Genomic DNA, 144,179 nt, shown 5'->3' with positions numbered 1-144,179 from the left:
CCTAATGTGGGGCTAGAAGCAGGAAGAGCAGACTGGGATTAAGTTCCAGCTAAATCTGTTGCCCAGAGAGGTTTCAAGTCTTGCCCAAGGTCACAGCCAGTTAGTAATGAAGCTGGATCCTGTGCCTGGGACTCCTCTTTCTAAATCCTGTCTCCTATCCACATTGCTCTGCATTCCAAAGGTTTTCAGGCATTGAATTATGAAGCAAGACAATTGTGAAATACACAGTGTATCTGAGGTTGGAATATATGAAAGGAGAGAGAATGACTTTATCAGAGATTCCCCAGCTGGCCTGGGAACCAACCTGCCCTCCTCCTTCCTCAGTGCCCAGCTCTGATATGACTCTTGACACTGTCATCTGTGAAATAGATACAAATAGGTAAATGTAAAGTAGTATTATCACAGAGATGGCTTCCAGATCAACAAAGCCCAAGGTGGGAGAAGAGGAAAAAAGGTTTTAGAATCCTCAACTGGTATTTAAGTCAAAGGATTAACAAGAATGGGACAGCTGTGGGTCCAACACAGCTCTCCATCTTCAACCTTGTTTCCTGTGAGGTGGGCAGAAGATGAAACCCTAGGCCTTGAGCTAACACTACATGGAGGATCCTCCACCTTTTAGGCAAATACACACCATGATACACATGCCATGCAAGGAGCATGAGGACTGTCCTCTCATCTCTGCCAATATCAGGAACCCATCTTCTCAGGGCTCACAAAAAGGAATCCAAGTGTCCACCAATCCATGCGTCTGTATGGCTATATGAACTTCTCTATAACGTTTAAGCTTTTTTAATTCTTTCTTTGCTCACCTGATGAACAAGTAGGCCCTGGTAAAAATCCTTACTCTGGGCAAAGGACCTTTTAGAAAGAGCTCCCTGGGCAGACATTTCCTGTTCTAGCACCTTGACTTGATTTTCCTGCAGTACTAACGTAGGCTTTATTAGCAACAATACAAAGATGGGAATGGAAGGAGGTGAGATGTTCTGGACCTAGTTAGGAGTAACATACTCCACTTGACTATACCTACTGGGAAAACACCAATGTAATACTTCTGAATGGGATGGTGAGGAGCTGCTATCCTAAACGCCCAGAGTCCCCCCCTGCCATGCTGGCTGACTTAAGCCTTTCCCCAGGATACACACACGCCCTCCTCCAGGACTGAGTCTCGGCTCAATTTAGAGTTTGGTTGTTGACTCTGCTGCTGCTAATCAGATTCTCCTGGTTCTCCTGTCAGTGGGAAGAGATGAGCCTGGAAAACAAACAATCCCTGTCTCCTTTTCTACTTACATTTGTCAAAATCGGACTGTGTATGGTCAGCTAGAGCTTGGTAAGAGGAAGCTGTTAGAGAAAATGTCAGATGTAGGTGATATCCTCAAGCCCTTGCCTTTCCTTTTCCAGGCTTTTGACCTCATCCATAAAGGGCAGGAGTGCTCCAGCCAGACTTCCAATAGTGAGTACTCAGCTGACTGTACATTGAGAGGCCTTGGAAAGATCGGACTCACACATCAACATCCTTTGAGGATGTTACCAATTGAGTAACTTTGGATCCTGGATGTTTTACCATTGACAGTGTTGAATACTTTCTGAAATGAGTGAGGGTGGAGAAATTCCCCTCCCTTTCATGTCCTGGAAAACAGCTTACAAGAAAAAAACACCCTTCCTCAAATGACTAAGGTAACACTTAAGGATGCCTCATTGCTGACCTAAGACAAGACTAGACACTGAACTTTCAAATTCCCATTCTTTGCCTCAAATGACTAGCTGAACTGTTTCATCCCCATTGATCAATTGGACACAATGCTTGTTAACTAAACTGTGGTTAAGTTAGGTTAACCTAACTCCTTCCTCCTCCAGGCCTCTGAAATTCTCTCTCTCCTTCCTCCAGGCCTCTGAACTTTGGCCCACTCTCAGCCTGGGCCAGCATACAGCCTTCCCAAGAATTAACTGGCCTCAGGGTAAAAGATCCTCTAGTCTTGTTACTCCTCTCTATAAAAGAAAACCACTTTTTGCCTAACACTTGACACACCTGCATGCTCCCTATGGCAATAGTCCCTTTCCCCTCATGCAATAATTCTTTCAAATAAAGTCTCTCCTTACTGAATTTGGATTTGTTTTATTTGACACCATCTTTCAGAGTTCCCTTGTAGAACATAAGTATTCCCATGAGAAGGCATTCTAACCCTCAGTTACCTAATGTTTTTATGCAGGTTAATTTATTCATGTTTGAGTGAAGAGAAGGAGGGCAGGCAAAACACTTTGGGGACTTACTGGGCACTAGACACAGCCCTGGACATTATATATACTTTATCTCATTTAACCCTTACAACAATCTTAGGATATAAATATTATCCTCACTTTTCAGATGAGAACATTGAGGCTCAGAGATGTGAGATGATTTCCCTAAGACTCCACAGAGGCGAGACTGGGACCTAGTCATTAACTTGGAATCGTAAGTTCCACCCAGTCATCCCCAAAGGAAACTCAGATCCCAGAGTCCAGCCTCCTCCTTGATCAGGTTGGGTAAACTATAATCAACCAACATGTTAGTGGCAGCAGGGACCAGAGTAAAATCCAAATCTTCCAGACCAGTCTGCATCTCATTCCAGCACAACCATAGCTAACCAGTTTCACCAGCTTCACAGCTCTGTCTTGTTGTCAGCCTTATTCTAACTGCTCTCTGCCAATGCAGTCTAACAATTTCCAAGAAAGTTCAGAGGACTCCAGAGAAGGCCCCAAACTAGTATAATCAAATGATTTCAAGTAAAGTCACAACACACAGGAGCAATGAAGCAACTCATCTGAGCTCCATTAACATCCATTAGGCCCCAACAGTTTTTTATGGTCAACAAAAAACACAGAATTAGACATGACTCTTGCCCAGTGGGAATTATGAGCCTGAGCTATACCACAGGCATCAGCAAATAAAAAGAAAAAAACATGTCACTCAACCTTGAAAGGTCAGAGGATGACCTGCTCCAGGGAAATCTGAGAGCAAGAGAAAGGTTGGGAGGCATTCTGACGTCATTGTTACCCTTTGGGTACAGTACAGGGATAAACATTCCAAGTATTGTTCTTAAAAACAATGATACATGGGATGTTTTTCCGCTAGATGTTCCATTGTTTCATATTTGCCTTTGCAGTATCCTGGTAAATTAGAAAGGTTAAGGTATTATTCAGTCTTAACGTGAATTATTCTTATGTCAGTTCAGCCTGATGAATTATTCTGTATTCAAATAGTACAAAGACTTAAAAGCTAAAGTGGATTGCCTAGACCTAAGTGGTGCTTAAGGAGAGACACAGCCTAGCTCTAGCTCTCAGGTCTTCTGACTCCAACCAGTGGTCTGTCTATGGTAAAAATCAAAAAGAAAATTTAAGTTGGATCTTTGGGCCATCTGTTTATTCCAACTGACCATCCAGTGTAGGTCTTCCTTCTATAGGGCACTGACAAAGTAAATCAAAACTTACAGCCCCTAATTAATGCCTCAGGAATAGAGAGTTCATTATTATGTATAATATATTCTTTTTCTGATTATTAAAATGATACACATTTGTGGCACAAAATTCAGAAACTACAAAAAAGCATAAAGAGTAAACGGGAAATCACTCATAATCCCTCCACCCTGACATATCCTTTATCTTCCCTTTGCCATTAAAATACAAAGGAAGCGTATGTTTATTTTTTACTGGTATTACACAGGATAATATCCAAGATATGATTTATATCACCTCTGGGATAGTGTCTTCCAGTCATCTATATCCATTCCAATAGACTCATATTTTACAAAATTAGGGTCATACTTTATATATCACTTTGAAACCAGATTTTCTCCTTATTATATTATCTTCAGAAAAGAATTTTAAACTTCCATAAAACATGATTTGAAATGTCTACTATACAATATAATCATTCATTCCTTGACACACCACACTTACTTCACCTCTACTCCAATGTTGGCCATTTACGTTGTTGCCATTTTTTACTATTAGAAAAATAACATGGAAAGAACATTAATATACTAGCCTATTCCTGTCATAGGTTATTCACTGCAACTTTATAATAAATTATAACAAAATTTTATAAAATCTTGGACATTCTTATACAAATTTTCTTCTAGATTTACTTTTTTAGAACACCCCCCTAAAAAGATGAGGTATTATTTGAAATGCATTATTGCAGATTAATCTAAGGAAAATTGATATATTGACTCTTCTCATTGCTAACTGAGGCAGTCTACTTATCAATTAGACAGAACAAATGTTTTAAAAAGCTGTTCTTGAAACAGATTCATAGACATAGAATACAAACTTTGTGGTTGCCAAGGGGTGGGGGGTGGGAAGGGATAGACTGGAAGTTCAAAATTTGTAGATACTGACAGGCATATGTAGAATAGATAAACAAGATTATGCTGTATAGCACAGGGAAATATATACAAGATCTTATGGTAGCTCACAGTGAAAAAAATGTGACAACGAATATATGTATGTTCATGTATAACTGAAAAATTGTGCTCTACACTGGAATTTGACACAACATTGTAAAATGACTATAACGCAATAAAAAATGTTAAAAAATAAAAAATAATAAAAAGCTGTTCTTATTAATGGTTCTAAGCAATAACCATCGATGACCCCTAATATCAGGAGAGATGAGACCACCAAACAGTACATGCCTCCTGACAGAAGTTCTCACCACCACCTGTGAAGTGTCTAGCCAGAAGAAAAAAAAAAATCAAACCTGAATTTGACCAATCCTCTAGATTTACTTACCAATTTATAGAAAATACAGGGGACAGAGGGTCATGATAACTGACATCATAGGGTTGTAATCAGCAAAGTCCAGATGGTGACATTTTACAGGACAAGTAGCTGATTTCTTCAACAAATAAACTGCAAGTGAATGTGGGGGAGAATATTATACATTAAGAAACATATCAACCAATTGTAATGAACTTTATTTGGATCCTGATTCAAGAAAATTATTACCAAAAAATTTCATACTACAATTAGAAAAATGTAAAAACTATCTGGATCTTTGATGATGTTTAGAAATTATTGTTAACTTTTTAGATGAAATAAATGTTATGCTTAAGTTTTTATAAACAGTCCTTATCTTTTAAAATGCCTACTGAAATATTCACAAAGGACATGATGTATCTAGGATTTGCTTCAGAATAACCCAGGTGAAGGCATGAGGGGAACAGAGATGAAAAGATTGGCCAAGAGTGGATTTGAAGCATGGTCAGAGGTCCATGTGAGTTACCTATCCCATTCTCTCCACTTTCCTATATGTTTTAAGTTTTCTGTAAACCGTTTTTGATTTTACCTGAAATCAGTCTCACTCCATTTTGTGCTCTCGGTCTGTTCTCTAGAGCAGTATTATTAAAGGTGGTTGTGACGCTTATTGGCTAATGAAATTAATTAGTGGGTCTCCACTGGCCTTTGTTTTCTATGGAAAAGAATAGAATGAAATGGAATAGAATATAATGGAAGAGAAGAGAAGAGAAGATCAGAAGACATATTGATTTGATTCATTCTCTGTGTGTTGGTGTTTGTCCATTTCTTGGCTCACAACATAAATTACATTTCTTACTCTAGATTGTAGGGCAGAAGTATTGAAAAGCATTCCTCTAGAGCATTGATCAGCACCTTTTTCTATTAAGGGACAAATAGTAAATATTTTTGACTTTTCAATCAGTATAGCTGCTGTCACAGTACTTACCTTGCAGTTGTAGCGTGAAAGCAGCCACACATGACACATAAATGAGTGTGCATGACTGTCTTCCAATAAAATTTTATTTATGGACACTAAAATTTGAATTTCATACAACCTTCACTTGTCACAAAATATTATTCTTCTCTTGATTTTTCCCCAACCATTTAAAAATGTAAAAATTATTCTTGGCTCCAGGACTACACAAAAGCAGGCAGCAGGCTAGATTTGACCTATGACCTACAGTTTGCCAAACTCTAGGTATTCCATGGAAAATTTTATTATGGGGAGGGAGAAGGTCACCCTGGTGAAGCTTTAGGATCTGTGTGACTGGGGAAGCAAAATAAAATTTACTATTGCTTAGTTTTATTTGTGTGTGTGTGTTTTATTCAATTTATTTTGAAATTTCAAATAACATTTTTAAAGGGCTAGAGATTTTTCTTGTCTTTCAAAAGGAACGTGAGTTCCCATAGTTAAGAAACAGTCTTCACCACAATCACCTCCCATTAGGATGGCTGTTATTAAAAAAAAAAGAAACTCATAAAATACCATATTTTACAATACATCCTTGTTTTTGCAAGGATGTAGAAAATTGGAACCCTGTGCACTGTTGACAGGAATGTAAAATGGTTAAGCTGCTATGAAAAACAGCATAGCAATTCCTCAAAAAATTAAACATAGAATTATCATATGATCCAGCAATATCACTTCTGGATATATACCCAAAAGAACTGAAAGCAGGTCTCAAAGAGATATTTGTACATCCATGTTCCCGGCAGCATTATTCACAACAGCCAAAAGTTAGAAGCAACACAAACATCCAGTAACAGATGAATGGATAAATAAAACATGGTAAACATATACAGTGGAATATTATTCAGTCTTTAAAAAGAAGGAAATTCTGTCTTGTGCTGTCATATGGATGAACCTTGAGGACATTATGCTGAATGACACCAATCAGTCACAAAAGACAAACACTGAATAATTTCACTTATGTGAGGTACCTAGAGTAGTCAAACTGATAGAAACAGAAAGTAGAACAGAGGTTGCCAGGGCCTGGGGGCACGGAGAGATGGGAGTTGTTCAATGGGTATAGAGCTTCAGTTCTGCAACATGAAAAAGTTCTGGTGATTGGTTGCACAACAATGTGAATATATGTAACACCACTGAATCATTCGTTTATAAATGATTAAGATGGTAAGTTTTATGCTATGTGTATTTAACCACAATTTTTAATCCAATTATTTAAAATGAAGAAACAAAGAAAGATTCCCCAAAGCAACAGCTGAGATTTTGTTACCTCAAAATTGAGACAAAAATATCATATATATGGCCAATCAGTTTCGTTTAGTGTGTCTGCATTTGATTGGTAGTGGCTACCTGTAGCACTGTGTTTAGCAAGAATCCGTAGCCACCTGAAGGCAGAGAAGGGAAGAGTGCGGTGATAGATTAAAGGTGTCTGTCAAAGACAGAGGTAGGGAGAGATAGGCAAGTATGCCACTGATTTCCCAGCAAGGCCCCATGGGTTTTACTGTGGTTGAATTTCTGCCAAAGTTCCTGTGATTGAAATCTAAAGGCTATTAGCGGGAATGCTTCAATTGCTCGTAATTGTCATTACCCTGTAGTAGGAAATAAAGCTAGAAAAGGAAACCTAATGTCTGTAATTCCCTCAGACTTTAAAGAACATCTGCATGTACTGGGCTGATTATTCAGTTTTGTCCCCTCAGGCTCAGTTTTGAGCCAGAATCTAAAACAGAAAGAGAAAACATAATTCTAAAGGACACCAAAGTAAGAGAAAATATTATGATGTTATTTTTATTTATAGGTAAAGAATATGAAATATATGTATGTGAAAATATCCTTTAATTTCATACAAAATTTGTATGTGGGGTGTGTGTGTGTGTGTGTGTGAATCTATCCTAAGATAGAATGAATGACATAAACTTTATACCACATACCATATACAAAGACATATAAAATCGTAGCAGAGATACATAAGAAAAAGGACTAGTCTCAATATCTTTCGTATTGCCAGCTGTTAAATTTAAAGATATTCAGTGTATTTTTATGTTATGAGGCAAACAATGGTCCCTGAGTGTAATCTGGTCTATTGCCTGTTTTTATATCATCTGGGAGTTGAGAACGTTTTTTAATATTTTTTAATGGTTGGGAAAAAATAAAACGAAGAATATTTCATGGCTTGTGACAAGTATATGAAATTCAATCTCAGGGTCCATAAACAAAGTTTTAGTACTGGAACAGAACAAAACCCGTTCCTTGACATATTATCTGTTGTTGCTTTTGTCCTGCAATGGTAAAGTTGAGCCATTTTACATAGATGTTATGGTTCACGAAGCCAAAAATATTCACTATCTGGCCAGTTACAGAAAAAGTTCTGAGGGAAAGTGGCCATAATCATGTCTGGGATGTAGTTTCTCTTACAGATTCAGCATTACAACTTCTATTTTGGATCCAAAAGCAGGTAACATTTCAAGCAACTTGGGGTTTATATTTACCCATCTAATTTTATTAAAGTAGACCTTAATCTAAAACAATTTAATAAGTGATAGATCAGTCTGAATGTTTTGATAAAATACCAAAATACAAATGGTTATTGTAATAAAATTATTAAATATTAAAGTTGCATTAATTAAAATATTAAATTTTCATTTTAATTTTTTAATTTAAAAATTATTAAATAAAAATTAATTTTTTATTTTTAAATAGGAAACAGCAAATAGCCTAGCACCTGACATATACTGGATATGCAATCAACCTTTGCTGCATTTAATTAAAATAACTTAAATCTTCCTATTTCAATTCATTAAACAAAGCAGTTACTCCAAAGGCCACTTATTCAGACTTCGCTCTAGCAGAGGAGTCAGCCACCACCACTTAAGCTTTGGCAGAGACTTAACCTAAGGCAGAGGAGTGGAAAAGCTTTATGGTGAAAGAAAGGGAATATGTCAGGTGTGCCCTGACTGAGGGCTCTTGGCTCGGGGAGCTGCAAGTAGGTTACCTAGAAGCGGAGCATCTTACATGATTAGTTAGGAGTGTATATTTGGCTTTCTCCAGTTTGTCCAAAGTTGGAAGTATGAGCAAAAATTAGAGAAGCTGTCTGTTATTAATCAAGTCTTGGACACTTTGGCCAATTACTATAGGAGTTGTTTGTTTCTGGACTGATTGCTGCAGCTAGCAGGTCCAAGTTATATTTTCATATACAGCCTGTTTGTATATTAGCCTCTCAAATGCAAAAGACTTCAATCCCACAAACATTTATACAGCCACCAGCAGTGTGCCAGGAACTGCATCGGATGCTAGGAATGAAAAAATGAAGATGACAGGACCAGCGCCCTACACTGGTTGGGGTGGGGCTATAAAAGGACATTTTAGGAGGACAGTCTTACCCTTGTCTCTTGCAGAGATGAATTAAAGCTTCTCTTAGAAGAGCTATTGACCTATAACCCTGCAAAAGAAATTTTACTACCTTCGAAGGTGAAGAAATGCCCTTGGAGTTAGGAAATGTTTCCTGTCCTGCTATCATTCAAGACAATATTCTCAAAGCTTACCCAGCAAAATGATAAATCTATGAACTTTCTTTACTTAACATTTTTTCAGTTTAAGTCCTGACACTTTTAATTAAGTTTTTGTTTCACTGTTGCTTCCGATCTTACAAACAAGAAAGTTGAAAACTCTATAAAAATTAGACTAAACTAAGATGCAACAGCCTCCCACAACCAGTCCATTGATTTTTTTTTAGAAACATATTCCTGAATATTTAATGGCACCAGCCAATTAGCAATTGTTATACCCCTGTGTCCCAATCCCCATTTTTTACCTGGAGCCTTGGTTCTCACTCCCCACTGGGCTTATGGCTGCTCGCCTCCTTTGTCTTTCTCGGACATCACAAGTCCTACTGGCTTCACTGAGCCTTATCAATGGCATCCATCACTTCTGCCTCATTCCATTGGCCAGAGAGAGTCACCAGGCCAAGCCCAAGTCAAGAAAGCAGGGAAGTAGGCCCCACCCAAAGGGAAACTGAAGAACCAGGGCCAATGACATAGTCTATCTCACAGTATCTTTCTCTGCCACTGCACACTGGTGTAAATCATAAATAAGAAAGCTCACGTCACCTGTCCCACAGCTCCAGCCTCAAGTCTCCTCAAAGTCTTTAATATTAAAGCACAGTAGGGAACTGAGCTTGGGACTAGACAAAAGGGTTTGTTACCCAGTTCTCACCATTTACACCACTGAAACCTTGGGAAGTTACTTAACCTTTCTCTGACCCTTATTGGTTTTATCTGCAAGACAGATATAATAACAGTGTCCTCCTTAGCTGTCAAACATTACGTGTCTTTATCAGTTAGGGTACAGCAGGAAGGAGGCGGCACCCTCAAACTGGACAATTTGACAAGAGTTTAATAAAGGGTCTCATCTATAAATGTGGGTAGAGTTTAGAAAAAGCAGAAAGGGAGAGCATAGTATCCCAGGATCAGCAAGTCAGGGAACTGGTACCAGTCCTAGGTCTTTAAGAGTAAGGGGTGCATCTACTACCTTGTATTAATCTTATTTTACCATCTTTGCATCTTTGGAGCATTTTAAGGAATTTTAAATAAATTCATCTAATTATACTTCAGACAGTGTGCATTAATAACAATAATAATCACAGGTAGTCTGCCCAGAGCACTTTCTTTGTGCTGGGGGATATGTTAAATGCAACACTTAGCTAATTGTTTAGAGCAGGTCTTCCGATGACAGATATCCAAGATTCAAAGGCCAGCTCCACAGTTTAGTAGCTGTGTGATGTTGGGAGATTATCTCACCTCTCTGTTTTTTAGGTTCTTCATCTGTAAAATGGATGAATATAGTAAGTTTGCCATTAAACTCTCTCAAAATGAAATGCTGGCCATAGTAAATATCAACACCTGTTAGCATGTCATCACTATACAGTCATGTCCTCACTACAACACTGTGAGGTCAGGCTAGGATTAATCCCATTTTATGGACAAAGAAACAGCTTCAGGGAGGTTAAGCTACCTGTCCAAGTTTATGCAGGTTCAAATTTAGGTCCTTCTGATTCAGACCCACGCATGTTCTTAACCACCGTGCTATGTCAGACTCCCACCATTTAGCGCTCACTTCGGCAGCACATGTACAAACTCCCACCATTTATCAAATTTGCAGCATTTTGAAAGTGACAGAACTGTTTTAGATCTATGTACATTTACTTTCTTTTGTCTATTTTTTAATTTGAGGAACTTTTTTTTGCCAGTTTTTCTATAGGGCTATTTATTCAGAATGCAACTAGGATCACAACAGACTAGGAGGCCACGGCCTGACAACCAAAGGACGAGTCACCAGTTCTGCAGTCTGAGGAGGGGGCTGGGTCCTGGCAACCAGCGGGGCGCCCAGTGGCAGCCTAACCAGAACAGGAGGTCCAAGCAGGAGAAGCAGCAATGCCCAGATGAGACCAAGGCATTTCCACATCCTCTGGTCTCCACAGTAATGATTAAATACAGGTAAAATTATCCAGCAACATGGAAACTACAACATAGAAAGGTTAAATGACTTGCCCTTTAAGTAAATGCTGTAGCAAGACTTGGTACTAGAGCTCAAGGTGTGGGGCATGGAGTGGAAGAAAGAAAGGGGCAGGATTTCACAACAGAGCACCCCTCAGAGGTGACCGAAGTGGTTGCAGGCGGAGCTGTGAGGAGCTCCCGGAGCCTTGTCTGGGTTGAAAGGATCCAGCCAAGGTGGAACACACCCAAGTCCAACTGGAGCATGAGCTGCCCCTGGGGTCTCCCTCCAAGCCACAGGCTGCTGCCTTAGGGGGCAGAGGCAGTTTTTGGAGGAAGGAGGAAGGGAGTGTAGATGAAGTTGTAAAGGAAGGAGACAGAGCGCTCTGTAGGACCAGACCCCAGGGTGCTACCTAGCAACCAGAGCAAACCCTATAGAGCACAGCCTCCATTCTGCAGCTGCCTCAGGCTGGAAACTCCAACCATCTAGCCCATGACCAAAGTGGGAGGAAATATTTGGGTTCTATACCAGCTGCACATACAGGAAAACCTGACCAACAGCAGCTTGCTTAACTGCAAAAATATTTATTTATCATCTAACAGAATGTCTGCAGATAGGTAGTTCCAAGGTTGTTCAGCTTCTCTGCACTTGTGTTGGCCATCTTCTTGGGATCACAAGATGGCTGCCAAAGCTCCAAGCGTTGCATCCTCACACAATAACAATCCAAGCAGGAACAGATAACTTTAGGTTTCCCTTCTCTCCTGAAGAGGGGGAAACAGCTTCACTTTCTCTCCTCTAGATAGCATCCTAATGCCTTCATTTAGCCACGTAGCTCAGGACGAGAGCTTTTGAAATTAATGATGCTTTTCTAAGAATAATTGCTTCTGCTCTAATCACATGCTAGTTCTTGCTGCCCACGGGACTCAGCATTAAGGCTGCCTAAAGGAATCAGCAAATTGCCCCAAACGCACTGCTCTCAAGCTCCCAGGTGGCTTAACAAATGATGATGAGTCACCCTAAGCCAGGTAGTCACCCCACAGCCCTTATAATGTGAGCTGCACGTCAATGTGCTTCCCAGGAGGCAAATCAAAATATGGGGCTGGGAAAAATAGAGGCTCAAATGTTTTCAAAACTTCCCTTCTGTTTTTTCAAATTAATGTGAAATTCACATAACATACAATTGACCATTTTAAAGTACACAGTTCAGTCGGGTTTAGTATATTCACAACGTTGTATAACCACTAGCTGTCTTTAGTTTCAAAACATTTTCATCAACTTATTAAAACACCTTCTACCCATTAAGTAGTCACTCCCCATTCTCCTCTACTCCCATCCCTGATAACCTCTAACCTGTTTTCTGTCTCTGTGAATTTTCCCAAATCTGAGGATTTGCTCATAAAATGACGAGTTGACATTAGCTTCTCTAGGCATAGGAACTTAGATGGGGTACAATTTAGAATCTGTTTATGTTGCTTCCACAATTGGAGTTTTTTTAAACCTTAATTTGAAGGATATGATCATCAAAGCAAGGCCTCCATATGTAGCCAGTACACATTTCTTTCTACCTGTGAGAGTTTAATAAAAGCTGAAGTATTTTCTGTCACCAATGAAATGGAATTGGGAGTCAGTTTTTGCCATGATTTCAACCTTGCAAAAGGCACAAAATCCACAGGTTGTGTCCTTCATCGTATGCACCTGCCCCTCCTGAGGATCATTATTTAAAACTAGTTCAGTTTATTCTTAGACTCTCAACATCTCAAAGCAAAACATTTATCTCTAAATGAATTGGTTTTAGCCACATCAACCTGTCTGTATTTGCATGTCAAGATGTCTTCATAAACAGGTCAAAAACCACCCTTTCATTTCTTCAAGAAAAGAAATTCAAGTGCAGAATTCATATACTTCTCAAAAATAAATATTATATAACTCGCAACAAGTTCATAGTGCATAGCAGAGGGAACTATGTTCAATACCTTGTAGTAACTTATGGTGAAAAAGAATATGAAAACGAATATATATATGTTCATGTATGACCGAAATATTATGCTGTACACCAGAAATTGACACAACATTGTAAACTGACTATACTTCAATAAAAATGTATTTTTAAAAATAAGATTTGGCAAATGAAGATTCCTAGGCTTTGTCTACTTGGGCAAATCCCTTCCTCCCTTTTTGATCTGAATTATTCAGGTTGGATGTCCAGCCAATCTGTTTAGAAAGTTCAGCCCTCTCTTCAGCTGTGTAGGCTGTATGGCATCTCACTTAGGAAAATGTAAATGACCAGCTAATGAATAACAAAATCCTCGGTGAGGTTTTCCTCACAATCACTTTTACTTTTGGCAATTCTTGAAGATCATCCTAATAAAACAATTAAGGTTTACTTATTAGTACTTTTTTCTTGACATTCTCCAGCTCGTAGTTTTCAGATAAAATCTGGTAGTTAAGACAATCATTTTCCTAAGAGACGTGCTATTTCAGAATTTAAAAAGGAAAAGCATATTTAGTATGAATGAAATAAACAAATACAGAAAGAAACAAAGAAAAGGGGAAGTGTTTTAAATGCATTTGGAGTCTCTCATAACAAAGTCATCTATTTTATACCAAAAAGCAAAATAAAGTATTCGACTGGATAAATTCTAATGGATTTGGTAGTCTTTCTTTTGAAGGAAATCCACAACATAAAATTATAGAGGAAAAACTGAGGGGTAGAAGGTAAAAATACAATGTAAATTAAAAATGCATCTCAAAAAACTAGGAAATACTGTGCATTTGCCAACATCAATTTGCAACTCACTGACAGTCAGAATTTGCTCATCAATTTGTTGGTAAGTTTTAAGGAGAATAGCTCTATTGCTGTATACAACTTTGGAACTTTAAGATTTAGAAATTCAAGTAAATGTGAGTAGTTACTGCATATTTTAAGAAGCTGTAGTTTAAAAGTTATGGCGATTTCCTGGTTAGATTAGAGGCAACTCATAAAACTGCATTTACTTATAATTACATTGTCCCTGATTTGTCTAACTTATATGAGAAAATAAATGGGTGATTAGCCATTTTTAGATAAATGAAGTTCAGTTCAAACTAAGCACAATAGCTAAACTGGTTTATTTGACCCTGAAAGGCAACATTCGAGGTATTTCATGATTTTCTAATGCTCGTTCAGAAGAAAAGGGCTAAATTACTCAAATGTTCATAATATTATTATTACATGTAAAATAGTACACAAAGTGCTTTGGCAACCTCAGAAATATGTAAACAATGAATTTCCACAAGAGGATTATATTATATAAAGAAATTATATAACTATCTACAATTACATTACATGATTGTGGCCTCAAAGTACCATAAGAACAAAGGTAAATGTTACCTGTCACAACAAAGCAAAATAACACAGACATTTCTTATTCAAGACAAGTTCAATTAGAAACAAAACAAACCGTGCTCTATCCCTGTCCGTTGTCTCCTATGACCATAAAGATATGTTCCAAGGTTTAAAACAGAGATCTGATGCTTTAATATTCATCATTCTACTTTTTTATTGAGTTCTAAACTCAAAAAAAATTTTAGTTCAAAGTATAATATTTGAAAGCATAGCATTTGGGAGCTACAGAGGGCCATGGCTAAACAAGTAAGAGACAGACTTGCCGTTGCCTTTTGGATTATCTCAGCCAAAAATCACTGACATGTGAATAACTGGAATCTTAGAGCAGTGTTTCATCTTGTCTTCTTGAGAATGGTGTCTGTGACATCAACAGCCTCAGAGGCAGCATTATTAATTCTGGGAAGAGCTGGCCCACAGACGATTCCATGAGTCAAAATGGCATAAACACCAGTGGTTCCAGCATAGAGTAGCTTGACTGCAGCACAGAATTTTGCGCTACATACATGACGTCCACAAGGATGTCCACCTGACCTTGAACATCGCCAGCCAGAATCATCTTATCCATCCCTATGGCTCTCCTTCTCTCTGGATGAAGCAAGGCAAACTCCACATTCAGTCTGTCCATGAATGGGAAACCACAACACCGTTCCTCCAGTCTGCAGTATTCCCTTAGTTCTGCATGTAAGTTATCCACAGGGATATCGAAGAAGCCCTGGCTCTGAGCAGCCTGCAGGTCCGTGGTAGTGATGAGATCTGCCCCAACTGCTGTAAGCAGATTGGCTACACGTTTTTCAGAAACTGATGCATGACTCTTGTCCTTTTTATCTTGTCGGGCATCATGGAAAATACGGGAGTACCACCTTCACTCTAGAGGACCATTTGGCTTTGTACCGTTGATCATAAGTTCCACAGGTGTCATTAATTTTTCCACAGCTACTCTGAATGATAATAGAAAGCCTGGCCTCTCACACTTTCACCAGTTTCTGTGCTGACTTCCTGGTTGCTGAACTTCTTACTGACCACCTTGTCTAGCTCCAGCCCCAGTCTGTCCTCCACTTTCCGGGACAGGCCTTGGCGTGAGCTGCCACAGAACAGCACCACACTGGGCATGGCTGGGGCATGGTGGAGCCAGAGGATGCTCAAGGTGGAGCAGGGAAGAGCTGCTCCTGATGATGAAAGAGGAGGAGGAGGAGGATGGGGTGGGGAGGTGGATGGGGGGCTGGCCTGAGGCAGGGAGCCAGGCTCTGGAAGGGTAGTCTTATTTCTGCCACATGTTGTTTCACCTCTTTCTCATTCATTCTCTTGCCATGTGAGCAAAGAAAACGACTACAACAAAAAAGAAAGTGACCCGCAAATATTTTAGTATGGAGTATAAAATCACTACTCTTAGAACTTTTTGAGATTTCTTGAGCCATTGTAATTCCCTCACGTATCTTACTTAGGCTGCTTCTTCCCTATGATTAGCAGGAAAACCTTTAAAACAAAAAATGCTTGTGTGTTTATTTAGCTCATGTACTAAAAGCCCTTGAGTGCAGGTACCTCCATGTGCTACCCCTGCCAGAAAGGATGTAGACTACATTATAGGAAATGTCAAAGTGTAATGCGGTGGGGGTGGGGAAGTCATTCTGTGCTCAGCCAAGACCCCCATCAGAAAGCGTCTCTTCTTGCTACAGAGACTACAACAAAGCAGAGAAAGTTTATGAGGTTGAAAACAGGCAGCAGACAAAGCATCAGATGGAGAGAGTGCTTCTTAGCCCAGCAACAACATAAGAGTCACTCCCAGAAAAGCAAAAACAGAACCTCAGCATTTTGCAACATGTATTGGAGGAAACAAGCCTTAATTGAAATCAATTGATGAAAATCAGAGTAACATGAATTTTTTGCAAACACTTGCAAAAGTAGAGTCAGAGGCCGTGATATGAGCATACCATCTACTGGGATTAATCCCAATAGAAAGAGAAAAACATGGGATAAATGGAAGAGGAGCGACAGATTCTGGATACAGAAGACTCGATCTGAACAAGCTTATTCCTGTGGTTCATTGGTTGAGAGTTCTGTATTGATTAGCATTCTTTCAGCAGCAAAATGACAACAATAAAATAGAATGTTCCAACCCAAATTAGCTTAAATTATTATAAGGAGATGCACTGGTCCACTAAACTGGAAGACTAGAAGTAGGGTGGTTCTTTCTCCATTTCTTGGACCTCTGCCATGTCTTGGCTTCATCCTCAGACTGGCAAGGAGACAGCCACTGCAGGTGCCAGCCTCACGTCTACACACAACAAAGCCCTGAGGAAGAACACAGCATGCTTTCCAGGCCAGAGGAAACCTCTAAGCAGAAAGAACCATGTGCTTAAGGCAGGAGGTCATTGATGTAATGTGGAAAACTTTGCCCGAGTTACAAGTGACCAGGGGAGTATTACAGGGGGTGCTGACAGCACCCACTGCAGTTCTCAGAACCCACTCTGCAGGCAGACCCCTCAGCTTCCACACCTGAACCACAATCTCCCCTCTCAGATGTTCCTGGTGGCCATTCTAACTAGATTTCATCTAGATTCAATCAGCAACAGGGGAGGAGTGGTCTGGGCCACACTGTGCCCTGGGCCAGCTCCCAGCAGTGGTTCTGGAAAGGACAAGACTCAACTTGTGCTGAATACCTACTAAAGGCCAAGTTCTGTACATACACTGTCTCATGACGATGCAACACTGTCCTGTGACGTACAGAATGTCCTCCCAATTCTCTAAACACACACGCGTACACATACACATACACATACATATACATGGAAACAGACCTGGAAAGGGAAGCAACTCATCCATCTCTAATGTCTAGGAATTGACATAGCCAAGACTCAAACCAAACGCGGTTAACTCCAAAACCTCACAGTCTTCTCTCCTGACACATGAAGAGAGTCCAGTGCCTCTTCACCTCTCAGAACATTTCCCTTAGATCAAAAGACCCAAATTTAAATTCTTGGGAACTTCAGAAAGCCCCAGTCCTCCCAGAAAAAGGATGAAAAAAACCTGACTGTTTGCCAAGATATCTTTTACTAAGACTAAAATAGCACCCAAACCCTGACTACATGGAAACCACTCCTTAAAACACATCCACTTAACACAAAGTCCTTTGAACATCGTGCTGCTTTGGGTTTATATGAGGAAAGACTGATGAAGAACAAGCCAGTGCAGAAACCTACTCATGTTACCTCTCTCCATGGGAACACATTCCAGAGCTAGGGATTAAAGGAATTCAGTACCTGTTGAAGTGGAGAGACTTTGCCTGCAGGAGGAGCAAGCTTTAAAGAGTCCATGGTGACGTATGTGGCAGTGTTTTCCAGCGTGGGGACTGTGTCGCACCAAAGGAGTGGATAATTTTAGCAAGGTCCCCAGCAGATGATTTCCCCAGTGAGTCTCTGAAAGGGACTCCTTTTTCCCTCTCCAGGGCAACATGAGCTGGGATTATTCTTTCATCCCCTGGAGGAGACTGGATCCCAAATAAAATCCTTTGCCCCACCCAAGAAGCTCTTAGCAACCATCACCTTGGTCTCATGTTTCACCACTGGGGCAACAATTCCATTCATTCACAGGCGTTTAATGGGTGTCTACACTACTGGCAGCCCTGTGAAAAGCATTAAGGATATGCATATGAGCAAGGTGTATTCCCCTCCAAGAACCTCCAGCGATGGAGGATTTGCATTTTTTGTAGTAAATTAGACAACAGGGGTCAAGTGCTGGCATTGTGTCTGGCATAGAGATTTGGTTTAAAAGACTACAGCCAAAAGAGAAAGAGAGGAAGGGCAGAGAAAAAGAAGGAGGAAGGAAGGAGGGTGAAAGATGAAGCAGATATGGCATGATGGTGATAATCGTTGAATCTGAACATGGAGATGCTGTCAATGTTTGAACGTTTTCATAATGAAACGGTTCTTTAAAAGGCTTGCTGGAAAAAGAAATGTAAATGAGCTGATAAAATTAATGCCAGATGATCCTTGGATTCGTTTCATCCATGCAGTCTTGCCCAGCCTTCTGAGAACCAGGCGCTGAGGGCACTAAGAGCAGGAAATCCCTGGGCAAGGCTGTTGCCATTTTTGCTTGGGAAAATCCTGGCTTGTCTTCAACCTGTTCTGAATCTAAGAGCAAGTCAGCCTCTAGTCTGGGCGAGAGGAGTCCTCTGTGTGGTCTAATCTAGTTCACTAGGATGCTGTGTTTCACATTTGTGCCTGTAGCAGTCAAGCTTAACCAAGTGGGTTAAGAAGATCGTTTATTTCTCACATGCAGATGGCCAGGTAGGGGGCAGCGGCCCCACAACTGCCAGACACTCCTTCTTGCTTCTGGGCAGTGTCCCTCACACACTCTGCCACTTCATTCCCATCTCACTGCCAGACTCTTGTGCATTTGTGCATGATTCTTACATGATCTCCCTTAGCTCAATTCTTGGGGGAAAGGTTTTAGACTAAGTGGAAGTTAACTTGAATTGTTGAAATGGAATTGCTGTGACAGAAAAGCCACAAAAATAAGTTGATTGGGAGGCTCATTAAACAGTAGTAATAATAACACCAGTTTATTGAGCACTCACCAAATGATTGAAAACTATACTGCATTCTTTACATACACTGGCTTAGTTTTTACAACCCCGAGAGGTGGTTATTTTTTCCCAATTTACAAATTTGGGAGGGAATTGAAACCAGGGATATTAAGTAGCCACCTAAATTCACACAACTAATAAATGACTGATCGGGATCAGAGTCCAGGTGAGTCTGATTCTAGAGCCCAAGTTTTTATCCACAGTATTATATACTTACAGCTTTTTACAATTATACACACACACATACACACACATACATATATACATACATACATACACATACCTCATGTAGAAAACAGGAAGGAAAGGATTATTGCTTTTCAAAAATAAGTGTAAAATAGTCTAGATTCAACCCTTTACCTGCCCTTGTGTTGTGACCCCTAGGTAAGTACAGCAGAGTGGAAGACAAGAATCTGATTTGGAATGCAGATCTGGAGAAAACTAAAAACCCTTGGCTTCAGCAACTAGTGGCCTGTTCCACAGTGCCCTCCGATGGCCAGCTGATGTCATACATTTTTTTTCCTTAGATTCAACAATGAAATGTTTAATAACAACCGAAGATTAAATCAGGGCTAACCTTGGATACAGGAGATTCAGTCTGTTTTCCAGCCATTCTCTGCCCCAGCGCCATGTGAAATGCCCTCACTCTCCTGTGACTGGAGCAGACAGAGCAAGGATTTGGGCAGGAGGCTGAACTGAGCTCAAGTGCCAGCTCCACCACTTAGCAGATGTCAGAGTGGGACTCACAGGACACTAGGACCAAGCCAGGGCTCCCGGAGCTTCTGCCTGTTAACAGCCAGAGTCTAATTTCATCACTGCTTTAAGGGTCAGTTGACTCTCCAGCCACATTCTTGAGATATTCAGTCACCTAATTGCCATTAATCCTTGCTTTATGTATTTCATTGACTTAGTATTTAGGTATGGATTATCTTTTCTTAATATGTATAATTTTAATCTTTTATTATCTTTTTTGTTTTCTTTTTTATCTTTTTTGTTTTCTTTTATTTAATATGTATAATGTTTACTCTCTCAAAAGGTAAAACTCAATCTTGAAACTGATCCATATCAATAAAACTGAATCTTTTTTATCAGAATCTTTAAGACCTTCTTCAAAGAGGTGAGACTTTTATCCATTTATCTCTTTTTAAAATTTTTTTAAAATTCAAGTATAGTTGATTTACAATGTTGTATTAGATTCTGGCGTACAGCATGGTGATTCAGTTATACACATATACACATATTATTTTTATTTTTTTGCAGGGGGGAGGTGTTTAGGTTTATTTATTTATTTGATTGAACTCAGTACCTCAGACATGCTAGGCATGTGCTCTACCACTGAGCTATACCCTCCCTCCTCATCTTCCTTTTCATTACAAGTTATTACAAGCCAGTGAATATAGTTCCCTGTGCTATACAGTAGGAATCTGTTTTTTATCTGTTCTGTACATAGTAGTTTGTGTCTGTCAATCCTAAACTCCTAATTTATCCCTCCCTCACCCCTCCGCACCATGCATTTATTTCTTAATGGGCATCACTGTTTTCAATGTTTATCACAATATATTTTGCCTCACCACATGTGTTCATAGTTGACCAAAGCTTCACTCTGTTCCTTATATATTTATTTGTATTTGTTTAATGGTTCTATTATTACTCAATTAATAATAACAAACCTACATCTATAAAATCAATACAAGAATATGATCTGTGTATATTCCTAACCTCTCTCTGTAGAAACAGTTTCTATTAAGGAAACAGACTAATTATGTTCCATGTTGGACCTCAGCATTTCAAGCATGTATTTTCATTAAACACGACAGTTACGCCACCCGTCTTCACCATTGGTCTGTATTTGGGTTTCTTTTTGTTCACTCCTTTCTACATTTTTATCAATTAAATCATTAATTCATTTATAATAAAAAATGCATGGCTCACAAAAAAACTCAGGAACAATATTCTTGAAAATCTCTAACAACAGTTTATAGCTTTGAGAAAAAAAAAAAAAGATATTCAGAGGATGGTGGTGCCAGTAACAGCCCAGACTAGTTCCTCATCCAGCAGTGCAACAGAATTTGTCTCCCTTGAAAGCAGGACTTTGCATAGCATGTTTGAGGCTGTTTTTTTGTTTTTGTTTTTGTTTTTGTTTTTGTTTTTGTTTAAAGAAGGGAGCAGCCATTCAAGACAGTATAATGGAAAAGCACTTTGAAGTCTCCATGACCTGTCACATATAAGTATTGAGCAGTGGTAGAGGGCTCGGAGACCTTGCAGGACTTCCAAAAGGAAATGACACTTGAACCTAACTCAAGTCTGAGTAGAAGTAAACCAAGTGAAGAGACGTTTGGAGACAAAGGTATTCTCACAGGGGCCCAAAAGGAGTAAAGCCAAAGATCAAAAGGGGTGATGAAATAAAATGTGTATTTTATGACAAGAATGTTGTGAACATAAAATTCTCTGCCCATCTGGGCCTTCTCCCTCCCCTTTAGTGTGCATTGTGCATGTGCATTAACCATAACCAGACCTCCTTAAAAGATAAGAGTCCTAGTTGTGGTATATTTATACAATGGAATACTATTCAGGCATAAAAAAGAATAAAATAATGCCATTTGCCACAACATGGATGGACCTGGAGATTGTTATTCTAATTGAAGTAAGCTGGAAACAGAAAGAAAGATACCATATGATATTACTCATATGTGAAATCTAAAAAAAAGAAAAGAAAGAAAAAAAAAAGACACTATGAACTCATCTACAAAACAGAAACAGACTTGCAGACATATTAAATAATCTTCTGGCTACCGGGGAAAGGGGGTGGAAAGGGATAAATTTGGGAGTTTGAGACTTACAAATGTTAGCCACTATATATAAAAATAAGTTTTTAAAAAGTTTCTTCTGTATAGCACAGGGAACTATGTTCAATATTTTGTAATAAATGATAATAAATTTATATAATAAATAAATTTAATGGAAAAGAATATGAAAACAAATGTATGTATATATATGCATGACTGGGACATAGTCCTGTACACCAGAAATTGACACATTGTAACTGACTGTGCTTCAATTTAAAAAAAAAGCAAAAAAAAAGATAAGCCATTTTTCCTCCTTGGACTGGCCCACTCCCAATTCTCGGGAATGTACTATCTTTCATTATTTTTTTTAAGTTCACTAATAAAAAAATCTTGCTTAAATCATGAAAAAAAATATTTTTAAAAAGATAAGAGTCCTTCTTAGTCTTGTAAGGGGTCATGACGATCCACTACTTGCTTTGTGCCTGCCGATCTGGACTGTGTAAACTGTCAGCACGTCATCTGATATATAATCCTTTATCTCAAAAGCGTTTACAAGTGTGCTTTGACTTGTAATGGGTGGCACAGTCCTCAAAACTTTTTGAAAGACTGTCTCCTGGGTTATAATCCTCAGGTTGGCTTGAATTAAATGGTCCATTTTTTTCTCAGATCGACTATTGATGCTTTTTTGGTTGGCATTTTCAGGGTATAGTCAGCAGGATATCATCAACACTGACCAGAGGACACCTGGAGTCTACCCCGAACTGGTGGTCAGTGACAGCATGGCCCTTTGAGTCCTGCTGGCTTCTCCATACTACTCAGGTGTTCCACTGAGTTCTCTTGATATCCAGATCTCATTGTTTTTAAGTAATGATCCTAAAATTTTATTTGAGCTGTTTTTACTTACGACTTGGAGTCTTAAGGGGCACCAGTGCATTTCTTAGGCAAGGAACTAGGAGGACCTGCAAGGGAGGCCCAAGGAAACTAAACGGCTGGCTTTTGTTAAATCTGGCTTAAATTGGAAAAGGGGTTGCTATATGGTCTGAACAAAGCTTTTGCTAGTGAAATGAGAGAAAATTATTCAGCTCCCAAGAACAAGGGGTATTTGCTCCTTCTGGCCACAGGGTGTCCTCCGGTGACTGAGACCCTAGCAAAAGTGTCTGACAACCAGTCAAGATGTTCAGTGGTCCTACAGGGAACCCCACTACAAGCATTGAATAAATACTGTTCTTCTGGGGAGCGGAACAGAGACTGATCATCTTGGCTCAGAGCTCCATGGCAGTTTCAGACTCTCAGAGGGAGACACCGAAATACTAAGAGTCGAACCAACTCAAAGGTAACTCCTTGGGGAGCTAGACTCAGAAGCAGCACACATCCGATCCACTGCACTGTCCTCAGAAAGTTGTCCAGACCCTATCTGGTATCTGAATTAGACTACCAAATTAGTCATGGGAAACTGTGCCTCCAAAGCCAAACAAAACAGCTCCCTGGCAGACAGCCACCTATGGGAATCCCAGCTGGGTTCACGAGTAACACTTAGGAAACTGATCTTCCAAGTACTTACTCAATGGGGAAGTAAAGGAAATCTTGCCCTCATTTGGCCAAAATGGGGTTCACTTGGCACTCCAAAACTGATTTTTTTGCCCGCACATTTAGAGAAAGCTGGCAGAAGGTAAGAATTCTCGCCATGTCAGTCTCCTGGATCCCTGCCTGCAGTGTCTGCTGGAAACAAGACTGGTAAGAGGTTTTTCTTGTCTAAAATTACATCACTGGGAGAAAATATTTGTAGGGCTAGCTCCATGCATCCTTTGCATTGGAAAGACTTCAAAATTGTTAAAATTTTAGAAAGCACTCATCTGAAACAATTTTACCTATTTTAATTGGTACGCAAAAGCCCCAAAAGGCCTCAAAATTCCAAAATAGCCTCATTGAAGGATTTGCTGTAGAAGGCTAATGAAAGGTTGATATAAAAGATACCTAAAACGAAAGACTATAAAACGGATGTATCTACTGCTCCCCTCCATCCTCCTTTATCTGAGTACTCATTCTAGTGATCCTGCCTGAATTGCCTTTCCACTCTGATGACTATGAATGTCACCTTTAGAAAAGGGACCACCTGAGGCTGTAGACAAGCCTCTTCAGATCAAAGGCCAAACTGAGGGCCACAGTTAAAGAATTTCTTAAACCCAGGGAGAATCCTCAGAAGTGTTTGTAAATGGATTATCAAGATGACCAAACTGATCATAGCTGATATTCAGAGCCTCACAGGAATTTTTTTTTGAAGGACCTTCCCCCAAACTAAAGGAGAGAAAGAAAAACATTCCAAAAAAGTGGATGGGTCTATCAGTCTTTTGATACCATTTAGGTTGTCATCTAATTCTTTGAGGAACAGCTTAAAAACATCTGTTCTTGTTTTACTAATCTAGTCTTCAGTACCAGAGGTGTGACTCCACAAACAATTCAAAGCCCACCAACCCTGTTTACCACTCCCAAAACCTCTTTCCTCTTAGAAGTCTCATTTAAAAAAATATTCTAGCCTTCAGGGATCCAAACTCCTCTTAGAAGGACCTTGCATTTCTCCTGCTATGCCTTGAGATGAAAGTGTTCTACCTGGTCTGCTCCAGGAAATATTATCCAGGCCATCTTTTTAAAATACGAAATTCAGAAAGGTAGCACTTAATTAAGAGTTCATTTACAAACTTGGGCTCCTTTGTTCATGAAGTTGTGCCACACTAGCCTGCCAGTTGAGAAATGTTGGAAAATCTGCATGTGTACCACAACTCCAACTTCTTCTCAGTGTTAAGGAAACTTATTCCCAAGCTTGGGAGATTACAAACTGAAAAAGCAATCTTGAATTTCTCCATGACAATGGAACATCATACGCAAACAAGAGTTCAGTACCACTATGCAAACCTTGAAAATACTTCAGTCATAAGATAACAGCCTAACATCTGTGCTGCTCCAAAATCAACGTGCTCTGGACACATGGCACTCAACCAGGAAGAGCTCGTACAATCACTGATTGGTGAGAAATGCTGTTTCTTTGTAAATCAAACAGTACAAGTAGTATCTAACTTAAGTCTGTGAAAGGGTTACTATTTTCCATCAGATAAACAAAGTTCACCCTTTTATTGGGCTGAGCTATTCCCAGGAGTGGGAGACTGGTTTAATGGGAGGTGAGGAATTGTGCTTTGATTTGGTCTTCTCTGTTCATCCTCATTCTAATCTATGTTCTTTTCTATTTTTTAGAACTCTTACCCCTCAGCTACTAACTCGGTATCTCTCTCCACATCCACCAGCACAGCTTTTAATATGTGAAATTTCCGGGAAAGTTTTGGAGGAGAGAACTCTTGGTCCTCGGGGTGAGCTGCCCCAAAATAATATTTTTAACTGAAGTTGCTTGAGAAGCAAACAATGCAAAAAGAAAACTCTGAACCTCTTCTGTTTCCTTGAAAAGCAGGAAATAAATGTCCCATGTGAAAGTTGCGCTCCCTGCAGCCTGAGGTAGAAGAATGCCCTTATCCTCGGAGATGGGGTTTCAGGGCTGGGAAGCCTCCATCAACAACCTTGTTAGTCCTTAAATTTACTACCTTGAGCCCAACCTCTATTTAGATTTTTAACTAATTAAGCACCCAAAGCCTAAGATTCTTTGTCCTGTGTATGCCTCACAGAGTTATTGTTTCTTTGTCTACAAAGTATAAAAGCTGCCTGCTTTGGACACTTCTTAGGTCCCACTTCTATGGCACCTCCATGTTCATGAATTAAATTCTGTTTCTACTTCTCCCATTATTCTGTTTTGTGTCAATTTTATTCTTAGTCCAGCTACAAGCACTCAAAAGGTATAGGAATGCCTAAGACAAGGTTTGGGGGGTGAGGGCAGGGCACAGAGCTTCCCCGCCCTCTCTTGGTGCATTGCCTTCCCATCACATCAGTGTACAGACAAAGAGCCCCATTTTCTTCATCCCATTTCCCTTGCCTATTATGGAAACAGCCAAATCTGGTGGAAAAAGAATTCACCAACTTGAAAGCTCTCCTAATCTCCTTGTTCAAGGTTTTATTGAACTCAGTCTCCAGCACAATTCCCCTCTGGGGAAGTTCAAACCCTCTAATCTTGCTTAGTTTTTCTGGTGATTGGCCTCCACCCTCTAGCTAGCTAGGTTCCTCCCCTTGAATTCCTTATTAGCATAAACTAGAGGGTACTCCAAAAGGGCTTGTTAGGAAAATAAGATTCTTTTCCATCACTCAGGAAAGTCCAAGGGTTTTAGGAGATCTGTGCCAGGAACAAGAGACAAAACCAAATCTATATTTTTATTATGCTGCGGTATTCCATAAGCTCTTTTTGAATCCATGCCTATATGATGTTTGTATTGTAATTTAAAAGAACCAAGGGGCACTCACATCCACCATATCCATAACCCAGAAGGTTGATTATCTTCATTCCAAATGAAGAATCAAAGCAGAGAAGTTACATAGTTGCCAGAGGACACATAGGTAGGTAGTGGCACAAATGGGCCCGTAATTCAGTCCTCTGGTTCTTCTTTAGTTGGACTTGTCCTCCCCTATTTTACCTTTCTTCACTTCGAAATGGGAGAGAGAATAGACATTTTTTGAGGACTTGTGATGTACCATCTCAGTACTAGCTATGTGAGACATTTGATCTCAGCAGCTCATTGACACAGGACAAACTGCAGTCTTTACAAAGACAAAACTGAGGGGGACTTAGGTAGTTTCCAAAGGACACAGGTGCTAAATCATGCTCGTAGAATTTCAATCTTGTTGGACTCCAAAGATTATGGGTTTTTGGTTTCTTGTATAAATGTCACCCAAATGCTCCAAAAGAGAGAATTTGCCCAACCTAAATCTAGATTTACCAATGTCATTAAAAAAATCATGTTTCCAATTATTTGGATTTATAGTTTCACATAGGATCATAAAAGACAACAATTATAGTTAATATAGAAATTTTCTTCTCAAAATTATCCATGCTTAATCTGTTTTGCCTTAAGATATAACTCATGGTGTGTATATTTATCATAAAGAAATGCTTTCCTTTAAAATGAAAGAAAGTGTTTTTATTCAAAGCACTTGAGTGTCCACTGTTGGATGAGAAGAACTTAAGGGAGTGTATATAGCTCAGTGGTAGAACTCATGCCTAGCATGCACAAGGTCCTGGGTTCAATCCCCAGTACCTCCATTAAAAAAGAAAAAAACAGGAGAACTTGATGAAGGCTGTTTGTCTGAAGTTAACAATAATGAAAATGGACAAAGTTAGCAACCTATGACTATGCATCTTGAGGGAAAGCTTTCAGAAGTGAAACAAAAAAGGCTTGCTTTTAAAAATAATGTGTCCTATAATGAGTTGCCATAATTACATCCTAACTTTTAAGGTTGTTTTCTTACCAAGAAATATTTAGAAAAGTCAACTATATTTCTTACTGTCCTAAAGAAAGTATAAGTTTATGATGCTTCTGACATATTAATTTTCTGGAATTCATAGAAAAATGTCTTGAGGTATTGCTTCATTTGTTGAAAAGCATAGCTTTGATGGGGGAGTAGAGCTAGTAAATATATTTTGAATTATGATATTTATGTTTAGACATAATATAAAAGAACAATCACATTCCTTTATTGGAAATGAAAGCCATTCATACCAGAATATAGAAATCATGCTGACTTCATTTGGTTGTTAGAAAAGTTGTTTCCTGTTCCATATTGTGGTACCCAAAACAACACACCATCCTATTCTTCTATTAAGTGCCTCCGTGTTACTTTGGTAGGGCTGTCAGAATACTACAGATGGGGTGGGTTAAACAACAGTCATTTATTTTCTCATGGTTCTGGTGTCTCCAGGTCCAAGTTCATGGCATCAGCAGCTTTGATGTCTTCTTATGGGCTCTCCAGGACTTGCAGATGGTCTACACATGATCTTCCTTTGTACTTGCACACTCCGGGTCCTTCATCTCATCTTCTTAGAAAGCCACTAGTTATACCAGATTAGGCCAATCATATGCTCTCATTTTACCTTAATGACCTCATTAAAAGCCCTAACTCCAAATACAGTTACAGTCTGGGGTGCTGGGGGTTTGAATTCAACAGGATTTTTAAAAGGACACAATTCAACCACAGCACTACTTGCAGCTTTGTATTTTTCAATTGATCTTTAAAATATTTAGTTCTGTCATCACTCTTTAAGTTCTGTATTTGTTTAATAATTTACAGGCATAAGCTTTTTTGTAAAATGCTCAGAATAGAATGAACCAGATAGTTCTTTTGACTCTAAAAAGGCAAACATTATAACAACTCTATGTTCAGTGTATATACAAATAGTCCATTTTTCCGCATCCATTTCTTTTTTTTGATGATATCTTTGTTTTTTTTTTAAATTGAAGTATAGTCAGTTACAATGTGTCAATCTCGTGTTCAGCATAATATCCAAGTCATACATATATATACATATATTTATTTCCATATTTTTTCTCAAAGGTTATTATAAGATATTGAATATAGTTCCCTGTGCTATAAAGATAAAAATTGGTTTTTTATCTATTTTTATTAATAGTAGTTAATTCCTCATCTATTTCTCTTGCCTATAATGAAAACAGTGGAATCCAGAGGGAAAGGTGAAAGAGGAAAACTATGAAGGGAAAGAAGACATGTAGGAGATATCAAACTGCACAGGACAACTAATACATTATTTCTAAGGAGAATCTGGACCCTGACCTCCCAGCAGGGGTAAGTGGAAAGGCCTTCTATTCAGAGGATGTATTTCAGGGTTTCTAAACGATTGCACAGTCTGCCCTCAGCCTAACGATTGTTAAGTCTTACAGTTCCCCAACCATTTGCCAACATAAAGTAGTTATACTCAAAAATACTGCCAGAGAGAATAATTTCAAACCTACAGCAACTCCACCTGCTTGGCTGGGTTAAAAGCCATACTTATTCTTTAAATAACATACTGTTCACCCATGCAGCTCTAGTGGAACTTTCCAACTGGTCTGCCACTTGTAGACATTAACACTATGCTGGGATGTTGCTTCCTCGCAAGGGTATATACAAAAATCATCATGTGTGCATGTCCTAGCAACAACAAAAGTCTTCCGCTGAGATACAAATATCTAGTACAAAGATTGGAGATAGAAATTTGGGTGTGACCAGTATAAAGACTGTATTAGAAGCCCTGAGAATGGGTGAAAATGCAGAGAGAGAAGGTGCAATAAGATGAAGAAAAATTTAGGGCCATAACCCGGAGAATATGAACATTAAAGAGAGAAACTTGGGAGGAGAGCCAGTAAAAGACTTCAAGAAAGGCCAGTAGAGGGGCAACCAGTTAGGCTGGTACCTGGGAGGTGAGGTTTAGCGATATGAACGGGAAAGTTTCCATGCGATTTAGCAGCAAGAGGTTCATTAGTGTCGTTGGTGAGGGTGGATGAGTGGACCTGATGGTAACAAAATCTGGATTTTCAGTGAGTGAAGGAGTAAGGAGGTGGAGAAGGCTGAGAGTTTATAGTCCTTTATAGAGAAATGTAGCTGTGAATAGAAGAAGGGAGGATGATGACTGGGGATAACATGGAGTAGAAGGACGTGGGAGAACACTTCTCCTTTCATTACCTGAAGCATCACAACAGACACCATTAGTTACGCGCCCGATTAATATCTACTCTCCACTCTTTCTTAGTCACAGCATCCCAGTTTATCCCAAGTGGCAATATGCCCAGCTAAAAGACAAGAGCTCCCATACATCTTGTCAGCTGTGGATAACCAAAAAGATAATAATCTGAAGCGCCATGTGTCTTCTAGTATCACTCCTTAAGAACAACACTGGTACATCTGAAATATGTGATGTTTACTGTACAGGAACCATACCACAATAAAGGCGTTTTTTTAAAAATGAAAAACACTGACAAATGAGGAGAAGCTGATGTGTGCCCTTTGTGCGCCAAGCCCCGCCCCCTGCCCCCCACTCACACACACCACCACCACCACAATTTCCCTTGTTTCCCTCCTGCTTTCTGCTTAGAACAGGTATTTGGATAAGGGGCAAGTTGAAGAAGGAAGCCAGTGCTAAGGATGCTGGGGTAAAGAGTGAACTAGATGGGGGCCTTTGGATACCAAGAAGCCACCAGATCAGCCCTCAGGAGTTCTACCTCCAGGGTTCTCTATGACAAAGAAAACCTTTATTCTGTTTCACCAACTGCAATTTCTGATCAAATGTGTTTCCTACCCAGTAACGCAGTCTTTCCAAACTTTCAATGTTCCCCAGAATACCATTCCTGCCACTCTTCACTGAAAAGAATAGTAATAGGTCCGCAGATGCTAATGCACTTAAAATCCTGCCTTCAGGACTTCATCTCCCTCCGACCTCAAAGACTCCCTCGTGTCCAAGGCCAAGCACATTAACCAGGCTTGGCGACTCTCCCATTCTCAGAACAACTTCCTAGCATCGCTTCTCTCTCCACTGTCAGTAACATCTCCCAGTCTATCCATCTCCCGGATGAAGATGCCGCAATCCCTTTCTTTCAAAAACAAAAAGAAAAATCCACAATCCTCCTTACAACTCCACGACTCCCGTTCACGTGATACTGTCCTTTGTTTTCCCTTCCTCTCCGGTACAGAGTACCCTGTACGTGCCAGCTTCCCGTTCTAACTGCCCGTCTATCACCCACAGACGACTTCCAGCGCCTTTCCGTCCCACCACTTGCCCCAACCAATGGGTCCTAACTGCCAGAGCCCCCTCCCCCGAGATGTTGCTCTCCGCAGCATTAAGGAGGCTTGTTCACCCCTCCTGTGTGAATCTTCCTCCTCTCAAGTCTGTCCTCCATCCAGGTTGGCCTCCTTCCTCTCTGCTTCTCCTCGGCAGGCTCCTTCCTTAAGTGTCAGCGACATTAGGCCCCAGGAAGGAAGGAGACAGGAGCTCCAAAAAGTGGCCATGACCTGACCTAACTCAACACAGTCAGAGGAGGGGACAGTCCAGGAGAACCAGGGTGGACAGGAATTGCTCCAATTTGTAAAAGAGCCAAGGCCAGGGCGCCTACCTGTACAAGCGACGTGCAGAAGGGAGGACTGGGTGTTCACCTGGGTGCAGGGTGCAAAGGACTGCTCCCCTCCATCAAGGCCCAGCACCAGCTTCTTCCAGGGCCTTGAGTGGGAGTCGCCAGCCCCGAGGGCCCACACAAGGCGCTTGCGCAAGGGTGGGGGGACTGGCTCGCAGCGACGTCTGACGTGCACGCCCAGCCCCGCATATAAAGACCTGCCACTTGCGTAATAGGCCCTCCTGTCTCCGAGGTCCGAAAACAGCAATGTCTGCGCCCCGTCGAGACTCCCTGTCCTAGACGTCCAGCTAGAGCAAGTCTGCGTACTGAATGGGAGCGCGGGTCGTGAGCGGCTCGGGGACAGCCTGGCCTGCGGGGATCGTGGGTTAGGAGACGTGGAGCCCGGGGCCTGAACCCTGGGAGTGACAAGGGGATTGGCCAGGGGCGGAGGCTGTGGGGAAGGCTGCAGAGACTGCAGGCAAGGGCGGTGCAGCCCGGGCCTAAGTCCCCCTTTCCACTGCAGCCGCCAGGTGAGGCGCCCGGCACTGGGTCCCCTAAAACCTCATCTCCCCAAGGTGCTGCTCCCTGGGGAGCCAAGACTTGCTCAGCACAACGTGGGCCGGGATCTCTGGGCACCGCTTCCCTGGGACCTGCACCCAGGCTCGCAGTTCTGATGGGGGACGAAAATGACTTTGCCTTCACAGCAGTTTACATGGCGGACTGCGGCTGTCATTACTAACACGAGCACCTGTTTTTCAGCTGGAAAATGAACTCGTGACGAAATAAGGAAAATTTTGAGGGCAGTAACTCCAGACCTTTCTTTTATGTGCACCCCATGGCCCAGCAGCCTCATCTGGGTTCCTGGTACCAGAATCCCCCCTGTAATGCATTCTCCGCTCCTGGGGCAGGTAAGGAATCTGAATCCCCAAAGAGGTTCAATTCGGGACCCTCCCTGTAAACCAAAGCCTGAAGGTTTCCTAACACTTTTATCCATTACCTCCCTTTCCTCACCCGCTGCTCAGAGAGACAGTGGCAGCACAGGGGGCAGTGTTTGTACTTGACATTAATAGGAAACATTTGAATTCTAGCTAAAATTTACTTTTTTTTTTTTTTTTTTTGCTTTTTTGTTGTCCTTTCTCCTTACCTGTCTTTCTTGTTAGCCAATGTCTTTTTTTTCCTTGTGTCTCTCTCCCTGATGTTAGTTTTTTTCCCCTTGGTTATTTTTTGATGAGTTTTATTTTTTATTTATTTGGCAGGGAGGTAATTAGGTTGTTGTGTTTTAATGGAGGTACTGGGGATTGAACCCATAATCTCATTCATGCTAAGCATGCAATCTACCACTAAGCAATATCCTCCCCCTTGAAGGTTTACATTATTTTATCTGTCCTTTAGCATTGTGGTTTAAGGGTGAGTGCTGGGAGTAGGAGTAAGCTTTGAATTGGGTTTTTCTTGATGGTGACATAACTCAGATTTTCATGAAAATTTATATGATTTACTGTCTTGTGTAACTTGGAATTCCAGGAGTGAGGCCACTTTTGCTTGACTAGGTAGGGATGGGTCCCCCTTCCTGCAAGCTGTGATTGTCTGTTCACATGTCTCTCCAATACTGGGGGTAGCAGTTTTGCCTGTAACCTTACTGCTGTGAATGATCTGAGAAGAGTTCTTGATAACAGTAGCTTTTACTGTTTTCGGAGTTAGTGATTTCCAAGCACTTCTAAAAAGTGCTTTCTAAAAAGATATCCAGAGCCTGGAAGTCTGCCTCCTTTTAAATGTTATTTGGACATGCAGTACACAGGGCTGTAGAATTGAAATCGAGGGCTGAATTATGTTCTTATTAAAAGGCTGATTTTAGTAAATATTTAATTTCTCTTTGTCTCAGTTTTGTCTTCTGCATAATAAGCTGAACTACAGGGTTTTTTGCTATTAGCTAGCATCTCCCCATTTCCCCACCACCCCATGTCTGGAAAGCACCATTTCTGTGATTTCATTTTTTTTGTAGGCTATACTTAAGTGATCATACAGCTTTTGCCTTTCTTTGTCCAACTGACTTCTCTTGGCAAAATGTGTCAAGGTCCATCTGTTGAAAATGGCAGTATTCCCTTTTTAAAATGATTGGATTTTGGTGGCAGGGAAAGGAGGATGTTCCAGTAAAGGGAAGAGAATTTGGCTTAGTGGAGGACCGTGCCTATGGCTAGAGGCTTAGTGGACCGCCCATGTCTTAATGGATGTAATGAGGTGATACAGGTGAGAAACTAGATAATGAGGTGCTTTATACCATCCTAAGGAGTGTGGTCAATGTCCCTCATTATCCTTACAGGCAATGATAAGCCATTCAAATACTGTAACTGGAGTGAGGAACACAGATTGTTCAGAAAGATTATTCTGGAAGCAAGGTGGATTACCAACTTGTGGAATGTGTGAGAGATGGGTTAAGTTGTTAGTAGTTAATTCATGTAAAAACTAGGGGAGGGCTTTAAGTCATTTGCATTGGTAATGGAAGACTAGATGGTAGTCCTGTGATAGATCTGAACAGTTGTGTAGTTTGTATAGGTGTGCAGTGGCTGAATGTTGTGACTGGCTGCAAGAGACAAAATGGGTAACTATTATATTCTCTTCTAGGTTTCATAAATGGAAGTCTGTATTTTCCATATCCTATGGTATGCAATGAGCACACCATTCCTCACTCGTCAATCCCCATTGCCCACAACTCTTAACCAAAGACCTATAGTCCCTATGATTTATACCACGGTACCATTCCAACAATATGGTGGCTGTTGGGAAAAAATGAAGATGAAAGACACACAAACAGAAACTGAACCTCAACAGGCTGAAAACGTGAATGAAGAACAAGATATGAACTCAGAAGAGAACAGAGATGATGTAGGAAGAGTGACCGGTGTCGCTACGAATATGTTCAAACTGTCGGTTTGTATGACATGGTTTATGGTAAAGCCATGACAGAGAACGTGGCACAATACAGTGAGATTTCACAGAGTTCCTGTGAAAGTAGAGGTGTGCTCTATAACCTTCAGGAGAGGTGAAGACCACAATGCATATAAAGATGAACACAGGGTTGTCTATTTGGAGCAGTATCCTGATCATGATGAGATGTTAAAGTCAGGATCTATCCTGGAGATGAACTTGGGTGAAGAAAAGAAGGGATATGCAGCTTTTTCCCAGAACTCACCACCTCCAAATGCAGTAAAAGACAGAGCTGAGATCCAGAATACCCTGAACTCAAAGTCGTACCAGTCCACTGGAGATCTCAACAAGCTCCAGCAGGAGCCAGTCTGTGCCAGCCTGGAAGCAGGTAATGACCCAAGCCTACATTCAGAATCTCAGAAACTCCTTACTGTAGGGGAAAGTGTTCCAGAGAACAGTAGTGGGACCTGTGGATCCCCTGAGAATGTGGGTGAAGAGGAAGAGGTAGAGAACAGTAGCTACCCTGAGGAGGGTGTGCCCTTCCCTACCTAGTTGACCCAGGTCAACAAAGTAGATGAGGCCACCGAAGATGACATGAGTGAGTACTATGATGCACAGTCTGGGAAATCCCCTGAGACTTCATCAGAAAGCAGTATAAAGGAGCCAGTGTGCCCATGGTGGGAGTATAGTGACCTCTGAATTTGATGATGATTATGAAAGCCTCTACCAGGGGGTTGATACCCTTCAGCCTGAGGAATACCTCCAGCAAGTTCCCTGCAGAGCTGAATCTCACAGCCTCTATGAGGGGTGTGATACTGCCTTTATAACACCCTGCTCTGACCCTCTGCTGAAAAGAGTAGGTGAGGGTATCCAGCCCAAGGAAGGCCCCAAGCAAATGCCCGTAGAGCTTGAGGACTTCCCCCAGCAAATTCCCACTGGAGGTGACTCTCATAGCCTCTACGAGGGGTGTCATTATTCCTCTGCACCCCCTACACTGTACCCAGTAGAGAAGAGTATCCAGTGTGATATGACAGAGGGAGCAGAGCAGATGGGGAGTGGGAACCAGGATGAAGATGAAGATGATGGGGTGGAGAGGAATAGCTGTGAGAGGGCACAGTCCCTCCCTTACACGGTTGTCCCAGTTGAACAAAGTAGATGAGGGCAGCCAGTGTGATATGAGTTGGTATGAAGCACAGCTCGAGAAATCCCCCCAGCAAATGCCCTCCAGAGGTGAAGAGACATCACCAGGCTGCAAAACCAAGGGATCATGGGAAAAAACAGTCACTGAATAGAAAATTAAGTGCAGATAAGGGTGAAAAGATTATGAATGATGAGATGGGGGAGGTGTATAATGAGAACTTCAAAAGGTGTGCAAAGACTAAAAAGACTGTGAGAGGCAGGAAGCTCAAAGACCTGAGCAGCTTCTCAAATGTTAAGACAGCCTATTTGTTGAAGAAAAGTGCTGCCTTGAACATTGTGCTTCCTGAGGATTCAGAAGACTCTGAGTTGGAAGAGGAAGTTGAAGATGAAATGGAGGAGATAGAATGCCTCCTTGAAATGAGTCCACAGGGCCCTCTGACATCTTTCAAAGGGAGGTTTTATCAGGACCCTGGCAGGATAATCTGGATGCCACCTGAGAGCTCTGTCTGTCCCCAACTTATTGTCTGGCCCACTGGAAATAAGTACAAATTAAAGTATGGTGAACATGAGTGCATCCCTGTGGTTTACAAGGTGAAAGGACAGGATGGCTGTGACAGCATTGGTGGCAGGCTCCGAGGCAAACACACCATGGCCAAGCAGGAGGGACTGGAGTCCAAGAGACCCTCTCACAAATCATTGGAATGTAAGTGCCTGGTGGGTTCATATCCTATTTGGTTGTCTGTGCTGGCTCAATACTGGGTTCTGGGCATAGAAAGGCAGCTGTGGATCAATAGTGTTTTTCCATTTTGAAAGTGTATTGTCACTTAAGCTGTAGGTGCCCATATTCATAGGATTTGCAAAGAGAATCCTACGTTAGAGTTCCTGCATTCTAGGGAACTGCAATGTAATTGGACACAAAAAGTGCCCTAGAAGATGGTAGGGAGCTAGGTGATGGTGGTAAAGGAGAGTTGAGCTGAGACAGTCAGAAAATGAGGGAAGGACATGGATTAGCTGGACTCCTGAGAATGGGCAGTCCATGTGGAGGCAGAGAATTTGAACAGATTTAGATTCTGTGGCTTGGAGATAAAAGAGGAGAAAGTTTGGAGTGGGAATGCAGACAGTAGCATGAGCTCAAACGGGCAGCCAGGGCAGGATTCAGCTTGGGACCATGCTGCCAGAGGGGAGACTTCTGAGGAACTGGGAAAGACGGTAAGGAAGATGGGGTAAAGTCGTAGTGTTTCTCTTCACTTACAGATTTTTATCCTGTAGGCAATAAGGGGCTAATCCAGATTGAGTAGAGAAATGAGGCAAATGTGCTGAATCTTCAACCGGCAGTATTTTATAGGAGGAATTAGAATAGAGTTCCTATATGGCTGAAAACCATTTTATTCAACAAAAAAGTGTTATAATTCAACAAAACAAAGTGTTGAGAGTCCCGATTCACATGGGAGTAAAAGATATGTGGGAGGAAGAACAGAATTGAATCTTAACTCTTGTCACATCTTAACTCTTGTCACATCTTAACTCTTGGCTGTTGTCACAACTCTGATTCATGATCAATGATTTCGAAGGGATTTTTTAAAACAGGGTGAGTTTGAGCAAATTTTTTGGCTTTGGTATGTTTAGTCCAGAGAACTAGAAAAACTTAAGGACTTAAGAAGGTTCAGATACTTGTCTTTGGGGTGAGGAAAATGAAGACAAAGTGGCTAGGAACTGCTGTTTTAATTATGTGCGTGAAGAATCTTTATACAAATAAATGTCTTAGGCTGGATGAAGGTGTCACTGTTCTGGTGTGGTGGAGGGTCTGCAATCAGAGCTCTGTTCCAGACCCACCCTCTGTGACCCCTGGCTCCTCTCAGGGAACCTGGATAAAACCTTAACACCATTGAGGCAAAACCCGACAAGATGGCCCTCCAGTGTATCTCTTGTTCCCCATGGTATTTCAACATGGAATATACTTTCTGTTACAGGAATATAACTGTGTATTCTCTGCAGGAGCTCCGGTCCTGGAAGACCACGGCCAGTGGAGCCAGAAGCCCTGGATTCAAAGCACTGCTCTGCCTGTTACTTCGGACCACTTAATATGCAAGGGGGCTTCCTCACGTACAGAGTAGGGGTTATGCTGTGGTGAGAACAAATTAATTAAAAGAATTGAACTTGTTTGTAAATGGTGGTCTATAACTTGCGTGTGTTGAGGGTGTTACTTGAAATCTTTTCACACTCACGCTGCATGACTTTTGACTTCTTTACCCAGTGGCATCTAAAGCCTTTGGCTGGTGGGTGGCCCAGAAATTCCCTGACGTATTCAGCAGTCAGAGATCCTATATAAACTGATGCTGTATTGCTATACCCTATGTTGTGATGTAGAACTTAAATTCACCAAAATAATAACGGACCTGGTGTCTTAGTGCAATGATTTTACTTTTTTTTTTTTGCACTTGTTATATAGCGATTTTACTTTTAAAATAAGAAGAAAAAAAAAAAAACGGAAAGCAGGGAAAACATGAAGTTACAAGAGCTGTGAGCTAATTATATTTCCAAACTGTTATTACAGTTGTTGGATTATTTACCTACCACAACTTTCAAGTTTCTAACAAGTATGGGAGCAGGCAGGGAGGAAGGAGCAAAGCCAGAGGAAGGGCCTGTTTTAGGGGAAGGAGGTGGGGGTGACCTGTCCCAGAGGCTCTTCCCATCCCCCATTTCCCAGAAGCTCCTGGGTTAAGATCCTTCCTGCCGGGCTCCAAGCTGCCATCTGCTCCCCAGCTCTCTGACTCCCCTCTATGCCCCTACTGACCTGACCCAACTTGGACTCGGGTGCAGGACTCCTGCCTGGGTGACAGGCAGCACTCAAAGAATTACTGCTAGAGAAGCAGATGCCTGATTGTATGCAAATGTACTTTTCCTTCCACCAGCAGAGCTCAGACCCCCAGGGTCTGTGCTCCCAAGTCATTTCCACTTTTCATCGCTCTGCAGGAACTTCCAGAAAAGGTTTATATGTATGTATTTATTTTATAATATATTTTTTAAATTGAAGTATAATTGATGTACAATACTATACATTACAGGCATGTAATATATAGTGATTCACAATTTCTAAATGTTATACTCCATTTATAGTTATTATACAATATTGGCTATATTCCCCACGATGTACAATATATCCTTGTAGCTTATTTTATACCTGATAGTTTGTGCCTCTTAATCCTCTACCCCCACCTTGCCTCTCCCTCTTTCATCTCCCCACTGGTAACCACTAATTCCTTCTCTACATCTGTGTTTCTTTTGTTATATTCACCAGTTTGTTGTAATTTTTTTTTAGATTCCACATGTAAGTGATATCTTACAGTATCTTTCTCTGACTTATTTCACTTAGTATAATGCCCTCCAAGTCCAACCATGCTGTACACCAGAAACTAATACACTTTAAATCAACTGTACTTCAATTAAGAAGCAAACAACTCATTTAAAATATGGGCAGAAGAACTGAACAGACATTTTTCCAAAAGAGGAAATGTAGATGGCCAACAGGAACATGAAAAGCTGCTCAACATCACCAATATCAGGGAAATGCAAATCAAAATCACGAGAAACCATCTCACATCTGTCAGAATGGCCATCATCGAAAAGATCACAGATCAAATGTTGGCAAGGATATGGAGAAAAGGGAATCCCTGTACACTTTTGGTGGGAATGTAAATTGGTGCAGCCACCATGGATTCTCAGAGTGTCTCCCACCAGTTTTGTGTCCCCTGGTTGAGCCACAGCCATCCCCTACCTCCCCAGGAGATCTTCCAAAACAAGCAGGCAGGCCTGGCCCAGGTTCCTATGATATCGCTGCCTCTGCCCTTGGACCTGTGCACGCAAGATTCTGTGTACGCTTCCCAAGAGAATGAAGTCTCTGTTTCCCCCAGTCCCATGGGGAACTTGGATTTAAGCCACACTGGACTTCAAAGCCTGATATCCTGGGGTCTCCTCCTCCCAGTGCCAGAACCCCAGGCTAGGGAGCCTGATGTGGGGCTTAGAACTCTCACTCCTGTGGGAGGGCCTGTGCAACTTAATTATTCTTCAGCTTGGGTTGACCCCCAGGGGGTAGGTACGGGGCCTGATTATATAGCGAGCATGCCTCTCCTACCGTCCTACTGTGGTTCCACTCTTTGTTTCCAGGTGAAGATCTTTTTTGCTAGGTTTGTCCTTTTTTTTGATGGTCAGTTTAGCAATCAGTTTTGGTTTTGTTGTAGTTGCAAGGAGAGGCAAGCTTGTGGTCCTACTACTCTGCTATCTTGACTAGAAATCAAAAAATTGAGATTCTCCTCCATAACCACAGAGTATTACTACAGCTAACATCAATAACTCCCTAATATCATCTAATGTACTGTAAATATTTAAATTTCCCAAACTTTTCTCCAAAATCTTTTCAGCTGACTTGTTCCAATCAGACAGGCAAGGGCCATCCACTGCAGCTGGGTCTTTATTAGACAGTCACCACTTCCACTTTTTTTTTTTTCATGACATTGGCCTATTTAAGAAACCACACCAATTGACCACTGTGTTACGGAGGAGACAGCAAGATCTCTCCATTATACAACTGCTTTCCCCTTTCTGACTTATAAGTAATCAATAGGGTGATACTCTTCTGCTGTGAATATCAAGTTCTTTATCAACCTTAGTTTTCCTTCCTTAACGAGTACTATATGGTTACCCTGAAATACAATTCCTACTGAAAAGGGAGGAGCTTAGATTAAGTCAGGTATTGGAAAACAAGGTGGCAAGAGCTTAATTACCAACTTTAGAGTAAAGATTTGCTATAATACTCTCTTCCAATGTTGGTATAGGAGGATTTCTTTTCTTTCGGCTTCCTCTTTTTTATTATTACATAGCAAGCCATTCAAATATTCAGTGACTTCATAAGTTATGCACTCCCAAGCCCCTAATTATTTCTCATGAGTCTTTGGGTCAGCTAGGCATTCCTGATTTGGGCTAGGCTTGGCTAATTTTGGTTAGGCTCATTCTTGTGTCTGTTGTCAGCCAGTGGGTTGGTCAGGGCTAGCTGCTAGAAGCCTCACTTATGTATCTGCTAGATGGCTGATTGCTGGCTGGGGCTACATTTCCCTCATCACCCAGCAGGCTAGCCCCGGTTTGTCCACAGAGTAGTGCCAAGGTTCAGAGAGAGAGCAGAAAGCAAGCCCTAGTGCACAAGGCCACTGGTGGCCTAGGCTCAGAAACTGACACATCACTTCGGCCACATTCTCTTGATCAAAGCAATTCACAGAGCCAGCTTAGATTTAAGGTTAAATAGATTGCACCTCTGTATAGAAGTTGCAAGGCACACATCCATACAAAAGACAAGGATATCAAAACAGACAAAGATGGGCCATTTTTGCAACACTCTTTTTTAGTATTAGGGAATCATCAGTTTTTCCAATTTTTTATTGTGGTAAAATACACACAACATAATTTAACATCTTAATCATGTTTAAGTATACAAACATCTCTTCAAGACTTTGCTTTCAAAAATTCTTTTGGGGTATACACCCAGAAGTGGGATTGCTGGATCATATGGTAATGTTATTTTTAATTTTTTGAGGAACCACCATACTGCTTTCCACAGCAGCTGTACCATTTCATATTCCTACCTACAGTGTACAAGGGCTCCAATTTCTCCACATCCTGGCCAGAATCATGAATCTCTACAAATTCAAAATATTTCAAATAATTAGTCATTATTCTCTTCTCATACTTAGAAACAGCCTTCTTCAAGTAGTTTCCTCCGTCTTATTCCCATAAGTCATTGAATGCCACCTTGTTTTCCAATATCTGACTTAATTACTCAATAATTAATAATTAACCACTAATTAATTAATTTCAATAAGAAACACTGATGAGTAAAAGAACTGGTGAGTTAAAGTGAGGTAAAAAACAGGGTATTTACATGCTCTTAGTCAACCCACAAAATAGTGAAAATAAAAGGAAATGTAACTTTATAATCAAAACCTGCAGATGTCATCCATCAAAGTACAAAGTTAATACCATCAGAAATGGAACTAATTGATATTATGTGCCACCCAATGAGACGCTTTGGGAGGAATAGCTTTACTCTTGTGATACACCTGCCAGAAATGCATACTGTGGCCTACTTGTGGGGAAGTGTCACAAACTGAGGGATATTCTACAATAACTAATCAGCAATCTTCATTAATGTCAGGGTCAAGAAAGTCAAGGGAAGACTGAAGGACTATTCCAGATTGAAGGAGACTAGAGTAACACAATCGAGTACAGCACATGATCCAGGACTGGGTCGTTCTGCTTTGGACACTTGGGGAAAGTGACAAAACTTGAGTGGGGTCTGAGTGAGAACATGTAAGAGCTCTTTCTGATATTCTTACAACTTTTCTTCAGTAAGTTTGAAGTTGTCACAAAATAAAATTTGAAAAATAAAATGCCCCAATCACAGGCTTTCCGCCTTTGGTTTACAATAATTTTTTAAAATTCAAGTATAGTTGATTTACAATGTTGTATTAGTTTCACTGTACAGCACAGTGATTCAGTTACATATATATATTATAATAATTTCACTAAGATTTTTCTCAACTGCAATCCTAGAAGATGACATATTCTTTTACCATAGGGGCCCACATTTTTTGTTAATAAAAATCTGCCACATCTCTATGGATGAAGTTGCAATTTTGGACCCTGAAATCTAAAGACATGATTAAAGCTTGTATAATGAATAAATTAATCCTGACGAGCAAAACTGACATTACATTGATGGGAAGTGACCCTCAAGCCTAAGGACAAGGCACGTGGCTCCAACATTCCACACTCTGGTCCAGACCAAAGTCTGGCATTCAGATTAGCAGATGGCTGTAGTAGATGGTAGCAGTAAAAGGTAGCAGATGTTAGTGCCTGCTGAGGCCTGGCACTAACAATTTAAACTAAAACTCCACTACTGCTCTACAGTTCATAGAACTTAGCTGCCTTGCAGTTTAAATGCAGCAAACACTGTTCCATCCACTAATGTATGAAAGATCTGTATACAGATTCTCATCTCTATAATCAAATCTTTCATTCATGGGCACCTGCAGGAGCCTACGCGTTCAGGCAGTGGGTCTTAGGCTTAAGGTGAGGAACAGCATTACCTGGAGAACTTAGGAACTTGGTAAAATATGAAGGGCCAAGGCTCTAACCTAGTCAACAAGCCTGGACCTGAGTTCTTTAGTAGCTTTCCAAGTCATTCTGACTTGTTTTCATACTAGTTTTGAAACCAAAGTTTGAGAAAACTGACCTAAGTCACCAATGCCGGCAAAGATTCTGCCTTTTCTGCTCTCATTTTTACTGAGTCCTCACCTTCACCATAGGGCCAACACATACAGCCCTGCCTTCACAGAAAGGAAACACCTACACAAAAACAGCCACTCACCAGCAACCTGCCAAAGTGAAAATCCTATACGATTAGCACCAAATACATTGCTTCTGCTTAAAACCATCTTTCACTCTGCCAGAATCCTCAATCACCTTTTCTCCCCAACTTTTACTCGTCTAGATTCAGTATTCCTTGCCCATGCACTCTAAATGTAGGGGATTTTAGAGGGCCCAATAAATAGCATCTCTATTATTTAGAACAGTGGTTCTCAACCACTAGTGATTATTTTCCCCTCAGGGGACATTTGGCAACATCTGGAGCCATTCCTGTTACAACTGAGGGGAGCAGGGAAGAAGGATGCTACTGGCATCTAGTGGATAGACGCTAGGGATGCTGCTGAGCATTCTCCAATACACAGGACAGCCCCCACAACAAAGAATTATCCAGGCAAAAACGTCAATGGCACTGAGGTTAACAAACCCTTATTTAGAATAGTACTCTATCTAAAGGAATTGCAGTGTAAGACAAAAGTGTAAGCAGATGGGAGTCAGGCCATCTTTATTACTGCTTAAGACTAGATTGAGACACAGTTTATCTGTAGACAAGTGAACTTCCTATCACTGAACCCCAGAAGTAAAATCATCCTCCTTGCCACAAATAGATTAGTGGTAAGCCTCCCTAAGTGAGGTCAGGCTTCTCTAAAACACATAGCATTCTGGAATTAAGAACATGTGCTCCCTGCAGGCTACAAACTCCTAGGAGGAAAAAAGTAAAGACTGAGCAGGACCACCCAGTTCCTGCAGGATAGCAAGTAAAAGGGTGGAAAGAGGGTGGTATTACATCATTTATGCTTCCTCCAAAGGGAAAAGTAACAGGAGGGAAAGTATTCACCCCCTCCCTCCAACGAGGGTCAGAAGCAGTGGGGTGGGATAACAGGCTCCTACTGGCTCCTGAGAACCTACTGTTAAATCTTTGGGAAGTTTACAAGCCAGCTATTAAATCCATGGCAGCTTGAAATCAGCCATAGTAGGAGTACACTGTGAAAATCAAAACATACTACAAATCAGTGCTTTGCTTTTTAGAAAATAAAGTTGTTGTTTCTTTTTAATTTGGAAATACTAAATTGAAGGTGGATTCAAGAGTTAAATGAAACAAAGAAAATATATAAAGTACCAGAAAAACATATAATCAGAGCAAAGAAGGTCTTTCTAAACCATGTGTTACGTCTATGGTTCTAACCATAGACAAAAGCCATAAAGGAGGAGACCAACACATGACTATATAAAAACACATTATTCATGCCAAAAATGTACCACTAGTAGGCAAACTATAAACTGGGGAAGTTATTGCAAAATGCATGATTAAGAGTAACCTATTAAGCATTCTTACAGATTAGTAAGAAAAAGAAAAGTATCTCAATGGCAAAAGCCTAATATAAGTAATTCACAAAATGCAAATGAGTTCAAAATTAATTTTTAAAAATTTAAACATACCAAGTTTTGCCCATTGCAATGGCAAAGAGAGAAGACAGAACACAGCCAATGTTGCTAAGTATGTGAAGGGTACTATGAAAAATTACAACTATTTGTAGGGTGGCAAAAACTTTTTGCTGGCAACATGACAGTATCTACCCTTTGACCTTACACATTTGTGAATTAATTCTAAGAAAGGTAAAAATGTATACTGATTTAGTTAGATTACTGTGGCCAGTAATAAAGAAGAGGCTAAATAAGTTATAGTAAACCCATTTAATGAAATATTATGCACACATTAATGTTGCTGAAATATTTGACATGGAAAGATGCCCGCCATATAAATTTTAAAAGTCTTACAGGGAGGCTACAAAACAGTATATTCAGGAAAGCATGTTTTTGTAAAAATAAAATGTGTACTGAGAGTATACTGAGAAAGCCTAAGAGGATATACAGCAAAGTATGATCACTATTCTCCTTTTTACTTTATCTGCATTTCTACAATGTGCATATATTATCTATGTACTTTGCTTGTTTGTTTTTAACAGGAGTTAATGGAACTTGAGTTCAGTAGAAAAATCCTCATTTCAAGGCATCAGAGTTTGAATTTTGTAAGTAATCATTTCAGGTTTTCTAAATGCAAAAAAATCAAACCTCATCATCTTTTTTGGATCAATTTTTGTTTCAGAATCAAATGGTCATGTAAATGTGAAAGCAAATTAGCAAAAATTGACAGGAAAGCAATTGACAAAATAACTGCAAGCTTTGTTCCACTGGCTATTTCAGTATACTAAATAAAATGATAGTAAACCAAAAACACCTTTATTTTTGTCTTCAAAGAACAAACTGTTCTTTTCCCAAGATAATCATGACTAACTTACAAAAATGGGCATTTACAATGCATCTTCAAAGCATTTCCCTTTAACGGGAAGCTTGGCTTCACAGAATCCAAACATTAAAAGGTTAAAAAAAAATTCTATTTTGCTGTCATTATAAAACAAAACAGAATCTAGTGTAAGTCAAGGAAATCCATTCATACTTCGGGTCCTTCTCCTCCAGGAACTAGCTGCAAAGGAATAAAAAGTTTAATACCATCACTACTACATCATCTAAAAACCCCTACTGAGAGCTCCTCATTGACCAAAGCCACTTTTGCCTCTTTACCCCTCCCTCATATTCCCATTTTCTTCATGTCACTGCTGTTTACAATTCCAACATCATCAATTAATACTCAGTGTCTGAACAATGATTCTTGGTAAAATGATTAAAGAGCACAAGCAAAGTACTCTTAGGCCCAATGTCATCTTCAACAGCGTGGCTTTCAAGGCCTGACCACTAGAGCATCCCTTTCCCATCTGAAGCACCACTGGGCCATGAGCATTTAGTCAACCAAGTTAGTTCTGTAACCCGTGCCCCACAAACATGGCTTAACATCTAAATAAAACAGCTTTATTATGTCTTACCATTGTTATATTATTTCCATTTAGCAAAATTTGATCTAATTTAGTAATTCTTCTTCCTTCTGGTGTGATTTCGCTGAACAAATAGATTTAAAAAAAAGTCAGGATAAATAGTGATAATCAAAGCCAATATTTTGATCTCCCAAAGGTTAATTATTGCATATATAGGAACATGAGGTCAGGCAAATGTACCAACACTGCAGAGACAAAGGTTATCCACTGGGTGACGTACGTTCTTCCCCAAAGGCAGCTGAGTGGACTGACTGATCTAAGATCCGCATCCACTAGGCCTGATCTTCATCTAAAAAGCTGAAACTTTGCCAAGGAGATCAAATATGAAGTAAAATGTTTACAAACTTCCCTCTTTTTACTATTATTTACTACTGATTCCTATCCACTATACCAATCTGTAATCAATTCAATTCTGAAAGCAGAGCTACTGGTTGCAATCTTTCTAATTAATGTAACTGAGTCACCATTTATATTTTCTATTATATATGTTACAGAGTAATTAATTTAATTAAAAGCATTAAATGCTCTTATTATTAGTTCCTTTATTTGACCTGAGCCCTAAGATCCCTGGCTGCTTTTAATCTTTTACCTTAAAGCCTTGTCTCCACTAATTTCCTGGCAATTTAGTGACAATTACATTAAGGTAAAACCTTCCAATCCAATTTTACTAACATCAGTAGGTCAAATTTCTACTTTAGAGTAATTCAAACAGGCAGTGTTTTCTCAGCATTTTACTGACTCAACAGTAATAAAACTGTCTTAAATTAGAAAGAGATGTCCCCCTGCCCCATTCTTTAATTTTTAACACTACTCACAATTCAGTGACATCTTCCAGCACCATATCTGAAATTTGGTGTTAAGAAAATAAATATACAAGTTAAATTTACCCTGGATTCTGCCTTTGTTCAGTTTTAATTATAATATTGAACACAATGACTCAAATTCAAAATGCTTGTGACTGGTAGGAACTTCACCTTCTTTCAGTACACATACCTCTTAAAACATTATCACAGTTTCCAAGAAAATTAATTAATTTTATTGTAGTAATCAGTAAGTACTGTCTATAGTCTATTTCTTTTTTTAAATATGAAAGAAAGAAAGACAGACAGACTGAAGAAAAACCCATGCCACCACCTTTTAAAAGGATACTGACAAAGTCATCAAATCCCAGAAGTGTGCCAACAATCTCCTTATCACTCTTCATCACAATGTGAATTCTTGATCCTATACACTTGTCCACAAGTTCTATGGACATTTTTTTTTTAAGGAAAAAAGGTTGGGGAGAAGAAGCAATGTTATTTTGCTCATTCATTACTTCAAATACGTGAGTGCCTACTGGCCCTTATTACTTGCATATGGTGAAAGATAAGCCAGGGAAAGTACTCATAAGAACTTTGTATTTTACACTACACATCTCCGTTCAATCATCCCATTAACGGAAAAGTTTTCCCTGTTCTCCGCTTACCCATCCTTTGTAGCAATTTATCACGGTTGCAGTTTAATACTACTTTAGATTATCTGATTAACATACGAACCCCCTCCAGACTCTAAGCTCCATGAAAGCAGAGACCGTGGTTGTTTTTACTCATCACTGTATCCCCAATGGACAGAGCCTGATGTACACTGGGCATTCAAAAAGAGTTTGTCCAATGAAGGAAAAAACTTTTCAGTCAAGGCCACAACCACTAACTCAATCCTTCTTCAGATACAAAATATTAGGAAGAGAGAAACGTAACTGTCTTCACCAGAGATTCTTTCTTGTCACTACGTCCCCTCCACCCCCAAGAAGTCTATCCTCTGTACTCTCACAGCAGCTTGAACATCTCTTTAGCAGGCTCACCATTATTTGGTTTGTTTATTTGTCCGGTATCCTATCTCCTGCACTGGTTTGTATGCTATCTGAAGACAATGACCGTGATTTAAGAATAGTGCCCAGTCACCGTATCAAGTGCGCAGACGCGCCATAACTTTGTGGAATGAATGAATGTATGACAAGTAGGACTAGTTTCCAGAGTCCTCGTTTAAGGCTCATTCCAGAACGCAGTGCCTCTCAGCCGGCCAGACAGACAACAGGTTCTAATCTGGGGAGTTTAAATGCCAGGTTGAGGAACGGGACTGCTATCCACTACTGTAAAGGCGAATTCAAACAAAGAAGGCCGACGACGCAGTCACTAACTGTGAGCCTTATCCGGCGACAGTCAGGTTTAAGGAGTCAAAAGTCCCTGCCTCAAGAAGACCCTACCACGCCAAGAAAGAGACGTGGGCGGCCTGAGGCCATAGAGACTTGGAGCCTGGAAGAGAGACCTACAGAAAGCAAGCAATTGGTCCGATACATTTTCTAACACTTAACCAGAGGCTACGCTGCCCCGCAGTCCCCAACTCTTAAATTTCAGCTTCCCGCCCCAGCTCCCCACAGAACAACGATTACCTAGAGGGAGCAGCTGCGACGGGTTAGTGGTAGCGTTAGCCGCCATGGCTACGCCGGAAGTGGCCTGCGTCTATCGACGATGGGACGGCGAGTTTGAAAGAGCGCGCTTCCGCTTTCCACCCCACCGCCCTCCAGAGCCTGGGCAGGCTCGACCAATCTGAGTCAGAGCGTGCGATCGGGCCAACGCACTTGGCCCGCCCCAGCCGCTTCTTTACCCGTGAGATCCTGGGAAATATTTCTGTCCCTTGAAGGTTCTGCGGTCTCACAGATAACTAGCCCTTCCAAGTTTCCAAGAGACGTTAAGTATATCCTGCCTTGTAAGTAAATGCTTTCTCTAACCTGAAAGACTTTGCAAAACGGAAACATTTGAGTCGTCTGATTTTCACCTGTCAAGTTATATCTCGTTTCAACCCAGGATCTTTCTACAGACCGGTATAAATAAATTTGTTTTTCCCGCCACCAATTCATTATGTTGCAATTTTTGTAAAAAAAAAAAAAAAAAAAGAAGAAAGAAAGAAAAGAAAAAAGAAAATAGGTGGTTTTTTTTTTTAAAGTAATCTACTGCTTCCTTTACAGTTTCGGTGGATTGAAAACCCACAACCAGCATTTTTTTTTTTAAACTTCTCTGGGAAGGGGAGGGGCTGTGGCTTAAAATATGTTTTCTTTTTATTTTCTGCTACTTTATTTAATTCATCATTCTCAATATTGTTATATCTGGGAATCTATTATAGACTTTGTATTCATTATTTCTTCCTCAGGAAACCACCAGATGTCACTCTATGTTAGTGAAATCACACTGAGAAAACCTTGATCCTTTTACACTTCTATTTTGAATAGAGAAAGCAAACAAATTCAATGCCTTGGTCTATTTAATGTTTGTATGGAAGGAACTTACAGCCAAATAATTTAAACAGGACAGACCAGAAAGCATATCATTCATTCATACAACAAATACTTGTAAAGTACCCATCTTTCATTCATTGAACGAATACTTAGTTGCACACTGTCTAGCATTTTGTGGAGTTCACAACAGTGTAAGGAACAGAACTATAAGGTCTTCTGCTCTTATAGGAGCTAACGGATAAATGGGGGAGAAAGAAAACTAACAAACATTTTGTACAGGGCTCGTGAAATTTAATATATAAAGCAAAAAGACTTTTCTTTTTCTTAATGGAGGTATGAGGAATTAAACCCAGGACTTTGGCACATACTAAGCATGCTCTCCACCACTGAGCTATACGCACCTCCACCCTTTTCAGGAAGCTTCAACTGTCCTAAAGAAGTAGGTATGATTTAAGGCAAACATCAGTGAGGAGGTTCAGAAGTCCTTGAGTTCAGGTGGGCCCTTAAGTTCAAAGCCAACTAGGGTTCAGCCTCCTTCTAAATACTAAGCCAATCCTGGCTTTTTTGCATTTCATAAATATTGAGTACCTACTATGTGCCAGGAAACTTACGAATACACTTACTCCTAATCTTTATGACTATCCTTTGAAACAGGTGTTGGGATAAAGTTCCTCATACTCAGAGAGGTTAAAATAATTTGCCCATTGGCCTCACAGATAGCTTGGAAATCTTTGCAAAGGAGTCTAGTCTTGGTGAATAAAAATTGGATAGGAAGAAAGGGGACAGGAGCAGCATTTTAAGTAGAGGGAATACTATGTGCAATTAGCATGTGCTCTTCTCTGAACATCTCTTGCTGCACTTGAATTTAAATCTTACATACTTCCTCTGACTTTGGCATAAGATCCTTCCCTTTCTAAATGCCTTCCTTTAATAACCCTAGTCCTTAGTGATTTTACTTTATTGCATTTAGGATGTTCTGCCTTTAAGTTCTGATAAATCCCATTCATCCTTCAAAACCCTCTTCAAATGTGACCACCTTTGTGAAGCTTCTCTGACTTGCAGACTTGGGCTCTCCCATCGTCCTGCAACAATGCTAATAGCCCACAGAATGCTCTCAGAGTATTCTCTTATAATTATCTACCCAGTGGAATAAAACCCAACCTATCACACGCAACCCCTGCAAAAATTGTGGGTTCCTCAAAGTTAATTTTGGGAAGAAGTACAGTGATTAAATACATTAGTTCTGATGTTAAATTACGTTGATTCAAATCTCATCTCCACCACAATTCCTTTTAGTTATTTGACTTGGCTTGGGCAAGCTATTCAACCTTTCTAAGTCTCAATTTACCCATCGGAAAAAATAAGGATAATAGTATCTACTTATAGGATTGTTGTGAAGATTAGGTAAGATAATTCATGAAAAGTGGTTAGCAGAGGACTGGCACATAGGGCCTACTCATTACATGTGAGCTATTATTACTTATTTATCTTTGTTTCCTAATATTTCACATGATGGTTGGCTTAGAGTAGGTGCTACAAAAGCTAGCATTCATTGCTAGCTAGCTGGTTTCACGTTTATCATATTTTTAAAGACATAAGCCACTTAAAGGCAGCAATTCTGTTACCAGAAAACTGGGTTTGCCTCTTGGTGGGTGTCTAGCCAAAAGACACAACCAAGCCAAAGATCTAGAGAAGGAAGAATTTATTACCTGGGGCAAGGAAGGCGAATACCAGGGATCTTTCCCAAAACAGCATCTCTCCAAACCCCAAAACTAGGGAAGTTTTAAGCAAAGGGTACATGCATATTAGTGAAGGGGCCTGAGCAGAGAATTTAGCAAAGAACTGGGGCAAAGGTTGACAGAGCCAAAGCTTTAGTCGCTTTAGTCGACTGAAGGCATGAGGGTCAGAAAAGTTCATCTTAGGTTCCAGTTGATCTGGTGGTTGAGTGCTTGAGGGGTGTTGAAATTTGGCAAAACAGCTCGAGAAAGTGCTTCCGGCTAATTTTTATCCTTTAAACAGAACTGGGAGTCTTTATGACTGATTTATTATCTTTGCTATTATTACTTCTCTTGCCTGATAACAATCATTCGTTCTTTTGTTCCCTTAAGATGTTACTGAGACCTGTTCAAGGGCGAGCATTGTGGTGGCCAGGCTTAGGTCACAAAACAGTTTAGGCCTAAAGTAGCTTCTCTTATGTCAAAAATCTATAATAAGCAATAATATCCTACTGTATAGCACAGGGAACTATATTCAATACCTTACAGAAGGTAAGACTACAGAAAGGAATGTGTGTTGTGTGTGTGTGTGTGTGTGTGTGTGAGAGACTGAACACAAGTTCATGTGCCGGATGTGTTGCCGAAAGATCGGCCCCATCCCTGAAGAGCCAAGTAACTCAGAGATAGGGTCTTGGAGCTTAGAAGAAAAGAGACAGATGTATTGCTTTGCTGGGCAAAGAGGACTCACAGCAGGCTAGTGCCTTCAACACTGTGAACCCCTGCTTAGGGATGGGGTAGGGTGATTATATAGCCACAGCTTAAACAATAAAGCATTGATAACAATCAACAGAATTATTTTCCCATCAGAAGACTTAGAATGGCGTCATAATGCCTCCAGGCGACCAATTCTATAGAGGCTAGCGATTGTCACTTTTTTAATCTTTATCTCGTAAGCATCCAAGTCATGGTCTTCTTGGTATTTAGCCTACTTTGTAAGGCTACCGTTCTGTGACCTCCCTGGAGGACAACTCAGAAACCAAGTATGATTATTGCTTTCAATTACTGGAATAAAGCAGAAACAGTAATCCAAACTCATTGCCGAATCCAAACTCGTTCTGCTCGCCGCACGACAGGCCGATAAATCAGGAGGCAAGGTGTTGGGGCAAGGAATAGTGACTTTATTCAGAAAGCCGCCAGACCGAGAGGAAAGCTGACTAATGTCTTGGAGAACCATCCTGCTCTAGTCAGGATTCAGGCTCCTTTTATACAAAAATAAGAGAGCGGGAGGGAAAATAAGGGAGGGGGTGTGGTTGATTGCTGTAATCTTCCTGCTGCAGGCATTCTTTGTTCTTGCAGCCATCCCCTTGGGCTAGGTCATGGTGTCCCTGTAAACCTCCAACAAAACAAAGGTTATTCTCTACAACAAAACTAATAGATTTAGTTTTAACGATGGGTCTGGAACTGTGAGTAGCAACCAGTCAGTCAGATTAGTCGACCGTTTTAAGGGCAAACATAAGAGTAAGCAATCTGTTAGCCTAATGTGGCCATTTTATTAATCCTCCTTCAGGTGCATCGAGAGGCCGAACAATCCGAAACGTCGAGAGTTTGGAGCAGAGAAACGCTTACTGTAGAGCCAAGCAAGAACAGGTAGCTCATGTCTGAAAACCCCGAACTCCCTGAAGATTTTCGGGGAAAAGTCTTTACAGACAAAATTTGGGGTGAGGACAGCAGGGTGTGTGACTTTCTTCTGATTGGTTGGTGCTGAGGTAGCAGGACACTGTTCCAGAAATCTTGTGCTCAGCCTGAAGTTGCCTCCCCACCTGGGTGGGGGCCTTTATTCCTGCCAAAGAACTCAAAAGATATTGTTATGTATATTTTTTGAGAGGGAACCAGGACCCTGCCCCAAGGCTGCACTATTGTTTCTTGACTTTTCCTTTCTTGCCTCTGCACTCTGTCCCTTCCCTGAGGGAACTATTTGAATCTGCCCCTTGGAACTCAGGTATGTACCAGGGAGGACCCTACAGGTTCCTGCTCTTTCATGTGTATAAATGAATCACTATGCTGTACACCAGAAATTAACACAACACTGTAAATCAACTATATTTCAATAAGAAAAATTTTTTTCATGAAAAAAAAATCTGTATCTGGTTCTTTTACTCCCAGGACCCCCTACCCTATCTGCTTACAATTTCTTTTTTTCTTTTCTTCTTTTTTTCTTTCTTTGTTGTTGTTCTTTTCTTTTCTTTTCTTTTCTTTTTTGAATGTTTATTTATTTTTATTTATTTACTTTCTGGGGGGAGGTAATCAGGTTTCCTTTTTTTTTTAATTTTGATGGAGGTACCAGAGATTTTTTTCTTTTGATGGAGGTACCAGGGATTGAACTCAAGACCTTGTGCATGCCATATCCTCCCTACCTCTATTTCTTTAATGCACTTTGCCTATCACAGTTCCAGGTGTACTATAATGTCTAATGTTCTTTAAATTGATTCTTATTCTATTTCACTCATATCCCTTAACAACCTCTTTAAATCTTCATATGATGCCAAAGACAAATGCCAAATTTCTTTGTGAAGCCCTTTTCTGTTGCTGTTTGATGAAAATAAAACAAGAATTGAGACTTCATGTTTTATTTTCATCATACCATAATGAGAGTAGGGACTAAATTCAAAGCATTGTTGCTACCTGGTAGAGTTTAAAATTCAGAAAAATATGCTTTAACAAAGTCAAAATTCATTAGAAGAACAAAATTAACATTAGCAATATTCAATACTATTGAAGAAGAATAAAGAAAGTCTCTTTAAATTCTAAAAAAGGAGATATAATTCATTTACACAGTAGGGTTAGTGGAGATTGCAGGAAGGGAATGGTTTTATTTTATTGCATTCTTTCCTGAGGCAAGACACAAAATGAAACAACAGGCCAATTCCAGATGGAGAGCTCATTTTTAATGAATTTAAAACAATATCTTAGCTCTATGTCTCCAGAGTTTTTCTCCTGTTAGCTCTTACAGAGCTGACAAAATAGAATTTGTAATTCATCATAAAATACATGTAACTAAAAAAGCTCTTCAATGTATTGTGTGTTCAGAAAAGCATTTTAAATTTTTTCCCTGGCGTTAAATGTCATCATAAAAATACAACCCAAAGAGGGGAGAGTATAGCTTAGTGGCAGAGCACATGCTTAGTATGCAGGAGGTCCTGCATTCAATCCCCAGTACCTCCATTAAAATAAATAAATAAACCCAATTATCTACCCCTTAAAAAACATTTTTTTAAATAAAAGCAAATAATATTTCAAAATAATGTTCAGAAAGGATTCCATTATCTCAGATTGCTATTTCCAATCTTAATCATCTCCTTCTAATACTTTTTAAAATAAAGGAGAACATTATAGACATCTTGTTAATGAATTTATTTTATATTAATACAACTCATTAAAAACGAATGTAAAATTTGTTATTCTAAACTGTTAAATGAACTGGTCTGTATTATTAGACATGGAAAAAATTCTGGAAATCCCCTTGCTTACTTTCTCTCCCAATTTTCCCTGTAACAGATCTTCTTTGTTTATATCATTATTTTAACTGACATATTTTTATTTCAGTAGTTTATTTTAATGACATATTTTTAAACATTTAAGCAGCATAAAAGTTGTGAATAAATTATTTAATCTTAGTTGGAGGCCCTAGGATGCAAAGTGACACAGATTTTTACAAAGCTGTTACTGGGGTCTTCTGCACAATGAATTAAGCAATCAGCATTCACTGTAGATGCAGAGTTCTGAGATGCCCTGCCCTTAGATCTTTTTAAAAAGATATTCAATTACACTTTAGTTTTAGCTATGCCAATTGTGGAAAATGTCAAGACAGACAAAAGAAAACAGTAACATGTTCTGTATACATGGAATAATAAAGTTTCACACACATTTCTGCACCAAGGCCGAGAATTTTATAATACATAAAAGAAACAGTAGCAACATTCTGAAAAATTTCTACAGTATTTTTACTAGCATTAAAATAATTCTACTGAGGGGAGAGGGGTATAGCTCAGTGACAGAACATGAGCTTGACATGCATGAAAAAAGTTCTACTGAATCATAGAAAGTAGATTATAAGAAGTTCACTGTTTTTCTCAGTTATCCTTAGATTAGAATGCAGGTCCTTAAATTTCAAAGCTGGAAGTAGAAGTATTAATTGCTAAAGTTGTCTAAACTGAGATATGCAACTTGTAATGGTAAACTTCACAGCCAGTTAGTCTAAGACTTGCGAAAACTATTTGAAGTAGTCACCTATCCTTTAGATTATCCCCAGACTGCCCTGGATAAGACTTGTTAAATCTATTAGTATTTCCATTATTCACTTTAAACTCACATAGAATGAGATTCAATGGTTCTTTTGAAAAAATTGAACCAGTACAGTCAGTAAGGAAATAAAATAACCCTGGTGATAACAGACCCCATGTATTTTGTGCTGACTAGAGTACTAAACCCAGAAAAATGGAGAATGGATATGTTTTTTAAAATAGCAGTACTAGAATAATCATTTTACAGGTCTCTCCGTAAATTTCCTTTCTTTTCAACGGTATTCTGCTTCAGGCCTTAAAACGCTTCCAAACTCCTATATATAATATTTAAATAAGGGGAAAAAACCTAGAACGAAGTACAAGCGAAACCCTGGGTAAGTAGTGATTTGAAGGTTTGAATACACAACTACAGAGCCGCACCAACAGTCCTCCCTGTTACCAAAATTTAAGAGTAAAGGGCAGAGTAACCCTAGGCCAGTGCGGCGAAGGAGAGAGTGAAGGAACTGGATACTCGGAAAGTGAACCAAAAATAGGAAGGAACGCTGAGGAAAGAGGTGGGGAGGGACCAAGATTCTGAGGAGGAGAAAGCGAGGGCAGAGGAGGCGGAATCGTGATGTCGCGCGGGGAAGCGGTGACCAGGGACAGGTGTGCCGGGCCGCCCCACCAGGCCCCGCCCACCCCGGCGGCGCTCCGCCCCTCAGCTCCCTCCGGGTCCTGCCCAGTCCCGTCTCGCCGGCGGCGGCCGCCGCATCAGGTGACGGCCCGGAAGCAGCGGAAGCGGATGAGGGAAGCGCGGCCGCGGCCCGGGGGGCGGCGCAGAGCTGCAGCAGCCTCGGGCTCCTCCCGGCCCCCAGCGCGGTCCTCATGCGGCGCCCTCGCTGACGCCTGAAATCCACCGCTCGCCATCCTCCTGGGGATCACTGGCTTGCCTGGCCCGCCGCTCTTTGCGGTTGACGTCGTCGTGGTGCGGGCCTGAGGCGGCTGCCCATGGAGAAGGCGGGGCGGGGCGGCGATGGCGCCACTCGGGGGCCCGTACTGCACATCGTGGTGGTCGGCTTTCATCACAAGAAGGGCTGCCAGGTGAGGAAGGGACCCGAGCCCGCCCCCGGCCGTTCGGGCGTTCGCGCGCCCCGGGCACGCACTCCCCTTGGCTCTGTGGAGCCCTCCCTACAGAGCCCGCGACCCTTTGCCCCTGAACTTGGCTCCTTTCTCTAGCTCCGCGCAGTTGCCCCACCTGAAGCCCACCCCCACGCCCCCTTTCTCCTGCCCTTGAAAATTGTATCTTGAGCGGCGGAGGAGCTATGTGTCGCAGTGTTGGTAGATATTTCTTAGATTCTTTGGTGGTGTGGTAGGAAGGTCAGCCACTCTTCCCCATCCATCTCTGTCTCCGTTGACTTTCTGGGTGTCCACCTGTAGTGGGATCCTTTAGAAAGATTCAGCACCTGGGCAGCGTTTTCAAGGTAATGAGCTGTGGGCTTCCACACGAGTGCCTCAGGTTGGTTGAAGCACATGCGGCGCCGTGGGAAAATCCACTTCCTTTGTTTATCTGTGTATGGAAGCCCTAGAACCCGTCGTGTTAGGTCGTGTGTTGACTCCGCCTCCCTTCCTATTGGGCCTTGGTGTTGCTATTTGATCTTGTTCAGTTCCTGCCTTTTTGTGAGAGATTGACCTCTCCAGCTCAGTTGTGATGAAAAGTGTTATTTACCGAGCAAAGAAACGTGCAAATACAAAGTCAGTTTCAAGCTTCTTAACTGAAATGGTGAACGAGAACAATACGACATTTGTAATCTATGTATTGAAGGCAAGGAAACAAAGATGGAAACAGGATTGTTTAATGAGAGCAAACATTGGAAGGCAATGATGTCATAATGTGCTAGTGAACAGTAAATTGACATGCTTACAGTGTTAAAAATACCGGTTACTATCATTAGGTCATGCAGCATTTTGTTTCTTGCGTTTCACAGAAAATAACATTTTACAGGACTTTTATTGACAAAATTTAAGTTCGTTAGAGAATGATAACAGAAAAGTGAAAGAAAGATGAAGGGAGTGTTGATGAAAGGATAGTTGTGTTTGTATGTGTTTTAAAGACTGCTTAACTTTAAAATGTATCATATTCCTTGTCCCTCAGGTAAAAATGGCATAGAAAGATACCAAGGAGGAAGTGGCATTATTCAGTGTGGTATTTTAAAAAATTCCAAGCAGGAGCAGTAGAATAAAATTTTTTTAATGTGGCCCTATATTTAGAGGTAAGAAAATAGACATTTGAGATTATTATACCATGGCATGTAAATACAGTGTTCATTAGATTTTTAATACTTTAAAACTTCACATTTTTGATGTTAGTTGTCATTTCATAACCTACCTTGTGAATATGGGTGAAATAACTGAAACTTGGAGGAAGTAAAACCATCTTGGTGGAGTCAGAATTGTCTCAGCACCAAGTTTGTTCACTCAGCTGAGCCACGTGATATCTCGGAGTCTTTTAGGGTAAAGAAGTGGAGTCCACTTCACAACCAAACTGAATGGAATGTTTAATGGCAAAAAAGAAGGAAATAATGGTAGGAAATAGAGTACAATCTCTTAATATTTGCTGTCACCTAGAGTCAAGATTAATTATTATGTGTTCTGCCTGTCTTATTGGCAAAAGTAATATGATATATGTTCCCAGAAGAGAAACATGATTTATGAAACAAATGTAATGCTGCTTATGAATTAAAAAACACTGAACAACAGATTGTAAGATGAAGCAGCACCCTGGGTGTCATACCCTTTCTCTGGGTTTGCCTGGGTTTTGGTTTCAGCACTAAAGTAAAGGTGACTAGTTTTTGTAAAATGAGCATCATGCTGGGTCAGAGTTGGGAGATCTGGATGATGTCCTGGCTTAACTGCTCCATGACCTCCAGCAAGTCCAAATTGAGTAATTTTTTCTGTACTTCATTTTCCTCTACCAGATTTCTTCATGAGAATTGTAGGCCTGGTAGGGATCTTTAGAGATCCACTCCACCTCCCTTAAATTTACAGATGAGTAAACTGAAACCTAGAAAGGTTAAGTGACTTAAGCATACTTACGCAGCTAGTTAGCAGGTAAAAATGAATTTTGTTTAGAAAAGCTATGCAACATTGGGAAACAGACCTCAATATAGAACTGGACATGATTCTGGATACAAGGGGAAGTGAGAATTTATAGCCAAGGAGCACAGTGGGGGCCAGTGGGTGAAAAGTTAGTACATCGAGGTAAAGGGGGTTTCTAGTTAAACCCATCTAAGAGGATTCTTGCTAAAATTAGATGATGCAGAAATGAACACAGAAGTCCAAAAGTCAGGGCCTAACTGAGAAGAGTTCAGAGCTGCCTGACTTAAGTTTGGTAAGGAGAGCCTCTTTGTTAGCACTAACATTGAAGCTCAGATATCCCGAGTGTTCATAACTGCATCTCTTAGTAGCACTTTTAGGTTGTAGAATTGAAAATTACATGCCTTGTGTGTGTGTGTGTGTGTGTGTGTGTGTATGTTTATATACATATATATACACACACACGTATATATATATATATTTGTAATCCACGAGGTGCTTCACAGAGACAAAGACAATTATTTTTGGATACATATACTTGTTGGTTGTTCACCTAGGTTGCTGATAGAGTGGAAGAGAATGCAGAGGATTCTGCCACAGTGCAATGAAAGATGAGAAATCTAGTATTGGTTATGTTCTTACCGCTGACGGAAAGAAAGCAAGCCTTTTAAGATTACACTTAACCTCATAGCAGAAAATGAAGAGCTAAGAACCTGGTTTTGCAAATCAAATGAGAATTTGTTATAGCTTGTTAAAGTCAAAATGCAGTGATCAAGAAAGTGATTTTTAGATCTAGTGCATATTCTGTAGCTTTTGCAAGACCCAAAACACTTATATTTTAACAGAATAATTACTATTTCTCAAAAATTTTGGCTTATTAGTAATCTGTTATTTTCCTATTACTCTTCTGGTGGAGGTTGGTTGGAGAGATGAGACTGATTTCTGGACTCTAAAGAGACTTAAGGATGGGTGAGCTGATAACCTGAAAAACTTCTTTGAAACCCTCTGGTAGTAGTCAGGTTGTGTCTAGGGGCTGCTAACATAGCTACTCCACTCAGACAACAGCTTATGAATGAAAAGGCTCTCACTGAGCTGGCTGATGAAATTGACAAGTGAATGCAGTCAAAACAAACTTGCTGGAGACAATTTGTATTAATTCATGGTAGTTCATCCAGCTGGAACAGGATGTTCAACTGAGGTATAATGATGGGAAAATAGTTTGTTCAACTCTCATTTTTGGTTTCCCAACTTTCTCCCTTTTTTGTCATAGTTTTTATAAAATAAAATAGCAAGAAAATGTACTGAAAGTTCCAATATATGTTATATGGTTCTTAAAGGGTGTTCCTCACATCTGCAAATAATTTTAGATGGCCTACAACTCTGCTTTCTTAACCCTTCAAAATCCAAATACATTTGATATAAAGTACCTGTATTACATGTATTTAAGTCTTAGGCAGAAGCACTGTTCTGGAAACTGTTCTCATTTAATCAGTGTAACAGGTGTTTCAGGCTTTCTAATTTTGTAAGATTTCCTTCACGATGGATTAATCAGCTACCTTCTCCACTTTAAGATTTACTTCCAGGTGTAAAGGATTAAAAGTGCATGGCTCATTGAATTGTGACTATTGCTTCAGATTGTTTTAGAATGTTTTAGGGTGCTTTGTTAGACTGCTCTTCCTAGTATTCGGAATGCTGCAGGTCATGTTGATCAACAGTTCTTTCCATCTACTGAGATTATTCATAGTGAAAATTCCCATTCTTGGTTGTAATGTGTAATGTTAAGGCTTAAGTGAGCCGAAGTAAAACCTTTGTTTAAAAAAGTTACTCCTTTCAGCAGTCTGCTGAACATAACTTTACCTAAGGAAATGTACTAAATTTTTGTAGTCTCTAATGTTATAAAAGTGCCCTGTGATAAAGGAGTCAGTTCGTTTCACATGGACAAGATGAAAGCCGTCTGTGTTGGAGATCCTCAAACTAGGCATTTAGATGTTCATTTGTTCATCTTGTTTCCTACGTTTTTTTCCACCTTTGAGGCCTTCAGGTGTATTTCAAATGAAAAATTCTTTCATTTAAGTTAAAATGAACATCTGTTAACTTTATCTTTTGATTTTTTTTTTACTTTTATTTGGGTAATTTGTGGAAATGATTTCTGTAGTAACCTATTAGCTTCTAGTAGTCATTATTCTAGTTTATTGATGTACTTAACTTTTAGAACATTTTAAGTGAGCTAAATTACTACCATACCATTTCAAATGATTTTGAAGTATTTGTCCATTTCGACTCTTCCCCTGAAATTTTAAAAAATTTAATATTTAGCAAAGAACTCTTCTTCCTTAAAAACTCACCTGCAGTTAGACTCATTGACATGAGGTAACTTATGGACATCATCTCTGTAGTAGTTTGCTTGTTACAGATTGTGTGTTCCAGAGTTTTGTTTGTTCCTTACTTGCTTTGTGGAAGTAATTATATAAGCTGTATTTGTCAGTTTAGCATAATTTTTGGCAAAATAATATAATCAAATGGATGTTAAATAAACTTTTTAGTTCTTTCATAGAGAGATTGGAACTTATTTAAGCACTCAATAGGGAATAGTTATTTTCCAAAGTGACATCATAAAAAGTTGAATTATTACTTGAATTTAGACCACTATTCTGATAGGATTCATGGTTTTGTATATATAGCTGGTAGTTTTAAATATTTTTTACTATTTTTTTTTAATTGAAGTACAATCAGTTACAGTATGTGAATTTTTGGTGTACAGCACAATGTCCCAGTCATGCATATACATACATATATTTGTCTTCATATTCTTAGCAGTTTTAATTCTTGAATAAACTGGTTTTACCAGACTGTACTTCTTTAAAAAGTAGAATTATAGAAGAACTAGAACTCATGTTTGCACTAGTTTCAACAGTGAATAAAGCAAACTAGAAGCAGTGAAGAGAACAGATATTTTCCTGTTGGTCTGAGTAGGCTGATGCTGAGAAAATCTCTGAATAGCAGGATGCTGCATTGCAAATTCAGGGATGGGATGAGGAGATTGGGGTGGGGTTTGGTTTATGTTAGGGTAATAGTGTCAAACCCTGACCCTTTCAGGTTTGGTAACAGATGGCTGGCTGACAGGCATGCAGTTTTGCCACCTGCTGTCGATGGAATCCTATGGTGACAATGATGAAACTTGGGGAGGTATCTTTTGTGATTCTTGTTGGACTAAGCAGGTCTTTGAAACAGAAAAAACAATTTTGGATAGTTAGAGGTTAGGGAAGAATAATATCTAAAGATTTTTTTAACTACTCAGAGAAACCCCGGAGAGAAGATTGCATTTTCTGGCCCTCCATAGCACTTTTATTTCTTGAACTTTAATATTTTGGTGAAGGTTTGTTCCTTATTTTAGCCATACTTTTTATATGCTGAAATGATGAAAATCTCTGACTTTGCAGGGCGGCAACTTTAATACTTACAGCAGTGGAATCATTTTCGTGTAGGCCTTGGCATCACAGCTAAGCAGGGTGGGGGGTCAACGTCTGTAATGGAAATTTAGAAATATCAGGAAGATTCTTTTGTCCTTTTATAGTTCTTCCCAGATAGCTAGAAAGTGCTCAGCAGTGCCTAAATTTCTTTCTTTGGCTGAAGTCTTTGATCTCCGGTAGACTGCTTACATATCATCCATAACTTTCTCCTTGTTATCAGCGTGGTTCAAATCCTTTGCTGAGGACAGATTTTGCTAGGTAGGGAAGACTGCAGAAGGACCCTGGTCTATCAGGGAATGGGCACTACAAGAGGAAGATGAAGACGTAGGGAGAAGAGTCTTTACCTAGTAATTCTGAGAAAAATTGGTTCTATTATATTTGGTTAAGATGTCCTCAGATTAAAAACTTAGTTTCTCTCTAGGATATTTTTAGGATATGTTACTGAAATTGATATTTTTGAAAAATTTTTAATCATATTCCAGCTGCTTTTAAAAAATGATATGTTTTCATAAGTAGTATATACTCACTGTAGTAGAAAAGTGAGAAAATATAGAGAAGAAAATTAGCACTTAAAATCCTGTATCCTAGAGAAATCTGCTCTTAACGCTTGGATGAATATTCCTCTGGTTCTCCATACTTTAAGGAATATACATAACTTTTCCCCAAAATGTATTATATAAGCAAGTTTTTGACCTGCCTTTTGTAGTGTGACACTAGACTATTAATATCTTCCACTTTGATAATGTTGAATTATAAACAATATTTTCTCAAAATCTTTAACTTCTCCTTTTTGGACACTTAGATGGCATTCCAGTTTTTTGCTATTTTGAATAGTGCAGTAAAGAACATCCTTGTGACTTTGCACCATTTCAGAGTGTGGAGACTATTTTAAGCCTTTTTTTTTTTTTTTCCCTGTGGAGATCTTGTTAAAATAGATTTTGAAGCAGAAATTCTGCCTTCTTAACAAATGTCACTCGTTGTGCTATGGCATTCTCGGTTTTTTTTGAGGGGGGGGTTGTTTTTTTTAAACAGTGTTTGACACGTGCCTCTGACTCAGCTGGGCTTTTGATAGCCAGTCAGAGGCAGGGAGATGGCCGAGCAGTTAGTAGTTACTTCTCCATGTTGACCAGAAACATAACATGGCTTTCAGTTTCCTCTCCCTGCTATCTCATATGTTGCTGCTTTTCTTCCATGGACTGGGAGACCACATCTGCTAAATATGTATGAAATAAAGTAACTTAGTCATGAGTTTTGAAAGACGACCTAAAGAATTCTCCTTAGTATTCTGTCAGGGGCTTCATGATAGCTGGTTAGGCCGATAGATGCTTTTCTCACTTATTCCTGATCGGCGGTGTTCTAGGTAATTAAATTGTCAGAAGTCTGACTTCAGAAACAGCTATGTTTGGATGTCCAGTTAGATTTGAAATATGGCTCTCTGCACTTCTATTTTCTTCATCCAACAAATTGTCACAAAGTATGTTAGCTGTGTATCCACAGGCGGAAATGACTACAGGGTTGTTAAGGAACCCGTTCCTGCCCCCATGGCCTTCACAGGTGATAGTAATAATTTGTTAGACCCTATTTGGTGGGTATGGTGCATATCTAGAAATTGAATTTTTTTTTTTTTTGCTATGTAAAAGTTCTAGTATTGAAATGTTAAAAATAAATTGATGTGTAAAAGATTGCTAGGGTAGAGTTCATTAAAATAAATTGATTTAAATCATTTGTTGGGAAATTTCTAATTTTTTTCTGCAAGAAAATAATTTTTGTAGCTTAGATATCATCTTTGTATATATTTTCAACAACAGGGCTAAATAATGTTCCATTTATATCATATCATCCAGGACACCAGTCTTCATTCCACTGTATGTTTTTTATAAATCCTCTTCCTCGCCTGCATTAGAGGAATTTTATATACCATATTCCTATCATCCCTTTGTACTTTCAGCTCTGCCAACTTTGTAAGAGAACTATGAGGAAGACTGCCAGTTCTTTTGTAGTATTAAATCTTCACGAAATTGGGAGGGAAAACATATCTTAGAATAGACATGTCTTCTACATCCAGGGTTTCCTTTAAAGTGAAAAGCATCTTGACAGAGCCTTGGTACCTGTTAAGAAAACATACCCTATGCTTCTGGGATAAAAGAGGTGCCTAGAAAGGGAGTGGAGAGGCAGAGCAGCTGGTTCAGAATTTCCAGGAAGCCCTTTCCTTCCCTTGGGTAAGCCCTGTTGAACCCATATCTGTGGGGACCGTGGATGTATTTAATTTGTGTGCTGTCTAGCATTGTGGCTTCTACTGGTGCTATGGTGCTCTGACAATGGAGTGGATGTTACATTGTTAGAAAGTGAACAAAGGGTGGTTTTGAAGTACTTAGAGTTCACACCAGGACACTATGTTACTGTTTTTGTAGTTTTTCATTATTGTTTTTTCAATCTTTTGCCTCTGAAGACAAAGTAAATGGAATCTGACTGGAGGGCACCAGTTTGACTTGTAAACTATGGAAGAGGGTGGTAATATTCACCATTTCTGGAGGATAAACATATTCACCATTTCTTACATAGTTCATTTAGCATTCAGAAAAATTGCCTTTTTAGTCCTTGTGATTAGAGCATCTTTCACTTGTTAAAAATCAGCCAGTCTTCTTTTTCCCTTTTATCTGTTGTAGTTGTTTGAGTATGTAAATTATTACTACTAATTGAGATCAGAATAGATTTTGCCACATAAGTATTGGTTGACATAACAAGAGAGATACTTGAAATTTTCATGGTTTAATATTTCCTTTAGGGGAACATTTGATGTATCTGTTACACATTGTGTGTGCTAGTGCCCTACCAGATACCATCTTTGATCCTCAGATTTAATTTAGATTTTGGGCTGTGAACTTTCACTATTAAATAGTAACCCTACTGGATAATAATTATTCTGGATATTTCTTAATCTCTAGGGATTTACTTTGGTTTTTGTCAGTGATTTTTCACATATACTTAGGGCTACCATGTACAATATGTAAACCCTGTACAGCACAGCTGCAGGGAGAACTCTTCATGTAAACTGGAGATGTACAGTGAGGCAGCCTACTATACCTGCCTTTACTTTCTGTGGTACTGCTTGGTTTTATTGGCACTATTGTTTAGATTGCATTTTGATTCAACTATTATCTAAGTCTCAGGTATTTTCCAAGCGATTTAAGACTCATAAGCCTCTGTGCCGTGATTTGTGTATCTGCCTGTATTATTTTGGACATATCGAAAGGAGGCATCTAGAATACTGAGTCAGTATGCAAAATACGAAGAACATACAACTTAAGATTTATAAGGGGGGAGGGTATAGCTGAGTGGTAGAGAATGTGCTTAGCACACATGGGGTCCTGGGTTCAATCCCTAGTATCTCCATTAAATAAACAAACAAACCTACCCCCCCAAAAAAAGATTTATAAATCCCATTTATTGGGAAATAGATTCATTTTTGTTTAGTTTTCCCCACACACCAACTGGCCACTCTACAATTCAGTCCTATTCTATACCAACTACCCAGAGTTAACATCATACTCCACAGGTTTAAGGGCTCAGTCCTACAAGATGCTCTCACTTTGGACACCAGTCCTAAGTCCCCAGGCCACCTGCACTTCTGTTCAGCTTAGCTACAGTTTGGGGGTTCCCCCTACTCAGGTTCTAAAATTTCCTATAACAGCTCACAAAACTCAGGAAAACACTGCTTACCTTTACTGGTTTATTAAAAAGGATAGCCAAATGGAAGAGATGCACGGGACAAGGGATGTGGGATGGGGCATGGAACTTCCACGCCCTCTCTGGGCACACTATCCTCTCAACACCTCAGAGTCTTTGCTGACTGGGAAGCTCCCTGAACCTCACCGTTTGGGGGTTTTATGGAGGTTTCATTACATAGGCATGATGGATTAAACCATTAGCCATTGGTGATTGAACTCAGTCTCCAGCCTCACTCCCCTCCCTTCAGGTTGAGGGTGGAACTGAAAGTACCTAGCCTCTACTCAAGGCTTGACCTTTATGGTGACCAGGGCAGGTCCCATCCTGGAGCCACTTAGTCCCATCAAGAATCACCTCATTAGCATAAAGCCAGGTGTGGTTGAAAGCCTCTTGTTATAAATAACAAAAAATGTTCCTCTCACTCAGGAAATTCCAAGGTTTTAGGAGCTTTGAGTTAGAAGGACCTGTTGGTAGCAAGTAAACCAGCAGAAGAAAAGAATTCTAGAAAGCTGTCAACATAGTATAGGCAGTCTATAATTAATGAAAAAGTTGTGTCCCAAAAGTTAGCTGTTTGAAATTCTGAATACATTTTCCCAAAGAAGTGGTATTATAAATACTCTGGGTGCAAGTGAATCTAAAGCTGCCTTATCTTACCCATGGAATTCTTCAAGCATATGTAGGATCTACACTTATATTTATAGTAATTTTATGAGTTGACTGCATTTTAAATTGTAAAAGCAGTCATTTAAAAGTAAATACCAGTTTACTTTAAAGTAAATAATATCCTCAACTTTTGAGTGGGTTAGAAAAAGTTATCTGTTGCATGTACATGCCACACAGATAAAGCATATGTGACCAAAAAGTAGCAGTTTGTGAACATAGATGAAAGTTAAAAGATTGTTCGAGTTCTTTCAACTTTCCTGTAAATTTGAAATTTTCCCAAGAAAGATGAGGATAAAAAAGTGTAACAGGAATATTCCTTTATCTCCAATTCCCAGCCCTATTCACCTCTTCAGAGATAAAACCCTTATTAAAAGTATAGATTGTATCTTTAAGCATGTTTTTTAATCCATTTACAAAGATGTATAATTGCTTGCATAAATGGAATCACAGAATAAGAATTATTCTGTATTTACTGATATCCTGCTTGCTTTTTAAATTTAGCAGTACGTATTAATTTTCTGTTGCTCTTGTTACTACAAATTTAGTAACTGAAGACAACACAAATTAGAGTTCTGGACGTCAGAAATCTCAAATGGGTTTCACTGGCCTAAAATCAAGGGGCTGATGAGTCTGCATTTCTTCAGGATGCTCTAGGGGAGAATTAATTTTCTTGCCTTTTCAGCTTCTAGAGGTCACCTGCATTCCTTCGCTGATGGCCCCTTCCTCCATGTACAGAGTACCTTAAAACATAGCATCTTCAAATATCTTTGGCTCTTCTGCCTCTCTTATAAGGACTCTTGTGATTACATTGGGACCACCTGGATAATCCCCCATCTGGAAATAATCTTATCTGCAATGTCCCTTTGCTTTGTAAAATAACCGACAGATTCTGGGGATTAGGAAATTAACACCTGGAGGGCTCTTGTATAAGCCTCAAGTTGCCTAGTCCTCATTTTATCAGAGGCTCAGCCACACATTTAGTAATATAAGAAACAATTATCCTATAAAATAGGTAGAATACAAGTAATATAGTTAGTAGTATTAGTAAAGTCATTAGGTAAGAATTTAAGCCAAGAACACCCATGAGGTGTGGCCCAGTGCATCCCCAGGTCGTCTGACTTACTCTGTTCTGTACCAGTCTTTGTTTTTAAGGGACATTGTTTATTGGCATTGTTCATAAGGCATCCAGCCCAATTTCCTGGTGTTTTCAGGCTGGTTATCCTCTATGTGGTTTAATTATTCCCATCATAAAGTGGGGGGCCTTAAACTTAATGATCATAGCTTGGTGTTAGTCATGTAATTCCATCCCACAACTGAGGGAGGTTATATCTTTAGCTGAAATTTTGCTTGTTCAGATTGAGCTTGAGTGGCCCTAAAAGAAAATTCATATTTATGGCCAGGGTCACAGCAGGTATTATTAATTGGCCAGGTGAGGGGATCTTCTCATCCTGGGCTGATGGTTTCTCTTCTGTTTGAGCATTGTTTTAATAAGGTGAGTTTGAGGTCAGCAGTCCTCTCTATAGGCCAGTCCAGTGCAGGGCCCCTTTCTAAGTGGAAAAAATAATCCAAGAGTCAGTTCCCTTCAGTTTCACTGTCCATAAACTAGTTAAGAGTACCTGATAAGGATCCTTTCAGCTAGGTTGGAGATAGTCCTTTAAATGATATCTTTTCCAGTATACATAATCTCCTGGTTGCAGGTCATGAGCCATCTGATCTTCATCCAAAGATAGATTACTAAATTTCTGAAACAAGTTTAGAGTATCTTTTAATAATTCAGTTAAACTTTACAATAATATAATAGCAAGGAGCTGTCTGGGAAGTGAGTCTTAGGCAGTAAATACAAGCCCTAATTAACAATACTAGAATTTAATATCCACTGAAACATAATCTTTTCCTTTCTAAAATTACCCTCATTTCTACCAAATATAACCAAACTCAAACTAATTTGTTTACAAAGTAAACTGGTTTCAATAAACTTGACCTGATGGCTTATGTAAGTGTAAGGGATCATATAGGCTTTTTTAAAAATTGACTTTGCTGGAACTTTTATAAGAAATCTCAGATTAAATTTTTTAAAAGCCTCTCAAGACCAGGAAGGCCATGCCAAATGCTTTACCTGTGATACCTATAGATTTGCGTGAATCACCCCTTTTCAGAGTTCCCCAGAAATACCTTGAGATTTCTGCACCTGTTAGGAGGTGGCCTTCCTAATTTATCTGATAAAGCTGTAGAGAATCTTAAGAGTTTCCAATCATTGGAATTTTACTCCATAATCCAAACTTTAAAAAAAAAATTTTCAAACTGAAATGTTGATTGCTTCTGGAGGTAGGAGCAGGGAAATTTAAACATTCTCAGTATGGAATTAGATCACCTATTAAAAATAATCATTTCTAAAGCCTTTTTATGACTGGCCTCATGGCACCTTGATTCCCTTGATGTGGGAAAATGAGCCATCATGTCTTTCCACATTAAAGATGGGATCTAAAAGTTATTCTCATTCCTAGGTTGTTCCAGCTTTAGTGTATATATTACAAATGCAATACAAATTCCTGCTTAAACATACTTTGAAAGAAAATTAAACATGACACCTAGAACTTCTAAGTCAATATGATTACCCAAATCCTGAGCATTTAATAATGCCCTCCTCTCCAAGTCGCACTGAAATAACAAAAAGAAACAGAAGCACAGGGGCAATGCTAATAAACCTGGGAAATGCCAGAAACCAGAAACCAGAAACATACTAAAAACTTTGTTATTTCTATAGGACACAGTATTGGAGAGACTTTGTTGACTTTTCATTGATCAACTCTCAATCTTGGGGAAAAAAATAATCTGAAGTGGTGGTTAATACTCACACCCCCAACAACCCATCAAAGCCATAAGCTCAAAGCTTCAAGTCATGGAAGCAAGGGAGCCAACTGATGGGAAGCAAATCTAGATCTTGGCTCAACTTCTCAGGTTTCTTTGTTGGGTCTTTCCTACTCAGTTCAGTAGGATGTCGGTTTTTCTTAGGCTCCATGTCTTCAATTACCATCTATTTGATAACACCTCCCAAATGTACATCTCCAGCAGTGACCACCACCACTACCCTCTACCCTCATGTGCACATTGGAATTAAACACCTTTTTAATCAGAAAAGGGAAAAGGCTTACAAATTTTTCCTTCTTACTTCTTTTTCCTCTTCTAAACCATAGGTTTGCTGATAATATCAAGTGGCATCAAGTGTGACTTATCCTTACTTCTGTCTTTCAGAGTTTAAAAGCATTTTTGCCTGTCAGAATATAATGCTGCCTTTGATCAACCACCTTCTGGCTAACACTCCTTACCATTTTAGGTTGAATTCTCTTACCCACCCCTGATTCCAGGAGATGGACACGACAGTCACACTTTACCAGAAGAATGGAAGTATTTGCCCTTCCTTGCCTTACCAGATGGCGCACACAACTACCAAGAAGGTATGTAAACAGACAGTGGAATGATCAGTAGGTGCCCCTCCCACATTTTTTTTTTAATTTGCTTAGACATCTTAGATTCTAAGTACTTTGGTAATGAAAGACCTTTGGCCTATTGTGACTATGCATAAAATATTTAAAGCTTGTTTAGAGATGACTAGTTAGTCAAACACTAGAGATCTCCAGAGGAGTGTCAGCCTTATATTGGTAATGGCTGGTGAACATTGGCCACTCCTTTGCCAGGAGCCCTGTTCAGAAAGTAAGTGCTACCCAGATTAGGACATCTGCTACTGGTAGCAGTTTTGCATTTAAACTTTAGACTCCTGTCAGAGACATACTAAAGGGCTTACCGCACCAGCTGTAGATTAAGGCTGTAGCTCAAACTTATTAGCTTAGTCCTGCAAAGCCAACCTGAAAGCAGCCAGAATTGCTTCTCCACCCTTCTCCACTGCCATCGCAGTGCTCTCTGAAAAGTTTGCTTGCTTGCACAGGGAGCATGTTAGCACCCTCAAGGAAGGCAGTGCTGTGATGTTAGTACTGAATCTTCTATCACCGTATAAATGAGTGGTTTGAGTGGCTTAATGAAGAATTATACTTTATGGTATTAGAGGCTCTACCAATACACCAGCTTACACTTGGTTTGGTTACCTGTATTTCTAATACTTACTAATTTTTGTATGAAATGAAGTATTACTATGCAGTTTAACGTAAAATTGAAATGCGGTATTTTTAACCTCACAAGTCATTTTTTTTAACTTTTTTGTTATGAAAGCTTTTAAGCATAGAGAAAAGTTGGAAGAATAGTAGAGCAAATATTCCACAGATTTTCTTTATATGTGTGTATGGTTTTGCCTATTCTGTTTGAAAGTCAGTTGCAAACATCATGACACTTTACCTCTAAATACTTCAGCATGCATCTCCTAAGAATAAGATCATTCGCTGGAATAACTTCTGACACCATACCACAGCTAAGAGATTTAACTAATACCATCTAATATCCAACCTATGTTCAAATTTCGCCAGTTGTCTCCAGAATTTCTCAGATCTATTCAAAATTTATGGATTGCCTTTGTATGTATTTTCTGAGAAAAGTGATTATAGTCTCAATTCGACCTGTTATAATTCAACGTCCTGGGCCTTTTGTGATGAGTGTACACTGGAAGGTGGTTAGAGGAATTCTAAGGAACCAGTGGTTTTGATCCTAGAAATAAGTGCGACATGGGTTCCATAGGTTCCTTTTTACATCATCGTTTTTGTTTTAATGACTGCATTAAAGTACGTTCAGATTTCATTAATAATAAAGGTAATTCTCTGTGGTATTTACATTTTTCTGTGTATCTCGTAGATACTGTGTTTTTTCACTTGCCACCCAGAAATGGAAATGGAGCCACTGTATATGGTATCTCTTGCTATCGACAAATTGAAGCCAAGGTATAACAGTTAAAATGAACGACAAAAAACACTCACAGATTCCTTAAGTGTTGGTTGCTTAAGATGTAGAATTTGGAGAAATAGAGTCTTTATTTTTCTTATGGTACCTGTGATATTGTTTTTCAATTTTTATAAACTGTAGCTGTTTTCTCTATGGTACCAATTTATTCATATGAATGTTTTTCTGAGTTAACATTGGTGACTCTTTGTATCATATAATATTTTGTACATTGTTTTTAGATAGTGATACCTAAATTTTCCATTTGTCTTCAGAATACTGTATTTAAACTTCATGGTGTCTTTGAATTTTTCTAATCTTTGGTATGTAACTTAGAAAAGTGGAGTGGTAATGTGTTTTTTTTTTTACGGAGCATCCTACAAGTAGTGGAAAGTACTTTCGTGGCTGCAAACTACTCACAAGTTATCTTAACTATCTATAACTAAAATTTTGATCATTCCTAAACTATGTGCCCATGTAATGCCTGACTTACTGTAATAGCTCTTTCCCCCCCTTTTTTTGTGATGGGGGGTACTCTTTCTGAGTAAAAATGTCTTTCCTCTTATGAAATCATTACTACTCTGAAGTAGTGAGAGCTTCTCAGCCTTGGCTGCACATTGGAGCCACCTGGGGAGCTTTAAATATTACGGGTGACCGGGTCCCAACCCTAGAGATTCTGATTTAATGTTCTGGGCATCAAGAGTATTAAAAGCTCTCCAGGTGATTCTAATATGTGGGCAAGAGTGTGAACCACTGCTCTAAAACAATGGTTTTTAATTAGAACTACCTAGAGACTTTTTGAAAATACACATATCTGGCCTTTTCTTCTACAGGCTGAATTAGAATCTTTGGGAGTAGAGCCCAGGCAATTACGTTTTAAAAGCCTCCTCAGGTTAATAATTAACTTAGTAAATCTTTAAAAATTTTTTCTTATAACTTCTATAATGAATATTTTAAACATGCAAATAAATTAAAACAATTGTAAACACATGTATACCCACCATTTCGATTCAACCATTGTTAATGTTCTACCACGTTTGCTCTGTGTATGTATGTGTGTTTCCCTGAACCATTTGCAAGTTAACTGCAGGTGTAAATTCCCGCATACCCAAAGTAGTTAACTACTGTGAAATAACCCACCATGAACAAAGTCTGGAACATAGAACACACAGTAAATGTTTGTGGTTCAAATGAGTAACTGAATTTAAAGATAAAGAAGTCTGAGATAATTGTGCATTTGATTTCTTCATATACTGTTACCCTTACATTAGATGAGATGAATCGAGCTGCTGTCCTTTCTCAGAAATCTGTTCCCTTTACTGCCCCTTATCCCCTGTAAGTTATATAACCATTAGTAAAATTGTTTCTCCAAAGCTGTTGTCATTAACAACAGTTCTTATGCTCTGCATAGACAGCCTTTAAATGACATTTCATACTGCCTGTCTCCCTCACCCCCTGAGTCTGTCCACTCCAGAGTATACTGGGCTTTCCCTTTTCTCCAAGTTTGTCTATCCTCATCTGATAACCAGAGGGATAAACCAGACACCAGAGGGCCCCAGAGCTTAGGAGAAAGCCTCTGATTTCCTTTGAACAAAGGTGAGGCCTGATTGATTAATCCAGTCAAGGTAAAGAGGTAGAAAACAGATTGAGGAAAGACTCTACTCACCACCAGTATATAGTCAGCTGAAGACACTGAGACCCCATGGTTCTCAGGACAGACCCAAGGACATCTCTAGTACACTAGAGTTCCCTCTCAGCCTTATGTGAGGTTGATCGAATTCTTGTTTTCTACTAGCAGAAAACCGCAGAAATCACATGTGGTCATCCTCAGAATCACCGAGGCTTGAGTTATGGCATAGGGCTGGGCTACAGTACAAGTCTGCCAGGAGATACTCCAGCAGCATAGAATAGCCAGCTGAACAAAACTGCTGACGGTTCTTCCACCTCTGGAGAAGCAGGCATTAAACTATCCCCTTCTCACCAGAACAGTAGTCTCTGTGAAGGGGTGTCCATTTTAAAACCAGAAGCAAGGATGACTGATTAGCATTATGCATGTGACAATTTATATATAAATACTTGCATCAGACTGTAAATTCCTCAAGAGTGGAGATTGTCTGTCACTGTTAAATTCCTATTGCCTGCCAGATTCTGGCACATAGTGCTCTGGCTGACACTTACTCGTTCAAAAGTATCTTCTGAGAGTCTCAATAAATACTTAATCTAACTAAACGCAAGACATTTTTTTTCTATATGATTGCTATCGTATGTAGAAAAGCAATGATTTTTAAATATTTCCATGAAATATTTCTAATAATGACTATTTGTTTATAATAGGCATTGAAAGTACGGCAAGCAGATGTCACCAGAGAGACCGTTCAGAAAAGTGTCTGTGTTCTAAGCAAGCTGGTAAGAGACCAAATAACTTGTTAATGTGTTTGTTAAACACTCACGGCAGCTTTTTATTTGAGGATAAAGTATTACTAGAATGAGAGATTTATGAAAACAATGATATATTAAAAATTAGTCAGGGGCTTATTTATGCTCTTGCTTAGTTTTCAACAGGTTTACTCTCATCAGCTCCTCTGCTCAAAACTATGAAAGAGGGAGGAAATCTCTAATAGATCAGTTTGGGGGAAGGTGGTTGACACTTGACCAAAATGAGGTGGCTGGTATATTTCATTTATCCAGTTTTGTTTTCAAGACTCTGGATAAATAATATTTTACTAAAATTCAAAGTATCATAATTACTCAGATTTTATTGGCAATATAGAAGTGCACGGCTCTTTTGCAATGAAGAGTTACATCCTTAACTTGCTCTACAAAAACTTACAATGTTTGAGGAAAGAAAGTGACATAATGAATTGTGCTATAATAGTATTTTTTTTAACATTTTTTATTGATTTATAATCATTTTACAATGTTGTGTCAAATTCCAGTGTAGAGCACAATTTTTCAGTTATACATGAACATACATATATTCATTGTCACATTTTTTTCTCTGTGAGCTACCATAAGATCTTGTGTATATTTCCCTGTGCTATACAGTATAATCTTGTTTATATAATAGTATTTTTTAATTGTTTCTTTGTACAAGTTGATCAGATGCAAGTGTATAATCATTTTAACTTTATTTTTTAAAAAGAAAACATATAACATTTGTTAATTTTCATAGGTCTATTAAACCATTTATGATGTTTCATTTGTATTACTAATGGGATACTAATCTTTACCAGTAAAACCAGATGCCTAGTCTACATGGAGAATATAGTCCCCCAAACCCCCTCATGGGGGAAAAAATCCAGATCTCCATCATGTTGAATCTTAGATCTATATGATTACTGAGTACAAACATTCTGCAATTAACCTAAACCAAAATTGAGAATATTTCATTAGCCTGGTCACCAACAAAACAATGGTTTTGTTTAATTATTCTGAAAGTGTCCAATTTCTTGTATCCGTAGACAATTTAAATGTAGTTTGCTTAGTACTAAGCTTTAAAAAAAAAAGCTTGACTAATAATAATTTAATACTGTGGACCATATAATAAGATTAGTCAGGATATTTCTTTCAAGATAGTATTTTTAAATATAGGGCAAGAATAATCTCTTGGAAAAGGAATGGTTATAAAAGAACCCAATGTGAGAAAACTGGTAGATTACTAATCTGATTCCTGAACACAGTTTCTAGAAGAGTAGCCTGAAAAAATATACACCAGTAGATTAATTTTTTTATACTAGGCTAGACAACCAGAGCATAGGAATGCCAGATAGTAAAGCAGACACATGTTGAAAGGCTTCCTGAGTGATCATTCTTCAAGAACAGTCCTAATAACAGTAAGTGGGATTTATCAAGTGCCTATATGTCAAATATTCTATACCAGGCACTTTTTAGATAGAATTGTCATTTTAATCCACATAAGAAGAGAGGTGATCTAAGTATTTACTGTTCTCATTTTACAAATAAAGATCTATCTCAGAGAAAAGTGTCTCTCATAGACATGTAACTACTAAGTGGTAAGGTTGGGGTGGAAAGCCAATTTTATCAAACAGATAAAACAGACGTGGGGATGGAGAGAACTAGCTTACACAAAAATGTTTGGAGGTGCATAGTGCGTTTTAGTCTATTATATATAAATATAATGATTTTATACTTAGAAATAATGATGTATAAACAGGGATATTAAAGGGCAGAAAACTTTCAGTATTACTTGTTTTAAGTATTTAGAGTATATATACAGCATTACTCTCTGCATCCTAAAAAAGACACAGAAATCAGAAACATCTAGAAATGAACACTAAAAATAAAAGAATGGAAATAATAAAAGAGGGTTTTGAACAGAGAAGTAAGAATTAAGAGATAACTTTGTTCAAATGTATAAAAGAGTATTATATAGAATATTATAGAGGACACAGACTAGTTTTAAGCCTCAAAAGAGGACAAAGTGGAGGAGGCAGGATGAACTTAGATTTAATCATGAATATTCAACTAGATATAAGAACTGAGTGCTGTAAGGATGATTAAAAGTCACCACAAGCTAGCAGAACAGTGCAGAATAACAGTATGTTTTAAATTTTATGATAATAATGGCTAACTTTTAAGTGCTTTCTATATGCCAGATACTCTACTAAGTGCTTTTACCTGTGTTAATTTAATTCTGAGAACAGCCCCAAAAGATGTACTGTCTTTTCATATACCCACGTTCACATCAGCAAGCAGACATAGAGACGTTAAGTGCCCAGAGTTAAGTGGCTGAGTGTCTGGAACATGACCCGGGAAGTCTGCCCACACTGTCAGCCCTGTGCTCTGAGTAGGTCAGGCACTTTACAGCTGCAGCCAGAACTGGAACAGGAAACTTAATAACTTTAGCTATGAATAATAAGTCACCAAAGTTGACGGTAAATAGCTTTTTTCTTGTTCTCTTCAAGTTAAAAAGTTGTGGGGTGTTTGTTTTTTACTATTATCAAACTAATGGTAATTTCTTTTTTTCTTTAAGCCTCTTTATGGCTTACTTCAAGCAAAACTTCAGCTTATTACACATGCATATTTTGAAGAGAAGGATTTTTCCCAAATTTCCATTCTAAAGGTAACCTTATATACCCCTCTATAGATGTGTTTGAAGACACATTCATAAATAAGTATCTCTTTAATATTGTGAAAGATATTTATTAGTTTAAGAAAGACAGTCTTTCTCAAACATAACATTGAAAAGCCAAGGATCCACCCTAAGTGTACAGTTCATACTTACTAAATTTAACCAAACTGTTTAATAATGACTCCAATTGACTATAATATAAATATTTCTGTTAATGGATAATAGCCCTTTTGCTATGATATTGCTTCCTCTACATTTGTTATCTTACTAATACACTGCACAGTATGTTTATATATAAGCCTTCTGGAGCCTAACTCCCATCCCCACCGCCTCCCCACCAAAAAAAAAAAAAAACCAAACAGGAAAACTGCATGACTGTTTTACTGAAGATGGATAGCATGTTTTTCCCAAGTCTGTCATGAATGTATAGAACATGGATGTCTCCTGGATTCCAGGAAGAGAAGGACAGTTAGTTACTTAGCAGGGAGATAGAGGGGAAGTTATCCTAGGAATCCATACCACCATGTGAATGATTCAAGCTCTAAAACAGAGGACGAGAAGGAAGGCTTGCTGGAAACTGGCAAGGTTTCTGAGAGACTTTGCTTGTTTCTAAATATAGGGCCCGGCAAAACTGCCTCAATTAAAGAACCAATTTTTCCCAATTATCATGTTTCAAATGAGTGTCTAAAATGATAGTAAAGTGTTCTAAACTGAGTCTATGTTTTATAGGAGCTCTATGAACATATGAATAGTTCCCTCGGAGGAACTTCATTAGAAGGATCCCAGGTGTATCTTGGTAAGTCACTTTTTTCCAAGTCAGAAGAGTACTTTCATTTCTTTTTGTTTGGCACACTGAGTTGCATGTAAAATCAGAATTACATTTCTATATGGGATATAAATTCTCCAACATTTGATTCTGCTTCTTCCTTAAATATCTTCTTAGTCAGAATTTATATTACAAAGGGTTGTAACATACTTGTACCAAAATTTACAACCATTATCGTATTAGGCAAAGTTCTACTTTTCAGAATAATAATGGAAGTTATTTCTTTCCCTTACATTCATGTTAACTAGGTCAATTCCTTGTCATAACACCAAGGGGAGAGCCACGGAGAGAGATCTGCTTATTAGCTCTTCTCTATTCTAAGATTTTTCAAGTTGGGGGTTTTATGCTATTTTGGCAACCCAGAACATCTGTTGATGTGTTACACACTCAATAAATGTCCTTTTCATGATTTAAAAAAAAAATCTTGATCACATAGTGATTTATGCTTACTCAGTTCCTATTTGAGCATGGAGTAGCCACACTGTAGTAATTTGTAATCCTATGTATAATGTGGAAGCTGGTTAAAAAACTTGTATTCTGAGAATATATTTTTCTGTAGATTAATTTATCTTATCCTATGGCAGATGATCAGAGAAGATTGTGATTCAGAAATAATAGCCTACAGAGTATAGTGACCAAAAACCATGTTTAAATGATTGCCACTGTAGTACAAGCTTCACAATTTCTAACCCTGTATAATTTGTAAGATGTTTGTAGAATGGGGAGGTGTTAGAGCTGCACAGCCACAACCGTAGCCACTGGCACCGTGTGACTATTTACATGTAGGTTAGAATTAGTACAAATTAAATAAAATTTAGAAATCAGTTTGTCAGTTACATTTGCCATATTTCAAGTGCTCAGAGGCCACATATGGCTACTGAATAGGACAATGCAGATTTAGAACATTGTTGCAGAAATTTCTATTGGACAGTGTTGTTAGACTGTTAATGGTATTTGATCAATTCTGATTATATGTATACATAATCAGATATTACATAAAAATTTAAATATTTGCATATTCCTGCTTTTTACATGCCTTTCTTTTGAGGAGGTTAAAACTGACAAAAAATAGGTTGTAGTCACAGCAGCTCTTTTTTTTTTTTTTTTTTTTAACATTATAGGTCTGTCTCCTCGAGATCTTGTGCTTCATTTTCGACACAAGGTATGATACCTTACTTTTACGATGTACTTAATTTATGAAGTTATGTTCATTTAACTGGACAGATTCTATGAGGTGCATGGTCTAATGCAGATTGTGGCACAACCATGTTTTAGTTCTTCTAGAGCCAGCTGTCATAATGATACAAAGTTAAAAGTGTTGGTAGTGCTAGTGTGATAGAAATTTCTAGAAGAATACAAATAGTGTCTGTTTATTTCTGTGCAGGATAGGATACTTTTTCTGTGATCTTTGTAGTTTCAGATTTCATGAAATTAGAGTAGAAAGAAACATGTTTTTAATCTTATGTATGTTGCCCTGAGAGTGAAACATTTTCCAGTAAAATATCTATAGTTCTGTCTTCTGATCTTTATTCTTGAAGTGTTTTGGCTCATTAGGACATATACACCTTGATCATTTACTTAACAGATAAAGTGAGTATCTGCTCTGAATTCTTTGGACATCCAGAAATAAATGGCTTCCTGCCCTTTATGGAGCTTTCAGAGATTTAAGGAGCTTGTTAGAGATTTTAGAGATTCTCAAGTTTTTTGGAGGACACAGATAATATATAATATCTCAGTATAAATTCATCATTTTCAATATATTCTTTAGGCACTATAATATTATTTGTTCAGTGATACATGGTTATGGTTAAGTTTGAGGCAGGGAAAAGACAAATAATAGGCTTCAGTTTCTTATTTAATATAGTGTATTTTTTTTTCTTTTTCAGGTCCTAATCCTGTTTAAACTGATTCTTCTTGAAAAAAAGGTGAAGTTTGAATGGATGGACTCCTTAACATTTATTGATGTTTCTTAAATACTGTATAAAATTAAAACTAATGATAATGTATAAAGTAAGACTTTTTTGGCTATCAAATTGTGGTGGGCTGAAGCACATATTCTTGTCCACTACTATGGAAGTGTAACTTTATACAGTCTATTCTGAGGACAGTTTGATAATATTCAACTGTCAAAATGGTTTTGACTGTATGTAGCAAAAAGCTCAATTTAAACTGACTTAAATAATAAGGAAGTGTATTGACTTACTTCAAACTTAAGAGTAACTGACTGAATAATTCAGTAATTAAGTACTTACATTTTTTCCATCTCTGCTTTACAGTCCACAGTGCTATCTTTATCTTTAGCCTGATTTCCCTTGTAGTGTAGGGTAACTGCCAACAGCAGTTGGGCTATATCTGTCCTCACTTATAACTGGTGGCAGAGGTAATACCTCTTCCCAAACCATTTAATAAGAATTCTTCCCCTCAGTTCCTTTGGGTCTATGAGACCATGTGCCTACCCTGAAGCAATAATTGTTACCAAAGAAATACCTGTACTGTTTGGCTTAAACCTGGGTTCCAGACTACTCTCAAGTACAAAGGGAAAGATTGCCATGATTTTAGATTAAAGATTTACATAAGGAATTCTAAACCAAGGGTCTACATACTGGGCCCTGGCCCACCACCTATTATTATAAATAAAGTTTTATTGAAACAGGGTTGTAGCCATTCATCTGCTTATTCTTTATGGCTGCTTTTGCATATAGTGGGAGAGTTGAGTGGTTGAGACAGAGACCTTATGCCCCACAAAGGAAAAATGCTTTAGTGTTCTCTGACCCTCTATAGAAGTTTGCTGACCTCTGGTTTAGACTAATCAGGAGCCATCCCTGGATCTGAGGCCAGTTTTATATGCCATGTTACTGTGCTCAGCACAGTAGGAGTGAAATGGATGTTGGAGAGTCAGCCATTTAGTGTCCAGTGTGGTTTATTACCGTAAAATGTTTTATCTGTTTGGCCTAGTAACTATCCTCTTAAGAGATTTATTTTCCATAGTTAATCTGAGTTGACACAAAGCTGTATCTAAGAGATTCTACCACAGAATCATTTTTAATAATGAATTATCAGTGAATAACTAAATACTGATTTGTATATAACTCCAAACACCAAAAAAGATTCTGGGTGTTTTCCTAAGTGTTGTAAAGATGTTTCATAGCATATTAAGTGGAAAAAAAGTTGGTCCAGCTACATATCAAGTCTATGATACCCATTTCATAAATGAATATATATTCATTGATGAGGCTGGAAGGAAAGATAGCAACAGTTTGAGAATATAGGCTGTATTTTTAAGAAGGGAATATTTTCTGTGTTACAGCTTTCTGGGTGAATAAGTATTCCTTCTTCAAGCAGAAAAAAAGGAAATTTTAAAAAATGAAACTAACTCTCATGCAATGTTTCAACCTTTTAAAGATTTTACTTGTTGTAAAATACATATAACATAATTAACCATTTTTAAGTTGACAGTTTCATGGTATTAAGTATGTTCGTATTGTGGTATTACTATCCATCCGCAAATAAGTGAAATCAGAGTGTTTGTCTTCTGGTGCTCGGCATATTTTACTTAGCATACCGTCCTCAAGGTTCATCATCACCCATGTACAACAGATGTCAGAATGCCCTTCCTTTTTAGGGATAAATAACATTCCACTGTTTGTACATACCACATTTTATTTCTTCACTCATTGGGCACTTGGGTTGCTTTAGCCTTTTGGCTCTCATGGATAATACTGACTCTCATGAATGTGAGTGTATGTATGTCTTTTCAAGACTTTGCTTTCAGTTTTTTGGAATATATATGCAGAAGTAGTATTTACGCTGGATCACATGGTAGTTCTATTTTTAATTTTTTGAGGAACTGCCATATTTTCCACAGCAGCTGCATCATTTTATCTTCCTTCCAAGAGTGCACAGAGTTCAATTTATCCACATCCTCTCTGGCACTTGTTATTTTCTGTTTTTTTTTATAGTAGCTATCCTAATAGATATAAGGTGGTATCTCCTGGATTTGATTTGCATTTTCCTAATGGTTAGTTATATTGAACACCTTTTCATGTGCTTATGGGCCATGTGTAGATCTTCCTTGAAACAATGTCTATCTGAGTCCTTTGCCCAATTTTAACCAGGTTGTTTGGTATTTTTGTTGTTGAGTTGTAGGTTTCAAACTTTTTATTGTAACCCATAATAAAAAATGTTTTTCATTGCAACCTAGAGCACACCTGATTATATGTATCTGAAACAAAAGTTTTGCAAAATAATGCTTGGCCTATCCACATGGAATAGCATTTATGATCAAGTAAACTATTTAATGCGACAAATCACAGGTACACCCTAATTTTATATTGATTTGTAAAAGATAAGGATATTCTTTGATGCAACACTTTCTCTGTTGTTGCAAAGCACTTTTTATATAAGCAGTAGGTAAGGAGAGCATAGATGGTTGCGGGTGCTGTGCTCTATTAAATATCACTTAGTGCCACTCAATGATTTTTGCTTTGCTTGTTTGATTTGTGCTTGTTTTTTCAACTAATTTAATTATTACCGGTGATAGTTTTAGTGCAATGTCTAACTGACATTGTCTATGTCTAACTCTGTCTCAGATTAATTTTTTCTCAACTTTTATTCTGAAAAATGTCAAACCTACAGGCATTGAATTGATAGAATGATATATAATGAACACTTTGACACCCTTCATCTGTATTCACAAATTAACATTTTGCCACTTTTGCATTGTATTGTTTTCTGTGTATTCATTTCCCCCAAATCATAATAATTTTAAGCTAATTTTTAGACACCATAGTACTCTAGAATATATTTCTTAAGAATAAGAGTATATTCCAAAAAAAGAATAAGAGCATATTCCTACATAATCAAAATTCCTTTTTCACGTTTAAGAAATTTAACATTGATACAATAAATGAGATCTAAAATACAATCCATTTTCAGATTTCCCCAGATGTCATAATAATGTCCTAGAGCTGGTTGTTTTTCTTAATCTGGGGACCAAGCATCATTAATTGCATTGTTAGCTCCCTTTAATCTCAAAACAGTTCTACCACCTCACTCTTTTTTTGTTTCTCTTTGTTTTTCATGACATTGGCCTTTTTTTTTTTTTGGAGTCCAGATTAATTGAATTTAAATATTAGCTTTATCTGATTGTCTTCTTGTGGCTAGTTTAAGATCAAACTTTTTTTGGCAAGAATACTATGCAGGTGGTGGTGTGTCCTTCTCAGGGCGTCACATCAGCAGGCCCCATAACTGTTTGTACTGTTATTGGAGATGTGAAGTTTGATCATTTAATTAAGGTGGTGATTGCCAGGTTTCTTCATATTAAAGTACTTGCTTTTCCCTTTGCAATTAATAGGTAATCTGTAGGACAGTAAATTTTAAGCCATGTGAATATCCTATTGCCCGACAACCTTTCACAATAGTTTTAGCGTCCACAGAAAGTTTTTCCTGAGCCATGGTGGATACTTGGTGATTTTCTGATTCTATCATAAATCCTATGTTTATGAGCTGTTATACTTCTGTAAAAGAAGAGCTTTCCCCTTTCTTCTCTCCTCTTTTTCTTTTTCTTTTTCTTTTTTTCAGTTATCATTGCAGACTCATGGATTTTCTAATTTAATTTTGATTGAATCTGTTTCAGGTTCTTTTTTATATTTCTCCAGTGAATAAATTGGTGGGTGCCCTGATGACTGTATTATCCCTTTTTCCAGGTAAGAGGGTAACAGTTTCTACTCTTTCTTTTTTTTTTTTTTTTTTTTAACTTGTACTGAATCTTTTGAATGATAGAAATTTTGAAGGATAAACTGGTTAGGGTTATCTTTCTACTTTAATATGACATTTTCACTTTGGCAATAATTTTTCTCTCTTTTGTCCAATATTTTCTTCTTTAAATTAAAATTTGTGGAGGCATAGCTTATTAAAATTTTTATAGGAAAGTCCCACTATTTAGAGCAGAATATGCATCTCTTATCTTCTTCTACCTAATATTATAAGCCAAGCTGTTCTCCAATATTGTATGTTTTAGGCATGATTGAACATGGTCTCAGTGACTGTTCTCAGTATAGACCCCGAAAGAGTATGTCTGAAGATGCTGGGCTTCAAGAAAATAATCCCCCTGCAGATGATTCTGTTTCAATGCCTGACATTTCAAATACCAACTTGGGAACTGTCAAGAAAATCATGACGGAAAACCACCAAGGAGATGCTGCCATCAAGACTGAAGAACCTTTGTTCCAGGTAGAAGATGACAGCAGTGAAGGACAGGAACCCAATGATACCAATCAATATTTGAAACCTCCTTCTCGCCCATCTCCAGAGTCTTCAGAAAGTGACTGGGAGACCTTGGATCCTAGTGTCTTAGAGGACTCCTTGAAGGAAAGAGAACAGGTAGAGTCAGAACAGACAAACTCATTTCCAAAGGAATCTTTGCCCTCAGACAGTCCTCCGATTACTGTTCAACCTCAAGCGAATATGGGCCAGGTCGTCCTGATACCAGGGCTAATTTCCGGGTTGGAAGAGGACCAGTATGGCATGCCCTTGGCCATCTTCACAAAGGTAAAGTTTCATTCCTTTATTAAGGCCCTTAAGGATCTGACAAAATCCTTTTAAAGTTTAACTTTTAGTATTGAACACATTTTCAGTCTCAAAATTTTTCTTGAGAACTATAAAATACGTACCAGATGTAGTGCTGTGGCATCTGTGACCATAATGTAAGGCTACAGGGAATTAATTCAGGGGGTTTTGATTGCAAAGAGTTTGGAAACTATGAGGTCAGAAATCACTGAATTTTGTCTGTTTCTAATTATTCAGGTCTATCTGTGAAAAAAAGATGAACTGAGAAAGCCCAGACAGAGAAGGCCTTGATTACATTTATTGAATGTTTATTAAAATAGTCTAATTCCATAAGCTATAATTTATAAAAAAAAATGCTTAGATGGCTAACTTTATTAATATTAGTACCCCTCGTAAGTATAATACAGCATTTTGGTTAATTTGCCCTAAAAACTATTTTTTAACCTTTTTATTGAAAAAAACCATTCAAAACGTATTTGTGATTTTTTTTAAAAATAACTTAAACACAATGTAGTAAGTCAAGATTGAATATTTGATTCAGTACCTTATGTCCTAGGATATCATTTTTTTTTTAAATTTTTTAAATTTGGGGGGAAGGAGGTAATTAAGTTTATTTTTTGTTTATTCATTTATTTTTTTTTAATGGGGGTACTGGGGATTGAGACTGACACCAGGACGTCGTGCATGCTAAACATGTGCTCTGCCACTGAGCTGTACCCTCCCCCCAGCATATCATTTCTTTTTTTTTTCCATTCTTTTGCTTTTCTTTATTGTTTCATCATACATGTATGTATCCCTAAGCAATAAATGATTTAATTTTGCTTTAACAAACTTCACGTAAACGAAAGTAAACAGCAGATATTTTTATGCAACTTGCTTTTTCACTCAATTTTTACTTGAGTTTTATCCATGTTTACACACATAATTATACTTCATTCGTTTTCATTGCTATTTAATAGTAATCCGTTCTAGGAATATATCACAATTTACTCACTCATTCTCCTGTTTATGGATATCTGCCTTGTTTCTTGTGTAAAATTCCTAACCTCAACATAGGCTTACACAGTTTTTAAATATTCAGGGTAACCATATCATTTCTTAATGTAAGTAATAAGATTCTGGAAGCTGCATTGGGATCTTTTGGCTTTTTTCCTTCTCCTCAAAGGAAACTACTTATTTTATTGCCATTCGTAAATTATTTTTCAAAATGGAGCAAAAGAAAAGAAATGCCATTTCATTTTTCAGTCAGCGAGTATTTACTGCCTTCATATATTTTGGGTATTATACTAGATTCTAAATTCTTACATCCATGGTTTTGCAGTCTGCCATGAAAGAGAGATACATCTTTCTGGTAACTAGAATGAAGATTTATGTTTTTCTTTAAATACCTTCCTTTATGCCTGAAGCAAAACTTTATATGAAAAAACATGGATAGTATTGACTTGAACAGGTGTTTCTTCTCCACTGTACAATAAATTATTTCTGAGTTTATCCAGTTTTACAAATAAGTACTTGCTCCACATCAGTGTTGCCAAATAATTAACAGAAAATGCTGTCTTTGTTCATATTGTGGCCTGTTGGGGAAGCTGAAATTATCCTAATTGGTTTCATGGTTAAACTAATGCACAGGATCTTAAAACTGGGATTTAGGAGCCTGGGGAGAAAACTCGGGGCTCTCAAACTATCGAGTATAGTCAGTAGCCACAAGTATATTGGGTTTTCTGAACTCACGTGGGCGTCAGAACTGCCTATACTTTTTGAAGCCCTTACTTTGCTGCTTCATCCACCCACTCTAATTTTTATCGCTGTGGAAAATCAAGAGGGAGACTAACGTGAGGAGGATTTTATTTTTGTCTGCAAGGTTGCTCAATTAAAGAAAGCAATGTAAGTGTATTTTGTGTGCTGTTAATAAGCTGTGTTTGGCAGAATATTTTCTTTGTGTGCATTATGCCAGTACTGAATATATGATGGGCTTACCACCATCATTATGACAAGTTAAACATTTTTCCTTTTGGTTTTATGTATTTTTATGTAATAATTAAAATCTAACTTGTATAATCACATCTTCAAGTACAATTTCATGTCAGTAACTTTGGAATATGAAATATACTTAAAAGTGAATTGTCTTTAGGCTTTTTTTTCCTCCTGAAGATCTTAAAATGCTTGTACAGAGGAATTGGTTAGCAAAACATCTTGAAAAGTCATTTCAAAAATAGCCATAGAGAAGCTTGGATGCCTGGACAATATTGCTGAAGAAGGATAGTAAGCTTTGAAGAGAATAAAGCTGACTGGTCCCCTGACTCAGTTAGCATATGAATAAATGGAAACGCATTTCTTCATAATAAAAGTTTTGTCTGGAGAGATTCCCCAGCTCCAGATTTCCAATCTTCTCTCTGGTACTTGAAGTTGATGACGCATTTCTTGTCAATCTTAGAGATGAGGCTTATTATATAAACACTGTAGATACCAGATTCTAAAATATGCTTGAACTGAGAGCTGATTTAGGAATGTAGGGAAGAAAAATGAGGTGCTGAGGGAGAGGAGATGGGACTGGCGGCCACTTTGGGGAGGATACCATGGGGTGAAGGGAAGGGAATGAGAGAACCAAAGGAAAAAGAAGAAAATTAGAAAATGTACCTGTGTAATATGTCCGCTCTGCTGACTGTACCTCTTTATAACCAGAGAAAAGTTGGAGAATGAGGGAAATGGGGGAAAAATAAAAAATTATGTATATATATAATTTGTTAAGGAATGTATTTTTCCATATTTTTAAGAACTTTAAACTATTGATTTTTTAGAAAACATACTTCATAGTTTTCATGTGGTTATAGACTTAGCCAAGAATTCCATTGTTGATAATAGACCTTTCTTCTGTAATAGAATCAATTGTGAATGTAATACTATGAGTAATTAAATTATCTTATTACTATTTTGCAACATAAATCTTTTGTAATAATTTTCTTTATCAAGAAAGATTCTCAGTCCTCTTTGTGGGGAATGGGGTATTCTGGGGTCCATATCAAGTTTGAAAGAGTATTCAATATGATAGTATTTATGTTTAGAAACAGGTGGTAGGGAAGGGGAACCTGTTGTTTTTAATACACAAAGTAGAGCGTGACCTGTGAGCATGACCATCTGTTTGATTCTGAATGAGGAGCAGTGTTCCTTTCTGCCTTTAGTCACAAGAGGGTGTAGGTTGAGAAGCGCTATATACTGAATATGTCTAATGCGTAGACGTGGATTTATTTTTGCTGCTTCTATTAGTTGGCCTTGTATAGAGCAGAGGAAGGCATTGTTAAACAGAGGAATAAAACCAGGTTACCAGGCCTACATTCCAACTTTTACAAGTCTTCCCAACCACCTGTTAGTACAAGGCACATCCAAGATGCAGTGAAAATGTGAAGCAGCGGAAAGGGGTCTCTTGCCCTCAGAGAAGTTCATCTCATCATGGAAACAAGACGTTATTCAGATAACTATAGTTCAGTGTTTTTATTTTGTTTGTTTGTTTGTCTTTTAATAAAAGTGATAAGTAAAAAATAAGTAAAGCTGTCATCAAATTTGATTGAAAACAAATTCAAGGGTCTGGCAAGTCTGCCCTCCTGGCTTCTTCACACATAGATTGTTCCACTTGTTGGAAGTCTGTCTTGATTTAAAATCTTTCAGCAGAAATTCCATTTCCTCCTCCTGTGCCTTATTCCAGTGTTAACACTTTGTTCTCAGGAAATACGCTGCTTTTTGTACAATTAACTACCTGCTGTGGTTTGGTGGTTTAACTATAATTTTCAGGGCAGTGGTATTTTCAAATGCAATTCAAATGGAAATTAATTAAATGCACAACTACTGCCCATATCATTTTTGCTTTAAACGTTTACTAGCAAATATCTTGGAATATTGTTACATAATTTTTAACAATTGGACAGTAAAACGTGATATGCGGTGCTTTGCTCTTCCCATAATAGTACTTTGGTGGTTATGTGTAAATTCATGTTTTTAATTTTACTGGGAGAACTTAACAGCTTTCTATTAAACAACACAGACTTTTTAATGGGCTCAATACTTTACTTCCTCAGTGAAAAAATCTAGTTTGTTAGTTACTGTGGAGGCTTTTAAGTTTAACTCAGAACAGAGTGGTGTCAAGTAAGACAACCTTTCATGCTAGACCACCTTGCCAAGATTTGACCATTCATGGAGGTTAGCAATTAACTGGACTTAATACTATCAAGACCTATGGTTATTATTATTGGAATTTTTTGGTAGGGAGTCAAAACTCAGCTGCGTTAGGGATGGCATGGAGGTGGGAATAAACAGGGAGTTTCTTTTTCTCCTGTTAGCTCTCTAGTCTTTAAGAGAGACATGGCTCTTCCCTTACTTGTCTGATATTTTCTGTTGCTCTTGTGCTTCCTAGGGATATCTGTGCTTGCCTTACATGGCACTGCAGCAGCATCATCTTCTCTCTGATGTCACCGTCCGGGGATTTGTTGCTGGAGCTACTAACATCCTTTTTCGACAACAGAAACACCTCAGCGATGCCATTGTGGAAGTAGGTTTACCTAAGAGTGCGTGTCCTTGACACTGCTGGTCACTGTTTTCCTTTCTTAAATAGAATTTGGGGCATAGTAATAACACTAGTAGTGATAACAATTGCTTCCTTTGCCAAGCATTCTAAGCGCTTTAGGTGTATGAGCTGATTTAATTTTCATAACAGCTGTGAGATCAGGATTGTTATTGTCCATATTATACCTGCAGAAGCTAAGGAACCAAGAGAACAAACAGCTAGTAAATGGATGAGCCAGGATTCCTGCCCAGGCAGGCTGGTCCTCCTACAATCTCACAATTAAAATGCATTTATTGTTTTAAAACTTTAAATATTTCAAGCCTTTTTAACATGCCCCTGATATCAAGAAGAAGGAGCTAGAGATAATAAATATTTGATATCTTATCGATATGTAAGTTTGTTCAATTTTATAATTAAAAGTAACTTTTTCAAAAAGAAGGGTGGATTTCAGCCATCCTAAGGTTTTCGTAGTTTCTAACAGAGAGTACCAAAATGTGCTTCCTGGGGAAATGTTTATAATATAATAAAGGAAAAATCTGGGATTCAGAGCTATATGTGCTATGATCCCAGTTTTGAAGACAAAAAATAACACACCTACCTTCCAAGGCAGGAGGATACAGATGGAAGGACCACAGACTTTTCTCAACATTACTGATTACATTCTAGTTCGAAAGTCAGCTGGCAAGTTCCTGGGTATTTGTTTTATTATTATACTTCAAAATTAACCTGTAAGTTACCTATATTTCTTTGTATATCATGTTACATAATAAAAATATTCCAAAGTATCTGTGATATCAAAGGAAAAACTTTTAAGAATTATTTAATTATTTGTATTTATATCTGGTTGTGTGATAAAAAGTGATTTTTACTATACAATTCTATATTTCCAAAATATTTACAGTCAACCAGGATTACTTTCATAATTTAGAATTGAATATTTGTGCATATATTTTCTAAAAACAGAAAATGAGCATTTTTTAAATAGTGAAAAACAACTTCAGTGTGAAAACCTGCTCTTTTGTTAGACTCACCTTTTGAGAATGCTGTTATTCATATTTTTTATTTCCAGCTCCAACTTCCCAGTAGTTACTCTTTAAAGTGTGGCATGGATATCTGACTTGTACCTGGGTACCCTCTAGGTAGAAGAAGCTCTGATCCAGATCCATGATCCAGAACTCAGGAAGCTGCTTAACCCAACCACTGCAGACCTAAGGTTCGCAGATTACCTAGTGAGGCACGTGACTGAGAACCGGGATGACGTCTTCCTGGATGGCACGGGCTGGGAGGGAGGTGACGAATGGATCCGAGCCCAGTTTGCAGTCTACATCCATGCACTGCTGGCTGCCACACTGCAGTTAGGTAAGGAGCACACAGCCACTTTCTTATTTTGTAACACTTATGATTTGAATGACATAAGAAATACATTTTCATTATAGAAAATTAGCTGTCACTCCCTCATACAGAAATAACTACTCTTAGCATTTTGAGTACTTTATATCCTTCTAGACCTTTTTCTATGTATGTGTTTTCGATTTTAGTTTTGTGGTATTCTTTTTACATTGATCCCATTTTTCGTGTTTTTTTAAACTTAATTTTTTCTTTATAACAGAAGCATATATCAAGAGAGTAAACACAAATCTTTCACTTTTACATAGCTGCTTAGTGTTCCACCATATGGAACCATATGTCAGTATTTGAGAGCAATATATAAACAATGCTTACATGTTTTTAAGGTATATAAAAGAAAAACAGAGAAGTATAAAAAACAAACCACTGGAAATCACAGTCTAAGTGATTAAAGCTTCAAATTTATTCCCCATCCTAAGACGCATTATTCCTGTTAAATGGTTAAAATGGAACAGGTAAATGTAGAATCACTCCTGTATTAAAATTATCTCATTCCCCATAGACAAGAATACATACAAAGAGCAAATGAACTCTGCAGTGAGATTTTACACTATGGACAACTATCACCCCAGTCACTTAACAGATATTCCAGTAGATTTGGTGGTGGTATTGTTAAAAGAATGTAGAGCTTTTGTTTCTTCTTCTTTTCAATTATCTGTCCATTTTTTTAAGTGTGGTGAAATCCACATAACCTAAAATTTACCGTTTCAGCCATTTGTAAGTATATAGTTTCTCAGTGGCATTACATACATTCACATTGCATTTAACCCACCACTACCATCTCCCGGGTTAGTTCTTCGCATTGTAAATATAGTTTTAAACCCAGGCTTCCAGCATGTTCTTCATTTGTTAAGGAAAGCTACAGAGCGGTTCCTTATTTGTTAATGGGATTTTTTTTTCCTTTTAATGTCTGCCTATTCTACAGTTGTAGTAGCCAAGTCACCAAAATTAAATCTCTAACCCAGAATCATTCAGTTACCTAGTAAGAAAACCCCAGTCTCCACCAGTCATGTGGCTTCCTGAGTAATTAATCCACTTCTTAAAAATATTTGCCCAAGTAGCGGGACACTGAAAAATAATACGTAGTAGCTGACTTTGGCGGGGGTTGGGGGGGCATTTAACATGCACACATAACATCTCACTCATTTCATCCTTACAGCAATCCTAGAGGTAGACACCTTGTCCTCCTCATTTTACAGAGGAGAAAGTGAGGCACAGAAAGGTTAGATAGCTTGGTCTGCCATTTGGTAAGAGGCTGAGCTGGGATTTAAACCTTAGTAATCTGGCTCAAGCCCATGCCATTAAAGGAAATTCAGCCCAGTGAGCTGTTTGAGGAATCTGTTCTTAAAAGAACTTCCTTATGCTGCATGTGGAACCGCGTATGTCCTTCTCTTCCTCTCCCAGCAACAGAAGTTACATGTTTCACCTTCAAAGCAAGCAACTTGCAACTAATATATGAAGCAATAGCCATTTGAGTCAGTTCTCCAAACCTCCTCTATTTTTCCGAGTAGAAGAAACACTCTGCATTGAAGCTTTCCCATGATCATGATAAAGCCAAAAAGTTTCAAGCGCTAAATATGAAAATCCTTTGTTATTTTAAGTATTTTGACAGTGAACTACATGGAAACTCAAGAATGAGTTTCACCAAATAGTAAGACAAAGAAGAGAAAGTAGTGGCAAAAAAGAAGCAGTTTTCTTTCTAATCTCTTTTCTTAGAAAAATGACATTTGTGAAAAGATAAAAAGAAGCCCTAGTTACTTACTCATCTGTATACATCAGTACTTTACTCACTGTTCAGCTTGTAGTTTTTATTATTATTTTATTTGGGGGGGTGAATAATTGAGTTTGTATTTATTTACTTATCTTTAATGGGGGTACCGGGGGTTGAACCCAGGACCTTGTGCTTGCTAGGCATGCACTGTACCACTGAGCTGTACCCTCCCCACTAGCCTGTAGCTTTTAATAAATACTATGCCTCCTTGTCTTGGTAAGGAGAACATGGAAATATTTTGGAGTCATAAGGAGCCTTAGAAAATACCTGGCTCTGCCCTCCTGTTTGCCAGTACGAAGAATGATACTCTAAGTGATAAAGTGACTTAACCAAAGGCCAAATAGCTTCTTAACAAAATTTCTGGATTTAGATCCAAGTTTCCTGACATCTTATAGGCTGTCTCCCCAAAAGAGCAGGGGGACAGGGATAATAAAGCTGTTCCTTTACCCTTTTTGGTTGTTAATCTTCACATCCCTGACTGGTTACAGTCCAGCTCAACTTTCAGATATTTACTTGACAGATAATGAAAAGATACTATCGGACTATGGGACGACCTTTGTTACAGCATGGAAGAATACTCACAACTACAGGGTCTGGAACAGCAACAAGCATCCAGCACTTGCAGAAATAAATCCGAAGTAAGCACACCCTCTGAAGGTTGACGTACATTAAAATGGTTGACTTCCTAAGAGTACCACGTAAAGAGTACCATGTAAAGAAAATCATATCTTAACTGATGATACTGTGAATATGTTCAAGAATCTCCTTAAGTAAAGTTGTTTAAAAAAAAAAAAAAAGGCTCCCAGGTGCAGAGAAGCAGCTGAAAACTGCTCCCCTATTCACACTTCTTAGCCAGCAAGCACAAGGTATTTTGGAAGCACTAACATTTCTTCCATCTTCTAGCATAATTCAGAGATGAAGTCCTGGCACGTGGGGATGCTCACACATCATAGTCCTTCCCTCCTGTTTCCTGGATCTGTGCCGTAGCAGAATGGTCAAGCAAGATAGAAGCCTTGAGGGAAATACCACTGGTTAAAACTGAGAGGCTGTTTTAAAACATGAAGTGTGAACAACCAAAGTTGATATTTGAATTCCTAGATACGCAGTCAAATCCGATGCAGTTTCCATATCAGATTCTAAGGTCCAGCAAAACTTAATACCTGACATAATATCAAATGCTGACTGGACAAAGACTTTATTCCGTGAAAGGCATTTAAACGTGCTGTGAAATTGGGACCATTAAGAAATAATACCATCTTTGCGTAAATGGGCAGGTAGAGTTGAAGGAGATCAATCTGATAAAATTGTACATCCTGGGAACTTATTTTCTCAGTTAAAAGGTTAAAATGTTTGATTTTTTTTTATGATACAAGCATATACTCAACGTTTGTTTTCTTTTGTATTTTAAACTTCTTGGTGAGAATCAAACAAAAATCAACTTTGTATTGACTACTATATTTGTTTGGGAACTAGGGTTAACTTGGCTCGACTAGGGGTGTGATTTAAGTGGTTCTAGAGAGGGTACTCCCTCTCCCCACACACACAATCCAGAAAATTAAGTCTTAGCAACTTACAGAAGGATCTGTAAGGATGATGTGGTTCAGCAGGCTATGGGAGAACATGTCTACAAAAATTTGTATCTATCAAGAAAAAATGACTAGGTTCAGCACCAATTTTGGTTAATTTAATCCTCATACTGGGCTGTAGCAGAAACCTATATTGCCATTTGAATGTGGTAAAAACATAGAGAATTAAAAGACAAAAACCTCTTAATGGTATTAAATGAAAGAGCTAAGAGTTCAGTGTTCTCCCTCACTAACCACAAGGTCTGTGTCCTAAAGAGCGATGAAGAGAAACAGATGTGAGTTTGTTTGCCTGGTGGCACTGAGGCGGTGCTAGGGACAGAGTCCGCAGCACAACAAGCCGCCGGCTGGCCAGGCTCCTCCCCAGGGCTCTGACTGATAACCTAGTCAGCTCTTTACCTGGTCGCTGCATCCACTGTATGCCTTATAACTGAACCAGCTCAACAGATTTTAATGCAGATTCATATAAGATTTAGCTGGAATGTGTTTTAAAGGATAGTAAAACAGTACTTTTAAGACTGTGTAAATAAATTGAGGTTATTTCAGTTGAAGAGAAAGCTAAAGAAGGACCAGAAAAAGTAAGTAGGGAAATTACACAAGTATGATAGTCAGCAGATTTTCAATATTTTCACCAAATTAAAAACAAGAAATGGTAGTCTTAGATTGTCATCAGGGGTTATAATTTAGACATATATTCAAAACTAACTGTAAGATTTGAGATCTGTGATACCCTTTCTTAAACTAACGACCAGAGAAGGCAGTCTTCTCTGACTTCCCTTAATAAGCAGCAGGCATAATTCTTACTTCAGACACAGCCTTTGCAGGAATCAAGAATGATTAACTCATCTCTTAATTCTTTCAATTGGCAATTCAGGAATCCAGAAAAAGAGAGGTGGTTACATACACTTAGTATGGTGAAAAAAGAAATTTATTGTCATTTTAAAAGTCGCAAATAATATTTTGATATTTTAATAAGTGGCTATAAATTTTATTATGGTCACCTTCTTTGTTAGACATTGACAGAGAGACCCCCAAGTATGAGATATGAATTTGAATGCTCACTGACTCCTTTTATAGTATAACTGATCAAATTGCTTGATTTTTGTATATACTTTTCATCTTTTGTGAGTGTGTATGTGTGTGTGTGTGTATATATATTTAGTTTATAATTTATATAAATACATTTATATTTAATGGAGGCACTGGGGGTTGAACCCAGGATCTTGTACCTACTAAGAACGTTGTCTACCACTGAGCTATTTATTGCCTTCCCCACTCCCTTTTGTATATTTTTAAGATGTACATTTCAAGTTACTTTTCTTATAAAACGTATAGATTTTACTGATCCATTTACAAATCTTCCTATGACCAATAGCACATATTTATAAGATGGCCAGAATCTGTTCACAGCTGAGGCCAGAGTCAGTGAGCCTGACTATGCCAGGAGCTTTTTTTTAAAATGTTGGTGCTTGGGCCCAACCCCAGGCCAGAAAAATAAGAACATTAGGGTCGCACTTAGACAAACCAGCCCCACCCAAGAAAAAAGCACACCTATTGTACAAACAAGGAAATAAGTTCAGAAGGGTTCCCATAACTGTAAGTGGAGAGCTGTGATCAAAGCCCCGTTTCCTATACCACGTTCGGAGCACCACCACCCGGCTCAGTCACCCCCGCAAGGTTTCCTGATACTTCCTTGAGATAACTCTGTTGCAGTTTTATTGGTGAAATACTCATAGCCTAAACTCAAACTTTTGTTTTACAGCCATCCTTTCCAAGGCCAGTACTCAGTGTCAGACATGAAGTTAAGATTCTCACAGTGAGTATTTAGAGAAAATAAATACTAGGAACATTCTTACGTCTGAATTTATGCCATGTGTTTCGTTGCTAATTGGGAATTGTTTTTCTCCACTTCACAGACTTGTGCTGCAAATAGTAACCAAATATGTGTATAACATTCTCAAGCTCAGCAGTGTGTATGTTTCAAAGTGAAAACACTGCTGTTTCATGGAGAATGGTGTGAACTAATAGCAGGATCTGCCATTTTTATTCTGGTGAAGAAACTTTAGCAAATTATGACCGTACTGCTCTGTTACCAGAGAATTAACCATACATCCTTATGTCCTCACCACTTTTTGGCTCATCTGCATATTCTAACAGAATTTTCTGAAAATTCCCATGCTTAAAATGTTAGTAAATTAATTGATACGTAACAAATAATAAATAACTTAGCTTCTTTTCTCAATAATTCTGATTGAGGGGATCGTTATAGAGTGGTTAATGTGTATGTGAGAGATTTTGTTTTAATTGTACTTAACATTTCTTTCCTTTACTCAGTTCTGTTCAAAACAGTGAACGGGGCAAAAAAATTGGAAACGTCATGGTCACAACGAGCCGGAACGTTGTACAAACAGGAAAAGCTGTTGGTAAGGCATGTCTTAGACAGGAACAGATTGGAATCATAACACATCTCTTCTCTATCCTCAATGTGTCATTGATAGAAACAAAGTTGTAGAGATCTGTGTATCACGTAATAATGCCAAATACAGAGGTTTTTGTTTTTAATTTTGGTCTTATTAATTTAAAAAAATTCTTGTGGTGCTAGATAATACCAAAGTATCTGCTGTTACCAGGATTCAAGCTTCACTGAAGTTTTCCCTCCATTCCCTGAGCTGCCCACAGTTCTTTGTAAGGAGTAGAGGGCCAGAATAGTAAAGCAGGCGTTAGGAGCTGCTGTCTTTTAAGGTAGTTTCGCACAATAAAGATCATCAGTGAAACCAACAGTTGTTTTTTTGAAAAGATCAACAATATTGGAAAAGGGGATGCCACTATAGATCTTACGGAAAATAAAAAGATGCTGGAGGGGGAGGGTATAGCTCAGTGGTAGAGTGCGTGCTTAGCATACACAAGGTCCTGGGTTCAATCCCCAGTACCTCCTCTAAAAATAAACATAATTACCTCCCCCACTGAAAAAAAAAAGAAAAAAAAAAGATGATGGAATATTCTGGGTAATCGTAGGCTTTTTTTTTTTTGACAATTTAGGTGAAATATACATATTCTTTGAAAGACTCAAATGGGCAAAACTGATGAAGTAAGGAAACAGAAAATCTAAATAGCCCTATATCTGTTAAATAAATTGAACTAAAAATTTAAAACTTGCCACAAGCTTTTAAATTTCAAAGCCTAGATGGCTTCACTTAATGAATTATGTCAAACATTTAAGGAATAATACTAATTTTACACAGACTCTTTCAGAAAGTGGTGGATGAGGTAATACTCCCAGTTCATTTGATGAGGCCAGTATTACCCTGATACCAAAGCCAGACAAATGGCAGCATGCTGTTGTATACACCCTTCCGTACCTAGCTTTTTTCACTTAGAATATTTTGAAGATTATTGCATATCCTTTATAAAGAAATTTTTTGTTCCTTTTCTATATTTTTAACTTTTTATATTATTTCAAATTTAAAGAAATGGTGTAACAGTATTCAGAGAACTCCCAGTTATCTCAGATTCACCAATTTACATTTTGCCATATTTGCTTTTTTGTCTCATCAATATTAAATATAGTACCCGTCTCCTTCCTTCACTCCTGAGAGAGGTTGACTAACCCATACTGAACACAGTTCAAAAGCCCCACAACTCAGGGATCTCTGTGCAGAGGTCCTTGTAGCTCTAACTTTCTGTATCCCTAGAGATAGACAGGGTAAGAGAATTACTGCTCCGACTCAGCTTAGAAGACAGACACAGGGCACACAGCCCTACCACGAGGTTCATTTTATTACAAGGAAGTGAAATTGATATATAAGCATTTATTTCCATACAATACATTTTACTTATTTTGAATTGTTACTTTCTGATAGAAAAATTCGACTTTATCATAGGCAAATGATGTCGATTGTTAATTTTTAGTGATGCTGCTGCTATTTAAATTCTAAGGCTTGTTCTCTCCTTCCACACTACCCTCTCCAAGAATAGGGGGAATATATAATTCAACTTAAATAATTTCATTGTAACATCAACTTTGGAGATAATGCTCTTTAAAACGAAACAGACCTGAGGCAGATAGAGCTCTGTGTGTCTTCATTTGATGTAACATCGTTTTAGTTGACAAAAGCAAATTTTCCTAAAGCAGCCTAACAGCTCTTCCCTATGTAGGTGTTTCTCAATTATCAACTTGGATTTAGAGTACAGGGAGCACATAGGACTTTTTCAGTTCCCCAAGTCATTCCGCTGGACAGCCCATGTTGAGAACCACTGGCCTAGCACAGTGGGTATTAGAGAAAGAGTTTGCTAAATACTTGCAAAGTGCTTAGGTGTGGAGGCTCTTACACCCAGACATTATCCAGGTTCCTATAGACATTCCCATGGTAAGGGATTATTTTGAAACTAGAAATGTAAATTGTATTTTAGTAACCTTTTTACCATATTGATGTATTGCAGTTTATTAACATATATTAATTATTAATATTAGTTATTCACTGCCACTTAATGAGAGTGAAGACATTTTTCCTTTTGTTTTTCCCCTCCTTTCCATTCAGGCCAGTCGGTCGGAGGAGCTTTTTCCAGTGCAAAGACAGCTATGTCTTCATGGCTTTCTACCTTCACCAGTTCCACTCCCCAGAGTCTCACTGAGCCGCCCGATGGGAAGCCCTGAGGCAGCCGCCCAGAAGCTGCCGTCACTTTCTTAGGTTTAAGCGTTCCCTGTCTGTCTGCTGCTCCCAGACTGTTCTTCATCAGCCGCAGGTCCACAGCAGGGGACCGATACGTCACATTGTTTACATGGATGGTTGCCCTCTGTCTAAGTAAATGTCACGAGATGCTGAAAAGATGAGATCGCAGCCGTAGCAGGGATGGCTTCCCAGGTTGGAGTTTAAATTGACTACTTTTATTTCAGTCTGAGCCTGATTAAAACACCCAGTGAACATTCTAATGAATTTTGAGTTCCAATGTTAAACGTTTATTTACTTGAGAAGTTTTTTACTAAACGTAAATTGTGTTGTTTTCCTGTTTAAATATCCAGATGGTCGCTGTAATTTATATGTGCTAAAATTAAGTTATATTACTATTTTGATTTCTCTAAAATGGTCCCTAAAATGTGTTTACAAAGTTATTATTTTGCTGGATTATATGATGATTTTTCTGCTTGTTGGTTTTCTACACACAAAAAAACGTTCATCAATTAACTTCTTCCTAGAAATGTGAAAGTCAGAGGTGGTAGTTCTAAGGATGCAGTGTTTTAATTCATTCTTTCCCAATCCTAAGCACGTGCTTTGAGGTGCCAAGGAGTGTCACTATGCTTTCTTGTTCTCCCTCATTGTTCCAGTAAGTGTGCAAAGAAGGAACATGGTGTCAGTTACACCTGTGCTCAAGCAGTTTAACACGAATATGTATTTAGGGCACGAGACTTTTAAAGACCTAGGTGTCAGCTCTGTCAACACTAGTCACGTTGCAATCTTTACACGCATTTTTTAACCCAGAGTTTGTGCCTTCTATTTCTTCTTTTGAACAGTTTTCCATTGGGTGTTTACAGACTTATAGGTCTTTTCTTAGCCACTCTTCATAAAGCTTTTCAAGGCACTTGGCCTTCCTACTTCCCTGATGGAAAATCCCCTGTAATCAGGCTCTACCCTCTTCTAAAGCTGTTTATAAAAGAAAAGATGATCTGTACATATTAAATAGAAATCTCGTCTTAGCTCATGTTTAGAAAAGCAAGAGGCAAGAGAAGAAAACTACAGCCGTGGCATCAGTCTTGTTTCATGAATGTCACCCGGCCTCATTTCAGACCCGCACGTGTGTGCTCGCTACTGGAGGCATTTGCACAGCGGGACCTCGTGAGCTGCAGGCCCAGCTCTCCTTTGCTTTTCGAGGGGACTTTGAATGGGTGTTCTCAGGGAGTACTTACAGGGGACAGAATGCCTTTTCAGTGACAGAGGGTACTTTGAAAATACATTGTGAATATAATCTACATGTGATTTAAGAGTATTGAGAAAATAAGGGGCCTAATTAGGGGAGGTGCTTGATTATATTTGATTTATCCTTTAAGAAATATTTTGTATAAGCACTACTAGGGCATGTGAAATGAACATAGGGACATAATCTAAATATCCCTAAAAATTTTACAATTTGTGTTTTAACACAAGTCTTGCAATTCTAAAAGCATACTTCCCTTTGAGTATAATCTCAAGAATTCATTGACAATAAAGGGCTTATTGGAGAACTCCATTAATTCCACTTCTGCTAGGAAAGTTAACTTTCTCAGGAAATATTATTTAAAGAGAAAGAAGTAGTACTAAGCAAAACTTTAAAGGGTACTTTAATCAGTGTTGCACTGAGACTAACATCTCGTCATTTCATGAGGCCACATCATTAGATAGAGTGTGATAGTGTATAGTGTGCAATTGTCCACCGCCAGGTGTCCCCGGTGCTAAGAGCACCGTGAGGGGTCAGCCTTCAGTTTGTATGGCTTGTGTGCCTGGGGTCAGCTCTCATCTCTCACTAATCAAAGCAGTCCACTCCATTTTGGAATCCACTTTGGAATGTCACTGAAATAAAAATAGTTGTATATGAAATTTAATTTTGCTTCAGTATCACTTGTTCCCTGTTTTAATATACACTTTAATTGAATTTTCTATTAATGTTTCCAGCTCAACTCTTGGTCATTTAACTGGTTTTCAACATAAAATGAGTATCTCAGAAGATAGAATTTTTTCATAGAAATGGTCAAAAGACCATAACTGTATTTCCTTCAGGTTCTGGGAGGTATGGGCGTCTTCAGGGAGGTCCAGCTATTATGTTGTTGGCAGGGGCCCAGGGCAGCCAGCACAGATGAGGGCAGAAAGTCTGGCCTCTAGTCCTGGGAACCTACGTGCTTCAGGTTTGGGTTCCGGGCTCCAGTGCAGAGGCTGGACCAGAAGCACTGGGCTCCTCCCGTCACTGGCTCTGTGAGCCATTGCGGCCAATGCTGGTGGGGCCGTCTTCGGGCAGTGAAGGTGTGTGCTGTGGTTGGCCACGCTGGCTCCAGTGCTTTTGTCTGCGAACTGAGTGTGTACAACTGAGGGAGCTGGGGTCAGCCAGGCTTCTTCAGAGTGTGCCAGGCACACAGACTGAATCCCCAGCTTGATGGAGACCTTGCTGCTGTCCAGGTGACTTAAAAATAGTGTTTGGAAAAAGTTGCTGGTGTGCTTTGATTCCTACTAGACACTATGATGATGATGACATAGGTAAAGGAAAGAGGGTTAAAGCTAGCCCAGGTGTCCAGGGCTAGGTGAATAGAAAAAGTTGCATGTAAAACTATGGCTTAGAGTTAATTTTGCATCTCCATTTGGCTCACATAACCAATATGAATAGTGTGTCCCCAAAACTATTAGTGATTTACCAGCCCCCTGACATAATTCTCTTCTACTTTTTGCTGTAAGAAACACAGCAGCAGTATCTTTGGGCAGCAAATCAGAGCATATGATGTGATTTCCTCAACCTTGCTTTTCATATTAAGTGTTGAATTTTTTTTTAATAATTTACCTGGAAAGGCAGGGAGAAAGCAAATAAAGAAGAGAGAGAATTGAGAAGTTATTATGCAACTGAGAGACAAGGTCCTTAACATCTGAATGCATGTATTTGAAGAGCAATATTAAGTATGCTAAAGGTTATAAGAATTCTTTTACAAAGAAGTTAGACTTTTAATCTGCTAGTTACAAGTTTTAAAATGAAGCTATAACTTTATCTCCCTGGCAGGCAGGGGTTTGTTTTGTTTTGTTTTGTTTTGTGGAAGTTCCGGCCAGTGGTCCTTTTCCCTCAGGCTCGGTGATGAGTTTGGGGGCGCTTAGCCCAGGAAGGGGCCGTGGACTGATCCTGCACCCCTTGAACTTTCATCTGCTTCAGCAGTTTGGGAAAGTAGCTCATTAGGATGTTGGCCACTAAACATTGCCTGTTTTGTTTGTTTTCCCTCAATTTTTGATTGTGGTAAAATATACATAGCATGAAATGTGCTGTTTTAACCATTTTCAAGTGTGCACTTAAGTGGTATGAAGTGCGTTCTTATGTGCAACTATCACCGCCATCCATCTCCAGAACTGTTCTCATCTTACAAAACTGGTTGGAGAGGCTGGGACTCTTGAGATGACATTTGCATGCTCTGACTGACCGGAAGTGGCCTGGCATTCATGGCCTTCCCACCCAGTTCCGTGCCAGCCTCTGAACGCGATGGGGAACGCAGCCCTCGTTTCTAGAAGGAGATTGTCATTCCACGTAGCACAGTGTGCCACTAGGGGTTTTTTCATTCCAAGTCTTTGGACCTCATAGCATTGGAATTGTTTTTTAAATAATTTCCAACATTCCATAAATATTTGTCAAGGACAAAGAAAAGGAATGTGGATCTTTATTCTTCTCATATAAATAACTTTGTACACATGACTTCCTGCTTTCGTGTGGAGAAGAAACTAGCTCCCTTGTATGGCAGCTGCAAAATCAGAAGGCTGTGCACGTTATTATAAGGGGTTGAATATATTTTGTAAAACTCTAATGCATTTGTATTTCTGTGCTGTTCTAAAGATTACCTTTTTACTTATATTAAAGATATAGAAACTATATATTTAAATCATGTAAATGGGACACAGTGTAGGGATTTTCCTCAATCTTATTTTCCATCAGCTTCTCACACACACACACACAAGTATGCTGCTCAAATTTTTTTGTGTGCAATATAAACATTTGAACATTTCAGTCAAGTACTGAGCCAGAAAGGGTAATTGAAGTTTTTAGAAAACGTATGTGCTTAGAAAATACTTTGTTTTCTTGAAATACTAATAATTTTTAGCTGGAAAAATAGGACTAAGACTTAAGTGTCTCAGGCCACTTGGTCACTGGTTCCTAAATTTAGGAAGCATTTGATTAACAAGCTGGTGGAGGCATTTAGTTGTTACAGAAATAGTTTAAGTACTTGAGATTGAAGGCTTTTCACAAAACCTTTCTAAGAAAGTTTAGCTTAGAAATCTTAGAAAGTTTTCTAAGGAAGGTTAGCTGTGGCACACGTTGTGATCGGAAACGCAGTTTCTCTTTGCTCTTGTAGTTTGATGATTTGTACTAGTTCTTTGTTTCCGTTGTCATTTGTTTTTTAAAAATGTTAAAATTATAAATCACGTCTAATACTGAATTGTAAAACTTCTACTGTATCTTTATTTTAAGGAAAAATGAGAATAAAATTATCCGATTTGTCCTGCATACAGTGTGCTTGGCCTGCCTTTCTAGAAGTCCCCTTCATGGTGTCACTGTGGTTTCTGGCCAGCTTCGCAGTTGGACAGCGGGGCCAGCTTTGTTTATTGAGAAACCAGCAGAACTAGAGGACTCATTGCTTTTTTTTCACTCTGTCATTTTGAAATTGCTTACAGTGGTGCTTCCGTTTGTCAGGTGGTGACCCCCCCCCCCCCGTAGGAGCCCCTTAGGTTCTGTGCACACTAAGTGCCCAGCATGTACAAAGTATAACCAGAGGTTGGTCCTGCAGTAACATCTTGTCACATGCTCACTGACAGGAACCCCCAGGGGAATAGGACATTGTCGAGAGCACCCCATGTTTCCATCTGGACTGGTAAGCTTCAAAATAGCTTTGACATTTCCACTCTGGACTCTGAGCACATTTTCATATCTTTCCATGTACTGTGGTTTCCTTACAGCTGATCTACACAACAGCTTCCCAGAAGGAGCCAAACGTCTTTGCCCCTGGAAGGGTGTGCTTCCTTGAGTGCAGGCTTCAGTTTAAGGCACCAGACTTGCTATGACATGGACCGGTGCCACCTGGAGCTGACCCTGCTGGCATCCCCCTTTTCCCAGAACCTGTTCCAGCTGCGCTTCAGGACTCTGTCACGGTGAGATCATGTTCCCCATCATCTCCCGGGGCAGAGCTGCCTGCTCTTCCTGACAGGATGGGAGTTGCAGTTATTGAATCTGGCCACATCCAGAGGGGATGGGATTATGGTTCCAGGGGACGACCCTTTGTGAAGGGCTTACCTCCTGGGGTGATTACAGGGGTGGAGAACCGCCCTGCATCAGCACTGGTCTTTCCAAGTTCACAGTCGTCAAATCCCCAACCAACCTTGAGTCGCCTGACTGACAGCCGCCTCCAGACCAGTCTAGTCATCCAGCCCATAATCACATGCTTGGTGTGACCTTGGTGTGACTGTGGCTTCAGAAGCCAGGGGATCCCCGGGGTGGGAGAGCAGAGTGGTTATGCTCTTTGCTCTTGATCCCATGAGCACCTATTTTTGGAACCACTGACATCCCGACATATCACAGAAACTAAGAATCAGGTATTTTTTAATGTGCAAGTTTTATCCTTCACTAGACCTGGCTTCACTCCTGGTGCACATAGGCGTGAGCTGAATCTGGGAAAATGATGAAAGCCACTTAATAAAATGCTGATGTTTGTTGAAGCGAGGAGATGAGTTCACAGGGGTTAGACTATTCTGGTTTTGTGTATGTTTGAGCATTTCTGTAATGAAAAGCTAAAAACTCCTTGCTAGTCATTAAGCAGCTCTGCTGGTGAGGAAAAGGCTCTGCCCCCTGGCCCCCCACCAGCACCACTGCTCTTTCATTTTCCTGCATGTCCCTGTCCTGGCAGTACTCGTAAATGGCTGTAGGGAATTCTGAAGGCTTTGGTCAGGGTCTCAGCATCAAATCAGTGTGTCTGCCAGTCCTCTCCTCACCTTGTCCTTGTAAAGGAGAATCTCTAGAGTTACCTTTAGAATGGTAGGGCAAGGAAAGAACAGAAAAATGAGTTTTTAAAAAAGTTTGTCATTCAGTCACTAAATTCTCACTGTTCTTCCTCAGTAACACGTCTCAGCTCCATCTCTTTCTTCACCTCCTGGTCTGTTATGCCTCAGCCTTTACTGGTTCCCCTGTTTCCAGCCCGCCCTACCCCACACACCCAGTTCATCTCCCTAAAACATTCAGGTATTTTTAATTGTCACTTTGCTGCATGGTAACCCTCCATGTCTACTTCGTTTTTGTTTTTCTTTTTTCTTTTTCCATGTCTACTTATCTACAGAGTTAAATCCAGAGTCCTGAATCCGGTCCATAACACAGTAACTTACTTCCCAAGCTGCTCCTCTGACACCCTGGCCTCACGAGCGCCCCGGCCAATTGACACCTCTGCTGCGGTTGTGGAGAAGCATTATTGAAAGACCTCCTTCAAAGACACTAACTGGAAGTCAGCTCCAGCCTCTTGCTCTGCAAAATCCCCCTTGGGGCTACTTCGAGTCCTTTCTAAAATACTTGGACTCAGTCTTTACTGAGCACTACACAGATAGGTGCTTCCCGGTCTTGGAGAGTTTCAACTAGTAAAACTTAAGAAAGGGGAATGGGCAACTTAGTGTGAAACGCACACACAGAAAAGAGCGAGAAACCCTTCACACAACCAAGACCCAGGTAAGAAATAGAATATTGCCAGCACCTAAAAAGCCCCGTACCTTGTGTCTCTCCCAGATCATAGCTCCTCCTCCTCCAGAGGTATTTATTTGGTGCTATGATTTTTGAGATAAACATTTCTAACTTTTACCTTCTTCTATGTATGTGTGTATCCCAAACAGCATAGTTTATTTTCTGTCTGTAAACGTGTATAAGAAGAATCCAACCATTTGAATCATGTCTTTTCCTGCTTAATTTTGGTTTTAGGAGATCATTCTCTTTCACTGCTTTATATATAACACTGTCCCACTGTACGACGTCAGTGTCCTGCTGTAGCTGGACATTGACTTTCCGGTTTGAGGCTGATGTGAAGAGCAGTGCTGCTCAGATCCTTCTGGAAAGCACCTCCCAGTGCACCAGTGCGTGTTTTCTCTAGGGCATAACTGGGAGCAAAACTGCAGGGTTGTGGGAATACGTATGTCTTCAGCCTTTTTAGTTGATGCCAGCTTGTTTTTCAGGGGATGATAGCATTTTACCCTCCCACCAGCAGGGCATAAGAACGGCATTGTTCAGCGTTGTCTCCAATGTTTTCATGTCACCAGTAATTTAAATTTCTGCTGATCTGATGGGTGTGAGTGGTATCTCTTTGTGGGTGTTATTTTGCACTTACCTGTGTACTAATAAAGTTGAGTACTTTTAAAATTTTTTTATTTACCATTTAGATTTTGTGGAATGCCTGTTTATCTTTTACCCATTTTTCTATAGTTTTCTGTTTCTTATTTGCTTGAGTTTTAATTGTGTGTGTGTATGTAATATAAAGAGAGATTCTGGAGACTTATAAATTACATGTGTTGCAAATATCTCACTCTGTGACTTACCTCCTTTCTTTATGGTCTCTTGATGAATAGAGTTCTTAATGTAGTCAAATTCATTTTTCCTCTTAATGATTAGAGAAAATCATATCTTTCTGTGTTTTATTTTAGAAATTTTTCTACCTCAAGGTCATAAGGATATTAACTCTCTAGAATCTTCTAGAAGTTTTCGGTTTTGCCCTCCCTCACATTTAGGACTTTCTCTACTTGAAATTTCTTTCCTGATCCCATCCCTCCCCGCCAATATGGCTAGAAAGTTTTGACACTTCTTATTATGCCAAGTAAGGATTCTTGGACTTTTTTTTTTTCTAGTGGAGGTCCTGGGGATTGAACCCAGGGCCTCATGGATGCTAAGCATGTGCTCTACCACTGAGCTATTCCCTCCCCCAAGGAATCTTTTGAAACTAACTTCTCTTATCACTACCACTTCATAGATAGACATTTTAATACCAAAACATGGGAAGGGCATAGGGTCAGAGTAAAGGAGAAATCTTTAAATCAAATAATTAACTTTGAATTCTAACTAGTTTAATTTGTTCATATTTTTCTCATTTTGTTCCAGGCCCTGTGCCAGCTTTGCCTCAGCATGAGTTCATGTAGATGGATGAAAAAAACCTGTTTTTTTTACTTTGAAGGGCTGATGTTCTCCAAGTCTAACAATCACATATATGTCCAGGGTTTCCAGAACTGTCCTGGACAGCTGCAAACCCTAAGGGCTTACAACACTGCAACAGAGATTCACACTGGCCTCCAGAGATCCAGGATTTGCACATCTTTTTCTACTTGCTCTGGGAAGTGTCTCTTAAAACTAATTCAAGCCCCTCACACTGCATTTTAAACCCCCTTCTTCCCATCCAGTATTTGAGTGCCTACTGTGTACACACATAGTAAACACCACACACAAAGCAGGGGGATATGGACAGTTACCCTGGAGGGCAAGAGGCCAGGTCAAGGGGCAGCCCAGGTGTGTTTGAGCACAGCATGGTGGCCGGCTGCTGTTTGTCGGGCACAAGATGTCTCAACCCACTTAGGAGTGAGGTGGGGTTAGGGGAAGAGGCTGTTAGATACAGGGCTCCAGGCCACACACAGGCCAAGACTGGGAAGCAGCGCGTGTTCTTTGGTGTGGCTGGAACCTAATGGCCAGGGAGACGGGCAAGAGATGAAGCTGTAAAATAAGGTCATGTCAGGAAAGAAGTTGCCTGTCAGCCTGGCAAAGGGGATGGACGTGATCTAAAAGGCCAGGCAAAACCTTGAAGGGCTCCCCAAGGGCAAGTGGCAAGCTGGGTAGTACATTTAGAAGGTTCATTTTGGGCTGGAGCACCACTGCCTCTGCACAGCCCTCAGCTCGAAATTCAGTGATGTTTCTCTGAACCACCACCCCCTTTCCCTTCCTCAGTGGCCCAGTCACACAGCTTTCCAGAAGCTTTACATCTCATTTGGGCCCAAACAATAGGCCCCAGAACAAAATTCTTACGACCTGGCCCTCAGTCAAAAATCAGACACGCTGAGAACATGTGTTTTTCCTGGATTTCCCCAGCAGGTGGATTAGCGGGGCTCGTGAACGAAGAGCAACTCTGAAGTGATTGGCGGTGTGGGGAGATCACGGAGGCCACTTCCGCATGTGTTGAAGTCACTCTTTTTGGCAAAGGAGAGACCCAAGAGGCACGGGCCACCACCACCGTGTTGATAACATTTAAGCGGGGTGGAACTCACTTTTTTCTTTATGTAGTTTACAAGCAGAAAGGGAGTACTTTGTATATTCAAAAAATCCATCTGCAGTTAACAACTGGACTTTCATTTATATTCAGTCTAATCCGTGCAATTTTTATTCTGATAAACTATACTGGATGAGCCATATGCTCTGAGGAATGACAAGCCCAAAGTAGAACAGGAGATAATCTGAAAAGTAGCCTTTCCACCTGCTCCCCCGGCTCTGCCCTAGAACACGGTCACTCAGTGGCACTTCCTAGAGACACCCAGACAGGTTTCACCACACCACCCCCACGGCGGTAATCCTGAATTGATTCTTTGAACGAGATCATCCATGAGACAACACAGCCTCAGTGCCTTCAATAAATCACTCATTCCCACCGAATGCCTTAGAAATCTAAGTTCCCAGGGAAGGTTTTAAGAGATGAAGATAAATGGGTATTTTTTGTGTCACCCACTTGATGGTCATTTAAAAGCACATGGTCAGCAAGACTAAAATTTTGAAATCTTAACAAATTTTATAAACTTTAAAGTGTTTTCCCATTAGTGATAGATCCTGCATTTTGAGACTCATTTTTGAAACATTTCTGTTGTGTGCCATCAATTCCACATCTTTGACCATCTGGGTTTAATGAATCCTCAGAATGTTTCTTCTGGGGCCTTGTTGGAAATGAAGGGTACTACGCACTACTCTGGTTGGAAAAGGTGTGTTTTGTTTCCTTTTAAGTTGTCAAGTTAAATTCTGTCACTGTTCTTTGAAGAGCAGACTGTGTTTCCACAATTCCTAATATAATTCTTAGGGAATGCGGAATGGGTTTCCTAAATGGCCATTGTTGTTTATGGGAGCTGTGTCTCAGCTCCTAAAAGCCTGCATGTCAGAGAGCCAGAGTATGTACTGAAGTCTAGTAAAAAGGTGCTAGAGAACTGAAATGCTCCACATAACAGACACAAAAATGTGGTAACTTACAACTTGACAACTAAAACCATAGCTCTAGCAGGAGTAGGTAAGGTCCTTTCAGCCACAAAACCACTTACTATGGTACTACTGACGGGGGGGGGGGGGGAGAGGTCCAGGAGACAAGAGGAGACCTCAAAAATCTGATGTAAAGCAAATGATGAGTGTCTTGAGAGGTCCAAGAAAGTGCCAGGGCAGGCCTTTCAGCTCAGACAACCAGAGAAGGCTTCCTGGAGGAGCTGGCATTCACATTGCTTCAGAGTGAGGATGGAAAGATTTTAAGAAGAGAAAGTAAAAATAGCAGATTTTCAGTCCACCCTAGGGAGGGCCTATGGCCTGTGATGAAGGGGAGGAGCAGGTGAGAGTGAGGAAAGGCCTACTAAGGGGTGTGCAGTGGTGACAGGAGAAGGAAGGAAACAGTCTGGGGATGTGACAGCCGGAAGGGACCTGACAAGTACAGACACCACCCCGCGATTGCTCCTGGTGAGAATACAAAGATTAAGGAGAAGAGAGTGAGGAGGGGAAGCGTTCCTAGTGGCAGGTACAGGAAGGAAAAGAAGTATCTGTAAGGGGTCAGTCACCTGTATGTTGGAGGACTTGTGTTGGCTGAGATGGCCGCCTTTCCAGGGTCAGGAGTATGAAATTCTTTGCATCGAATGAGCTGGGAAGTTTTGGATAGGGCAATCACCCTTTCATCAACTTCACAAAACAAAACATTTAGAAAAGAAATAGCAATTTATTTTGGGGGGGGGGGACCAAAAGATATTTTATCCACTTTCAAGCTGTGATAGATTTCAAGGCCAAGCAAAATTTGATTAAAATCAATGATTTCACTTGATCTAGGTGGTTACATAGGTATATACATAGTTAAAATCAAGTTGTACTCAGAAGATATATTAAAAATTTTTTTTTAATCATAAAGAAAAGGCAACCATTTCAAACTAATTTGTTTCTGGAGTTAGACAGGCATGGTCAATGGGAGGAATATGGTTTTTAAAGCATATCTTTTAAGAAAACTGCAAACCCCAAAAGGCTAGTGTGTCTGACAAGGGAAAATTACAAAAAGAGGTGCCTGCATTTTCATTTCGTTAGACTTTGGCAACAATAAGCAGCATCACCGCATTTGCTCAGAGCTTTGTTATTTACAAGTTGGGATCCCATAAATGGGAGGTAGACAGGCCCGGGTCTGAACTTCAGCACCCCTACTTGCTTGTTACTTAACCTCTCTAAACCCTGGGTTTTCCTCGGATGTGGTGTGTTTAGATGATGAACATGCTGTCGATACATTGGTTTGTGTTCATATGTGTTTACCGTCCATCTTCCCCCATAGAATGTGTGGAGGGGTTTCTGACTGATTTATTCCCTGCTGTGTGGTCAGGGTCCAGAACCGTGCCTGGTACTCGTAAACACTTAGTAACAATGGATGCATGGATGGACAGACAGTTCCGATTTGTAGCTTCGGGAGAAGGGAGAAGGGTTTTGTAACTGGAAGGTGAAGGGTTACAGTCCACAGACAGATCAAAGGAGAAGGAAGAAAGTGGTGTGAGTCCCTGGAGTTGGAGGAGGGTGTGAAATGAACAGCACCATTGGATACGAAGGGTACATGTGAACTTAACTACGCACGTGCAGCGACAGTGATACACAGTTAGCCTTGAATACACCTTTCCTTTTACAATTTTTAATTCTTTATGAACTAACAACTGAAGCGATTCAAATGAATTTTTATCCAGTGTGTAGTGCATAAAGGATAATAAAATGAACCCTCCACCACCGGACCTGAGATGCTGTTTCTCATCCCTCTCATCTGGGGAAAGGGACAGGGAGAGCCGGGCTGACAGATAGACAGGCCAGGGAAGGGACGCCTCCCCCAGCGCCTCTGCCCTCGGACTCCCAATCGCTACCTCAGTTTCCCTCATTTACTAGGAGAGAGTTTCTGTACAGAGAACCCCCAAAGCTGAAGGCAGAATACAGTCCTAGATGGTTGTGTGACCTTGGGGCAGGTTAAAGAAAGATTTCCCTGGGCCCATGTTCTGAATAAAATAAAGGAGGTGGATTGGTGGTTTTCAAATCCTTTCTTAGATGGAGAAATCTCTCCTCCAGCGAAATCCTCCAGGATGAATGGAGGGGTGAGGCCACTCTGATGAAGACAATGGCTCCTCCAGCCCTTGACCATTTATTCCTCCCTTACTCAGGTCTCCATGACCCAATGCTTCCTGCACTGTATCGCGTCCCCACACTCCAGCAGGGTTCTTTTTTGAGTGTGTTTGAACGTTAACACTTATTTCATTGCTTTAAACGAGACGTGCTTTTAAGAAATAGTCAACAAAAGCAGGAGGGAACATGTCTCTGGCCCTTGTACCTTCATCAGGAGAGCATCCAGCTCAATGTAAATGGACTCAGTCCCACCCTAAGCCTGACCGGCATTCCATTCCTAAGAGTAGATGTCAAGGAAATAATCCAAAAGAGTGGGGAAAAAAGCCATGTGCATGGAGTTCTTGGTCACGGTGTTTTTCTTTATAATGAAAAATGAAAAACGGAACAACCAACAGAGGAGATCTGGGTTCTGATACTTCAGTGTGCAGCTCATTGTAGCATCTGACAGCTATCAGGACAATCTCTGGAAACTGGGGTAGCGTGGTGGAGGAGACGAAAATGCAGAACACGGAAGTATACAAAGGGGTGGGGGGCCCGCTGGCTTCCCCCGCATTTCTTCCTCCTCTTGCCTGTGTCTTTTCTCAGTTTCTCCCACATTGCTATGAGAACATTGATTTGTGAGGTCAGTGACACTATAGTGATTTTCTTCTGAGCTGTGACTATCTTGAGAGAGGTGGCAGAACCCAGCACTGATGAGGGTGGAGAACACACCGCGTGGGAGGAAGAGCCTCTCAGGCCTTAGGTACCTTTTTCTCCCCACTGGGTCCCAAATATATTTCCAGCACCATCCTTCCTGTTCTGTGGGTAACCATCTGGTTTCATAATGAACTCCGACAATGGGGAGCCTGGCACACAGTAGGCGCTTGGTTTGTGTTGCAACACGAACAAAACGTTCCTTTCCTTTGTGGTTGTGTCTTATCAAGAAGCACGATGTAGCCGACGCCCCGAAACAGCCAGAGGAACCCAGAAAGCAAAAGAATGGTGTTTTCAGCTCTTTCTGTCTTACAAAGTGCTTGGTGAAGCTGTAAGAGGATATTTAGTACCACAAAAAGTAGGCCAAGGGTAAGAAAAACTCCGTACCCAAGAGAACTCAGCTGCCCAAATTAAGTCTGATCCAGAAGAAACAGTTCCTATCTAGAAATCTAGCAGTTCCAGAAAGTACGGGGAAAAAGGCCCACGGTGCTGCTCTGCATTATTATGTAAGCCTTTAGGAAAGAGGGAAGAAGTGCAGGGGAGCGTGGGGAAAATCAGACGTGAGTGACGAACGGGTCTCAGGCCTCAAAGGAGAAGAGAAACCAGGCCCTTTCCCATGAACTTGCCCGCCCTCAGCTTCCCCCGTGCTCACCGCTCACCCAGCAGCCAAAGCCTAAAACAAGGTTTCTTTTATCAAATCCCCCCAATAGAAATAACTTTCAAATGGTCGTGTGAGCTGCACTGAACATGAAGGAACTCATCTGAAATGAAACTGAAGCTTAGCCTATTATGAACAGGTCAAGACCATTCTTGTTAGTGTTTTATCAGGAAAAGCATGATCATTGTCCCCTTAAAGTTCACCTAAACACATCAAACAACCCAAATGCCAGATGGTAAGAGGAATTAAAATTTTTCTTTCTCCAATGAAAAACAAAAATTTTCTTTCTCCAACAAATTGTAGCACTCCAAGCTTGGAATTGAAAGCAGGGCCTGGAAGATATATATGTGTTCCCAGGATCATAGCAGCATTTATTCACAATCGTCAAGGGGTGGAAGTAACCCAAGTGTCCAACCACGGGTAAGTGAACAAACAAAATGTGGTCCATAAACATACAATGGCATATTATTTAGCCTTAAAAAGGAAAGTTGATACATGCTACAACGTGAAGGAACCCTGAGGACGTTTTGTTCAGTGAAAGAAGCCAGTCACAAAAGCACAACTACTGTATGATTCCCCCTGTGTGGGGCACCTAGAGGAGCCAAACTCAAGAGACTGGAATTAGAAGGGTAGTTGCCAGAGGCTGGGGGGAGAGAGGAACAGGGAGTTAGTGTTAAGTGGGTACAGAGTTTCAGTTTTGCAAGATAAAAAGAGTTCTGGAGATAGATGGTGGTGATAATTGCACAACAATTTGAATATAATTAACGCCACTGAACTATATACTTAAAAATACATAAGATGGTAAATTTTACGTGTATTTCACCACCATTTTCAAAAATACAGGCTTGATTCCACAGATCAGTTTGTGTACTGATGGAAAAGCTCCTAATTTTACATCTCCTACTTTTACTGGGGCCTCTATACAAGATACTTTTGGTAAATAGAGGACACTGTTACATCTTGTTAAAAAAAAAAAAAAAAGAAACATATATTTCTTAATGCATAGGAGTCAACCCAATTAATTTTAAGGACGTTGTTCTTTCTGCAGCAGCCAGAGTGAACCTGTTCCAGTACCTCATGCCTGTGATGACCGTGGTTATACAAGTCTAATTCCTTACCAACAAACTCCAGGGAACACTACTCCATCTTTTAACCATCAAGTGGAAATTAGTCTTTATATTTCATTTTCATCCAATAGTATTAGTTGTTATTGACATATATTGAACAGTTGGCATGTGCTAGATAATGTGCTAACAACTTTAACCAGTTTAATATAAATTTAATCATCCTATTAGTAGGAGAAGGGGTGTAGCTCAGTGGTAAAGTAGCATGCACAAGGTCCTGCGTTCAATCCCCAGTACCTCCATTAAAAAAAAATAATAAAATAAAATAATTTTAAAAATCCTATTAGTAGACATTATTATCCCCAGTTTCTGGAGGAAAAACTTGAACCAACGTGAAACTCAAATTCTCCTCATACTTTACCCACCACACTCAAAAAGACCATTGAACAATGCAGCTGGAGGAGACACTGGGGATCTTCAAGTTCAATCTTCTCATTGTTATTCACCTTCCTTTATTATGGAAATTTTCAAATATATACAAAAGTAGTCCAAAGAGTATAATAAACCTTCTATAATATCATAAAGCACTCAGCTTCAGTAATCCCCAATTTATGGCCAATCTTATTCCATCTTTACCCTCACTTATTTTCTTCCATCCCATAGAATATTTTTGCCATATTATTATTATTTTTAATTAAAGTATAGTTGATTTACATTTGTTGTGTTAGTTTCAGGTATACAGCAAAGTAATTCAATTATTCACATACATATATATATTATTCTTTTTCATTTTCTTTTCCATTATGGTTTATTACAGGACATTGAATATAGTCCCCTGTACTACACAGTAAGACCTTGTTGTTCACCTATTTTATAAATAATAATATGCACCCGTTAATCCTAAACTCCTGGTTTATCCCTCCCTCCGGCCCCTTTTCCCCTTTGGTAACCATAATTTGTTTTCTGTCTGTGAGTCTAGTTCTGGTTTATAAGTAAGTTCATTTGTGTCATTTTTTTTAGATTCCGTTTAGATTTTTTTAGATTCCATATGGTATTTGTCTGTCTCTGTCTGACCTCACTTAATATGATAATCTCTAGGTCCATCCATGTTGCTGTTGCCATGTTATTTTTTATGTTTTTATTTGGAAATAATGTCAAACATACATAGAAGTTGCAAAAATGAAAAAAGGAGGAAAAAAACACTTCTTGCCCCTTACCTCCATCTGTTAACATTTTTTCCATTTGCTTTATTTGTAAGTTTCTCTCTTTCTCTTTCTCTCTCTCTCTCTCTCTCACACACACCCTCCCCTCCACACACACACACACACAGAGGCTTTTTTCCCTGAACAATTTGAGGGTAAATTACATATATTACGACCCTTTACCGCTAAGTACTTCGTTGTGCATTTCCTAAGAAAAGGATATTCTCTTACATACCATAGTACAATGATCAACTTCAGTAAAATGAACTCAGTAATTTTATCTCCGCTAACATTCATACTCCAATTTTTTCAGTTGTGCTCCTCAGAGCATTTCTTTCCCCTTCAGTACAGGATCCAGTTTTGGGTGAGGTATTGCATTTAGTGGTTAGCCCCTTTTGATCAGGAACATTTCCAGAGCTTTTTGTCTTTTATGACATTGGCATTTTGGAAAAATAATTCCCTTTTTCTTTTTTAATAAGATGGTTTCTCATTTGGGATTTGTCTGCTGTTTCCTTATGATTAGATTCAAGATGTGCAGTCCTTGGATAAAGAAAATGTGGCATATATATACATACAATGGACTATTACTCAGCTATAAAAAAGAATGAAATAATGCCATTTATAGCAACATGGATGGACCTAGAGATTATCATACTAAGTGCAGAAGGTCAGAGAGAGAAAGACAAATACCATATGATATCACTTACATGTGGAATCTAAAATATGATACAAATGAACTTATTTACAAAACAGAAACATACTCACAGACATAGAAAACAAATTTATGGTTACCAAAGAGGAAAGGGGGTGGGGGAAGGATAAATTGGGAGTTTGGGATTAGCATATACTAACTATTATATATAAAATAGATAACAACAATGTCTTACTGTATAGCAGTAGGAATATATATGTATAACTGAATCACTTTGCTGTATACCAGAAACTGACACAACATTGTGAATCAACTTTACTTCAGTAAAAAATTTTTAAAAATAAAATAAAATTGATCCTAACTTAAAAAAAAAACTGATTCTTGGCCAGAATACTGCCTAGATGACGTTGTGTCCCTTTCAGGTGCATGATGTCCATCTGCCCTCTCGTTGGTGATGTTAATCTTGATCATCAGTGAAGGTTGTTGTTGCTCAATTTCATCTCTGTACAATTATTGGTTTTTTCGCCCTCCCTGGAAAATAATAAATGGCCTGTGGGGAGATCTTTAAGATCATGGAACTATTCCACTTATTATAAAAATTTCCCCTGGATTCAGCATCTGTATTTACTTACCTGTTGCTGCATAATAGATTATGCCAAAACTTAACAGTTTAAAACAATAAATATTTATGATCTCAGACAGTTTCTGTGGGTCAGGAAGTGGCAGTAGCTTGGCTGCATGGTTCTGCCTCAGGGTCTCTTGTGAGATTACATTTCAGCTGTCAGCCAGAAGCTACTGTCACCTGAAGCCCTGCCTGGAGCTGGAGAATCCACTTCCAAGATGGGTCATTCAGACGGCTGGTAAGATAGTGGGGAACAGGGGAGGCCTTGATTCCTTGCCACACAGACCTCTCCCTGGGGGTCGCTTGTGTGCCCTCATCGCATGGCACTGGCTACCTCTAGAGCAAGTGATCCCTGAGAGAGCAAGGAGAGGGCAAAGTTTGTGACCTGGTCATGGAAGGCACACAGTCACTTGTACTGCAGTCAACTCATTAGGAGTGAGGGACCGAGTCCAAGACACATTCCAGGGAAGGGAATATTAGCTCCAACTCTTGAAGGGATGATATCAAAGAATTCATGGACATAGGTTAGGACCATCACAGTATCCACTGATGATCCTTGCCTGATTTAATCCTTACTCAAAATAGTGATTTCCCAACTATTTTGTATTATTTTTAAAGCAAATTCCAGCATCATATTTCATGTGTAAATTTTTTAGACTATATCTTTAAAAAAATAAAAATTTTAGATGTTATTAACTGATAACCAGATATTATCAGGTAGCAAGTCAGTATTTAACTTTCCATTTGTGTCATGAACTACCGTATTTTTTATTGAGATGCAATTCATGTGCCATAAAATCTACCCTTTTAATGTATATAATTCAGGAGGGAAGGTACAGCTCAGTGGTAGAGCACATGCTTAGCATGCATGCGATTCTGGGTTCAATCCCCAGTACCTTCATTTTAAAAAATAATTAAAATAAATAAATAAACCTAATTACCTCCCCCCAAAATAAAATAAAAAAAAAAAAGTTAAGTGTACAGTTCAATGGTTTGTGGCATTTTCACTGAGTTGTACAACCATCACCGCTAGTTTCATCACCCGAAGAAGAAACCGTGTATCCGTTAGCAGTCTCTTCCCATTTCCCACCCTGTCCCTGGCAACCACTACTGTGCTTCCTGTGAATATGCCCATTCTATATTTCATATAAATGGAATAATTACAATATGTGGCTCTTTATGGCTGGCTTCTTTTGAAACTGTGAGTGAAATTCACCCCACCTGCCTTCACTTTGATGGTATGAAGACTTTCATGCCCTCCAAGCAGCACCGTAGCCTAAACAGTAAGATCTTTGCCTGAGTTGTTTTCCAGGAACTTGGAGTCAGCTGCATCTAGTTCAAGCTGAGCCAAGAGTCAGCTGTGTCTCCTTTGAGCTGAGCTGGTTAGGACTGGGTGGGACCACCCACCTTCAACCGGGCATGTGCTGCATCCGCTCCTGAACTTCTGAGGGGGCAGAGGCCTGGAGCTGAGTTAAGCTTGCGCAGAACTGCGATCATCGCACTTTTCCCAATCACCTTTCCCTGCTCCCCACGCCTCAGACCGCCCTGCTTCTTATTTTTTATCCCATAAATACCTGAGCCCCTTGCCTTCGTGGAGCACATTTGAGACTTGTCACCGCACTTTTGCCACAAACCTCAGCGTCTCACCGTTTTAGCTTTGCTGCACATCGTGGAAAACAAACCTGGAACGGTAACACTTTAATTCAGCATAAAGTTTTCAAGGCTGATCTTTGTTGTAGCATGAATAAGTACTTCATTCCTTTTTATGTATGACTAATATTCCATGATATGGCTATACCACATTTTGTTTATCCATTTTTTGGCTATTACGAATAATATTGACGTACAAGTGTTGGTGTGGAGCCATGTTTATTTTTAGTTTGTTTGAATTAGTACCCACAGTGCCATTACTTGATAAATCCTGTGTCTCTATCGGTTCCTCATCTACAACTTTGCATATTTTTCCAGCTTATTGAAGAAATTGAGTCATTTGTCCTGTTCAGTTTTCCAAAATCTGGATTTTGCTGATTGCATCCTTTTGGCATAATTTAACAGGTTCTTCTAACATCTGTAGTTTCATAAATTGGTAGCTCGGTGTAGAGGCTTGATCAGATTCAGACTTGCTGGGGGAGGAAGGGCTGGCAAGATTACATGATGGGATAGTCTGTTATTCGACAAACATAATGTCTGGTTGTCTCTTTTTTGATATTAGCAGCCGTTGATATCATTGCCTAGATAACATTATTGAATGAGAAGTAGTGATAGTCTAATTCTGTCATTTCTTCATTATCTAGAATATGTTATAAAGAAAAAATTGACCCTCAACTATTTTGTTACTGCATCATTCAGTCTGTATACAAAAGGAAGGATAAAATGCTTGAATCTTACCCTTTATTTACTAGCTTTCAAAATGAATTGGTTCATTATCATCCTCTAAAAATGACGTTTGTGGGTTTTAACAATGAACTCATGAATTAAATATAGTATTTTCTAATCCATTGGTGTTACTATTCTTTTTTAAAGTAATAGTTCAATTTAAAAAAAAATAAATTTCAGTATCTTGGCAGAACCACATAAATACAAGTTTTGACATTCATTACATTAGATGATTAATGATATTTCTTTTGATATAAAGTCCTCTTATTTAAGATTTAATATTTCAAATATTCTAATGGGTACACTTTTTCCAAATAAAAATAACTAAAAAAATTCTTTTTAAATTTTGTATGCTAATATTTTAATTCCTGAAGAAGATAGATTAAATATTTAGTAGACTATTTCCAGGAAAAAAACATTGACATATTTTACAGTGGTATCCCCTAGGACATTCAGTGGATTAAGGGTAAAACAGATTCCTTTGTGTACCATTAAACAGCTGGCACCCTCCCACAGAGAGAGGAATATTTTCAACATGAAAAATATATGATACAACATTTGGTTGGCATTGGGAAAATATCTACTTTCAAATACATAACATTAAGTTTGTATTTTAATGTTTTTCCTCCTAAAAATGTTACTGATACAATAGCAGGAAAAATTAACCATAAAAGTGAAAGGGAAATGTGTTATAATTCAGAAGCTTTAATTTTCAACAAATTATTAGTATATGTATCTTCCTCTTATTAGAGTTATAATTCTTTCTGTTGCTCATACTGCCCTCTCTGCTCAATTTTTTTTTTTTTTTTTCCTGTTTGTTTTAAATTTTCTGTGACCCAGTCTATCCCTACACAGCCTGACCTGGGGACTGATTCCAGGGAGCCTGGATGCTGAGTCACAACAGAACACGTGTGCAGTTAGCTCTTGCACACTTGCCCTCGGCCATCAGGCCCTTCTGGGCTGTTGGGCAGGGCCTGCCCTAGCCCACGAGGCCGGGTTCCTGGGGCCAGCGGCTCATCTGCACTGTGCCACTGACAGGAGGTTTGAAGGGTGGTTACATCAGATCCCACAATTCCCTGCTGTCCTGATGGTGCTGCAGTCATGAATCCCAGGTGTCTCCCATCCCGTGGAGCCCTGGTCAAGCCTGGTTCTTGTTGACTAGTTGGTTCCCAAGTCATCTGATATGACTAATAATCTTTGATAGAGCTTCCTTTATATCTGGTATAATAAGGTATTCTAGGCTCCTTTGTATATTTCCTGCCTCACATCAGGAATCAGCCTTTTTTTCAAGAATCTTGGGTTCTGTTAGTGGGAAATATTTCAAGACTACCAGTCAGGGACTAGGATGCTCACCACTTTAGGATTGGTGATTGTTTCCAGGCCTATTCAATAGAAAGGAGAAAATACGTTTTTTTTAAGATCAAATTTATTGTGAGTTTATATAGATACTCACTGTAAACTCAGGGTTTTACTTACCCTCTTCTATTTTTCCCTTGTAAAGGGAATCCTAGTTCTAACAAGATTCTAGTAATAACAGATTAGATTATTACTCATTTGCTTTAATCCACAGTGCACACACGACAATCTCAGAATACTAATACTAACGCTACGGGTAATATAACTAAAAACAGTTCGAGATTTTTTTCCCTTTCTTTTTTCCTTAGAGTTTATTCCACTGGGGATGCACAAATTACTGTGTTAAGTTGACTAAAAGTTCATTTTTTGTGGGTTTAAGCCACCCCCTGTATACCAATTTAGACTCTTTAGCTTCATTTTAAAATCTTTAAATATAATTTTGTTTTATAATTATGTAAAATATTTACATAGTTCCAAAGTCAAATTTATAAAACAAAATATATTCAAAGAATATTTTAATCCCTCATCCTGTTCCTTTTTGCTCCCTTGAGTTAACCATTTAAAACCGTTTGTAACTTCTTTCTACTTTAAGCATATAAGTAAATATTATAAATCATATGCATTTTACTGTACACAGACACTTTTCTCCACTTTGCCATTTAACGATGTATTTTGGAGATCAACTGTATGGATTGGACATTATTTAATCCTGATTTAACCAACTGCTGATAGATATTTGGGTTGTTTCTGGTCTGTTACTATTACAAATACTGTTGTAAGGAATACAGCCTTGTGCATACATTTAAAAAATATTTTTGCCAGTTTAACTTTGGAGAGATCCTTAGATTTGGGTTGCTGGCCAAAAGGATTAGTACTTTTACCAGTATTGCCCAATCCCCCACAACTACCATAATAATTTGCAGAATTATCAGCAATGCATGAACATGCCTGTTTCTCCACAGTATGTCAAATTTTTGGATTTTTGCCAATTTAATACATGAGAAATAGTATCTGTTTTGGTTTTATTGTGTGTGTGTTTCTCTTAGTATGAATGAGATAAGCATGTTTTTATATGGTTTATTATTCACCTCACAAGCTCAATTTCTTTTTTTTTTTAAAGTTTAACATTTTTTATTGAGTTATAGCAAGCTCAATTTCTTATAGAGTTCTTGGTCTTTTTATTTTTAAAAGCTCTTTAAAGATATTAGAGATACTAACACTTGGAAATTTCCCCCCTTATTTTGTAATTTATCTTTTTTCTTTGCCCTGTGATGCCTTGCTTTATACCATATATATTTTGTATGCAAAATTATATTTTGTCTTATTGCTTCTGAAATTTGAGCTATTATTATGAAAGTTTTCCCTACTCCCTGGTTATAGAGGAATTTAATCTATATTTCTTCTAGTACTTCTGTGAATATATATATATATATTCATGTATAAAAAATACATGAACAAATTTTTCAAGCACCATTTGTTGAAAAGACTATCTTTCGCTGTTGAGTACCTTGGCACTTTTGTCAAAAAATTGACTATATATACATATGAGAATCTATTTCTGGATTCTGCTATATTACATCTACCTATATCTATATTTATGTAGTACCACATTGTCTTCATCTTAGTAAAATTTTGAAATTGATTGATGTTAAGTCCCACAACTTTGTTCTTTTCATAAAAATAGTTTTGGCTATTGCAGGTCTTTAGTTTTTCTATATAAATTTTAAAATCAGCTTATCAATTTCTATGAAAAAAAGATATTGGCATTTTGATAGGGATTGCACTGAGTCAATAGATCAACTTGGAGAGAACTGCCATCTTAACAATATTAAATCTTCCAATCCATGAACATGTCATCTCTCCATTCCTTTAGGTCTTCTTCATTCTCTCTCGGCAGTGTGGTATAGTTATCAGGGTACAGGTCTTACACATCTTTTGTTAAGTTTGTTCCTAATTACTTTTATGTCATTGTTAATAAATTTTTATGGTTGATAATTCATTAAAAAATGATTTATATTTTTATATATTGCTCTTGTATTGTGAACTTGCTAAGTTATTAGTTCTAGTAGCATTTTTTTTCTTTTAAAATTCTAAGATATATATACGTCTTTCCTTTTCCTTGCCTCATTGCCCTGGCTAGTACAGCCTCAAATAGAAGTGATGAAATCAGACCACCTTGTCTAGTTCCTGGTCTTAAGGCGGAAGTTTTCTGTCATTGATCATTAAATATGTTATTAGCTGTGGGTTTTTCATAGATGTTCTTTACTAGGTTGAGGAAATTTCCTTCTCAATTTGCTGAGTTTTCATCACAAATGGCCCTTGGATTTTGTCAAATAATTTTTCTGGGTTTATTGAAATGATCATATATATATATTTTTTACTTTATTCTATCATATGGTAAATTAGGTGATTTTAAGATGTTAAACTAACTTTTCATTCCTAGGGTAAACCCCACGCGGTCAAATCCTTTCTATATTGGTGAAAAGTTTGTTTTTAACGACAGCTCTTTTGATGTTAATTGACAAGTCCTTTTTCCGCTGTCAAAGACACTCCATTACTAATTAGTACAATTGATGATTTTACTATAATTCAAGTTCGCCTTGTGACCTCTGCATGCCTTTATATAGGTTTTATTGTATGCCTACTATGTGCTGTGCATTATTAGATGTTGAGAATACAGAAATAAATGGAAATAGATGCAAGCCCTTGCCCTCACAGCAATAGTGAAGATAGTTAAGTATAAGGTAGTTCAATCAGTGTAGGCAATATGGTATACAGCTGAGTTTTTTAGGGGCCAGGTAATTAGATTTACTTATTTTTAGAGTAGGTACTGGGGATTGAACCCAGGATCTTGTACATGTTAGGCATGCAGTCTACCACTTGAGCTATATCCTCCCCTCCACAATTGAGATTTAAATAAAGGGAGCTCAAGGTAGTAGAGTTTTTTTTTTTAAAGCCACTTGGAAGAAATTACCTGAAGTGTAAATTGAATTCAACCAAGGTTACCATATCACCTAGTATCCAAACAGGGACACTTTTCAAAGTGAAAGGGAAAACATGCATAAACTAGGATGTATAATCACCTTAGATCTAACCAAACGGGAAGTGTTTGAGGCAGAAATAACTGTGTGAAAGAGGACAAGGCCCATTAAAATAACTAAAAATCTTAATTTAGTGAGTTTGTAAACTGTAAGGAAGGAAATTAAGCCAGAAAAGCAAGCAGAGACTAGAATCTAAAGGCCTTGTAAATTGGAAAGGAACTTGAATTTTATTCTAAAGATAACAAAAGTTCTAAGCAAAGGCATAAAATTAAATTTGTTTGAAAAAGGTTAAGTTGAAACAACAACAGAAGGTAAGGCGCATTGTGGACAAAGTGGAAGCAAAGAAGGGTATCAGTATCTCTATTTGCGGGGGGAAAGGAGAGTGGGTATGGGTTTTGGGGGTCGTGAAATGCTTTACAATTGTGTGACACAAAGACCACTGAATTGTATGGTAGATGACTTAAACCTCAGTAAAGCTTTTTAGAAAAAAGGAAATTGTTAAATTCTCCAGGTTAAGAGGTGATAGGGGCTCTAGATTAATGTGTTGAAGTGAGGATTAATTCAAGAGATACTTAAGAGAACCTGCAAGGCCTTTTGACTGACAGGATATGGAGGTGTGAGGGAGAGGAAAGTCAAAGCTAACTTTCAAGATTCTGACTTAAGCAACAGGATGATGGTGCCACTTACTGACAGAGCCAGAGCCAGATGTGAGGTGGCGGTGGGGGAATCTTAAGACACGTTGAACTTGAGAGAACTGAGACATTGAAGTTACAGACTGTTTATGTGTCCCCTCAAAATTCTTAAGCTGAAACTCTTATCCCAATGTGATGGTATTGGGAGTTGAAGCCACTGGGATGTACTTAGGTCATGAGGATGGAACCCTCATGAATCTGACTAGTGCCCTTATAAGAGGCCAGAGAGCTTGCTAAATCTTTCTGCCGTTAAGTATTCAGCAGTGTAAAATACTATTATGTGTCAAATAAAACAAGCAAAGTATCCTCTGGAATTAAAAAACTGAAGTTCAAGTTTCAGTGGTGATAGTGGCAGAAACCAGTCTCACACTGGTTCGTCAAAAGACAATTCAGGCAAGGAATTAGGTTTGTGAAGCGGAAAGAGGGAAGGGACCAAGGAAGGAAAGATTTTTGTTTTAGAAAAGGTTTAGTCATATTTAAAGGCTAGGATGCAATTAAAGCAGCTGAGACAGTAGAGGAATGACAATTCACAAGAATCAGCTGGGGACAGCTGCTCTCACCTGAGATAGATTGCATTCTGCCGATGGAAAGTGTATCTCCAAATAAACCTGTGTCCACTTCAAAAAAAAAAAAAAAATCAGCTGAGTAAGATTGCTTAAATTTTAAGGTTTGGGTAGAGCTCAAGAGTCTGTGTTTAAGTTCTGGACGTGATTGTGGTGCTCAAGCAAGTTTGGGATCCAGAAGAATCATAGCACAAACTTTTTAAGATGGTTGGTATCTCTAAATACAGATCCTTCATGCTATTTCTTTTTAAATAGGAGAGGAAGAACCTGTGTGGACACAGGTACAGATAGATTTGGTGATAGTTTAGAAGTAATCTGCTAACAGAAGAGTTGGGAAAGGTGAAGATTTAATGAGACTAGAGGTTTCAAATTGTTTTGAAGAATGAAAGACAGGTTGTTAATGTTGAAGACTTAGCTGGGGATGGTGACCACAAATTGTATAGTGGCACCAACCTGTGCCATTATGTGGCTTTCTGTAGCAATTGTCAGCAACCCAACTGTAATTAGATAAGGCAGACAGAGCTGAATTCATTTAAGATTCAGGTTTTGCCACAGTTATAAATAAAATAGTGATAATAAGGCAAAGGAGTTTAGGGTATTGCCAAGAAAGTCTTTATTTCTCCTTCACTTTAGAAGGATAATTTTACAGGGCACAGAATTCTCTGTTGGTAGACTTTTACTCTAAACACTGTAAATATACCACTCTCTTCTTGATTGCCTAGTTTCTGAAGAGGAGCTGGATATAATAGTTGTCTTTGCTCCTGTATACCTTACCTGTATAGGTAAAGTATTTTTTCACCTGGCTTCTTTCAGGACTTTGACTTTATGTAATTTTAAAGGAGTATGCCTAGGGGTAATTTGGACTTCATTCAATAAGCAGTGGGAGGCAGTTACGGTTTGTAAACAGATCAGCGGTATGCTCTAGGAAGACTGGTAAGCCAGAATCAAATCCTTGTATTTAAGGCCTAAACCAGTGGTTCTCAGTGGGACTGTACAAAAGAACTGCCTGTAGTGCTCTGAAGGGAGCAGACTGTGGTTTACTTTGTCGGGGATGAGGCTCAAGCATCACCCCAAGCTTTTAAAAGTACTCCAAGATGATTCTAATATACGGCTGGGGTTAAAGGCACTGTCACTGATCTGTAATTTATGCTGATATAGTAAGGTTCAAATCAGACAAATAGACATACAATCTCTAACAAAATTCTGAATAACCTGTAACAAACAAAGCTGACCCTGTAAAATTAAAACTGAAAAAGCACATCATTACACCAACCCATCACAAAAGAAAAACAGATATTGAATATATACAATTTATTTAATAAATTAATGTCATTCAAAATACAGTGCCAGAACATTATGCAGTTGAACATGCTAGTAATGTTTGTCATGAAGCACCTGTGCTCATGTTAGATTGGCGGCACCCCGCTACTGCTAGTGGTTCCTGGGATTAATGCCAGAGCAGCCCTAGTTATCTGCTCTTCTGCACAGTTAGTGCAGAGAATTCCTGAACAGTTCACCTTTCTAATCCTACCCACCCCACACACACACCAGGTTAAAAAAAAAAAAAAAAAAAAAAAACAAAAAAAAAACCCACACCCTGACAGCTAACAGATATCTATACACAATCACTCTACAGTAATGCTTGTTATTAAATTAAGATGTAATGACCTGGTTAACCCACTCTAAATCTTTAAGATGGAGAAATACAACAGCAGCAGGTAGTTATACGCATGAGCCAATGTTAATGTAATACAGAAAGTGGAGGCATTTACTGATCAAAGCTCCACACAGACCCGCACGATGAGGGACTAGCAATTCTTGCGAGCCCAGAAACTTAAGTCCACACCTGGTAAATGACCAGCTGATTGGAAGACCTGTATTCTAGATAGACAAATATAAGTTAGTGAAAAGAGAATACATGCACCTAATAGTATAGTTAGACTGATCCTGCAGTCATACTTTCCCTGTGCAATACCATAAAATGGAAGATCTTCCTCAACTATAGTATAGGATTTAGACATTTCTATACCAACATGGACATTAGTGTTAAGTGCAGCTCAGTTACCTACACTGAAAAAACTATATTCCAGGACTTCAGAACAGAAGCACGGGAATGAAATACATATACTAAAATAACCTCAGCACAATTTGCGATATACCACAATAGGAACAGGAAACTACTTTAATAAGTGAACTTTTTGAACTGTACATACACAGGGCTAACAATGTTAGATAATCCAGGTTCTTATGCTCTCATGATACACATAAAAGTTTCTCAATTACTGGATAATTATTTCATATTATGGAAGCATATCTTTCTGTAAGACTCACTGATATATATTATACTGATGCAAATATTAAGTAGGGCATAAAAATAAAATTTATCAAAGATAGATTTTTATGTACTCATATTCAGTCCTTTCATAGCCTCTCTTATTTAGCAAACAGAATGACAAAGCAATAGATCAGGTGTGCACTCCCTGAATTTCCAACTATACAGGCGGTAGTGCAACCATTTCTCCATCCAGTTCAAACTCCTCTGTTCCATCTGGTGAAAAAAGGTAAGTTGGTGGTTTCCACGGAGATTCTTCAAGGCAGGATGGATAGAGTTTCCCCACGGTGCATCGAAAATCTCTCCCTAAGTCCCACAGTACACGTTCAGATATATGCTGCCGCAGAGACCACCGGTCAAGTTCCAGATCATACTGGTAGGTGACATACTTAGCTCTCTCGTTTAAGTGGGTTTCTCGCATAAACACACACAGAGAATTTGAGATCACGACAGCTCTAACACAGGGGTCTGAGTACCTCTTAGCAGGGATGTTGGCTGCCATTTTCCACTCATTTTTATTCACATCATAAATTTCCACAGTTACTGAAGACCCATCTACAGTGCCAGAGGGGAGTCTTATGCCAGAATTTGTAGCAATGTGCAACCCTCCAATATAGAAAATTTTATCACCAAAAGCTGCAGCTGAAGCAAAAGACCTGCTAGTCTGTCTCATGGCCATTTCCACCCATGAATCAGACCTTGGAAAATAACAGTACATGAGGTTCAGTGTCATCACATAAATGCAGTCATGAACCACCACTGCTGCACTCCACTGCCAAGCACACGGCAGAGGGCTTACCATTGTCCATTCATCCTTCTCAGTGTCATATCTTTCTACGGTCCTCCGGTTAAGTTCTCCACCTACACTGTCTCCTCCAATTGCATAGATATAGCCTTCACAGCAAACCAAAGATGGCTTTATGCGGACAAAAAGCATTGGGGTCTTTGGAAACCAGGTATTCTGCTGTGCATCAAACCAGTAAAAGCAGTTCACAGTTCTGAAGGCGGTCTGAAGTTTGCTTGTTTTACTGTGATTTGTTTTCGTGTTTTTCAGAGGAACCTGACCACCTGCTATGTAGATGTCATTATCAGGAGTTACAACGGTCCCAACCTTATGTAAATCAGCTGGTGGGCTGCACAGCTTGTAAACCTTTTCTGCTTGAGGGCTATAACAGACAGAAGAATAAAGACTACATGGATTTTCTGAAGATGCTTCAATGAAAATCATCATCTCCTCTTTAGTCATTCCAAGTCTTGGTTTGAAAAACTTGGGCATGGACTTATACAGACCTTGAACAACTACGGACTTATCATTGGGTGGCAGACCTTGAAACCAAGCTCTCTGTGTTACTTCTGAAAGTGCATCAATTCTGATTTGGCTAAGAACTGAAGACAAATACTGGGACCGTGATTCTGTGTTGTACTCTAGCCATAGCATAGCAGCTTCTCGAACTGTCTCCTCCTTTTCTACGTTTAAATTGTCACTACTGAGAATGTCTATCAGTAAGTCATGTGACAGCTGCATGAAAGCTTCCTGGTGATACACAGCAGTGAACTTGTGCTCCACCATCCTTTTAGCACTTTGTTTTAACTCCTCACAACTGAACAGGTCAGCAAAACTCAATAATCTCACACAATTCTCTGCATTTATTTTTTTGATTAAATATTCTCGACAACGTTGTAACACATCTTCTACCTAAAATGGAAAAGGAAAAAAAGGCTGATAAAGACAGGACAGACACATTTTATTTTTATGTAACATACAGCTATGTTAATCAGATCCCCATAGTGTAGTTTTTACTTTTAATACATATGTTTGGGCTAAGAGATAATGTCTTCCAGTAATAATAAAATTAGAAGACTTTGCACAGTTTTGCATTTCCTCTTCCTACCCAGTGGCCTACTTAACTGTCCTATTTAGGAGTCAGTAGTATAGTTTTTTAAGAAGCCTATTTCAAGTTAAACAGCCATAAGGGAAAGGTAAGGAAATTCATGCATCAGTTATGTAATTTTTAAAGCCTAGGAAAATACATAACTGAGAGAACCAAATAAATACAATGTAAATTAATCAGTACAGGAAATAATTATTGTTCAGAAGCTGGAATCCAGTTTTCTCTTGTTGGACAAGATAGTCATAAAATCAAAGTATCATACACAATGCCTAACAATACTTATTATTTGCCTTTCTTACCTGGAGTAGTAAGATAATCAATCGAAGGAACAATAAATTCACATACAGTTACAAGTTATGTACATTTAAATGATCCATCTTAGCCACTCTTAAGGTTTCCTAGATTTGTTTTTTCTTAAGAAGGAAAAGTAAATCTCAGCTGAGTCAGAAGTGCTACCTACTATACTTATTTAGTATCTTAGTGATTAACTAGAAGCAGTTTCTGGTAGGAAGTCAGGCTGCTTAGACTCAAAAAGTGGACAGGCTAGTCAGCACCTGTACACTGTCAAACAGTAGCTTTACTTCTCTAAGCCTCAGCTTTCTATTATATAAAATGGGGAAATCCTTACAAAGGATTACTTTAAGAATTAGATGAGAACCTAAATAAAGCAACAGTACAGAATCTGGCATATAAAAACATTATCATTTCATGTGGTTAAAAGCCATGTTAGTAGCCATAAGATACCCCATTCCCAGGCTTGTCAGGGCAACCTAGTCCAAGAGGCAGAGTCCTGTTTTGCACTTGGGCAAGCATATGCCTATCAGTTTCATTAACATGACAGAAAAAATATAAGGAAAAGTGTCATTATTTGTAGTACCAGTGTTCTGGAATCCAAACTTTTTAGCATTTCTTAAAAAAAAACACCTGCTTTTGTTCCTGGCTTTAAAGAAGGTAATGAAAACACACAAGCTACAGAAACACAGTGCTTATAGTAGGCATTTGTCCCTATCAAGTTTGGATTTAGGATGTGAATGTCTTTGATTCTAAGGCACTGGGAAGCTACCATGACCTCAGTTTCCTCAGAGTTATAGGTACAGCAGGACACTGCACAATTTATGGGAGAAAAAGAGTACAGAACTAAGAAAGAAGAAAGCTACTTAAGGCCTGGACAGTCTGAGTTCTGGTTACCAGAGTTACACCCAGATACTGGCATTTGACCAGCATCATTCATAATAATTCAGCACATATTTATCAAGTACCTACTAGATATCATGAACTGTTCTCCCAAAATTTAACAGTTTGAAGATTCTCCCTTTGTATTTCAGAAACAGAAAGTTTCTCCAAAGTGTTATTCCAAAACAGGAGAAAGGAGTGAGGAAAATATTTTTATGTTTTTTTTAATGGGGGGGGGAGGGTAATTTGGTTTATATATTTATTTATTTTTAATGGAGGTGCTGGGAATTGAACCCAGGACCTCATGCATGCTAGGCATGAACTCTACCACTGAGCTATACCTTCCCCTGAAAATATTTTTATATTCTTCTATGTTGGAGGGGAAATACAGAGTAAAATTGTTTATCATATGTAAATATATCAATCATCACTTTTTAGTTTAAATACTTCTCCTTAATAGCTCAGTATGGTCTCATGGCTATTATAAATATTTAAGTTTGATAATTTCCATAAGAATCTTGTTATCTTCTGGGAAAAGTAATACCATCAAAAATTAGTACATCTAAGCTTTTAGCCAAAAAACTGAAGCACTTACATGTAATAAACACTGTTAAAAATTACTTTTACTTGAAATCTAAATTCTGTGGTACCTTAGGCAGAATATGAAACTACCGTGAAAATTTCATGTGTCTTTTTAACTAGGTTCCCATCATAAAACTAAGTTTACAAGCTGATCAAATCCTATTCTGTTTTTCCTTTACACATTTTAAGAAAACTTAAATCTTCCAAAATCTGCAATAAAATTATAGACATAAGGCATCGCTAATGAAACAATGTTTCTCAAACAAAACAAAACAAAACAAAACAAAACACAGTTAATGCATATAACCCAGAGAAAAAACTGCATACCTGCAGGAAGCAAGCTGTTTCATAAAGCTGTTCTACAGTGCTGTCATTTATTGCCAAGTTACCCGTGTATGCATATGTTATTATTATCTGTAAGGTGGCTGCATCCACATTCCTCAGGTGTACGTGTGTCTGTTTGCTTTCACTTAGTCCACTCATGAACATAGCCCTATAGTAGAAAGGGGAAAAACAAATGTAGAGCTAAGAACAAAAACTAGGCAACATGGGCTATTTATTCAGAGTATTTGCTGATGGACAACATACAGGGAAAGCTTTTGAGGGAGACAACAGAAAAGTATAATCCACTGCCAGATATACCAAACTCTTCCATTATGTCATTCTGAATGAAAACATCAAAATTAATTTACTCCTTATATTCATACAATGGAATACTATTCAGTGATAAAAAAGGAACTCTACTGATAATGTACTATAACACAGACCTCAAAAATATGCTCAGTGAAAGCAGCCACATACTGTATGATTCCATTTATACAAAATGTCCCCAAAAAGCAAATACATAGAAGCAGAAGGGAGATTAATCATTATGTAGGGCTGCAGGTAAGAACAGTGAGTGACTTAAATGGGCACAAAGTGATGGAAATGTTTCAAAGTAGACTGTAGAGATGGCTGTACAGCTCTTTAAATATACTAAAATTCATTTAATTGTATGGTATGTAAATAAGATCTCAATAATGCTGTTAAAAGTTTCATTTACTCAAATTATTTTCTAAAAATATACAGTAGAGTTTCCTAAAAATTTGCTATATACAGGAAACTGCTGGAAAGGCAATTAGTGTTTTGGAGAATACAAGGTAAAATCCCCTCCCCCATGCCCATATATAGGGGAGAGATAAAAAATGCAAAGAATATCACTGCACGCACAGGACACAAAAGCCTGCAGTGATCAAAAATGGGTATCACAACACCCACTAGCTCGGGCACCTCAAGGATAAGATGAGGAAGGCTTTAAAATGGATAAAACAATGAGTCAGCGTAGAACACAACCACCATTTTTTCCAGGGGCATGGCTGAACATAATAAGGGCTCATGCAGGACACTGGAAAGATCACAGAGGGTTTTAAAAATGAGTCATAAGAGCCTGAGCTTTTCTTGCAGACAGTGGAGAACACTGAAGGGTTTTGAGCATGGATTTATTAGCATAATAAAATGTATTCTAGGATGAATACTCCATACTGACAGACATCAAGGGCCAAAGCCTGGCGGTAGGAAAACTGGTTATGAAGCTACTGCAATAATCTACATTAGAAGTAAGAACCACTTGAGCTAGGGTGATAGAAATGGATACAAAAGCTTTTACAAAGAACCAACAAGATTTAGTGATTTTTCTGAACCTAGTTAATAGAACAAAATAGGGAGTAAGAAATAGAGATAAGGAAAGAAGCAAAGCTATCTGTTTATTTTCAAGAAAGTGCCTGAAAAAATATTAATGATTGAGAGAGAGATTGTAAGGTAAAGGAAAAAAGTTAATCTTGAGAAAAAGTAAGTTAAATTTTGGATATATTTAATTTGAAGTGAGGGCAGCTGAGTCAAATGGAAATTATATAATAGTTAAGTAACATTACTGAAACTTTGAAGATCAGGTATTAATGCAGCAAACTTTTAAGTGACATGTGTTAAAACTAAGTAAATTACCTGAGAGAGACTAAAAAACTAAAAGAAAAACCTAACCAGAATTCCAATGACCAACCTGAGGTAGAGTTCGATTCAAAGGAGAAAAAAAAAAAAAAAAAGACAAAAAAATGACAGAAAGTTGAGAAAGATTCATCAGAAAAATAAAGACAAGCCAGCCAGTATAATGCTACTCAGGGCAAGAAAGGAAAGGTGTCCATAACTGTAGGGTCAAGGGTAACTAACACTGCAAAAGCAATTAGGAAGTAGCTGGTGATTTCTAGTGTAGTTCAGAATGAGCAGTAAGAACAGAAGCTAAACTTCAGGCAGCTAGGGAATGGATGAGTGGCAATCAATTAGGGTGGTTGATGACTTCCAGCCAAAGACGACAGAATGGCCATAAACAAACCCAACTGAGTAATGGCAAGTAGTAGGAAGTGTTCTTGAAAAACATCCAAGACATGACAAGAAACTCTAATAAAACCACCCATAGCCGCTAGCTTCACCTGTTTGACATGGGAGAATGGGAGATAACCAAAACCAACCTGAAAAAGAACTATAAAAAGCTCTGAGTAAAAACGGAAGATCTAGGGATCATGCAGTTTTTGTAACTATTCCAGTAGAAGGTTGTTAACTTTGGAAGAGGAAGTAGGGCAAGGGAACAGCTGACTATACAGAAGTTACCAAGACCGGTTATTCTAGAGTATGACTTATACCAGAATGAGAGACTTCTGTGAAGGAACTATGCTTCCTGAAGACCAACGATTAGTAGAAGCCTAGCCTACCTTATTACAGAAATTTTAAACAGACTTTTTAAGGAAAGAGTAAATACTTGCATAATATTATAACAGGCTGAATTACCACAGTGGAAGAGGTGCTGTTCTCAAGTAATTCCCTCATCTGGTGTCTAAAATGAACTGTATGTTACTAAGAAGTAGAAACTACTATTTCAGAGGTTCTTTGGATTTTCGAAGTTCTTAGGATGGAACCGCTAACTCAAACTACAAAGGAAGAACGTATCTCGTTCAAAAGGCGAAATTTCTAATGGCAACGATTGATAATAGCATTATATGTAAAGATACTGAAATCTACAACCTGAAAGTGGAATCCAGGTGAAGGACACTTGAGAAGCGATCAAGTTATTATTGTGGGGATATACAGTAACAATAATCTACCCAGTCCAGAGAAAAGATATACATGGGGGAAAAATTAATATACAAGTGTTTTCATCTTGTGGATTATGAAACTGGCCCAGAGATAGGATTTTAAAGATGGGTGGCTTTAATCCCAAACATGCATTGGATTATTCTTTCTACTTACTATTATTTCTACCTCTTATTACCTGATTTCAGGAGAATACATTCTCTCAGAAAACCAAGGATGCTAAAGAAGAGAACTACCTAGTGACAGGAAAATAATGGTTGCCTTAAAAAGACTGGGTTGTTTTTAAGGTTGTAACATTAATGAAATATTTAAACTTCTGTCTTCAGAAAAACCAATTCCAACTCAATCAGTTAAAGATAAATAATAATCTCATGGCTAGAGAATTTAAAGAATAGTGTATTATCTATACAATAAAAAATAAAATTAATGAGGAAGAAAAAAACGGTAAGACACCAAGCCCATAAACCCACATGTTACTTCCTGATAAACCTAATGACAATTCAGGTAGACAGAACTGCTACATAGGTTTAAAAGTTACACAAGATGACTACGAAGATTATTACCAGAAAAGATTCTACTCTGTGATTACAAATATCAATCTACAAACCCACAACTAAGGCATAAAGCTCTTTCCAATAATGGATAATCAATTTATAATTAATAGTCATTAAAAAGGGAGAACTAATGGGCCCAGGTTTGACTAAATCTATAACCTTGCATTTTAACACCACCTACTAAGCCAAAAGATATGAAAAAAACAAAACAAAAAAAATCACAATCACCTGGGAAGCTTTTACATAAACAAATCCTAAAACTCTTAACTCAGACCTGCTGGATCATAATTTCTAGGTTTGAAATCTAAGAATCACTATGTGTAGGAGCACAAAAGGATTCTGAGGATCCTCTAGTTTCACTAGATTCTCTAGAACCGCTTGTTTGCAAATATGCTAAACTTTTTAAGATAAGAAATCAGTGTTGAATCTGCATGAAAAATCCACACCTAAACCTGAAATAGCAGGCACAGCAAGGCAACTGACATTTGGGTCCTAGTGTCTGTAAGCATCATGAGATGTGTTACAATGAGGAATGTGAAGTTTCTACACTTTCTGTATGCTAGCCTTGAAAAGTCAAGATTAAACCTGTCCTGTCTGTAGCTGCCACTAAAGAGCAGCAGAAATTAACTTTCATTGATGATCTCTATTTATGCCAGCTAAGAGTCGTAGTAGGAATACAGTGGTCCACATTTAATTCTTCTTTATTCACCTTGTCCCTTTCAAATATTAAGCAATAATTCAACCTAAGGGCAGAGACCTATATAAAGGAATTTCTATACCTTAATGCTATTTCTCTCATGAAACACATTAATAAAGAGAAACCTACCTTAAAATGATTAAAAGTTCCAAAAGATTGTAAAAATGTAAAGTTCAGCTTTATTTACTTATAATTAGCAAATAACTAAATCAACTAAATTCTGAGGCATAACGTTATTTATTATTAACTATTTAACTCTGGCAAAGAGTCTGGTAAGGCTAAAACGGTATCACAAATGATAACAGTAACCAAGAATGAGAAAAGGAACTCATTTTTGCAAAGGAAATAAGTCCTTAACATGTCTAAACAGCAACAATTATCCTCAAAGTTATTATTAATCTTACTGTAATTCTTAAATTTATAAACAATGACTGTTTTCTAAGTTTAATATTTTAAAATCTTATAGAGTAAATGAAAATTACCGCATTGGTTTTCCTTACTCTTTCAATGAAAATACAGTATTCTGTATCTTTTTGCTTCCCCATCATTAAAACTTTACCTGAGTTAATTTCAACAAATTTCTTGTGTTTAAACTTTTGTAAAAATGTTCACCTGTCCCTTACTTATACACACAACAAGGTGATTTGGCAAGCATCCCCTGAATAGAATATTTAAGCAAAACGGTAAGACATCTATTTTTTTAAAAATTTTGAATAATGTATACAAGAATTCCTATTAAAAGATTAAAACAAGCTAACATTTTGCATTTGAAACTACAAACCAACTTAAAGTACTTACCTAAAATAAGAGCTACATGTTGCAAGAACCATCTTATGACAAGGGAATTCAGTGCCCTCAACAATTAACACTATGTCAGTAAACAACTGCTGTTCATAAAACAGTTTTAACTGTTCCAACAAGGATACAGCATATTCAGTATTGATCTGCTTCTCGTCTTGAGTGGACATGACTATATTCCATTAATATCTCCCGGAGCAGATTAGAAAAGTCAGTCTTACTGATGGAAGGTCAAGTGAATGCTTCAGAAATAAAGAAAGGAGAAACTCTGCTTGCTGTTATCTGCAGCATTCAGAACCCAAACTGACACATTCATTAACGAATAGTATCTTGTTACAGGCTTAGAATCACTACTACTAGGTCATCCTGTATTAATTAGGTTCTTCAGAATTTTTCAACACAGTCTGCAGACATCTTGCTCAAATTTGCAACTGCTGTGTAGCTCATGAGTGAAAGAGAATAACACATGAGGTAGATTTCGTGGCAACATCCTACATTCTGTGGATCCTCTGGAGTAACTAAAAAGAAAACAAAAGTTCAGTTAGAGTATCTAGGCCAGTACATTTTTAGAATACAAGGTTTAAAATGACAGACTTAAATATGAACTATATTTATGTGAAGTTCAACTTTAGATATTACCATAAAAATTAAACATGAGAAAAGGGGCATTTAAAAAGTCTACTACACTTAAAATAAAAAAGAGACTGAAGAAAATTAACATGTAGTTTTAAGTTAACTTTTTGCCTTCCATACAAAATGTAAACATTCTGGAAAATAAGGAGCACATAAATAAGCATACTTTTAAAGTTCTTTAACAATAAGTAATTTAAATTACCAGCAAAGCCAAACTCCTACAATATTTGTTTAGTGGCAATACATGACTGTAATTTAAGAGGAAAAAACCCCTTTCTCTTGCAAGAGGATTCTCATTTTAGGAATATAACTTAAATATATTCACACAGACTTTATATTTAAAGTACTTAAACTATATGATAAACAGATTCAATTTGATTATTTCCAAAGTATAAACTATGTATTTTTAAAATGTGCAGTTCAATCCTGAGATGGAAGTAAGTGCAATAAATCTCTCCATACAGTGTTTCCTTTCTAGAAATCTTTATAAGAACATATAATTTTACCGAAAAACAAAACAGAACCAAAAACTATGCTAAAACAGAGACATATTCCTACATAGGAGACTCCTTATTATACAAATATGAATGCTCAAAATGTGTAAATTTAATACAAATCCAATTTGCAGAAGATTCATCTGGAAGAATGCACAAAAACTGCCAAGAAAAAAAACCTGCAAAGGTATTTGAGGGGAGGGAGGGCAAGTTTTTCCTCATGACTCTATCAAATAGTAAAACGTATTACAAATTGACACTAAACCCAAGTAAACAAAAATAAATACAATAAGCAAATAAAAGACACCCAAGTTAAAAAAAATACATTATTAGATATGATAAAGATAAACAAGGTAAAGTTGGAACAACTGGTTACCCACCTGAGGGGAAAAAAAAACCACCTAGGTTTTACTCATACCACATACCATTCACCAAAAGAAATCCCAGCTGAATTAAAGTTTAACTATAAAATGTTATTTAGAAATCAGTATTTACAACATATGCAAAGGAATTACAAATCAGGAAAAAAATATACAATGCTATTAATAGTTAAAAACTGTCACCTATTTTCTAATTAGATGACTCAGTTCCAAAATCAGAAAGTCGTGTTGTTGACACGAAATCTATAAATATATTTTGACCATCAATGGAAACACTATTACTTTTTCTCACAAAAATATCATCCGTATGTTAAAAAGATCACATTGTACTTCCTGCCAAACTATACTATCACATGAACTGCAAACTTGATAGAGACTGTCAAATTTCCAGCCAAGTTAACTATATGAAAGTAACTAAAACAGGTGCAAAGACAGAGACTTTGGGTCATTTAAGGTAATGACTTTACTTCTCCAGATCTGAAAGTTACACTACAAATCTAAGTTTACTACTATAACCTCCAAGGCTAATAATACCTAAAATCACTGGCTGTTTTCACATATTAACAATGCAGCAAGGACCAGTGATAGTGAGAGTGTGGGGGAAGTGAGCATTCTTACATAGGAGTATAACTCATATGTATCTATAAGCCCTTAATCAAAACTCTTGGAGCTAGTTATGTTCTGGAATTTAGAATTTTTCAGATTTTACAGAGGTAATGTGATTATCATGTATAAGACTCGAAGAGTCTGGGACAGAGCTCCATAATTGAACATATTACTATTTTTGCTGAGGGAAATATGAAGTATAAAAAAAAATACTCTGCATAGTCTCATGTTATTTCAGGTCAGGTTTTGCAAAAAAAAAAAAATTGTTTTAACTTAAGAGCTTTTCGAATTTCAGAATTGTAAGTGAAGTATTATAAGAGACATAATATACAAATGCTTTATATCTCAATCAATTCCACCTCTAAAATTTTATCTTACATAAATGTATGCGTGTATTAATAGACTGAAAGTCCTAACCCCAGCTGAAGGACCCAAAATCGTTCCCATCCATATTTAAACCAGGTGACAGGAACTGGTGAGTAGGGCCAGGATGGATTTAGATCACACTGCTAGACTCCAGAATTCCTTGCAGGCTAGCTGTACAGGCTCATTTTGGTCATTTCTTTAACTGTATACAATGACCTGATTTTTTTTGCAGTGACTTTTTATTTATTTATGTTTTAATGGAGGGAGGTACTAGGGATTGAACCCAGGACCTCATGCATGCTAAGCACGCATTCTACTACTGAGGTACACACCCTCCCCCTGCAGTGACTTTTTAGAGCCCCATTTAATTTGTTATGTCTTGGTTTTACTAGATTTGATTTCTTTTTATCATATGCACGAAACTGTATTAAAACAATTGTGTTAAAAACAAAACAAAACAAAACAACAACAAAAAAAACAATTGAAGTCTGCTTTTAGAAAATTACACAGTGAGCCAACTTTATGTAATCCTCATTGTTACTGCTTTATACACCCCTAGTCTTTGTAATCTAAGGTACATTTTCTTCCTAATCAGGTAATTTTTATTTGATCTCTTAAAATAGGCAGAAAAAGTAAGTTATTCAGACATCATATTAAGTAAGTAAACATAATTTAAACAGCTCTGTGTCAAGTACAAGTCAAAATAAAATTCAGTGTCACTTCTCTGGGAACAGAGACTTCAAAATGTACTAACTAGAAATGTGAAAAGTTGCTAAGTTTAAGATACCAACCAACAACCTTCAAATGCCCATAACCTATTTTTCATAAAAAGATTCCTTCTCTCCTAAAAATGAAAACTTGAAATCAATATCCTAAATACTCTGAAACATTTCACAAAGTCTGTACTATATTACTTAATAACCAATGATCTGATACATTCTACAAATTTCCATTTTAAATATATTGTATCATATATAATTCTGTGTTATATCTAAACTTAGCTTCAAAAAAGTCATACTTCCTGTTGTCTGTAGAAGTTAGCATCCTCAGACTGTAATTTTCAGGTATTAATAAAATTGCTTACTTAATTTTATATTATAAGTTAATGGCTACTTAAATTTAACTTAACAAATGTCTGAGTATTTACTATGTGCTGGTCATTGTACTCTAAGTACCCAGACTGAGAGCTGCCAACCACTAAAGCTCCAAAACACCAAGTGCATTTACTTTTACTATGGACTACAGCCAAAATCACGATTATCATTTAAAAACATGGTGTTTAAAAAACCAATTATTCTAGACAAACTCAAAAAGAAAAAGAGGCAGGAAAATGAATGAAATCTAGTTGTCTTGTTATTTCATTTCCAAACTTTTGACAGAGACATAATACAAGAAATTTTATTCTTTACCATAAGAACAACTGTAGCACAAGCAAAATGAGCAAGAGGCAGTTGGCACTTGTCCCCATTGCTAACAGTCACAAACAATGCAGAAGGAAAAACTTACTGAAGATCTATTTAAACCTTCTGAATTTTATTAGTATGTGCAATGATTATTTAATTTAAAAAAACAAACTTTCAAAAGCTATACTACTCTCTTTTCTCATCACAAAGACAAAATATTTTAGGCTCTGCAAGCCATAAGGTCTCTGTCTCAAATGCTTAATTCTGCTGTAGCCTAAAAGTAGCAAAAGTAAACATGTGAACAAATGGACATGGCTGTTTCAATAAAACTTTATTTACAAAAACAGACTGCAGGCCAAACATACCAATCTCTACTTCATGATCAAATATTACAAAAAAAAAAATCAGTGACTAAAATGTTTTTCCTAGAAGAATGTTTTCCAGTTAGATCACGAAAACAAGGAAAAAGCACGAACCTTAAATGTTTGAAAGTTGAATATAATTCTTAATCTAACCTGTCTATATTCCACTTTTCTTTTCAACTGAAATTTAACCCTTCTTCCCTAATCACAGGACTGCTTTCCCCATTACTACAGGTTCAGTATACTTTTGAAACACTATTTCTTTTACCTAGTGTGAGTACCCTTCGTTAAGGTTAGAATAAAAGGACATTCCTCTCCAAGATCATCTGCTGGAGAAAACAAAAACTCACAACGAGAAAAAACTATTTTAGAGCCAAATACATTTTTAAAAAAATCAACTACAACATATTTACATACATTTGAAAAATAGAAGATACATACAAGACAATGCTTGTGTAAAGACATTTAGTGAACATATAGATTCATTAGATGCACTAAGGGCCAAAGACTGGGGAATCACTATTAATTCTGGGCCAGGAACCTCAAGATTAACAGAAAGATCCTATATTTTAAAGCTGGTCATTAGAACTTATTCCACAGTGAAAAAAGCCAACTACAATAAGAACTAAATGGGAGTCATACAAACACAGTACAATGAAATTCAGAATCTAGTAAAGTGCAATAATTTTTGACATAAAAACTATGCATAATGTTTTTTTCTCCCCTAAGTTCTGGGCTCAATTCAGCATTTTTGATTGATCTGGTTGATGGCAGAGAATAACAGCAATGAATAAGGTTAGAATGCTATACATAGGATGAGATCCTTTCCTATACTTTTTAACAACTGACTTACTGCAAATAATTAGGGAACAAAGACCAATTTATCTTTAAATCTAAGACCTTCCTATAAAATGAGAAAAATTATAAATTATTTGAGATTGAGAGGAAGAAACAAAAGCTTTGATTCCAATATATTTTCTCTAGGATACCCAAGTCTCCAAGGTTCTATCAAGTGAATTCATCACACAAAACTGTTTCAAAACAAACATTATTATTAAATGATTATCAGGATTAAATCAGTCAGCAATCCATAGCAACACACACAATTCTACTTAAAAATCTCAAATACCTCTAATGGAAAATTATTTCAATACGTTTTCCTCCCTTGAATAATCAATGTGACTATAAAGTAAATTTAGACAGAGCTAACTTGTCTTTCATTTTCACCATAAAACCAGAAATGTAGAAAAACTCAACTTTCAAATTACTTGTACAGTCAACCCTTCAACAACATGGGTTTGAACTACACGGGTCCATTTTTTTTTTCAGTAGTAACTACTACAGTACTACATGATCTGCAGGTGACTGAATCCGCGGATGTGGAATTATGGATACAGAGGACCTGGGAATCTGGAGGGCTGACCATAAGTTACATGCAGATTTTCTAGTGTTGGTAGGGCTGGCACCCCAACTCCCAAGCTGTTCAAGGGTCAGCTGTACTCGAGAAGTTTAAGTTGGTTGTCTGAAATCTCCACTTCACTTTCCTAAAATAGCAGTATTTTAAAAAGTGCTTAAGCCCTTAGGCTACAAAAGCCAAAATATACCCAAACGTGTCTCTGTAAAGAAAATTTACACAAAGTAAATACTACTGTAATACGCATAATTTAAAGAATAGTAACAATAAATTTTATATTCATTTTGTAGATTCTAAATATCGATATGAGAGGAACAGGAATCAATATTAACTGGAAAAAGGTATGAAATGTTGAAACTTTGAAAAATAATTCTAAATACTTCTACAGGTTTTAGAGGTTGATGGCAGTGGTTTTTATTACGGGGAGGGGATGTGTCTAATTTGGCTTTGAAATCTAGTTTTCATTTCCACAGATGTGTCATTTGTAGTACCCTTCCACAGAGTAGCTACAAAAACACAAAAATATATAAAACAAGCTTTTCCAATGTTACACAGGCAAGACCTGGAGGATAAAGGATTAAATAACTACTGAGTAAGAAAATGAGACTGATCAGCAATTATCTGACCTGAGTATGTGAAATGAGGAAGAATAAAAAACTGGCGAGGAGTTTGCAAACAAGGACTACAAAAAAACTACACAGTAAGGACAAAACATCATAAAGAGGAAGGGCAGTGGGGGCTATAGGTCATTTGTGTGAAGCACTTCCAAGTTGTATATTATTAATTTAGGTGATGCTGTATCACCAGTGATACAAATGTCTATACAGAAGATCAAAAACTTTGGTTGGAAAGAATCCAAGGCATTCTGAATGTCAAATATGGCCAAAAAATTAAGAGTATCAACTGTGGAGCCAAATTACTTGGGTTGAAATCCCAATGCTGCAACTTACTAGTTGTGTGAACTTTCACAAGTTATTTACTTTCTGTGCTTTAGTATCCTCATCTATAAAATGGGGGATAAAAACAGAACTCTTCTCAATGGACTAAGGATTAAATAAGTTTTATGAAGAGCTTGGAACAGTGCCTGACACATAGTACTAATACATAAATATCTGAAATTAATTATCTTTATTAACACACTCACTGGTCAAGCTTTTTGTAGCACTTTCCCAACTTTTGAATCTTCACACCTACACAGGTCTAATGGTCCCAATTACAAGGTTTCAACACTCAGAGTTCTCTTTTCACCCTGAGTGGTATTTTAGACAGGAGAAATTTATTCAAAGATTTCAGGGAGTATTTTGATGATACAAACCATGAAACAAACTAGTCAAGAAAGACTAACCTTGAGAAGGCTGATGCCCCTGCAGAAAAATGACAGCCAGGAAGGCACTAGCCATAAAACAAGCCTTTCTTCATTTCAATGAGGAGATAGGTTTTCCTTAAGGAGGACAAAATACTGGTGCCAGAAAGTTTGCTTTCAAGTTATCAAAACAACTCTGACAGCTGAGAATGTTTGGAAGACCACTTGATCTTCAGATTGATTGTCAACCACTACACAAACAGACTTTTTTGGAGTTGGGACAAACATCAATTAAAAACAAACACCTTGCCTTCTGAAGGGCGTCTCAAGTTCTGATAAATTTCAGTATAGCTTCCCCTACTCTAATAAAATTCAGAGCATAGGTCCATTCCCCTGTGCCCCCCCTTTCCAACCATACTGAAAAGACTACACAGCTCCATCAAGTTAATTATGCTCAGTAATTCCTAAGTAAATCCAGGTCATAGGAATAAGCTTCTGTACTACAATATGATTAATAAGTTATCTCACTTTTAAAAAATTAAACAAGAACATAAAGGAGACACCACCTGTGATAGAATAATTATGTGAGGGTAATATGTCCTTTTATTTGGGTATCACTTTTCTTTTCTCCTCTCAGTTCTGCACAGACTTGAGAAGGCTGGAAAAATATAGACTAAAACAAAATTGACCTTAACTTTTTCAATGGGATTTCATTTTTCACCAATCAATGATATTTCCAATCACAAGAGCAGACAAAAACATTTCCCAGATATTAAATACTCATGAGGTCATTAAGGGCATAGCCACTTAACAATGATTATGACTACTGAAGTTTCTCGGTTTCTTTAAAAAAAAAAAAAAAAAGTAAACTGAGGAATACTTAGACTCCTCCGCCTACCATGGAACGTACTACATGTCACCCCTTGTCAGAGGTATGGGAGTGGAACTGAGAAAAAAAAGGGAATTTAAAAGCACCTCTCATAACATAGGGAAATATATACAAGATCTTGTGGTGGCTCACAGCAAAAAAGAATGCGACAATGAATGTAAGTATGTTCATGTGTAACTGAAAAATTGTGCTCTACACTGGAAATTGAACAGCATTGTAAATTGACTATAACTCAATTAAAAAAAAAAAGCACCTCTCATTAAATGATTATATTTTTCTCCAAATCTACAATAATCCCTTCTTCTCATACAGAGGAATCTAGGTACTGAAAAATTCTGGCAAGTGAACCAGGAGTAATCTTCATATATTTAAAAAGTTAACCTGAAATCAATCTATCATTTCTAATGCTCTGAGTTATTTAAATATTACATGCTCTATTCAAATTCCACAAAACTGAAAATGATAAGACTAAGATATAATGAAGGACTTTGACATTTTCATTCATATTTTTTATGACAGCAGAACCAATCCTTTTTTCTGGTCTTAGGAATGTGAACAAGAAGAAAATCAATTCTTTTCTAAATACATGAATAAAATCTTTCGGAAAACTAAGGATTTTTGGCTTTTAAGACTGCATTCAAGTTTCTATGAATTTACCACCCACTTTAAACACATTCAGGGTTCAATGTTTGGATTTTATAAAATAGCTCATTATTTCCATCAACCAGAAGAAAATCTATGGCGAAGTGTGGACCAAAGTACTATGACCCCTCTAGTCCCACCCATCTCCTTAAAGGCCATGTGAATAACCAAAGCTAACAGTTTATGGTAATTCTTATGAAAACAAAAAGAAGAGTTACAGCACTTAAAACTCTTCCCACAAAACTATCTGTAGAGAAAATAGCACTATGTTGAAAGGCATGAATATAAAGCAAGCTCAACAGAAATATAATGCGTTTACTGAGGACAACAATCTTTCGAGAATTTCAGGGCCCAATCTAAAGGAGCTTCAGTAAGCACTAGACCAACAAAAGATCAAAGTGAAGAAGTAAGCTTAACATTAGCAAAATTCCACATCATCAAGACAGGAAAACTGACTGGTTTGACTTTTCAATTTACTTTCCGTCAGATAAAAGTCCTTCTGAAAAAACGTCAGGGAAGAAAGTCCTTACCAAAGGTTAAGTAAAGTCACTTACAATTGCGAGATTTTAAGTCCATACCACTCAAATTAAGGCAAAAATTCACAACACAGAGGGAAGGAAAAAAAAAACAAACAAAACAAACCACCCTGTTAAAAACCAAAAACCCCACTCTGTTAATTCCACCCTATTAGTTGTCTCAGCGGAAGAAAATATAATTTTAAGCAGACCATATTGCTGATAGGATTGTTTCTGGACGCCTGAATGCTGAGCCAGACGTACAGATTCATGTATCAACAACACATGACCAGTTCTGTAACCTACGTTTTTATAAGGCTAACTGATACAGAAGACAGATATTTCACACAAACATACTCTTTTATAGTTAATTTTATATTTCAGAATCTTCTGTTTTTATTTGAAGGGGCCATTGTGGCATCGGACAATTCTAGAGCTCTGTGGAGTATATTCCTCTCCATTTGAGATAGCTATGAAAAGAGATCTTAGATTAATAAACCAGGAAAAAAACGCCGTTAATTCAAAATAACTACTCTACAACAAACTAAGGGATATTCTTCCATGCCACGGTTTCTCAATTCACAGGGAGAGGAAGGTGGTCGAGTTCAAGTAAGTTAGCGATTTCTCAGTCTAAAGTAAACACGTTCACAATTTTCCGTTTCAAAGGGCAGCTTCTCTCTTTTTAAAATCATTAGTAGATCACAACGGGACCTCTGTTAATCTAGACATCTCAGTTACTTCAGATGTACCGGGAAAGAAAAAAATGCAAAGGGCTTGCCCTCTTTCTGCCCACCGTCTCGCGAACATGTCGCGAGTCGTTAAGAGAAACAGCTAGATTTTGGCAAGCGCGGGCGCCAGCCGGGGCCAGGGCGCCGCCCGGGAGACCCGCGGCCGGAAACGCCCCCGCGAGCGGCGCGCCCCGCCGCCCCAGCCCCGCGCACCGGCCGGACGCCGGGCCGCAGAGGGGCCGCCGCGGGGTGCGGAGGGAGGCGCCGGCCGCCCGCGCCCCTCCCCCGCCCGCGGCGGAAGCGTTTCCGATTTGAAAGATGCCGCCGCCGCCGCCGCCGCCCCCCGCCTGCCGAGCCACAAAGGGCCGAACCCCCTCCCGCTGCGGCCCTCCTCCCTCAGTTCCTCCACAGGTCGTCCCGGGCTCCTCCCGCCCGGCGCTGGCGACGGTTGCTTACCTCTGTCCCAAGCGTTGGGATCCGGTGCAGCCCGCGGCTCCGAAGACACTGGGCCCCTCGGGCGCGGCGGCGGGGGCGTGGCCCTCCCGCCGCGGCCGGGGCCGGGGTCTCGCCTCCGCCTCCCTCTGAGGAAGGCTGGCGCCACAGCCTCCCCTTCCTTCCGGTTTCCTCTCGCGCCCTCCCTAGGCCGGTCCGTCCTGAGCGGAAAGCAGCGTCCTCTCTGGGAGCCGCCGCACGCTCCTCCGGGCCCGACCACCGCCAGACTCCTCCCCCGGGAGCCGCGCCGCCCGCGACGCCTCGTCAGCCCCGGGGCCGCGAGACGCCCGGCTCGCCGCTCCCGCCCCGCCCCTGCGGCGCGCTCTCGCCCCCTTGGCGGGCCCCTTCCGCGGCCCGGGAACGCGCGGACAGCGGACCGTGAGCCAGCCTTCGTCAGGTTTCCTTTCCCGCCGCTCGCGCGCGCCTAGCAGCACAGGCGTCAGTTTTGCAGTTTCCCGGGTTCTCAAGAACCCCCCCCGCCCCGCCCTTACCCTCGCTCTCCCCGCCCTTTTCCTTTGCTGGATCCCA

At 38.6% G+C, this 144,179-nt stretch overlaps 3 protein-coding genes, 1 non-coding gene and 2 pseudogenes across 4 annotated transcripts; 1 reads left to right on the top strand and 5 right to left on the bottom strand.

The window, feature by feature from the left end:
* Nucleotides 1-12,639: 12,639 nt before the first annotated feature.
* Nucleotides 12,640-13,093, bottom strand: LOC116665103 (annotated as a pseudogene).
* A 1,651-nt stretch (nt 13,094-14,744) lies between these two features.
* LOC116664896 lies at nt 14,745-19,211 on the bottom strand (annotated as a pseudogene).
* Nucleotides 19,212-20,966: 1,755 nt separating this feature from the next.
* Nucleotides 20,967-21,040, bottom strand: LOC116665162. The gene has a single exon (XR_004321720.1). It is a non-coding gene; the product is annotated as a small nucleolar RNA SNORD113/SNORD114 family (small nucleolar RNA).
* A 23,117-nt stretch (nt 21,041-44,157) lies between these two features.
* On the bottom strand, nt 44,158-61,533 carry LSM5 (LSM5 homolog, U6 small nuclear RNA and mRNA degradation associated). Its single transcript, XM_006187746.3, has 6 exons — nt 61,526-61,533; nt 47,801-47,870; nt 46,522-46,617; nt 46,188-46,215; nt 45,364-45,436; nt 44,158-44,966 (listed from the first exon to the last, which is right to left on the bottom strand). The coding sequence occupies exons 2-6, from the start codon at nt 47,844-47,846 to the stop codon at nt 44,934-44,936; spliced, it is 276 nt and encodes a 91-aa protein (XP_006187808.1). The 5' UTR covers nt 47,847-47,870; nt 61,526-61,533; the 3' UTR covers nt 44,158-44,933.
* AVL9 (AVL9 cell migration associated) lies at nt 54,955-101,488 on the top strand. The gene is made up of 16 exons (XM_032483761.1): nt 54,955-55,739; nt 68,925-69,045; nt 70,388-70,473; nt 72,806-72,877; nt 75,465-75,554; nt 76,293-76,359; nt 77,511-77,551; nt 78,276-78,314; nt 82,025-82,094; nt 82,409-82,938; nt 87,362-87,496; nt 88,651-88,870; nt 91,210-91,327; nt 94,035-94,088; nt 94,607-94,695; nt 96,811-101,488. Exons 1-16 carry the CDS (start codon nt 55,647-55,649, stop codon nt 96,924-96,926), a joined length of 1,941 nt encoding a protein of 646 aa, XP_032339652.1. The 5' UTR covers nt 54,955-55,646; the 3' UTR covers nt 96,927-101,488.
* Nucleotides 101,489-122,865: 21,377 nt separating this feature from the next.
* On the bottom strand, nt 122,866-143,879 carry KBTBD2 (kelch repeat and BTB domain containing 2). The gene is made up of 4 exons (XM_032483758.1): nt 143,616-143,879; nt 133,425-133,942; nt 128,583-128,748; nt 122,866-126,304 (listed from the first exon to the last, which is right to left on the bottom strand). Exons 2-4 carry the CDS (start codon nt 133,592-133,594, stop codon nt 124,769-124,771), a joined length of 1,872 nt encoding a protein of 623 aa, XP_032339649.1. The 5' UTR covers nt 133,595-133,942; nt 143,616-143,879; the 3' UTR covers nt 122,866-124,768.
* Nucleotides 143,880-144,179: the final 300 nt, after the last annotated feature.

This window comes from Camelus ferus, chromosome 7 (assembly GCF_009834535.1).
Source record: "Camelus ferus isolate YT-003-E chromosome 7, BCGSAC_Cfer_1.0, whole genome shotgun sequence".
Taxonomy (NCBI): Eukaryota; Metazoa; Chordata; class Mammalia; order Artiodactyla; family Camelidae; genus Camelus; species Camelus ferus.
This window is presented reverse-complemented; position numbering and strand designations above follow the sequence as displayed.

Excerpts from the sequence above, each read along its gene's own strand:
- LSM5 (XM_006187746.3), bottom strand. The coding sequence starts at position 47,846 with ATGGCGGCTAACGCTACCACTAACCCGTCGCAGCTGCTCCCTCTAG. Across the intron at positions 46,216-46,521 it reads GGGATTTGATGACTTTGTCA|ATATGGTGCTGGAAGATGTC; the intron begins GTATCCTTTTAA and ends ACCAAATTTCAG. Across the intron at positions 44,967-45,363 it reads ATGGAAATAATATAACAATG|CTAGTTCCTGGAGGAGAAGG; the intron begins GTAAGACATAAT and ends ATTCCTTTGCAG.
- AVL9 (XM_032483761.1), top strand. The coding sequence starts at position 55,647 with ATGGAGAAGGCGGGGCGGGGCGGCGATGGCGCCACTCGGGGGCCCGTA. Across the intron at positions 69,046-70,387 it reads CGCACACAACTACCAAGAAG|ATACTGTGTTTTTTCACTTG; the intron begins GTATGTAAACAG and ends TGTATCTCGTAG. Across the intron at positions 77,552-78,275 it reads TGCTTCATTTTCGACACAAG|GTCCTAATCCTGTTTAAACT; the intron begins GTATGATACCTT and ends TTTCTTTTTCAG.
- KBTBD2 (XM_032483758.1), bottom strand. The coding sequence starts at position 133,594 with ATGTCCACTCAAGACGAGAAGCAGATCAATACTGAATATGCTGTATCC. Across the intron at positions 128,749-133,424 it reads ACATGTAGCTCTTATTTTAG|GGCTATGTTCATGAGTGGAC; the intron begins GTAAGTACTTTA and ends TTTCTACTATAG. Across the intron at positions 126,305-128,582 it reads AAACAGCTTGCTTCCTGCAG|GTAGAAGATGTGTTACAACG; the intron begins GTATGCAGTTTT and ends TTTCCATTTTAG.